This window comes from Thunnus thynnus, chromosome 16, assembly GCF_963924715.1.
Source record: "Thunnus thynnus chromosome 16, fThuThy2.1, whole genome shotgun sequence".
NCBI classification, from domain to species: Eukaryota; Metazoa; Chordata; class Actinopteri; order Scombriformes; family Scombridae; genus Thunnus; species Thunnus thynnus.
This window is the reverse complement of record NC_089532.1, coordinates 20,538,005-20,682,183: the sequence shown is the minus strand read 5'-3', so window position 1 is coordinate 20,682,183 and position 144,179 is coordinate 20,538,005. Positions and strand designations below refer to the sequence as shown.

At 40.4% G+C, this 144,179-nt stretch overlaps 6 protein-coding genes across 10 annotated transcripts in view; 5 read left to right on the top strand and 1 right to left on the bottom strand.

Annotated features, from left to right (window-relative positions):
• Positions 1-24,870, bottom strand: part of tfb1m (transcription factor B1, mitochondrial) — a 26,000-nt gene extending 1,130 nt beyond the window's left edge. The window contains exons 1-7 of one of the 2 annotated variants that reach the window (XM_067615011.1): positions 24,768-24,870; positions 23,547-23,704; positions 22,849-23,000; positions 22,503-22,611; positions 22,252-22,403; positions 21,530-21,649; positions 778-905 (exon numbers count right to left, since the gene is read on the bottom strand). In XM_067615011.1, the coding sequence (XP_067471112.1) occupies positions 778-905; positions 21,530-21,649; positions 22,252-22,403; positions 22,503-22,611; positions 22,849-23,000; positions 23,547-23,679 (794 nt within the window). In that variant the 5' untranslated portion in view covers positions 23,680-23,704; positions 24,768-24,870. Of the gene's footprint in view, positions 1-777; positions 906-21,529; positions 21,650-22,251; positions 22,404-22,502; positions 22,612-22,848; positions 23,001-23,546; positions 23,705-24,763 lie in introns of both variants that reach the window. The other variant, XM_067615012.1, reaches the window with a different exon arrangement.
• On the top strand, positions 3,611-12,873 carry cldn20 (claudin 20). The gene is made up of 3 exons (XM_067615013.1): positions 3,611-7,358; positions 7,971-8,021; positions 8,668-12,873. Exon 3 carries the CDS (start codon positions 8,852-8,854, stop codon positions 9,575-9,577), a length of 726 nt encoding a protein of 241 aa, XP_067471114.1. The 5' UTR covers positions 3,611-7,358; positions 7,971-8,021; positions 8,668-8,851; the 3' UTR covers positions 9,578-12,873.
• A 7,658-nt stretch (positions 24,871-32,528) lies between the features above and the next one.
• Positions 32,529-54,884, top strand: LOC137200443 (filamin-A-interacting protein 1-like). Its single transcript, XM_067615265.1, has 6 exons — positions 32,529-32,756; positions 42,724-43,018; positions 43,583-43,756; positions 43,964-44,142; positions 50,381-53,186; positions 54,188-54,884. The coding sequence occupies exons 2-6, from the start codon at positions 42,731-42,733 to the stop codon at positions 54,392-54,394; spliced, it is 3,654 nt and encodes a 1,217-aa protein (XP_067471366.1). The 5' UTR covers positions 32,529-32,756; positions 42,724-42,730; the 3' UTR covers positions 54,395-54,884.
• A 1,036-nt stretch (positions 54,885-55,920) lies between these two features.
• On the top strand, positions 55,921-61,616 carry tmem30aa (transmembrane protein 30Aa). The gene is made up of 7 exons (XM_067615266.1): positions 55,921-56,396; positions 57,607-57,726; positions 58,269-58,376; positions 58,467-58,554; positions 58,761-58,904; positions 58,993-59,202; positions 60,455-61,616. Exons 1-7 carry the CDS (start codon positions 56,148-56,150, stop codon positions 60,646-60,648), a joined length of 1,113 nt encoding a protein of 370 aa, XP_067471367.1. The 5' UTR covers positions 55,921-56,147; the 3' UTR covers positions 60,649-61,616.
• A 148-nt stretch (positions 61,617-61,764) lies between these two features.
• Positions 61,765-64,918, top strand: LOC137200445 (cytochrome c oxidase subunit 7A2, mitochondrial-like). Its single transcript, XM_067615267.1, has 4 exons — positions 61,765-61,905; positions 63,245-63,334; positions 64,318-64,402; positions 64,639-64,918. Exons 1-4 carry the CDS (start codon positions 61,888-61,890, stop codon positions 64,695-64,697), a joined length of 252 nt encoding a protein of 83 aa, XP_067471368.1. The 5' UTR covers positions 61,765-61,887; the 3' UTR covers positions 64,698-64,918.
• Positions 64,919-65,696: 778 nt separating this feature from the next.
• Positions 65,697-123,603, top strand: col12a1a (collagen, type XII, alpha 1a). 4 transcript variants are annotated; one of them, XM_067615261.1, is made up of 66 exons: positions 65,697-65,880; positions 67,384-67,489; positions 71,253-71,369; positions 71,477-71,620; positions 72,015-72,068; positions 73,243-73,506; positions 73,820-73,984; positions 74,240-74,413; positions 74,580-74,870; positions 75,035-75,637; positions 76,484-76,762; positions 76,851-77,126; positions 77,251-77,523; positions 82,337-82,606; positions 84,198-84,464; positions 84,624-84,816; positions 84,914-85,038; positions 86,505-86,654; positions 86,759-86,878; positions 87,068-87,232; positions 87,336-87,482; positions 88,227-88,366; positions 89,155-89,284; positions 90,208-90,353; positions 90,924-91,053; positions 91,342-91,478; positions 92,599-92,728; positions 92,872-93,011; positions 93,252-93,384; positions 93,588-93,608; positions 94,440-94,579; positions 97,145-97,274; positions 97,434-97,573; positions 97,690-97,819; positions 99,735-99,877; positions 101,392-101,521; positions 101,701-101,843; positions 102,055-102,184; positions 102,787-102,906; positions 103,064-103,210; positions 103,339-103,455; positions 103,580-103,732; positions 103,857-103,931; positions 104,022-104,161; positions 104,262-104,385; positions 104,506-104,649; positions 104,865-105,029; positions 105,262-105,300; positions 105,440-105,578; positions 106,317-106,459; positions 106,971-107,080; positions 112,970-113,128; positions 113,421-113,498; positions 114,336-114,422; positions 114,851-114,904; positions 115,367-115,462; positions 116,063-116,116; positions 117,102-117,155; positions 117,464-117,517; positions 118,064-118,135; positions 118,252-118,287; positions 118,419-118,485; positions 118,571-118,753; positions 119,117-119,194; positions 120,422-120,592; positions 122,721-123,603. In XM_067615261.1, the coding sequence occupies exons 2-66, from the start codon at positions 67,420-67,422 to the stop codon at positions 122,867-122,869; spliced, it is 9,348 nt and encodes a 3,115-aa protein (XP_067471362.1). In that variant the 5' UTR covers positions 65,697-65,880; positions 67,384-67,419; the 3' UTR covers positions 122,870-123,603. The 4 variants fall into 4 exon arrangements, with proteins under 4 accessions (XP_067471362.1, XP_067471364.1, XP_067471363.1 ...); XM_067615263.1 differs by lacking the exon at positions 122,721-123,603 and adding an exon at positions 121,809-122,054; XM_067615262.1 differs by lacking the exon at positions 93,588-93,608.
• The last annotated feature ends 20,576 nt before the right edge of the window (positions 123,604-144,179 follow it).

Sequence of the window (144,179 nt, the reverse complement as noted above, 5' to 3'; positions counted from 1 at the left end):
CCTCAGCAATTATTTCAAATCTGTGAAGTTAATTGAAATCACACAAAGGGCTAGAACTGCTCATGAATTGTTAATTTGTTCAACTGCCATGCTACACAGTGAAGGGGTGTTAGATACTGACACAAGAAGAAATACTCAGGCACACAGCTGTAATTTAAATTTCCAATTTTCATTTAGTTTTTCTTGCTTTCACCCTGAGCAGATCCCCAGAATATCCAACGCAGAGAGGTAGCCCTTTCCTTTAAAAAGCCTTTTCCCCAGTCTAAGGTGTTCTTTCTGCATGTTAGTAAGTAATAGCCAATTCAACACACTCTGCAGTACAGATGCTTTTTAGGCGCTTCAGCGCTGGTGCCTCCTCTCCAGGTTGTTGTTGCTGCCGCCAACCCACTGCAGTTACATAAAATATGCTGCCTCGTCTTCCTATGCCACCTCAATGACTCATAATTGCTGCTCTCTTTCACACAGCCAGTGTTCTTTTGTTATCCGGGCCTACATACAGTTTTCTCTAACAGGCATGGGGGCGATGGGCAGCGTGCACATGCACGTGGGTGTGTGGGTTTGTTGCTAGTGGTTTTTAACAGAGCTCTGAGGATGTTCCAATGTTCAGACTCTGGTTAGAGAAGCCTTGAAAGTTGTGTCTTCGTTTGTCAGTGTGAGGGAAAGAAAAACAAATCAGAAACCATTGTAATTAATGATGAGATGAAGACGGCGCTGTCAGGCAAGAGAGAATGAAAAATGTAAAACATTCAACACATCAAGTTGTATAATAGTACTTACTCTATTCCTTTATGGCAGTGCTTCCTGCGGAACTGGAAAATGTTCCTGACAACTTTCTCTACCAGCTTGAAGGGCTGCTGAATCTGGGGCTGAACCAGAGGGGTGAAGTGAACTACTCCCACATCCACCTACACACACACATACATACACACAGGCAGCATGAAGAAATCCAAACAGCAGGGGGTTAGCACAGACCTTAAAACTAAATTGCATAAAGTGTGCTCATGGGAATGACGGGCAAAAACTGGCGAGGAAGAGCAGGTAAGAGTGAGGAGAAAGCAGAATGCAAAGTGTAGAGAAAAAATGCTGAAGAGAAAGGTTGAGTGACAAATGGCAAGAGAGATACAACGATGGACAAAGAGAAAGAGGTAGAGGGATCAACACAGTGGAATAAAAGAAAAGAGGAAAGGCAGAAAAGAAGATGACGCAGCATGGCTGGCTGGCGAGCCGGTTCCAGTTGCCACAGTAACACCTGTGCGATGGACCATAGAAACTGAGCCTCTCTCTTTCTTTCCTGTCTCTCTTCCTGTCGCTGCATCACCACTGAGTTTCTTAATACCTATAAGCCTGACTCACTGTAGCATTCTTCTCTTCATCATGCTGTCTTTTGTCTATCCAGCTCTACGGTTTCCACTGAGGGTGAAACCAACGGAGCACAAACATACATAGATCCAGTGATGGGTGCGTTAGGCAGCCACAGAGCTCACATCCTGCTTTAAGGCAGACTCACCCAACATAGGTGCTACAGCTTATACCTGCTTTCAACTCCTTCAGTGGAAAAAAAATCATTAAAGAAAGTCATGGATAAACTTATTCTCAGTATACCTTCACTTTGTAAAACTCAGCTCATTGAGTATGTTTTGAGATAGGAATTAATAAGGTGGACCGCTTGAAGGTCACCTTAGCAGAACTAGTCCTCATCTGGTAGAAACCATCACTGCCTGGTACGAAATCACCTTTTAGCCTTTAGCACTTTGTTGATTGTTGCACTACTTTCTTGTTGTTTCTCATGCACTTGTCTAAATCCAGTCATTTCTTACTTCAATAAAAAATAAACTTCTAGCGTTCTTTCTTCTTGCAGTTGTAACCTTGAAAATTTATACCATGACTCTTTGTGAGTAACTGTCCTCTAACGCCTCGATTGTCTTGCCTCGCTTTGGATAAAAGCGTCTGCCAAATGACAACAATGTAAATGTAAAAATGTAAATGTAGTATGAAGTGGAGGGCTGGTGGTGCTGGTGTTAGTGAGAACCTTGGCTGTAGTACCACCTCAATAGCTGCTGCCTCCCGATCCTTCCCGTGTCAGCCCTAAGCTGACATGACACACTGGTGAAGTAATCGTGCCAGACTCAGCAGAGCCTTGCTCCCTCGCACATATACATGCACACACACTCTCTCCAATTACTTGTGCTCATGGAAAGGATAGTATACTCTATTTATCTTCTGAACACCACGTTGGGATCAAAAGAAACCGAACTACATTAAAAGACAATTTCAGAATTTCTGGATCGCTGCGTTTGCAGCAGAAAAAAGGCCATCAGCTGTTACAAGTGTTTGATAGTTTTAAGCTTGAATTTTATAGCGTAAGGGGCTACCACACAGTCAAGAGTACACTCTACTGTGTGTGGACCAATGGCACAGCCAGACAGTGGGCAGCAGAGCAGAGCAGTCACCTGTCTGTCTTTCCATAGTTGGTAGTAGCCTAGTGAGGAAGCACTGAGAAGAACTGTACTCTGACTGGCTGAGCACACTGACAATGGTGGAAGAAACATCAGCTGTATTAGTTGTAATTATAATCCAAAAGACATACAAGCAAAAAAAACACTTAAGCACACCCGCAGACATGCTCTCCCTCTTAGTCATGCAAACACGTACATAGAAGTAAAATAACAGGACATCTAATTCAGCTCAACAGCCCTCCTGTTGAGACTACATGCCCTGCAGAGCTCCTCGTGCATCCTTGAAGCCTGTATTTCTGGATTGTGTGACTCACTCTCATTCACAGCTGCCTTTTGCCTTTCCTGGGCCGGGGGCTGGCGTCGATAATTAGGTGAGGAAAACTAAAGTGGTCCAAGGACTCGCGAAGGATTTCTAATGAGATGTTTAAGATTCCCTTTTTTCAGTGCACAAACTGTGTTAGAATTTGGCGGCACTTGTAAACCACAGCTCTATCTCTAATCAGATCTATAGATCCCTGTGTAGTTCGGAGATGCCTGGCTGCTGCTGAGCTTCCTGCCGCAGTGGCGTTTAACAGAACAGCGGCGGTGGAGCCTGTTTGTCTCAACAGCCCTGTAAGCTACGTGCAGAGAAAGCTCCTGAGAGCAGCATTACATGGAGGAAGGAAGGATGTTATGAGTTCACGCCGTAAGTGCACGTACTGTACAGCTGTTAGGGTAAATCTAATGTTTAATTTTAATGGTGATTTTTTGTCATGTTTGACACAATGTATTATGACTTCATAGTTTATAGGTAGAGGCAGTAATGGCCTTGGTTTCTTCTTGATAAGTCTATTATTAATACACTAACCCTTTTAGTTCAGATTATGCATTTTAAATACAAAGGCCTTGTGGCAGGTGGTGTCAAGGGCATTTGGAGCTGTGGCTACATCACTTGCTTTGGAACAGGTATTATGAGAATCAATTCCTCTAACCGTCACATCAGCAAGGAGGGATTCTGGTTTGGATGTTAAATCTGGAAAAAACAAAATGCATCTACCAATGCTTTGGTGATGCAAGATCAGACCACCATCTGTTGGGAAGGAGCAATAAAAAGGAACGTCTTTAATTTCACTCTCTGCTGGAATAATTAGGCCATTTATATTCTGCACTTCATGATTTAAGAGAGGAGCAACGGGAAAAGTCGATATTGGGACTATACAGGCAGCAGCATTTCAGCCATCAGCTTGTCCAAGTCACTTTGCTGCTATGATTTATGTATGGCCTTGCTACACGGTTTCACTAGGTAGCACCACTGTAATATATCCCGCTCCCTGCCATTAATCCTTCCCCTGATAACCTCAACATGCAAGGAAACTCCATCTTAAATCATGCACTGTCACCTGGGCCCTCCACTGAGATGCTATGAACATGCCTTTACCCACCAGCCCTCCCCCCAAACCCCGAAAATACTTTGCATATGCTGGGAGATCCTCAACTGGGGTTGCAGACTGACTTATATTGACCCTATCTGACAACCTTCATCTCTCCCTCATTGAGACTCCTATCCCTTACCCCCCCCCCCTTTTTTCTTTACAAGGGTGGAGGTGGGGATCATACATATGAGGCAGACAGAGTCTGGAGATGGTCTGAATGTAATAATTTCTTGTAGGCTTGTGCAAACCATCGCATAGAGCAGGAAAAATAAGTGAATCATTACCACTAATTTGGCCTCCAAATTAGATTGTTATGTAACGATCTATAGCTCATGGAAATTCCTCTAGCTCTGACTCTGAAATCCGCCTAATTTGATCAGAGGTTCTGAAAACAAAGACTTCAAACATTTACACAGACTTTGAACCTGGTTCTCACCCTTGCATATGGTATACTAAATAATCTGATAAACCAAATAAACCAACCCTGACACCTTGCATTTCCATATATTGCAAAAAGGCAGCCTTACACTGACAATTCCCCTGGTAGTGTTTGAAAAGGGCAAAATATAAAAGATCTCTATCTAAAAGTCACATGTCTGCTTTCGTCCGCAACTCGAGACCTTTTCTGACCCACTTGAACACAATAGTCACACATCCATATTAACACACTTATGCATTACGATATTTCATGTGTTTGACCTTCCCAAAGCTCAGTAGGGAACTCTATTACTCCAGCTTTGCCCTGTGGTTCTCCAGCTCCCCTTTCCCATTCCCTCCTCCAATGTCTCTTTCTTAGTGAGTTCTTGCCCAATGGCGTGTGAGCAGTAATTTGTCATGTCCCTCTAAGCGTAACCAAGATGAGATGGCAGGGGCCCTGGGGCACCAGCCACTGCGCTACCTGAACCACCAACACTTGTGCTTACATAATGGCAGGTTCTGAGAAAAAGCAGGGGGATGGATGAAAGCTATATACAGCTCGGGAAAACAAGAGAGAAAAGCTCGCAGAGATCCTGCAACCAAAGGGGAAGAACTGCATTAATCATGACAATACCTTGAGAAGACAACCTCCATTACATCAGTGGAGGGAGACAGCCTCTCAAGGAGGAGAAGGCAGCAGTCAATGCCGCTGAATATACTAAGCTGAAGTTGCTCGAGGGGTTTGGGAGGAAGGGCTTTGGCTTCCTGTGCAGGCAGCCCAGTGTACTTTCCATGGGATCGCCCAGGGCACAAACACAAGACAACCAAGACCGCTGCCCTATTCTTTGACAGGATCAGCTCCTTGGAGAGATGCTTTCGTCATAGAAAATCTCAAACTTTGCTCAGAAATGTGGAATTAAAACCAGCAGAACAGCAGATAAGGACAACATGGGAAAATAGTTTTGGTGAGATATTTAAAAACTCACTAAATGCCACTCCACATTGTGTACTTGGGAGTTCAGGCTTAACAAAGTTAACATAACAGACTCGTTATCCCAGGCAATGTCGATAAATTCACAACATGTCAAAAGTCTTTTGCCTTAGACAGATTTACACATATTATGTACGGTGAAACTGGACCCAGGCCCTGCGACACAACAAGATTGCATTGACAGCGACATCACAGCTATCACACTTGCATGTCTCCACTGTGAACAAACTGCCTTTGCAGGACGATGAGCACGAAAACCAATTACGCAAGGGAGGACATAAAAGAGGAAAATGCAAATTGAACGATAAAAGCCCATCATGTGGGCAAAAAGGAGCGTGGCTGGTCCGGCTGTGCCTCAGAGCTATGCTGCAGAAAGGCTAGAGAGCTCTGCTGTGAGGTGATAAAATAAAGGGGACCATGCTTATAATAGCCCGCAATATCTTCACACATCACAACGTCACACATCTGCACTCACCCGGTGTATGTTAACTACATTTTGCTCTTCTCTCCTTCCATCTTTTTCTCTCCTTTCATCCATCCCCCTCTATGATCTATTTATTTATTTATCTTTTTCCCCCCACAGAACAACACCAGCATCAGCACTTAGGGATCTCATCGGTTACGAGGAGACAGGTCACACACGCCATACTGTAGTGTGTCTGCAGAATAAAAAAAAAAATTCTCTTCCTGCTGCAGTGGTATCCCCACAAGGAGCCCGGAGAATGTAGCGTTGACGCTCGACACCAACATCACGCTGGAGGTAATATAGTGTGCACCGTCCCTGCATGCCGGCCAGATCTCATTCTAAGAAAGGGTCTCTTAGGGGTAGTTTATGGGAAAAACAATGGGGCTGGAGAGAACATTGGGCCATATTAAACAAACAGATCAATAGCTAAACAAATCAATTGCTACCAACCTTTCTACAAGTAATGGCTGCACATCACTGTGGTCAATGCCTGGTTGTTTTACTGTAGTTGGGGGGATGGCAAAATAATTTCCCACAGCTGAGTGTTTTTGCTGATTTGCCCATGCAGCAAAATAATAGCAACACACATCTGCGTTTCCAAGGGTATCAGGTCTATTAGTCCTGACTGATCCCCCCCCCCCCCCCCTTTCTCTCATTTTGTCCTCTTTGTCATTCATGAATCAAGGCCGTCCTAGCCACTCCCTCTCCTGTTGTATGTCCTCTACAGAAAGCAGAGGAAAGACAGGGTAGCAGCTGTGAGTTTTAGCCTCCTGCTGACTGACGCCTGATGAAGATGATGCCTAGGGGAGGGTCAGTTTTTGACATGGTGGGGTACACATGCTCCTCTGGCCTCCAGACCATAACATAACCAAACCAAGCTTCGTGAGACACAAGTCTGACCAGCTCATCTGGTCATAATGATAGCAGGTTTTTATTCTGTCTTAATTAGATTACAGCTCCCAGTTGTGTAGCGGGGCTATGTTTGGAAATCTTATCTAGATATTGCATCGTTGCAGTTTCTTATCTTTTAACAGCAGCGGTATTGCATTACGATTACAGAGCAGCTCAATGAAAAAAAATGGGATGGATTCAATTTCAATTTGTTAGTTCGTTTAAATTATACAGCAAGAAGAGTTTTCTCCATCCAGAATAAAGAGACAAACAGTATTTCTCTCAAGAGGCACCTTATCAGTTGAGCAGTAAATTCCTGCAGAACTTCATCATAAATATTCTTGTATTTCCATGTTGTTTTCTCAAAAGGCAAATTTTCCGGATAAATAAAGATTATTCCCCTGAATAAAGCAACTGTTGAAGGGACTATTTCTTTGGTGGAAAGTAGTTCCAATAAAAACGGTTCACTGGTAAATCTCTGTGGATTATTTCGAGGAGCTCAGACGTTTTTGTTGGAAAGATAAGAGAAGTTTCTGCTGATTTTTTTCCCCACGTTATTTTCATTGCACTGAGTAGTTTATCATCTGAAATGACTCATGTCAAACGAAATTAGCTTCACCTTCATGGAAATATCAGAAAGCGTTTTTTAATTTGGATTTTATGGCCACAAAAGGACGAAATATTTATTCAGATCATTCACGGCGGAATAAAACGAATTTCATGAGGTAAATACCATTATACAGTAAACACTGATGAGGATGAGATAGCAGCAAGTAGCCTAATTAGCTTTAAAGTAAAATAGTTAAGTATTTCTGAAACGCGTATGAAGAAAAGAGTACTATCCGTTACTGTTAACGGTTAAAAAAACGTTGGTTGTGGACATGAAAGGAGCAGGTGACGGTAGTACAGTTGCAGTTGGGGAGCAGGAGAGTGAGGTTTAGCTGTTTTTGAAGTTGCGAGGCAGACACTGCTATTCTCTCCCCCCCCTCTCTCTCTCTCTCTCTCACACACACACACACACACACACACACACACACACACACACACACACACACACACACACCGGCGAGGAGAGAGAGAGAGAGAGAGAGAAGGAGAGAGAGAGAGAGAGAGAGAAGGAGAGAGAGAGAGAGAGAGAGAGAGAGAGAGAGAGAGAGAGAGAGAGAGAGAGAGAGAGAGCAGTACGGTTATTTCTCCCAGGCTCCGGTCGAGCCTGTGTGGTCTATAGAGCTGGGATGTCCTCACTCATACACTGTTGCTAAGGAAATGGATGACTTGAATGGATCCGTGGTCCGGGCTGAATTTCCCTTTCAGTGTGTGACTGTGTGTGTTTACAGGAATCACTGCGAACAACGTGACGCGTCACCGACAGCTCTGCACCAGCCGGGGTAAGGGATTATTTTAACATCGCTTTTTGGTTCTTCTTTTAACATAGAACAACAATAAACAATTAGCTTGAGCCTCTATATTATTTATCTAAAGCGAGAACGACCGATTTATTTACATTAAAATGTCACGATGCGCCGGCTTAGAAGTCCGACATAATGATAATAAAAGAACTGTACATTAAGAAAGTTACATATTAGTGACTGACTAGATTATAACTGGTATTCTAGCTGAGTATAACGTTGTATAAATGTTAAAAAGAAGGGCTCAGATTATTAGGTAAACAGCAGTGAAACCAAAGTGATAGAAAATACAGTATATGAGTGGGGTGAGGGCACTGCAGCTTTAAGTCCACATAGCTATTGAGTATTGCAAATACCACAAACTCATTTCTCCCTCTCCAATAACAGCTCTATGGGGCTCCGCTAAGGCAAAGGAGAAGGCAGCACACATGCACAACAACTCCCAGTGTTTTGCTTACCTATAGTCAGCCAGAGCCAGCCCCCCCCCTTTATTCGTCTCATGCTGTCCTTTGTTTCCAGCCAGAAAAGTCTGTGCTTGTGTGTGAGGTGAATGAGGGGAGAAAGAAGGAGGGAGTGCTAGGGGACCCACTCAATTCAATTTCTCATTTTCATCTCTCTCCTCCAGTCCGGTGGAGCCGCAGCTGAAGAGCTGAGGAACTGAGGATTTGACTGACAGCTGGTAAACTACCAAGGGAGGGGAGAGAGGCGGCTGGGCAGTGGGGTCGACGAGCCTGGCTGGTGCTGGGTGAATGCTGCCTGGCGAGGACAAGGGCTGAGGCGGCAGCGGCAGCATCATCTTGTAAAGGAGCATGGCATCCACGGGCATGCAGATATTTGGATTTGTCCTGGCACTGTTGGGCATCATGGGTGCCATGGTGGCCACTCTGCTGCCCAACTGGAAGGTCAGCGCAGATGTAGGCTCCAACATCATCACAGCGATCTCCCAGATGCAGGGACTGTGGATGGACTGCACATGGTACAGTACAGGGATGTTCAGTTGCACACTTAAATATTCTGTGCTTTCACTACCTGCGTATTTGCAGACTGCCCGCACCACCATGGTGCTGTGCTGCGTACTGGCTGCCATGGGCCTCTGCCTTGCATCCCTGGGACTCAAATGCACACGTTGGGGAGGTGGACGGCGCTCCAAACGGCATGCTGCAATTGCCAGTGGCGGCTGCTTTGTCGCTGCAGGCTTTCTGTGTCTGGTGCCTGCTTCCTGGTTTACCAACGAGGTCATCACCAACTTCCTGGACTCCAGTGTGCCCGAGAGCAATAAGTTTGAGCCTGGGGGTGCTGTGTACGTGGCCTTTGTTTCGGCAGGATTCCTCTTAATGGGGGGGTCCATCTTCTGCATGTCCTGCTCGGGGAAGAGGCATGGCCCCCAGGACCTGGTCCTGCTCCCTCCTCCCGACAAATTGCTGCTACAGCAGCAGCAGCAACAGCTGCTCCAGCAGCAGGAGCTCCAGCACCAGTACTGCTCTCTCTCCCCATTAGACAATAAGACTGGCTACAGCCTGCAGGACTATGTGTAATAAAGCAGCGCTGTGTACGCTTCAGCTTAAGGGAGAGGAGCCTGGGGGGAAACCATCACGGCTTATGCTAGACACAAGGCTCTACTCCAGATGGAGGTGGAGAAAAAATGAGAGAGGAGGGCAACAACTTTGAATTCATTTTTTTTCCCTTCTCTTGTATCTTTGCTCCTCTCTCTTTTTTTTCTTTTCTGCAAGCACAAGCAGTGGAGGTATTCCCGAAGCAGCGCCTTGGAACAAACAGTGTGAATGTGTAAGGAGCCAGGATAAGGTGCTGCAGAATCGAAGGAAGCCGCTAACCAAATGCAGACATCCTTCATCAGTAAATCAGAGAAAGAGTTCCCTGGGGAATGGATTAAGCAAATAAGGAAGCCTTCCGTGTAGATTTTTTTCCTCGCCAAAGGTTTGAATTAAAAGAAAAAAGCAATCATTTAGCTGCTATTTACAATCGTTTGGAACCCTCCCATTTGACAAAATAGGCAATATAATGCCTGAAAGCAGTAGGTGGAAACCCTACCCCCCCATAGCAAGCCATTGTAGTTTTTCGTATACTTATCCACTAGAATGCTATGTGGAACTGATTGAGATAAATGGTCATATTTTTGTTAGCTACTAGAATGACGTTGATATTTTGCCTCTAAAGCATGCTGTGTGGAGCCTGTCTGTGTATTAATACAGCGGAATGCCTGGTAGAAGACTGAGACATAGCCACACAATATGCCTGTGCCTGAAAAGCTGTAGAAACATTACCCTGCTGTAACTGTTCAAAGAGGACTGTCAGGAGGAGTAGACGTGGGCTGCTGGGCTGGATGTGAGACAGAAAATGCAGACAAACAGATGCCTGCTTCTCTCTCTGCGGGGTGGAAATATGAGAGAGATGGAGAGAAACTGATAGAAGGAGACTCAATCCTTCAGCAGAGTGGACTCTCTGATATGCTGTTTTCATATTCTCATCCAAACCACAAAAAAAAAACAACAAAAAAACAACCTGTCTGTAAGTAGCAGCTAACCCATCCCAATCCATCTACCCATTCCTGGCACAAAAACACCAGCACGCCCTCAAACATGCACACCCCCACACACACACTTACACATGCTCATGTGTGTCTTTATGTACACAGTAAACATTCAGACACGCCGGCTTTTTTTTTTTTTGCATGTGCTTTTCACTCCTGCCACCCTCCTCCGCACTGCCATGGAAACAGAATTCGGCATTCAAGTATCTTTATTGTCTGGGGATTGGTGCATGTCAGTCAGTGATTTGAAGTTGTTTAGGGGGGCATCTTTTTGTCTTGCTGATGTTCCAGAAGCTTTAATCACAGCCTCTGCTCACACTACTCTGACTAATCCCCTTTATTAGCTAGTGACAGGCAGCTGCATCCGTGTTATGTGGTCAGAGGTTTTTTTTAATTTTTTTTAGAAAATGTTCTTTTTTTTACCGTCAGCTGCTATGGTGTCTTAACCGTGCAACTACTTTCACGGGCATGAAGAGATGTTTAATGGTGCAGTGGCAAGAGAAGCAAAACCGAAGCAGAGAGAGGGAGAAGCTTCTTGAGTCATGGTTGACTGGGTAGCTTTGTGGCAGGCAGCTAAAAAAGGTTTGAGTCATTCTCCATATGTGACTTGTTTTCCAAGTGCATCAGCAGTGCGCATATGCTACCAGTCTGCACCTGCGGAAGGTCTCGGTGTCTTAAATAGAAGCCACTTGACTACGCCACCGTTCCTCTCTTTCCTACCTGTCAGTCTCTTCTCATTTTACCCACCTCCCTCTGTCCTGCTTGTGTCACATGTCACATGGATGTGATCGCTGACAAGAGAATGCTGATGCATGTTGAAAGCATGGCCGCCCCAACACACACACGCACGCACGCACACATGCGCACGGCAGCGGGCGCACATAAACAGAACTCCCACCTACTCATATGTCAGTAGAGCTGTTACGCTTTCACACAGTCATGTTCCAGTGTGTCTACTCTTTTCTGAGGGAAGAGGATTGGAGGAATATTGTTTTCCTGCTTGAGACAGGCCTTTGGTAGTGATGTGTAGAACTGCACATTTTTCTCCTTCTCTCTCATAAACAGCTTCCTGGGGGAGAGCAGATGGCTAAGCCCAGCTCGCCACCTGCAGGCTGCTACCGGGACGCCACGGGCATCTCTGTGGGCACCACTTCCGGCCCTGGCAGCCCTCTAGGCCCAGGTTTCTAGCCCCACCCACTAGCCATCTTGCCCAGCACAGACTATAGCCAACAGAGCTGGCCTCCTGACAATAACTCACTGCCCAGGCACCATAACCAATGCAATAAACAGAGTAAAGAATGTGCCATGTCATCAACTAATACTGACACGTTATGTGTTTCGAGAATGTGCCAAAATCGTCTCATGATGACACGTTTTAATACTATCTGGAGTTCTTTCTGTTTATTTTTTTATTGCGTTGTTTGTACATGAATTATACATTAGCAAATGTTTTATGGATTTGTGATTTGTTCTGCCAGACTAAGTCTCAAGTCAACTAGATGCTTGTGTACAGTCCAGTGCAGCTTTCAAGGGTTATTTTAAATCCTCTTTATTCCTCATTTCCCACAGCACAGCAAGACTTCACTAGGCATGAGTGTTTCATTGGGAATACTGGAGTGTATTTTCTAAATAAAAAAAATATTTGTTTCAGGAACTCCGGTTCACTGTTAGTCTGTGAGAACTGTACACAAGTATCTAGACTTTTAAGGTGTTTGTTTGTACTGAGGGATCAGGATTCCCTTGGATTGTTTCAATATAAGATACAATACCATGTTCATACCATATCTTCTTTATAAGAAGACTACGCAAATGCACCTTTGCTTGTGTTACTTTATTTGACAGCAGTTTGTTTCAAATGGCTGAGCATTTCAAGCTCCCTTGGACCAGTACAAATACAAAACACAACTGGCACTCTGGAAAAAAAAAAAAAAAAGGGAATGGTCGATAGAATTCAGCAGGGAAATAGAAGCTAGAGATTTCTCTTTTTTGTGGCTGTGCAGCTTGATCATCAGCACGCAATTTCATAAGCTTATAAATGGCCAGAGTGCAAAGTGACTAGGTCCTAAAAGTCTAAAGAGTTACAACTCTCCTGCATATACTGTACCAAGATGTTGACTTATCATTTTGATAACTGCAGCTTATTTTTGTGGATGCTTTAGCACTTCTTACTTTGCCAGAGCATATTTGTGATGATGAACAGTTCACAAGTTCTGATACAGTTGTCTCAATGTGCTTGTGCAAGTAGTTCTATTTTTTACCAATAAAACTATTTTGTGAAAGCAACATGCTTACCGTTTGTAGTCTGTTGTGTGCTTGTATGTGTGTGGCCCATAACTATGAAGACAGCATTCATATTCCTGCCAAATGTACAGATTGTTGGATAGTACAGGCTGTGCTGAGTGTAGGCAGGCAGGCTGCTCATACGCAGCGCCCAGGAATACAGCAGTATCAGTCCAACTAAAATACACATCTATAAAACATTACCTTGCGCAAATGGGTTTTGAAAAAGGAATTCTTCCTTTAAATACCACACCCGAGCCCTTCCAGTTATTTCTTATTGAGATGATAGTATAAGCTAATACATGAGTGAAACAGCATCCCTGGGAGTTTCAGGGAATGAGAGTTATCTCAGTTTTCCGCTTCATCTGACGCAAAGTCATGAATTTAATGATAACATGAAGACTAGCTGCTGACATTATGCAATTATATGGGAGGAGAAAAGTACAGCTGGTGGATTCCATTTGTCTTGTTTTGTTTAACCATTTAAAAATAATGAATGATGGAGCACCTCGGTAGCCGAATGGTTACTGCGCATGCCACATAACTGCAACATCCCTGCTTTGAATCCAGCCAGGGACCTTTGTTGCATGTCATACACATCTCTCATTCCCCTTTGTTTCCTGTCTGTCTTAAATAAATAAATAAATAAAAAATAATGAACGATGACGACAAAAGAAAGGTAACACATACAGTCACTGCTTTTGATTTTCTTCCTTTTATGAAAAAAAGTCTTGTTGTCTTTTTGTTTTTTGTTCAACGCCTGAGTAATTTCCTTCTCATCTCAAACCACTGAATTTCCTTCTTTGTATAATAAAGTTCAAATTTGATTTGATTCTGGTGTGTGTGACAGACATTCACCTAAGGGCGAAACAGATGACATCTGCATTTTATCACTAACATGAATCACTAAACCTGAGAAACCGGACACATGCAAACGCATAGAACAGCAAAAGTGATAAAGGAAGGCGAGAGTACATTTTGAAATGCAAATGTGTTTCATCAAATTGGCTTCACGAACAAATAAAATCTCTAAATAAAACTGTAAAGAAGGCTATTATAAAAAGAGAAATGCCAAGATGTAGAAAACTACAAAAACTTCTACTCTGCATTATCAACCTTTGCACGACTTTCTACATGAAGATATCATTTGCCTTAAGCAGAGCCTGTTTCATATAAGAATACTGCACAGCGTGTTCTTCAGCTTTAATATCTGTGTCCCATAGCCCACAGTATACACTTCAGACGCAATGCTTATTAAATAGTTACTTTCCAAGAGAATCTGGCCTCTCATTACAGCTGATTGGAGCCTAGTCGCAAACTGAGTGAGAATATGCTTTCCTGAAACAAACATGGATTATTCAAGGCTCTCTCTCATTCTCCCACTCCTCTTGGTTATGCAACAAGAGTTCAGATCAAATAACTACTCCTCTCGTGGGGAAACGCTAATAAGATCTGCTCCTCTGTGTATTTAACCTACATTTTCCATCAAAGGCTTTCACCCTGTATTGCCGCTATGACAGATCTGGAATGTGAGCTTAGATGAGGGGAGGTGAGCACTTGTCAATTCCAGGCAGGGGTTAATCATGCGTCAGGCTTTTCTTTGAACTTCTCCACCACGTCCAATTCAGTGATTATTTTATTGACCTTCATGACCAGCGAATAACCTTTTCCAAAGATCAACCGCAAAAAAAAGAAAACGGGAAATGTGGAAGACAATGAGGCGATGACTTCACACAAAGAGCGTTACCACACTCCACCAGTCAGGCTGGCAGATAGAAAAGAGCGAGACAGATATCAGACCGTGTTAAGGAGCTGTAATGCCATCAGTCACCAAAACTCCATTAACGTTCACTACATTGCTCAAAACACAGTGGGCGCTCAAATTGCTCTAGTATGTCACCATATTTAATGCACGGCTCGTTGTTTTGGACAGCCGTTATGCTCATGAAGGTTCATACTGGAGATATAATGCGGTCATCAACACTGAGAAAGAATGACCTTCCTTTGTTGGAGCTGCTCTCCTCTGGTCCCAGTGCTCATATGAGGCTGGGGAATAACAGCAACGACCTTGGCTTGCGCAGTAAACTGCTGAGAAAGGCAGTAAAAGCTACGGAGATGACAAAAGGAGCGTTTGTAGGAAAACAATACACTCTGACAGTTCAAAGGAGGCCCTTTAATATTTCAGATTTGAGCACGGGTATGGAGTATTCAGTGAGCTGAAGGTGAGGGAGGCTAATGGTTGAAAAGTGTGTTTTTTTCAGTCTTGATGGAAATGATTATGGTAGAGAATATTCTATTGCATAACAGAGAAGCACAAGCTAAAATATAGATGTCAATGTTCCTACCAATATCAAGGTGTTGCTGGATTGTCCCTACCGATATTTTTTACAGATCTCGTATATTATATAGGTTTGTGTGTTTTCTGTGTGAATGAAAGAGGTGAAAGAATAGGATATGGGGGTTGCTCAACCTGATGATCTGGCAACCCCTCAGCTTCAAGCTATACGCATTGTTGACTAGCAGCAGCCCGAAAGCAGCAGCAGTAGTGAAGCGGTTAGTGTTTATAGTTTAAAAGCTCCAAATGTCACAGAACTGAAAATGACTTCACTGGACAAAACTAAGATCATCTGATATTAAATTTAATTTCAGGCGTTAAGTGTTGTTAGCTAATTTGTGACCGTTGCTCAGACATGTTGTTTAAATAAATTACTTCATTACTGTTGGTGAAAATTCTTCCCAAAAGCAAATTAAGACATCTGGTCTTAATTTGCAAAAAAGAATCAAAGTGTCAAACAGTTGAGCTTAACTAATAAGAATATTCTATAATCAATCCAAACATTAATCTCTGAAATTAGTAAGAGAAATATTTACTATTTAATGCCATCTCTTCCTTTTCCATGAGAGGAGAGCAGAGTTATTATTGCATATGTATCATGAAGACATGAACATTATTTATAAGCTAAATTAGCCACAGCTTGTCCAACTGATCTGTTTGTGAATGTGTGGCATCATTTTATTACGGAAGCAGCAGCAAATAGAAGTTTCTGAGATGATTTAAAGATAAGTTTGAGCATCAGTTTCAATGTGAGTCTGTCATGAAACTCTTGAGTTGTTTTGCCCAAATAAACAAACTGAAAGCAGGACAGAATCTCAAGTGAGGTTTGAAAACCTTATAGCAGCGAGTTACAGAGCAGCATATTACCTACAGCTTTCTATACATTGATTTTCTTGCAATACTCATATGTTCTTTTTACATATTAATTTTGGTCTCAGATTTATAGTTAAGTAGTCTATCAATAAAATAAAATGCAAATGAATATCCAGTACAGTAAACAGCAGTCAGGCTCCTTGTGTGTGTGTATGTGTGCAAACTGAATGTGCCTATGAAAGAGAAAAGAGTGATAAAGAGCAAGTACACATACACAAATGTTTTGGCCATCCGACAAAAAATGTCCCTATCAAAGTTCAAACCAAACCTATGCCAATGTTCCACAGTACTTTTACTTTCACATATGCAAAGAAATTTTTTAATATTTAGCTGAAACAAACATTATTAGCTTTGAATTTTTTTTTCAGCTTGGACTTGTACAAAACCTAATGAACACAAAATCCAACCTACAACTTCAGTTGCTCTGAAAAGCCTGAAGTGAAGTCATGAAATCACAGTGCATGAAGTTTAACCTGAAGCGTTCAAACAACCCTTTACGTTAACAGCTTATAGAATGATGCCTCCCATTGTAGTCTAGTGATATACTTATTGGAAGCTGACCTTCTTTCCTTGGTGTGTAGCCAGAGTTTCAGCATTATTCTTCAAAATATCTGCATATACTCTTGGTGTGCTCACTAAACAAACAGAGCTGAATTTGCTAAACTCTGAACGCTGACTCTGAGCGAGCCTCGGCACGGTTTCTTGTTAGGAGGAGCTGTAGATCTCTGGAGATGTTCACAAGCCAACTCTGCCAACCTCTGCATTTTGTTTAAGGAGGAAGAGGGAGGAGAGTATTTTTAGCTTTCTTTACCTTGGGTCTGTGATGTATTGAGACCAAGCCCTTAGGCGTTTACCGTGCTCGCACGAGTCATTGAAATAACTTTCCCCGATACTCTTGATGCCGTGTTTGACCCCGTTTACGAGATAGGAATAGGCCTGGATGAATTGTGTGCCTGTAGAGTGTGTGACGGGAGGTGGAAAAGCAGTGCAGTCCCTCTGAGTAGATTCTAACTCTTAGTTTTGAGGCGAGAGCTGGGCCACTTCGGGTCACAGCCTAGAAATCCATCACTGTGGCTGCCACTGCATTACACTGGACTGAGGTGGGTCACTTTCAACACTAAAAACACCCCTTTGAATTCAAAGGACATCATTATTTTGATACTTGACACGCCAGCTGACAGTTTAGCATGAGAGAAAACCAAAAAGACATTTTAAAAATATCATATAGGTGAATGTGTCTGCTGGATTTTTACTGCCTGAGTCCAAACTCTCCCTGATAACAGCCAGCCATAATGGATGTTCAATGCAGCATTAACAAATTTAATTTAGGCTCTGCTCATCTGGCCTGTGGTCTTGGTAGACGATTGTGTACAAGGCGAACATCTGTAGGGCTTTCCTCTTGTGAGGCTCAGTTAGTTGGTGGGTGATGGCTGATGCAGCCATTACTCAGAGCGGGCTGACAATGGGCCCAGACAACCATCTGCTGGAGGTACGCCTCACTCTACTTCCAGATCGATCTCTGTCATGAATCTGTCTTGTGGCACTCTCTGCTCGTGTACAGGAGGGCTTTGCAGCGTTTACATCCTTTTCACAGTGTTTGTTTCGTTCTCTATATCAGATCCAGCCTATATACATCTCTCAATTCACTTCCACTCAATAATTGTCTTTTCTTTTTCCACAAACAACTGCTTCTATTCTTTTATCTAGCTGGGGTTTCAGTCCAGTTTCAATGTTTTCTCTCTGTGTCACCTCAACACAGTTATCGATCCATTTTTCTGAATTTCATATCTTCCCTACTACTTGCCAGCAATCATTACTCCATCTCCCACTTTGCCTTTCTCCCCTTTTCTGAGTAAAGCAGTTGTTAGCAAAATGTGGAACCCTATAGGAGCTCTCCAGAGGATGACAGCAGGTTGCTCGTGATGTAGCATCCGCTTCGTGACTTAATGTATGGGCCTGCCTGTGACGGACAGAAGTTGATTTTAATTACATTCTACCAGGAAGCAGAGAGGCAGGGGAAGAGAGATGAGCAAGTCAACACACGCTCTTTACTCTTTGCAAATCAGCTATTTTCTATGTCGAGAGGCAGTGAAGATGACTGGATCTCCGTGTTGAAGACACAGATGCCTTGATGGTCCTCCTTGACCCCTGACCAGAATATAAATTAGAAATGCATATGATTACTAAAGCAACGACAGAAAAGCTGTCTATAATCTCAAATGACTACTTAAAAACAAGATCTTTCAGATATATTTCTTGCTGTGAATGACAGAAGCAATTTAAAGATCACTCAATCTGTCTGTCTATGTGAGAATGAACAGGAGGAGTGTGACTAATAAGGCTAGGGAGGCAGGTGTGATCTGTGGCAGGACAGACGTAGGGCGCACTGAGCCTGGGGGGGAACACCATCAAAGCAGCCAATTGCTGCTCTCAGAAACCTTCAAGGACAATCTCAGTCACTCAATGTGACACAAGAGAGGTGCAGTCCGGGGGCGAGAAGAACAAGACAGGCAGATTAAACAGCAAGGATAAGAGCCTATCTGCCCACCCCACGTCAATAACAGCCCCAGCAGCTGCTAATGCAAAATGGATCCAACATTTCCTTTAGCATTATCCCATTAGCCTACATTGGTTAGCTCCTATAGGTTCAAATCATCGCTTCACTTCCCCTTTCCCCTGCCTTTATTTGATGCTATTTTCTCATCATGGTTATTTGGAAAGGTTCAGTAATTTCATTGCTTTTTCTGTGGCTCGTTGTTTGTTTGATTACACAATATCAAGCCACTTCAGACGGTTTTTAACACTTCAGTAATTGCCATATGTGTAGTATAGCACCTGCTGCTGCATATTTTGTGGTTGTATGAGAATTGCCATTGGCGGTGAGTTTGTGTGTGTGTGTGTGTGTGTGTGGTCTATCGTAGGCTACTTTTGGGGACAAATTTCAGACCTAGGACCAGTTAATTGGGGACGGCTTGTCCAATTGGGGACAAAAGCCGTGTCCCCAAAAGGCCAGTGGTTAAGGTTAGGGTTAGGCAAGCAGTGGTTATGGGTAAGGATAAGTCTCTAGGAAATGAATGTAAGTCTATGTAATGTCCCCACAAGTGACCGTGATCTGATATATATATGTGTGTGTGTGTGTGTGTGTGTGCGTGCGCAAGTGGAAAGGGTTCCTAAAAGCGGCTGACCAACTAGTACCATTTTTTCCACATAAAATATTCATAATTACAGAAATATCTTATCAATATATGATTGAGCTGAGGTCTTCCAGGATAGACACGTCTCAGTCACTCACAGCAAAACAAAGAGCCTCAGGTTCAGACATGACAAAGACATGCCAGGAGCAGACAATGAGAAATCCCGGTTGTGCTTCATTTTAAACAATCCCTTTTCATTAACACAATCAGTGATCCCAAAGCTTCAGAGGGAACAGGATAATACCAACAATTAGACCACTGAGCTGATTTATTGGCTATAGTTATGGCACAGTCACACACACCTGCTGAAAAAGCGCGCACACACACACACACACACACAAACACAGTTACTCATTTTGCCTCTCTCACCAATATATAGGTCAAGTTAACAGACAAACGATTGCTTTTAGCCAGAAGTCTATATTCCTGTATGTCACAACCTCAATACTCTGCTCCTGCCATCTTTGTTGTTGTCCTGTAAATCAGACAGGACATTTTTATTGTTCATGCAATTCTGCGTAATTACCCTTGCATGCAGCAGTAAACAATTCAGAGCCATAGAGCTTTTTATGAATTATACTACATGACATACTGGTAAAAAGGGGGCATGCACAATGCAGAGAGTATGATGGCATTAATATAGTGTCTGTGCTCTCTGATCTTTTATAGGACACCAGCAGCAAGAAGCCTGCTCATCAAACAGCCATCATCTCTCTTAATGATATCAATTCAACCAAGTGCCCATTAAAACATTTAGTGGGGATAGATGGCCTTTGTGGGCATGTGGGAGGTGCTGATTCATCTGCAGTGCATGTATGTGCATGCATTGTGAAGTCCTCTCTGTTCACATTTATATATACCACGTTCATGATAACACACATCTGTGCACATTTACAGCAGGGCAAGCACCCTGAAATCCATTAAGCTACGGTTTGACATACACACAAAAATAAGACACTCAAGGGAGGAAAAAAAAATGCACAGAAAGACAGCTGAGTGTGATGAAATAATCATTGGGAACCATCTCTTCTAAGAGAATGAACAATCAGCACTGGTCCCATTCACTCTGCTGCATTTTTCTCCTCATAGGAGATTAAATATTTACCTATAGTGGGTCTCCTAAAGAGCCACGACATCTTCAAGGGACCAACAGTCCATCTCCGACATCAACCTAACACCTATCCTTTAATTCAGGAAAAGAAAAACATGGTTTCATTTGTACAGGGATGTAAGGGAGCTCCTGAGTCTTTCAAAAGACTTGTGTTACCGTAATCTCAAAATATATCTCAGTGGAGCGGTCTACGAACCAGCGCTGACATTTCAAATTTTGCAGCAGTACTTTTATTTTTTAATGCGCCCCCTAGTCCTACTATAAATCCTCACCCTGAAAATAAAAAAAAACCCCTTGCATTCTCATGTTATGTAAGAGTGAACGTTTTTCTTTCGCCACTGATACACGCACACGGGCTGAAAGACACGGGGAGAGAAATTGGGCCTAAAAAAGAACTAGGCCCTCATTACAAGGCGCAGTGTGATGGTGCTACATCTCAAATACCCACCAGGCATCATTACAACCTAGAAAGGGTCCAAAGACAGAACAGAGACAACACTGATTCAACACAGCCTTAATGAAGCCTTGAAGCAAAGACAGTGAGGGAGGGATGAGTGATGGTGACATGATGAGGGACTGTGAGGGGAACATGGGACCAGATGAGGAGCAGAGATTAGGAGATGTGAGGAGGTCGAGGTACTGCTGCTGTCCTATGGTAAAAACTGTGAAATAGTAATGTGTCCATCTGCCAGTGGTGTCCTGACTGCCCACACTGGTATAAAAGATTGAAATCAACATGAAACTTTCTTAACATTTCATGATTTCACTAAATGTGTTCTGAAAGTTGAAATCCTATTTCAACAAACCCCCAGAGGGTGCAGGAGTGTGTATTTTTATGTGTAGGTAAACAAGAGGAAAAGGAAGAGGAAGATGATTTGGAATAGACCATAATAATATAGTTCTTGCCAGTGCACTCCAAAAGCCAGCAGAAAATTCAATTCGAGCAGTGCAGCACATGCTGAACTGAACCCCAGATTATCTGGTTAATTAAACTGTCACAGGAACAAAATATGAAACTATCCTTTGCTAACACAAACAAAAACATCAAAATCCCTGTGCCAACATTGCTTTATTAAGCTTTAACACACTGACTAATCGCTTTTTATTATTTCCATGATGATGGAAATGATCAAAGTTAACTCTTACCTCTGGTTTGGGGACAAAGGCCCGTCCAGGGATGGTGAAACAGTTGCGGACTGTGCAGAGATACTGAGCCATGATGGACAGGCGGCTCCTCTGTTTGCTCCCTGTGCTGGCCGTCAACCTCTGGATGGAGAGCACAACTACCACAAATTAGTACTCACTAATACATATTCAGAAAGACAAGGTAACTTGTTGAGGTCATATAATGTTGCTTTTGGTATTATCCAAACATGTCTAGTAAAGTAAATGTATTAGATAAGGCACCAAACTGAAACAAAATGAGTGTTTAGATGTATTCTAATATGAATATATCCTCATTAAAAAATGTTAATAATAAAGCAACCATCATTAGATCCTGCTCTGAATGAACTGCCTGGGCTATATGTAAAAAATATTCCAGTTTTATTTATTTTAGTTTCATGTTGTCATTAATAATGGATCAAGAAATCAATATTTAATCTTAACAAAATTAGTCATTCATTACACAATATTTTCATACATTTGTGACTGCATTGAACAAGAGCAATGTGAAACCATGAGTAGACTTCATGCTTAAAATACAAAAGGGTATTGAGGATTTGTTCAACTTTCACAGTTATTTTAACTCAACTGAAACTTAATTCAGGCAGGTTTTCCTGCTTGTATTCTTGGTTCCTGGTTGAGAGTGCTGCATCCTGACAGATACACATCCTGAAGACTAACACTATGTAACAGTGTTTACATACCTCTGCAACCTCTTTCTGAAAAGTGAGCGTGAGTCGGGTGCGTCCGTAGAGGAAGGGTCCTGTTCTGTTGGCCATGTTCTCCAGCCACTTGATGATGAGGGGGGTTGAGACGCTGAATGGTAGGTTCCCTATGATGTGAAGGTTTGGTGGATCTGTAAAAACACATATTTATACACAATACACACAATTTAGTTCCATGGATTTACTACACTCTAACCATCGTGACAGCTTGTATAATTACATCTTCTCACCTTCCCCCCATGGCTTAGAGATATTTACTGGGAATCCTCTGTCCATTCTGTAAGTAAGTATGTCACCATGGACAATCCTCAACCTGCCTGGTGCTGCCTCAGACAAAAGCTGTAGAAAAAGAGGTGATACGACATTAAATTAGAAAAATGAACGAGCATTCAGAAAAACTACGTAGTCATCAGTCACTCTCCAGGTAGCTAATGATACTGCAGTTAAAAATAGATGAACTGGTCTCATTCAACTGACAGGTGGAGGTGTTTTATCTTTTTCTCCTGAATGGCCCAATGACCTTGAGAACCTTGTACATTGTTATTTAGCCAACCTCAATGTGGCTGCTCAGTTTACCTTTAGCCCAGGAATGAAGCGTGTATCCTTCTCCACCACAATCACGTCTGTCGCACCGCCGTTCAGAATGGAGCGGGTCAAGCCCCCTGGCCCAGGACCCACCTCACACACATGGGCATCCCTCAAACTGCCCGCCTGACGCACTATTTTGTCTGCAAAGATGGGGATGTTTTTCACTGATATTTTTATACAACAAAAGTATACAATCAGTGAATTATATACTAACTTAGTTGAACTCATGCATCATATTACACCATACTCTTCATCAGAGTCTTGGGTTTCTAAATTGAGATTAATAGTGTGTGATGTAGCACTACCTGTCTGCCTCTGTGTGATAAAGATGAGATGCATTAATCTAACAGTCACCTTGTCCAAGGACAAGAGAGCACATCAGACCTGCACTGCATCACTGATAATTATATTAAGGCAGGAGCACCGCAAGGGCTGCAAACAATTGACTCGGTCCATTCACATTAGCAGGAGATCTACCCAACCTTACCCATACAGAGAAGCCTGTCGGTTTCAATGCCTAGAAACAAGGCTATGTGGAGCTGTGTAATCAAGTGAACTGGAAAAACACACTATGGTGTCCTCAGTCAGTGTAGACACAGTAACAAAGAATAGGAGGTAGCAGGTATTGGTGCAATGCAGATAGAGCAGAAGGAAGAGAAAGAAAAGAGTTGAGCCGTAAAACTGACCTGTGAGCTTCATGTCCAACAAAAAGTTCTGGGACAGCTGTTTCTCAGCTCGCAGGTTGTACAGCTTTATCAGCTCACCTACAGTAGGCATGGGAGGCAGGCGGAAAGACGCCAGTTTCCTTGAGGCAGTCATGGTTCAAACTGTGAAACTCACACACCTACACACACACACACACACACACACACACACACACACACACACACACACACACACACACACACACACACACAAGGTAAGAGAAACTATGATTGATCAGTTTCCTCAGTAGCACAGTGATTCAGAGGCTGGGAGGCATAAATGTCTAAAAATACTGAAAAGGGCAACACATGGTAATGTACTGAGGTCACACGGGTCATAATAACCTCCCAGTAATAGTATTCCAAAGTTGATATGAAGTTAAGTCAGGGGTGACCTTTTGAATTGAAGTGAATGGCTATGTGTTCAAGGTATTTTGTTATTTTGGCTTGTGCTTTTACGATTGTGATTGAGTGGGATTTATTTTAACTGGCAAATTCAACAATATTATTGTTTGTGGAACAGCACAGTCTTGATCTATGGATTTCTGTCTATTATGGCAAACTGTTATCGATTCCAATTACTTCTTTATCAGCTCTTGGGATCGATTTTCAATGTCCATCCTGAAAGCTGAGCCGTTAGTGCTGAAAAGCTGACTGTATCAATGTTATGGTCTCATAAAGGGATCTCTTGGACCACCTAGTGGTCATATAACAGAAAACTACTTGACAAACATAACTAGATAGAATCTACAATAACTATTCTTTCACCTCACAATATGAAAACACGTCCATGTTAAAGATGTTTTATGTTTTAAGTGTTTGAACCAGTCAATCTACTTTAGAGTAAAGAACATTATATCCTCATTTAATCACTGCTGCACATAAGTAATATTGGCTGGATAATACAGTGAGGTTAATGAACCAGTCAGGAAGCAGTCAAGCACGCTCAGTCTGGAATAAATACGTTAAACTCATATTTAAGTCATTTAACTGAGCTGTGACACTGTCAACAGGCACAGTCGTTAGCATTTGCAGCGAACGTTAGCTTGTAGTCATAATGTCTTTAGCATTAGCGGGAAAAGGACTGTGAATTTAGACAGAACATTTCAACATTGTTTCTGAAAACCGAGAAAAGACTGAAAACAAACCGCATACAGAATACAATGAGGACACAAAGTAGAAAATATACAAGAGTAAACCCACGTTTCTCACCAGTACCGTTTTCCTCCCTTACATTTCCCTATTCGTCATTTAATTGATGTCCGCGTATCCAATGAGCTTGCGAGAATTGTGACCTAAACCAATCAAGTGGCAGTAGGCGGATCTTTGCGTTGCCCTTGAAGAGACGTTTATTGTTGATGTAATCATGCTTTACAGCCAGGAGAGGGCGACATTTATTTACTGTGAAACTACAAAAATCACTCTTGGTAGATGTAGTCCTCCAGGGAAAAAATCTAAGCATCGTTGCATACAATCCATGATGTTACTTCCTTTAATTGAACCTTATTGTATTATTGTGAAAAACACTGGATATTAGGCAACATAGCTTGAAGACACCTACTACTGACAGAAGAGCTAAATAATAGGCATATACAAAGTAAACAATACGGCTATTGTTTAACACTATGAAATCAACACATTTATATTCATATTTTGAAAAAACAGCAGTAAAGAGCCTTTCTTAAGCATGAACCCCACTCAGGCTTGTAAACACACAACATCCCCTTGTTCCACTGTCATTAAGCTATAAATTCAGATTTAAACATCATCATCCCTTTGAACTAAGTGAAACCCCTCAGTTTAAATTGATGAGCAGCTTGCATGCCAATGGTATACTGCAGGGCATACATTCATTGTCATGATGCACAGCTGCTGTCTGGAATGATCCTTGTGGCCCTGTGGTCTCCCGTCTCTGGGTCACAGGGGTAGGAGCTTGAGATGGAAATACTCTTCCCTGCAGGGTTTGGCAGATGAGTGGCAGCTCTGCTGCTCCTGCTATTGCTGACCTTGGGATAGTGCTTCAGACCCAAAAGGGGGGGGGGGGGGGGGGACCACTGGCATGGTTGAGTTAGTGTCTGAGTCTGTCGCTATGGACAAGTTAATTAGTTAGTTAGTATAAAGCAGTCTACTTTAGATATACTCCAGAGAATCATTAATGGAGCATCACAATTACAAGACTCATCACCTTGTGCTCTGCGTGATCATGCATCTCAATGATAATCTGAGTCGCTTGAAACTACATTGGCTTTAAATGAGGGCTTGGTATAGTGTCTTTGGAAACAAATGAATGTTCTCATGTGAACACAGGATGGCATTAGAGAGTCACTTCCACCATGCAACACTATAGTGTGATCAGAAAGGAGAGGAAATGACTTTTAACATTTAATTAACATTTCTGGGATGGCAAGTCATCACTATAACTGGAACATCAGAAGAAAAACACAAAACAGAAATACTTAAGAGTATATAATTTCCAAGGCAATTTAGACTAACAGGCTAACATCAATAAACAGAGAAACCACAAGACATGTAATGTCTACAGTGTGTTCGACAATAATGTCTGCTATGATGATAATTCAAAGTTGAGTCACTATTATTTTCTGGTATTTTGCTGGATCTTCTGTGGATGTTGTAACAAGTCCAATGGTGTTAACTGACCAAAAAGTGAAACCAGATATATACTATTATGAATATACTTGGTTCTAGTGTTTACTATGGCAATGTTGTATTCCACTGAACACATAATAATTGTAAAACTTTCTTGTCCTAATCAAATACAAGAACAGTTTGAGAAAGACTGCAGTATGGATGTTTAAACGTGATACATGTTATTATAGTATCATATTGTTTTGTAGGTTATCTCTGCAATTGATCTTGTTTTACATTCTGATACCTGAGAAGTTTTTTACAAGTCAGGTTCTGGTGGTTTAATAGAAATATTTTACATTCTAATGTTTTTGCTGACACTCCAATAAATAGTTTTAAACATGTGGTCATTAGTTTACTGTATATATCTAAAACAGCAGTCAATACCAAAGTTTTAATGTATATAATCTCGGGAAAGTGGCTCAAGAAGTCTTGGATGAAGGATGAATATGGTGGAGCACTTGTTTTGAGTTGTTTGAGTAAAATTGTTGTTGTAATTTTGATTCTTTTTATAAACACAAAATTATGTACATTTATCATTTTGGACGGGACACTATTACAGTGTTCGGAAGTGGAAAATACAAACCCTAATTAGACATACTTGTCTGTCAACCTAAAAGAAAAAATCCTATAGTACAGCACCACATAAAAGAAGTTGTGGTATTTCAGCATTGGAATTCCTGTGGTAGTCATTGTGTTCCTGTGATACATGTATTGTGGTATTTTTGTGGTTAGGGCAATTTACCATGAGACGTTTGGTGTTCTGAGGCACTAGTGTGTTAACATGACTCCAAGTCTGACATTGTTGAACAAAAGAATCAGCAAATATGACTAATGTTTCTTGTGTTCTGTGTGTCTCGATAAATAATACCAAATGATAAGATCTGGTCAGTCATGACTCAAGGAAAGCAATCAACAATAGTTGGCTTGCAGAGACTTTGTGGTAGTTAGACAATAGTTTTGGAAATGCACTTATTTCTTGCCAGGAGCTAACATTAGAAGACTGATACCACATTCTTGTTTGTCTGTTAAATAAGAAGCTACAGCCAGAAACTAGTTAGCCTAGCTTAGCACAGAGACAAAGAACTGGAGGAAGTCACTGAAACCAACCAAGAAATAGTCCGGCACATATCCATGTAAAATGGCCACTCTGTATACCACTACAGATATACCGTTATAGATATAATACGTTAATTACCTTTAAAGGTGATGGTAGGCAAATTAGTTTTATTTTAAGACAGAATTAGGCTGGCTGTTGTTTTAAAGATGCAGTGTATAAGATTTAGGGCCCCATTTTAATGAACTAAAGCACATGGTCTGAAGTGCATGGTGCAAGTGCATTTAGGATGTGTCCAAATCCACTTTTGCTATTTTAACGGCGGAAAAAATGGTTGATGCGCCAGGCACATGGTTCAAAGGGGTTGTTCATAGTCTCTTAATTAATCATGGGTGTGTTTTTGGCATAACATGCAATAAACCAATCAGAGTGTCATCTCCCATTCCCTTTAAGAGCCAGGTGCACTTGCACCTTGGCGGATTGCTATTATAATGGCACATTTGCCAAGTAGTAATAAGGGCACTTCTCTGCAGAGGAAGCAGATCTGCTCATGTGCAAAGTGAAAGCGCATGATCCATAACAAGCACACTGGCCCCTGCTGCTCCTGGACCCTTCTGTGGCCCCAGACCACCAGTTTAAGGTCCTGCTCATCAATTTGTTGTGAATGTATTTTTGTTTGTTTTTTGAAAAGGTTTATTTTTTTATGACAGCTTTGGCCTCTTTAAAATTGTTTTGTTCAGTCATGGAGTAGCAGGTCAAATCAGCAAGGTTTTAATTGCTGAAAGTATGGAAACCTGATCACTGTACCCTCAAAAATGTTAAAGAATATTTGTTAAATATTAAAAAATTAAATCATTAATTTTAATCATGTTAATAATGATCAACACACTTATCAGGGCTTGATCAGCTCTCCAAGGTGCTTATCCTGCTGCTGGCAGCAGCTAGAAGCAGTCCAGAGTTCTTTCCTTCTTTAGTTTAATCATTGTTTTCACCTTATTTATTTCCTCACGTGTTCCTCATGTCTTCATGTATTGATGTAGCAAGAAAGACGATCTGTGTCTGATCAGTTGTTGTCCATCTGTTTAAATACCTACATGTGTTGCCATGATTTGGTCAAATAATTAGACAATTTTATCCGTCATTACTGTGATTAGTTTATTCTGATAAATATTATGACTGAGCATTATGACATGTATTTTTTATAAAATATGTTAATGTACACAATAATAATCCTTCACATTGTAATCCTTTTATTTGTAATGTTTTGAATGTCCGTGTGCTGCCATGTGTCCATGTGTGTGTAACAAGCAGAGTGTATGTTGTGCACCCGCCTATGAAGCTGCATATTACTATCTTCATAATGCGCCCTTAAAATAACAGTGAAACACTGTGCCACTGACTTCAGACTAGGTTTTTGTTGGTCAATAGCGCAATCGCTTTCTGCTGCCTCAAGATAGCAATGCACCAACAATGCTCCTGACCACACCTCATTTTAAGACCAACATGCTCATGGGCGATCTGATGGGCGCAAGTGCATTTGCTATTTAAACAATGTGGGCGCTGGATGGGAAAATGACAACTGCGTTGGTCTTAAACTAACAAAGACACTTGCGTCATGCTTGGCGCTGTTTTGCGCCGGGTGTAAGATAGGGCCCTTAAGTGGCATCTAGTATTGAGGTCGCAGATTGCAACCAAATGAATACATTTCCCCTCACCTTCCCCTTCCAAGCATGTGGACAATCTACGGTGGCCATGAAACTTGCAAAAAACGCAAAATGCCCTCTCTAGAGCCAGTGTTTGGTCTGTCTGTTTTGGGCTACTGTAGAAACATGGCAGTGCAACATGGCAGGCTCCATGGAAGAGGACCTGGTGCCTGTGTACATATAAAGGGCAGGTGATCATACACTAATTAAAACATACTTATGAATATGATATTCCATTTCTGCCAAGTCCGTTCCACTAGATGCCACTAAATCTTACACACTGGGCCTTGGTTTCAGTTTTTATGCTAAGCTAGGCTAACTGCTGCTTCATATTTACCACACAAACATGAAAGTGGCATCAATCTTGTCATCTAACTCAACAACAGCAAATGGATACATTTGGCCAAAAGCATAAACATTGCTAAAAAGATCTATGTCCTGTCCTGTGTTTGAACATCCACGACTTTTTTAGTAATAATTTTTCTCATGCCGAAAACCTCTATGGTCCCTTCATGGCTTTAGGCCAGGAACACCATGTTCCCTGTTGTCCCAGGCCTAGTCTAATCTCACTCTGCTTGGACAGCTCATTAGCATCTGTCAGCGCGCCCAAAGCAAAAAAACGACCCGGGAGAACTGAGGTGATGTCTGAGCCGAAGAAGTGGAAGTGACCAGAGGGTTGCTAATGCTGCAGGAGTGTTTTGACGACAGACACGGTGGTTAGATGGGACCTCAGAGTTCACTCTTGTAGTCACTTTGCTGGGGGGGAGCTTACAACAACCGTGAGAGACCTCAGTGAAAAATGAAGGTATAACAGTATGTGTATGTGTTCTTGCATGCATGATCTGAGACCAGACAAACAGAGGGCAAAGGTGATGTGGGTTACAAAGATATGCACTGAAGCTGTCACCCATCTTGTATTAATTAAATGTGAGCACTATTCATTCTGATCACATAAGTGTGGGAATGGCGGCGTCTTCAACCAGCCCATATTTCTACTATGATTCATAACAACCGCAGCCCCGATGGGCCCAGACAGGACCACCGTCCTGTGGGCATTATATATACAGAGTGAAATCATAACAAACCTCTTCCTCACTGGATCCCACCACATGACTTCACTTTGGGTGTGGGAATTATGGCATTCAATCAAAATACACTTCTCATGACCTCAGTTTGGATAGATCTTCCTCTTCGATACCACATGTAGGGAGATGACATCATATGTGGGGAGGAAAGCGTCTGTCAAACAAATGTGCTTTGTTTTTTGAGTTTTTCTTTGCTCTGAATAACTTTGAGTGGCACATACAGGATAACAAAAAGGTAAAAATGTCTTCGCTCCAAAGCTGGTGAACCCTCCAGTGACCTTGTATCGCTAGGTATCCAGCAGTGCTTTGGAAAGTGAATAAACTGATAACTGAGAGTCAAGGAATGAAAGGAGTTAACCAGACGGCCTGTCCAGTGTGTGTCTATCTATGCATTTGTGTCTGCTCAAGGGTGTTTTCATTTGATTGAACAAAACATTACATCAGCCCCACACCCACCTAATTCGACAATGGCTACATGTGAATAAAACTGCTCTTGGGTCAGATCTGCATTGCAACACAGAAGAACTAACAAAGAGGGAGTGAATGTCCATCTGACATAATTCCTCAGTGAATTTATCTACTGGTTAGCTGCTGTATCTTTTGTTTGCTTTGGTTTCCACCTAGAGATAAGAGTGACATTATGCTCACCAGGCGTTTCCCTCCAGTGACAGACAAGACTTTTACTTTTTGTAGTAAAATGCAGACTGTGGTGTACTCCTATGGCTTTTCATGCTTCATATATAACTATGGTTTCGATCAAATACCATTAAAAAATCATTCAATTGTCCAGGAGTGTAGAACTAAATAGTAAACAGTAAGAGATTCATGAGCCACAAACAAGCTAAACATTAACCAGTGACAGATACAAGGGTCAGCCTGGAAACAAAGAGATTGGACAATTTGTATTTCTCTCTTTGTTCATCCCTTGTCAGTGTGGGCAATTATTAAAATAGTTGGTACACACCATCAACCAATCAAATAGTAGTGAAGCATCATGCAGTAAAACCTACATTTGGCAAAGATGAAAATGGTTGTATTGGGTCTTCTGTGTGTGTTTGTTAAGTAAAAGAGAGACATGTCACTCTGAGAATTTAATTTGAAATTGTCAATATACTGTATACTGTATTTCATATCTAAAGTCTGTAAAATTGTATTATTAAGTTATTTGACCTCACTGCTTACATTAAGATCATCTCCATGTAGCATTCAAGAAACAGCAACTTTCTACTCTCTTTTATAATAAGAAAATTTTCATTTTTCTTGGTATTAAATCTGAAGTCAAAGTCAGCTATTGGAAGTACAGTATATACTTGTTGAAGACCAGCACTGCAGGGAGAATTAATGAACTGATCACCTGTATACATAAAATGATTAAAGCTCCCAATAAATTGTCCTATTACTCTCTTGATATGATGTTGTGTGTTTGAGTCACACCAGTGGCACAGTGAAATTCATCCACACATCTTGGGGGAAATGTGGTTGTAGCTTGGTGACCAAGGGCTACTATTGCAGGATGAGGTCACCAGTGAAGATGCACTGTTTTCCGGGAAGCAGCAGTCCCCATTTAATGGGATCTATAATTATGAGTTAGACATCTAACCTGCCGGTCTTAATGCCCCTTTGTTATGGGTTAAAGGTCAATTTACCATAAAAGTTTACCTGGTGCTATAATACATATATATAAAGTACAGTATACCACAAATAATAAGGTTTGTGAACCAAGTTTAGGTGTGTTTACTTTCTACCGCATCCCTGGCAGGAGAGTTAACTATTCCCATTGATGCAGAGTACAATTACTGTACCTCAGATTTAGTTTGCTGGCCTAATTTAGATTGTTTTCAACAAGCAGGGCCAAAAAGGCGATGTAGCTGCCAAAATCCTGTGGAGTTTGGCCACACTCAGCCCTCCTAAGTCAGCAATTGGTGGTTCCTTGGACCACTGTTGGGGCTTGGGTGGCTGCTGCCACTGGACTTTCCCAGCATGGGAGAATGGCATGGTTCAGCTGTCACCAAGGGGTCAGTGGGAAGAGGTAGCTCTATAGCTGGCCAGCCAAAACATCTAGCATTCAGCTAGCCTCAGCTGCTAACAGTGCCCATGCTGGCAAGAGTGAAGGAGTTAAATATAGAGCTATACTTTTTTAGCCTGTGTGACTGTTGTCAAAAAAGAGTAGAGAGGGACAATGGAAGAAGTGGCCGAGTGAAAAGATCTGGCTCTGTGACAAAGGACATCACACTGCACCTCTGCCTTTCTCCTCCTGGGCAACGGCTTTCAACTGCTGAGAGGGAGTAGAATAGTCCCTGCCTACCTCCTTCACCCCCCTTTCTCCCTTTTATTCTGAGACTCACACACTCTTCAACTGACTTCTAGAAAGGAGAGGAGGGAGAGAAAATGAGAGGTGTGTTTTAGACTGCTACGCAGAGCAGAACTGGATAGGCTGTGGGAGGGAAAGAGGGAGGGAGGGTGAGAGAGAGGGAAGTTACAGTGCTCTGTTATTGCTTTCTACCATTCCCTGGCTGACCTGAAGAACTGAAAGGAGAGAGAACGAGAGCAGAGGATGGCTCTTTGTACCATTCAGTAGCCAGCGCAAGCAGACACCACAAGTGGACCACACGAGCCAGAGGATATTAGTGGATACTTTACTGCTAGGATTACCCTTGGTGTGACTACTAATTGCCCAAACCTGGGGACAACACAACAACAGGTAAGTCTCCTAAGATTCTTATAATGAACGCATTCCTGTTCTCCCTGCCCTTGTATGGGAAACAGCCAAAAACAACCATGTACGTCTGGCTAAAGAAGAGTTTATCAGCTGTTCCACTTTAGTGCTGTCAGACTGAAATACATGAAGAGGCACAGGTACAGGTGCTGCCATTGAGCTGCCATCAATTTATGAAGCCAATAAAGAGCAGTGTTAGGAAGAAATCCACATTCTTGGCTTCATTTGAGCTGCGGTTAGAGCTAGTCAGCACTGTATGAATGAAAGAACTCTTCCCTTATGCGTAATTAATTCAGCTCACTTTTTATACATTCAAATAATATGGATTTCTACATTTTGCATTAGTTACTTGCCCATGAGAAGACATGTGACTCCTCTTAGTGTTGTTAACAGCAATACAGCTTTGGCACTGAGACAAGGGAGTCATGAATCAAACATTTCTCAATGAATTACATCTTATGTTGCTGTATGAATAAGACCATTTAGTGTGTAGTAGTTTTGTGCGTCACATGTGGGAGGAAAAGCCCACCATTTCACCAGACAACAAGGGATGATGCACTGAGACACTGAGAATGTGAGAGAAAGAGAGGCTAATCCAGATCATTTATCAGGTCATGTTTGGGAATGATATGCACACACACAACCTTTACCCTCAGCTTCTCCCACAGCTGCCAACGCTCATTACAGGTGCCACTGCAGCACCCTGTAGCTCTCACTATGCCACTCACTGTACACGCACCAAATACAGTACACAAGTGCAAAATACACACACCGCTGAAGAAGATCTGGGGGCCCTCACGAGCTGCAGCATGATGACATCTTTCATCCAGAGTATTTATGGATTGTAACGATGCCAGAATGAATTCCATTTCATCCACATGAAGTCATCGGCCTTTTTGGAGGAGACATGGCTCCTGCTAACCGTTGTCTATTTGTCAAGACGCACATCACTTCAGTAAACTGGAAAGAAAAATGTATCTCACTCTCAGCGTGGGATTCCAGTGCAGGTGTGGCTCACGCTGCTCTCAAAGATCCTTTCTGTCAGCGTCCAGGGGCTCCGTGCGACCTCACCCTTCCTTTTTCGCTGCCTCCCACCCTCTCCAGCTGATGCGGCCTCAGTGATATCACCACTGACACATGACAAAGAGAACTGGTGGCGAGATAGCGCTCATTAACATTTTTGTGCTTGCTCCAGCTTTATCTGAGCGCATCCTTTGCTGGCTTGGCACATGATCTCTGGAGCTAAATCAGCCAAATGTCCACTTGAAAAAGACAAATTTGTGAATGTAGACTGAACAGTTATCAGTTCCAGCTTGTAAATGAATCAGTCTGACTGTAAATCAATAATGTGTTTAAACTGAAACCTAGTTGGCTTAGTGTGGATGTTTGCCAAAGCAGCACTGATTTGAGATACACTAAATGTATCACTGGCTTACCTCATGACATTACTTTAGCCCTATGTCACGAGAGTTGTTTCTCATGCACAAGATGACATAGTTTAGCGGTTAGATGTACCGTAACATTAACCTCTTTAGCACAGTATGAATGGACGGTCCAGACTTCTAAATTTGGATTTTGACCCTGCACAAGATGAGAGGTAATGCTGTGCTCCTGCATGAACTGCTTGTGGCATGTGCAGCGGGTTTCTGAAGAATTGCTTACCACTTAACACACAGAAACTGCTTTTTACAAAAAGAATAAGAGGATAAATAGCTAATGAAATCATTTGAATCAAATCTAAACATGTAAGAGTTGCAAGAACAAGACAAAATGCATTAAAGAGGAGAACATGTGCCTTAAAATGCTTCAAGTGCACTATTTTTATTATTCCTTGACACTTTTAAAGTCTCGTGTGCCTTATCAACTTAGTGACCCCATTCCTATCTTACTATGCATGTGTGTAAGCATGCATATGTGTGCATATAGGCTTTCATGTGTGGGAATGTGCATGAACCGAAACACAATATAGAAGGAGGTGGAGCTGGTGGTCACTGCCAGAAGTCGGTGTCTTCCCCATAGGTCTGGTGGGCCTCAACAACAGCTGTCACTGACACATGCACAGCTCCAGTTGTATAAGGGCCTCTGGTCTTGAATTCCAAAAATGCAGTTTAGACACATTTGGATATTTCGCAGAACAGTGGCACTTATAACTCATGTTCCCTTGGTTTAAAAATAAGTCCTGAAACTCCATAGCAACCCAAGATCTTCTGTAGATCATTTGATACTGTATGCTGTGCACAAGATGCCAAAGCATACTTAACAGTATAAACAGTGGATTGAACGTTAATTGGTGCTTGACATGGAATAATATTAGAACTAGTAAGGTCATTCATTAAGTTCACATAAAAATACCCCTAGTGTTGCAAATGTTTCAGGTCCATCACAACTTAATAAACTAACTAGTGTTTTTCCAGCCATCTCTAGCCCAGCTCATTAATCATGTGTTGGACCATTGAATCTCGCTCAGCAGGAAAACTTATTTTGGTTTAATGAAAGATTAAGATCCACCCACTCCATTCCCTGTTTTTCTCATTGGAAGTTGGACGACACGATCATGACTTTCAATGGATTGGTGTGTGATGACAGCCAATCAAAGAGCTCATCTGTCAGTGATGTCACTGACTTTGAGAAAAAGCATTGAGATATGGATGACTGGTCTCTGTGGTTGATTGTTATTCTGCGCCGAAGATTAAACACCACACTGTAATTTCACACAACTGTTAGTGAGACAGTGGGTTTTACAGTTCCCTGCTATTTCACTCTTTATTTTTGTTCCACCTGCAACAATTCATTTCATTGTTTTTATGATAGCTAGTTTTTGTCCTCTGAGAGAGATGGAAACAACAGACAAAAAAATCCAGTCACAATACCAAAACAAAACAATGCAAAACTTACCTATAAAACTTAAATGGGTGGTGGTGATGAAAACTTGGAACAGTGTGGTTAGTCAAATATTATATTATCATTCCAATCACTGCAGGGGATGATGACACTGCTCTTCTTTTTTGCTACTAGTGGTTGGGGAAACTCCAAAACAAGCTGACAAACATTCACACATACAGCTTAACATATTTTCACCTTGTTAAGTTATTCTGGCTAATAGAAAACAATTGCCTATTTGAACATCCAGCAGAAAATGAACACTGACTTGCTTTTTAACTCTGATTTGGTCTCCACCAACTCCCGAGAAATATATCTGGGTCTTTAAAAGTTAGATGTTTAACTTTCTTCACCTGCTAGTTGCTAACTTTGTCTGCTGTTCAGTTCTGGTTAGGTGTACAGTTGGCTTAGCAGAGTTTTTTTTTTAATGAAATCAACTTGAATGGCTTACAAGAATACAACCATGAATGTCCTTTTCCTACAATGACATATCAAAATATCTGCTGTGAAAAAGAGCTATATTGCCCACTGAAAGCAGCTTATTCAAAACATGTAATAATTTGACTAATTTTCAAAATGTTGATTAATGCAACTTGAAACTTGGGTTTGATCAAAATCCATTTTTAGGTCAAATATGGTCAACTGCAGAAAATTATTACACCAGAAAGTGAAAAATTGAAACCTGGGAAGGAAATGTTGAAAAGCTGATTATGTAGATGGTGGCCATACTTAATGCCAAAATATTTTATTACCATCTTTACCAGCTACTTGAAAGGCATGATTGAGTGTCCATAAACTATATATAGAGATATTTATATTCAGTCTGCCTTGTTAATGACATCAAGCTTCATTAGCTCATGACAACCTAACTTAAATAAAGTCATTCAACTCTTGGGGTTGTCATAGTGCAAAGGTGCCAGTGTGGCTACAGTGTGACAGCTTCTTCTAATCTACAAATGCAATCAAATGCCTCCACTATATGTGGGGAATGTTCTCTAAACCTACTCAGTAATAACTACAATATGAATAAAATGCCAGAGAACAATGTGCCATGGAGAGAGCAGGGCTTTCAACTCAAAACAATGCATTTAAATGAGGAAAACCTCAACACTGGTGAGCCAAATGGCCCAACTCATTACTGGGACCCCAAAAACTGGCAGTCAAAGAAACTGATTAGTTCTTCCTTTGAGGGAACACAGGATTTCTAGCCAAGTTCAGTCAGTGGAATTCTGATCTAGCAGGCGTTTAGACGAGACCTCAGACAAATGGCTGAGCCCATGACATTGTACAATATCTGAGTCTGCTTCATCCATATGTTGTCTCGCTGTTTCTATTCATAGAACAACCAGAACTTGATCTCCTCCTTGATCTCCATGCCGTAAAGATGATATCCAGTCATGCCATGTCTAGAAGAATCTTGTGCTTGATAAGGCGGTTTTGGTTTATAGATTCTCTCAACAGATTGAATAAATGCTGTTGCTACGGGAACTGCTGCAGATATTGAGGGAACAACTTAACATGGTTCGCTCCTAAGAATAATGGCTGCACTCTTGTTTCCTATTATGTACATTAATCAACTAATTATGACACATGGAGGTGAGTCATGGATTCCAGCTGCACTCATCCATATGCTTGTTGACAGTATGGCGCCTAAGAACATTGGGGTTGGCATGTTGTGAGACTGAACACAGTAGACATCAAAGTCTCTCACACACCAGTGTTCATAATGTATGATCCAAATTAGAGCCTGTTTCAACTTGTAAAAGATTTTTCTATCACTCTTGTGGATTTACAATAGGATTATATGAGTTCATCAAATACTCAAAGGGAATATCTGACAAACTGCCAACCAGCACAACATCATAAATGTGTCATAATGTGTCAAATGTCATATTTTACAAGTGACTGATTCAGGAACTACCTGAGTTCCTGAGAACTGTTGTGTTTGTCCTCTCAGCAAGGAAGTCATTCATGTGGACAATAATATGCAGAGAACATGCTACATTCCTCTTCATTTGCTTATTAGTGAAGCCTTAACTGCTGAAGCTACCGTAGGCTCCAGTGAGAGGATCAGGTTAATGTGACATCAGGAGAATACTACAAGATGAAACCCATCACCTATGCTGACATTTTGCTCCGGTATGACATGCCAACGTTAGAATTATTGTCGCTATAAAGTATTTATAGCCATCACTACAGCAAAACAAGCTGTAAATGCTTGAGTTTTGTCCACTAAGGCTCTTTGACAGTTCAATTTAGTATTAAATGCTCCTGAAAAGTAGAATCTGTTCATGTCTGTAGTTGGTGTAGCTATCTGAACAGAGAATGCTTGTCATCCTTCTCTGCTTACAGTGTCTTTATTTTCCTAGAACATGGCTGTTATGTAAAATCTGACCCAAGAGGTTGCTGGCTGTCTAGGCTGGAACGCGCTGTCCATCAAAATCCTGGAACAGACTGCAGCTTTGTACCCTTGCGTGGGAAATACTGTAGGTGCTCACAAAACTTTCAATATCATACGGATTGACTTGTAGCTTCCAATCTCAGCCACAGCTACAGTTTTGATTGAAATTCCCATATCTTGGCGGGCTACTGTGTTTTTCTTGTCAGGACGGACGAGCTTCTCAAGCGTACCACATTTTATCAGTGTCCTCTGGCAGAACAAGTTGCCAAACGCTTGCATGCGAAGAACATTTCCCACTCCTTATTTAGTCACATTGGGTTTCTGCTGTGAATATATCAAACTCTCCGAATTAAACAATTCATTTTCCTATAGTGTGTTGTTACATTATTTGCAGCTGCTATCCTCATCCTTCATCTCTGGCAAATGAATTTGGCTACATGCCAGACTTTAATCTCTAGACCTTCTCCCCTTCTTCAATTTTTCTCACTTCATCACAGACAAGCACACTGTTCACTAGTATTGTGGCCTGATATTACTGAAGATAAAGTATGTAAACAGGAACAGAAATGATACTAACTGAAGAAATAACAGTCTAATGTTTTAGAGCTCTGTAACAGGAATGTCTGCACATGAACACACCCAGCAGGCGTCTAAATCCAGACTATGTGCACACTTTAACATTCACCCATCCTTTGTCCCTTAGTTTTCATTTTTGATTAATCTGACAATGATTGTTTTGTTGATGAATTAATTCATCAATTGGTTCATGAAATTATGACCCTCACAAGCTCTGAAAGCCCAACTTGACGTCCTCAAATTGCCTGACCAACAGTCCAAAACTCAAAGATTTTCAAATTAAAGTAATAAGAAACCCAGAAAAGTGCATCTTTCACATTTGATTAGCTGAAATCATTGAATAAATGCCATTTTTTCTTTCTTTTCACCTGAATTAATCTCATATATTATTAAAATATTGCCTACTAATATTCTGTTGATCAACTAATCGATTAAATTGACTAATTATTTTAACTGTTAAGCAGAGTGTCCATCACTGATGATCTCTGGCATATGTTACATTACCTATGTCCCAATGTAGAGGCTGTTGAAGTGCATTTAATTCTTGTGTGTAAATGGAATTTCAAACCAGAGATAAAAGTCATGTAGTGACCACCAGTGGTATCCTCTGACTTGCTGACCACTGACAAGATTTTATAGCCCCTTTTTTCACTTTGGAGTGAAGGCACGTGTTTTGGTGGGGCCTATAAATACTCATATATGTGACAGCTGGACTTGCCCAAAGCCATAGAATAGATTTGGGGTCCTGCTTTAAATTTAGGCTCAGGCCTTGACTTGGGCCTCGCTGGGTATTACACCGCTCTTTCAAACTAACATTGTGCTAGCAACATTGTGCTGATGGTGTGTGGGCATTGTGACAGTTGGCACAGACCTCAGAGTAAATACTTATTGTCTGACAGCCCATATCCTTTATTTTCCATAAAGACAACTGGGAATGTTGCATGCCAGACTGGAATGCAGGTCACGTGACTTTGGAATTCCTATTTGCTGCTCTGGAGAATTCACTACAATCAAGACGGCAGTGACCCATCAAGGTGGATCAAGCATCATATTGATGACAAATACTTGTCATCAGTAGCCTTTAAAGGCTTGTCAAACAAAATCCTGTCACCCGTAGACCCTGTGAAATTTTAATTATTGTTACTATGACCTACAGGTGTCCAGGAAATTTGTACGAATCATTAACCAATCCATGTAAATTTAGATGGAACTCAACGCTCCTGTAATCTATTTTTTATACTTAAAATGGATCACATAAATGTGTAATGTGAAAGGTGTTGCTCATAGTGATAAATCTACAGGGGATTATCACATTACTTCGCAGTTCCCTTCTTCAGCTCTACAGTGTTTCACCATCTTTCAGTTCATTGTTTTGGTTTTACTTTACTATTTTGATTCACTCTCACTTCTTTTATCAGCGTGGTTTCTGTGGCAAAAGCAGGGGGCTATTTTCAGCAAAAAAGCTCTAAAAATCAACTGAACATTACCTGCCCAGCACCAAACATCAAACAGACGGTGTTAGCAACTAGCTGCTGAATAAAATGGAGTATTTAGCAGTTTAAGAGCCAGATGTTTATGTCTCTGAAGAATTGGTGGAGACCAAAACAGAGCTAAAAGGAGGTGAATATTGGACGTACATTCAGGTGGACACAAACATGACTCCAAATGAATGTTAACATTGCTCCATGTCTTTATGATATGTGAATAGGCTACTGTTTGCTAACATGTTCACCATATCAGTTTAATAAAATGGTAATTTGTCCGCATTGTGTTTACAACTTTAGTTACTTTATTAGTTAAGGCAAGTTCAAGTAAACTACTACATGTCATGGAGTTTCAAATAGAATAGTTCAGTCACCACAGGAGGCCCAACATAGAGAAAAATGTGTTGAGTCAAACAGAGAAGTTGAGGTTAACAGCTGAATTGTTTTTAGACCATTTTAGAGGAAATTCATTTGACAGTGTACAGGCTACTGTGGAAATGTATTTTTATAACTTTTTATAGTCATACAGTTCTCAGCTATAACTACAAACACCCCCACACTCTCCAGCTTGCTCTGTTGAGGAGGGAGAGATGCTGCAAAATGAGGTAAGCACATACAGTAGCTTCATTGGATTTTCATGGCATCAGCCCAGAAATTAAAAATAAACTGTTGAGTGCCTAACTCAGTGTCGACCATTTTGTCGCCAGTACTGAGGAGCTCTGCCCAAGTCATAGCACTACACATGTTTCATCACTCTCATGTGCCAGTTGTGCCAGTTTGAATGCCCTCCACCCCTGGGCATTTCTCATGTCTCATTCAAATTCGCTGGCACTGCTTGAATGGTGGCATGAACACTGTAAGCATTTGTCTACACCGCTGTACTACAACATTTGACCCTATGATAGTGAGCCCACAGCTGAAACTAATAGTTATGGACAGGAAAGAAGGCACTGCAATTAATCTCCAGTTGAGAACCAGCTCTCTCTGGAGCCAACGTGCACTCACTGAACTCCGAGACGTACTGTAAGATAAGGAATGTACTTAATGTGTTGGTTTGTCAGATTTTTTTTTCTTTTCTGTTTGAACCTCGAGATGCAGACGCTGCTATCTTGCGCTCTTCCCTCTCATTTGCTTGGGTCTTTTTTCCTGGAAACAGGTGGGATTTAAAAGAGGTTGGTTTCAAGCATCATTAGAATTCTTAACTTTGCTGACCACTCTTACAGAAAAAGATAAACATTCCTCTTTCAGATGAACCAAAACCTTTGTTAGACTCCCTGCCAAACCTTTCTACAGTGGATATAGTCTAATTCTAATTCCTCTTCTATAACAGTACGCTTTGAACATCTTATTTTAATCTAGTTACACAGACTCAAATGGGCCTTGATGTTACCATCCTGGACCTCCCAGATTGCATAAAGAGATTCCTTCCTAAATACAATATGTATGAATGCACAGTTTATTTGTTTTGTGTGCGCTGTTGCATCTGCTTAACAGAGAATTCATGACATTTTGGCGAGCTTGTACAGGATGTCTCAATGTATGATTCAGAGATCAGGGTGCTGTGACATCAACAGGGTGATACAAAGGGGATTTTAGGGGCCGGGGGCGTTTTCTGTTTGTAATTAAAAAGTGAGGGTGATGTCATATCTGAAATCAATCAAAAATAAGAGTGCACTTGCTCGCTATCCCAAGGCTGTTGTTAGAGAGCTTAGCCACACACTCTACATGTCTTGTAACTATGTAGACTTCTGTCTTGATGTACAGTGGGTGTTTGACCATTTAATGCAAAGTAAGAGTGAGCAACACATTCTTCCAGCCCCGTTCTGTCTGTGTTAAAGTAATCATGGTTACGATGCAAGCATGTTGCAGGTCACCTCCGCATGACTGGTGTCGTCGTAAGTGATTCATGTAGCAAAATTAAATTGAGAGCCTGTCATCAACTGATTTATTTTCAGGATCTGGATAAAAAGTTTTGACTCAGATTTTTAATGCCAGCAGAGAAGGTTAAAGCACTCAGGAGTGCCACAAATGCACTTCCAGACCGTCAACACTCAGAATGAGATACACAACCCGGGATGTGTCAGGAATGCACACAACCACATAATATGCAAACATACACACACAGTAGTGGGTAATTGTAGATCTTTATTCCAGATTAGGAATGTTACATACGAAAAATTTAGACAAAGATGTAGGATTTGGTGGATTTTTGAGCTTCCTAATAGCTAACCTTACACTTTGTGCTTAGGACTGCCATTTCTCCAAGAATTGTAATTCTGTGTATGTGTACTGTAAGTGTGTTTTTGTGTGAGTGTACACATCAATAGGTAAAAGTGGGTCAGGAAGGCAGTGAATGGGGAGTTGTGAGATGAGGAAAGATACTCAAGGCCAAAGTCATAAAACTCACTGTAAGTTGCGACCATGCTCTATCACAATCTGAAGCATTGCAGTAGAAAGATAGAAGGCAATTTCAGAATTAGACTGAAATGGCTGAAATTGAATAATAAATTCTGGAAACAAAAAAAAGTGCCAAAGCTAAAAAAAACAAAACATGCACATGAATGGTACTGTTTCTTCTAAAACTATCCTGTTTCTTCTGTCGTTGTTCCAGGTAGAAGATGAGGTCCAAGAGCAGTGGGGTGGAGAACCAAGCCAATGGGGTGCTTGGGGTTCCACAGGGTGACCATGACATCAGCCAAGACCAGGAAGTGGGTCTACCTGTGAAGAGCATGAAGGCCAAAGTTCAGCAGAAGGAAGGCGAGGATGAGCTAGAGGTGGAGTTGATCTCTGACAAAGAGAAGCTGCTGTTTGATTCCACCGAAGCTGGAGAAAAAAGAGGGGACATCATGGATCTGTCCAAAGGGGATCTGCTGAAACTGCTGGGAATCATGGAAGGAGAGGTTCAGGTGGGTTGGCCAGGATCTGCGGGAATTTTCCTTTATCACTTTTCACACAGAAGTTACAGAAACTGGATTAAAACAGTGTATATCTCAGTCAATTATATTTGGGATATAATAGGTCTTTGACCTTTGACTTGCTGTTATCTGTACAATAATGCATGGTTCATGCCAGTGAAATGTATTGTGGATGAACGCAAAGTCAGATGGAATGGAAAGTGCCAATGCTTGTGCTGGACTGAGTTAGACTGTAATTTTTTGCACAATAGCTCTATCTTGTGGTTGAAAATGGCAGTTCAACATGCTAGAGAAAACAGGCAAATGTGCTATGTTTTTAGCAAATGACTATTGCTAAATAATGACAAAAATGCTACAGGGGTTCCAAAAAGCTAAAAAGGGGGGTTCTATCCAATGACATTTGAGAAAAATGGCACATTTACAACATGTATGAGGCTATTTTTAATGCATTTTTTTTTACTTCTACATTTTTGGGACAAAGCAACAGGTATGAAGCCCTGCTCAAGCCATAATGTGCTGTAACATTTTTCTCTTTGTATATCTGTGTGATTTCAGGCCAGAGAAGATGTTATCTGCATGCTAAAGTCCAAACAAGCTCTCCCAGAGACCCTTGAATCCCAGTATGGCTCTGCAGTCCCTGGCTCAGCCCTCCAAGCCCTGCAGAGGGACAGCTTCATCACTGGCACCAAGCCACACAATGACAGTGTCTACCAAAAGCCTATGGTTGAGGTCAGTCACAGCAATGTTTCTGTTGTTCGCAAAATGTCCAACAAGTCAAACTTTTAGGGATTATGAAGATTACATTTTTATTGACGGGTTTTCTAAACTCTTGATGGCCCTGACACCTCGTAAAACCACAAACAACAGCTAAACCTTAAAGCCAAGTGAAATCATATAGTTTTTGTATTGCTCTGTGTGTGTGTTTGCCTCTTGTAGCTGGATCGGCTGCAAGAGAAGCACAAGGAGACATACCGGCGGATGCTGGGGCAGTTGCTGCTCGCTGAAAAGTGCCACCGCCGCACCGTCCACGAGCTAGACACAGAGAAACGCAAACATGCTGACTACATGAACAAGAGTGACGACTTCACCAACCTCCTGGAGCAGGAGAGAGAAAGGTGAGGAGAGGAAGCTGTGGGGCATAAAATTTGACCCCATGATTAAGACAATAGGGCAACAGATAAAACATGGAAACCTATTCTTCAATGAAGTACTTACTGGTTGTTGAAAAGACAGGATCATTTGGTATCTATAGAAAATGATTTGAGAAGGTTGCCAAACTAACCCTTTTTCAGATGCACATTAGTCCTCGATGCTCTTCTGATGTAATGTTTCTTGCAGTTCCTGCTTGATCTTTACCCCTATTATTTCCAAATGTGGAAGAACAAATAATATCTATTAGCAGGAGAAATGAAAAACTGGAGCAAGCAAAATGAAGAAAATAGTGTTTCTGTAACAAAGATCAAAACACATTAAAATACATATAAGTCAAGCAAGTTTGATCAGTTACTAACATAATACATACAGTATATGTTTTGCATATGGAGACTTAGCTGGAAAGAGAGATGAATGGTGAAAAGGAAACAGGTTGGGGAGGGGAGGGGTGAAGAGAGGAAGAGAGGAGGGGGAGGAGGGTGTAACTGAAAACTTGAATTTGAGTGCCAACTTGGTTAAAACCAATGTGAAACACATTCAGTTTAAGAGGAGGGGGGAATCCAAGGGGGAAAGTGGAGCAAAGGAGCAACATCGGATAATGTGTTAAAGATGGCCTCATCAACCCAGTGAAGCACAAGAGAGGTAAGAGGAGAGCAGGGAGTTGCTTACTAAAGTGATAACCTCACATACCTTGGTTTGACAGGGAAGAGGCACGGAGCTGAGTGGAGTGGAAATGAGAGGAGGGAGGGTGGAGTGGAAATCGTAGGTGAGCAAGGGGTCATGGCTCTTTGCTGTGGGAAAGAGGGAGGTCAGGAACAGAGAGGGGAGGAGACGAGGCCTCTGGTGGAGGGACAGGAGGAAAAAGACAACTGAAGGAATAAAGGACATTTCAGAGGGACAAATCTCCCATGACATCATCTCTGAAGTGAAGTCATCGCTGAGGTTGCGACCTTGTGTTTTGGTCATGAGGAGACAGAGAAAGAGGGACGCGCACACTTTCCAACATCAGAGAGAGGATGGTTACATCACGTGTGTGTAGAGGGCCTCACAGAGATCAAACACGCTTGGTTGTGAGTGTGTTAATGTGCACTGAATGCGTATGAGAAAGGAGGCCCTACTAATTAAAGTACTCACAGATGAAAGAGTTTAATTGGCTGTTGATTGTTGAGGAATGAATTTAGTTGCAATTCCCATAACACATCACTGTCCCCTCTCACACAATAGATGATGGGGATATTGTATTAATATTTATTGTATAGTTAATATGTGGTCCACTATTTATGTTTGTAGTTTAACAAACAGGCATAATAGCATGTGTGAGATAGGCAGAGCAGGAGAGACAGCATCTGTTTTGTACTGTATATAAAGCCGGTCATCTGCAGAACAGACCAGAAACCACTTATATGCTGCATTTCATGAACTGTCAAAACTTCAAACAGTTCATTTGCAGCAGTGACCCAGTGGAGGCACACACTACCTGTCTTCCTTAAGCTTTTACTGCAGGACCCAGGAAATAGACCATGGAAACTAAATCACAGTCATGACAGCAGAGCTGCTATCACACTCTGAAGAGAAGGTTGGGAAAAAAGGAGCATACTTCAGTTTAGTATTATATATACTCTTTTAGCTGGATTCAGGAGACAGGGGCAGAAGGTAGCCGTGATTTAAAACATTTCAATAAAGAATTCACACTGAAGTATGTTACTGATTGTAAATCAATGTGCACGCTTACTTAAGTGAAACAATGTTTTGTGTACTTATCTAGAGTGAAGTTTATTATTGCAATCAAACAGGTTGACAAAGGATTTCAAACCAGGGCATCAAAGAATTATGTATGCAAAATACACCATTTAAGAATTGTAAGGCTGAACATGTTATGTTGAGGATTTTCTTTGACTGACTTCTGACTAAGCCTGACTCCCAAACACATCTAACCTGAAACAAAGTGCATGCATGAATGAGTACAGAGGTAAAGCAGAGATAGAATCATGAGATGAAAGTCAAGTTAAGCTTTTTACTTTTTTGTGCTGGTAAATTTGTGCATTTTGCCATATTAAGAAAAGTAGTTATGACAGCACAGGTGGACCTTTAGGAAGTGGTGAATTAATGACAAACCACAATGCTAGCAGCCACTAAACACAAAGTACAGTTGAGGCTGAAAGGAATGTCATTAGTTTTACAGGAATTTGGTCATATTAATTACATATATAAGTATTGAACAAATTAAAATTTTGACCCGATGATGGTACTTGATGAAAAGTTAAGGGATCACCACGAATGTCTTTGCCAAATTTCATGTCAATCCATTCAATAGTAAAGACAATTCACTAAACCCCCAAAACTGCCAGGGGATCATCTTCTGTTGACCATGAACGTCTTTATAAAATTTCACTGTGATTCATCTGATAGTTGGGGTTTTTCAGCCTGGACCGAAGTGGTGGACAGGCAGACAGACTGACATTCCCATCTCTAGAGCCATATTGCTAGCATGGCTAGTAAAAATAGCATTGATTTTATCAGGATCAAAACCTTTAAACACTGGGAACAGAGGGCCTACACTATAGTTTTTAGCATGTGATACAAATCATAGCCAAACTGACCAGTGCTTTACTTTCATTTGATACTTGGTTTACATGCATATAAGAGGTGACCTCCCTCCTATGCCAGCAGTTTCCATGGCCAAGTTATCCTCTGTCACCTCATGAACAGGGTGAAGGAGTTGAGGTATGATAGGTCTCACTCTGTCAGCACCTGCAAAGCCCAGATTGTCCTAACTGTGCCGTATAAGGACACAACGAAGGATATATAAATAGAAAATGGCAGGAGAAGAAGTAAACCATGGCCGAATGGACAAGTTGACACCAATACATAAAATACAGACATGCACATGAATGTAAACATACTGTGGATAAATATATGCAAAAGGGCATGAACAGACCTTTGCACGAATATATGAGCGCCAACACCTAAACAGACACAAGCACAGACGTAAGAAAATTTGCCATGTCTGTTACCGCTCTGTTTTGACATTTTCTTTCTCGGGTCAGATGGAAATACAATATGTCATCATCTCATTCTTATCAATTTGATGTCCTCCAGAGTGATGAGAACGAAGTCAAAGGTTTGGTGCCAAACATCTGCAGGAATGCAAAGGATGGGCACCAAATAAGCTGTTTCTCACTGATAGCCATGAGCCATTAGCACCCTCTGAGACAACATAGCAATTAATATGTCAAGAAGGTAAAATATTTAAGTGGCATGGTGGTATGTTCAATGATTAACGGAAGAAACAGTTAGGGAGTCTGAAAGGGTGTGAAGTCACGCACACAAAATGGAATGCTCACCTGCAGCAGATCTCAAGATGATTATATTGAAATTAAAGACTAAACTGACATTTTTCTTGTCATTTTAAGACCTTATGAGAAAATCTACAATATTCAACCATCTGTCAATGAATCATATACTGTATATACAGTATGTAGACTTATTGTGGTTGTCTTTAAAAAGTCCAATGTCCACTTTGCTTCTGATTTCTTTCTTTTAGCAGCACATCAGTCTAATGTACTGTACATTATCACTTTGACTCTCTTGCTTAACAGTCAATGCTTTTTCTCTGTCAAGAGAGGTCGTTACTGTACAACACAGGTGTTTTGACAGCTTTTTGGCAGGTCATGTCTGCTTCAATCCTCAGCCTCCTGACACAGAGGGGCTGCAGTGCCTCTGAGCAAATTCCCCAGGAAACATGGGATGAAATGTTGTTCCATGATGAAAAAAATGCTCTCTCATGGTTTTTGGCTTACGTACTGCACCTGTGTATTTGCTTAACAAATGTGTTTTTAGTTCATACACACACGTTTGAGTTACCAAAGAAGTTAAAACTCATTTAAAAACTCTCTTAAACCTAAAATGCGCTTGAAAATGTTGAAACTAAGGCAAATAACACTATAGCACCTTGTGCACATAATAATAGGAACATGTTTCTTAGGGAGTGTCTTTCTCTAGTTAATCTGCTTTTCTTTATGTATGTTGGAATATACATAAAGCATGTGGATTATCACTAAGCCTTTGTTTTTGCCACTTAGGACTGGATATACTGTACACAGCCAATGTGTCCATAGTTATTTCTTCTTGGATCTCCTCAGTAACAGTCTTGAAAGATTCAACTATAGTTCTTACATGACTTGAACATCGTTGCCAAATACCACTGACATCATGACTTTGACCTTTGTAATTTTAGAGTGCCAATTCCTAGAGTGTCAATGACATCTGACTGTGTAAGTATAAATTTTAAGAGCCACACTCTGAGATCTGGATGGCTCCTTAGTACAGTAGCCAGAACCATTAATCTCACTTGGCAATAAAGGCTGCTGCTAAAATGAATCAATGTAAACATTTACTGCCATTTACAAATTGAGAATTGGCATTTAGAATTTCAAACTGAGTGCATTTGCAGAGATGTTGTGAAAACGGTGGTTTGTTACATGATTACTGTAGCTGTAGCTATACAGTCCCATGCAACAGTCTCGGTATAGCACTTCATAAACCTATTGTCATGGCTACGTTCATCCTCCCAGATCTTCTTCCCCTCAAGAGACATCCAACTCATCCATATCTGGTTTCCTCATCACATGTAGACTTTGCAGGGAACCCAGTTCTAGTCCAGCTTCCCCCCAAATGGAACTACAGCAGACATTCTCTCCAGTGTCTTGTACCAGTGAGATTATGGCTTCTGGTCCGTGTACTTTCAAAAATGGAAATATAACTTGATTTGCATCGAACATGCACTGAACCTGATATTGTCTGAGAAAGCTTTTCTCTAAAAAGATGCTATATTGCTGTGAACATGCTTTAATAGTAAAATATACAGGATGTACAGTAGCAGCAGATCTTTGTAAGATATTTGAAAACCTGGTTATAATTGTTTTCCCTCAAAAATGCCCATGTTTTATGAAAGCATGAAAATTGGGTTGAGTTTTGCAAAACACTCCTCCCGTGGCAATGATCCCACCCCCTTCACATTGTCCAAAGTAGAGCAGCACACACACTCTCATACACACATTACTGACTTATATGGATGAGGTGCCATCATTCAGTAGAGGTCCGGTGGGGCTCCAGTGTATTTATTCACCTTTCTTTGTCCTGATAACATGCTTGGAATGTGACTGTGGATACTTTGTGGAAAAGGAGGCCCCTGCCACTTCTCATGCATTCTAAGTGGATTTTGTATAATGGCAAACATGCTCATGAGCTGCCTGTAGAGCATCCATAAGTGGGTAAGTTCAGAATGGGGTTTGTTTCTGGGGTGTTGGGACTCCATCCACAATTGTGGATATGTTGTGACCGAGGCTCACTTTGAACCTTTAGATGTAATTTAAGCTGTACATGCACACACTTCCTTGTTTCCCTGGTGCCTATAATTTGTTTTCTTTTTTGCATTGCAAAAATGTTCAGGTTGAATTTTGTTTCAGTGTGTTCCTGGGAGTGGAGAGGAGAAAATACAACTTTGCATTCGATCTGCTTTGCATGCATTTTGTTGGAGGCTGAGATGAGAATGGGCATGAGCAGCATAGAAAGGAGCTAAGAGAAAAGAAGACCACTTGGTGAGGGGGTGTTAGTTAAACTTTCACTAGCAGTTTGTGCCCTTAGTATCTGTCCCATCAGTAGGGATGTAAATAGCAGAGTTGTTGTAGTGTAAAAGTTTCCCTCAGGAGACATGAGTCTCTTTATAAAAGTATTGTAAAGTATTGGATGTATAATCTTTCTTGTATTGCACAATATGATCAATTAAATATTGTGTTACACTAGATACTGTAGTTAGAACTGGTGTAAAGTGTTCCTGCTGCCAAATATAACATTTTGTTTGGTAAAATGTAGCTGAATTGCTGGATTTTTGTGAGTGAAAGTTTAAAAGGTTTGACTGAAAAATGTGTTTCTTTTGGTAGTTTATTTTGACATTATAATTTCCATGAATACAGAAAACTTTGACATGCAGAAAAACTTTAAATGTATGAAATGTCTGAATAGACTAAGGATAGTTACAGAAGATGACTGAAGATTAACTTGGACATTGCATCCTTAAATGAAAAAAGTAACTCATATTTCCAATTACACAATGGCAAGCAAGCACAGTGACAGTAGTGACTTTGGAATTAATAAAACACTAAACTAATGCCCTGCTATTTTTCCCACTCACACTTTTAGACTAAAGAGGTTGCTTGAGAACGAGAAAGCCTACCAGGTAAGAAAGGAGAAGGAGCACTCTAAACGTCTGGCCAAGGTGCGAGAGGAGCTGGTCAAGCTGAAGTCCTTTGCCCTGATGTTGGTTAATGAGCGCCAACAGCACCTGGAGCAAATGGACAAACAAAGCCAGCAGGTCCAGGAACTCAGCCAGCAGCTACAGCAGCGGGAGCAGGCACTGAGTGAAGCCAAGGAGCACGCTCAGGAGGATGGCCACAGGGTACTGAGCCTGGAAGCTGAGCTTAAAGAAAAATCTGCCAAGCTCACCCAACAACATGAGGAGATGAGTGCCAAACTGGCCAGTCAGGAGCTCCACAACCGTCAACTCAATGCAAAACTTTTAGGGCTTACGCATAAAGTGGAGGAGCTGGAGGAGAGCAACAAGGTTTTGTGTAAATCTGAGGACGAACTGCAGGAGTTGAGGGACAAGACTAGCAAAGGGGAGTGTGGGAACTCCAACTTAATTGCTGAGCTGGAGAATTTACGGAAGCGGGTTCTGGAGATGGAAGGAAAAGATGAGGAGATTACCAAGACTGAAAATCAGTGTAAGGACCTAAGGAAGAGGTTACAAGAAGAAGACAGTAAAAGTAAAGACCTCAGGCTGGAGGTGGAGAAACTCCAGAAAAGAATGATGGAGTTAGAGAAACTTGAGGATGCCTTCAGCATAAGCAAGACTGAGTGTGCACAGTTACACACTGCTTTGGAAAAAGAGAAGGGCCTGACCAAAGAGCTCTCTGACGAAGTTATAGCTCTCAGGATACGAATGAAAGAGCTAGAGTCTTCTGAACTCAAGTTAGAAAAATCTGAGCTGAGCCTTAAGGATGACTTGAGTAAGCTGAAGTCATTGACCGTGGCTTTGATGGATGAACGGAAGACCCTGATGGAAAGAATGAAATCAGATGAGAAGAAAAAGGAGGATTTGAGTAAGATGGTCAAAGTTGAGCAGAGTAAGGTTATGGAGGTCACTGAGAAATTGATAGAGGAAAGCAAAAAGCTCTTGAAGTTGAAATCAGAGATGGAAACCAAAGTAGAGACTCTAACAATAGAAAAGGGGGAGCTTGGCACAAAGCTAGCATACGAAATTGATAAAACTAAGGATCTTAATTCTAAGGTCAGTCAAATGAAAAAGAGATTGGATGGGTTTGAGCAAGCAGAAAAGCTGTCCATGAAGAATTCAGTGAAATGTGAGCTGGGACGAATGTCTGATTCCGTTAAAAGAGAAGACAACAAAGTTAAAGAGCTGACCTTTGAAATTGAGCGCCTGAAAAATCGTCTCAAACAACTTGAAGTGGTAGAGGGAGATTTGATCAAGACAGAGGATCAGTATGACATGTTGGAGAAAAGGTTCATAACTGAACAGGACAAAGCCAACATTCTTTCCCAGCAAGTGGAGGAAATGAGGAGTCAGATAGCACGGAACAAAGCAATTGAGAAAGGAGAGGAGGAAAGCCAGGAGGAAGACCTCCAACAGCGATGCAAAAGAGAAGAGGCCAAAACCAGAGAACTGCAGGCTGATGTTGTAGCCCTCAAGGAGAAGATCCATGAGCTGATGAACAAGGAAGACCAACTTTCTCAACTGCAAGTGGATTACTCTGTCCTACAGCAGAGGTTCTTGGAAGAGGAGGAGAAAGCCAAGAACATGGGCACTGAGGTTTTCCATCTTACCAAAGAGCTGGAAGTAGCAAAACGTCACAGTCGAGCACTAAGGCCAAGTGTGAATGGGCGGAGAATGGTGGATGTTGCTGTGACATCCACTGGAGTACAGACAGAGGCATTGTCTGGGCCAGGAGAGGAGGATACCCCAGCTGTGTTTATCAGGAAGTCTGTTCAAGAAGAGAATCACATCATGAACAACATAAGACAGAAGTGCCTGAAGAAGCCAACAGAGAAGACTGGTGCCATTGAGCGGTGCCCTTCTTCTAGCAGTGATCTAGGTATGAAGAAATCCTGGATTCCCTGGATGAGGAAAAAGGACAATACCTCTCATGAGACCAGCCTTGGAAAACCTCTGCACATTAACGGAGATCCTTTGCCCTCTGAACTCACCATGTCCCAAAAGCAAGGGCAGCCTTTACACATTCGAGTAACACCAGACCACCAAAACAACATGGCCACCCTTGAGATCAGCAGCCCCACTTCTGAGGGTGTTTTCTCTAGCTCAGCTCCACTCAGCCCCAATGCATTTCATCCTAAATCCAGAATCACAATCATTCCCACCAACTCTGCTGCAAACCACAGGGGGAAGTCCACCACTGGACATCATGGCCCCGAAAGAGCCAAGTCTCCAGTCACCATCACAACTATATCCAGAGCCAAGTCTCCAGAAAGCAGCCGAGCTTCCTCCTGTGCTTCAGCAAGGCCCTTGTCCCCTGTCTCCATTATGACAGTCAGCACTGCCATCATGCCTGATAAATCTGCCTCCCCAGAACCCCAGGAGATGACTATGGGCCGGGCTGTGTTCAAGGTTACCCCTGAGAAGCAGATGGTCCCAATGCCTATAAGGAAATGCCACAACAACACTAGCATGATCACCACCACTGACGATAACAAGATCCATATTCATCTAGGCAACAGCATCACCCCGAAGATGGTAGTCAGGCCAGTGACCGCTGTAACAGAGAACAAGGAAATGACCTTATCAACTGGGACAGTTTTACGCTCCCCCCGCCAAATCACCACCACCACTACCAGGAGCACCCAGAGCAAAGTGATGAGCAGTATTACCATTTCCCCTGTTACATCTACCACTACTAGACCCACACAAAGCATGGTAAGTTTTACTTAAAGATTCAGTTCATCTCTAATGCGAAAAACATATTTTTTCCTGATATGATTCTGGTAAAATCGTCCAGGTCTTGCTATATCTGCCTCTGAGACTTCATTTGTGGTGTTTACGGTACATTTAAAGTATTCCACACCAATGTGTCTCACCAGAAACAGTGTCCTTGTTAGTTTGGATAATCCACAGACCTTACTTTGCTTAGACGGACCTTACCTTTAACAGATGTAATTGTAAGAACTTGTTACAAAGTGCCCTTGGCAGAGGGTATTTCCAATGAAAATTCTCATTCACCTCTATTGTATTGGGTGGGCGGCATCTTAAAGCCTGCGCAAATAAAACTACAACTATCTGCATGATCAGATACCACTGTTGGTAAATAGGGAAATATATTTTTTGTAATTTGGGTGAACAAATATTTTACTATTTGATACTTACATATTTAGTACATGTGATGTTTTATGAGGTGAAATAAGTTAACTCTCAGCTTTATCTTACACTACACACAAATCAATTATGATTGAGGAATCAACATTGTGTTGGTGTTTCAGTGGACCTTAAAATATGCTCTTTGTGGATCGGATGGATAGCGTGACAGAAATGGCCCTGTGGGCTGGCTCCAGAACAGCAAAGCTAATGATGTGGCATTTTGCCACCCTGCTACAGTCATGCTGTAATTTATAGTTGTTACACAGTGTTTACATTCACAAACAGCCATGCAGGGCTCAGTGCCCTCTGGCTGACACAAAACAGCCTTGCACGAGTAACAGCACACTGAAACCTCACCAGGGTGACTGCTCACTCACTTGGTTTGAAGTGAAAGAATGAATAAACATTCACATTTTTCATTCACACAGTACCTATAGTGCATATGATCAGTTACATTGTTCAGGAATTTGGAATTCCTGTTATGGGTTTTTGCCCTTTTTCCATTATTCACTCTTTATGTCCCCCTGTCTGAGAAACTGTACTCTCTCCCTGTTATCAAACAGACTGGGCATGATGCCCAGGCACCTCGCACAGGGCTGACCCGCATCCCAATGTCCAAGAGCCTGAAGACCGGGAAGGCTGTGCTTGGATCCCTGGGGATCTCAAGTGGAGTGAAGCTGGAGTCACGAGCTGAGAGTCAGTCTATGAGGATAGAAGTGAAGAAAACCACTGTGAATAGTAATAATTTTCAAAATGGAGGAAAAGGCTGATTGATGTCCAATGACAAAGTACTCATACATAACTAAAAATGGTGCTACAGAGACAATAAGACAACAGCCACAATAAGAAAGAAAATCTAAAGTGTCCCGATGCAATTCAGTAACTAGAAATGCTGTTTTATTAAAATCTGCAATTAATTTGTAATTTTTTGTAAACTCTTTTTGTAAAAGAACTCTTTTTTTGTTTTCTTTTGTACTTGTCTATGTCATATCCATTTCTGTCATTCAAATGGAAAAAATATTTTTATTTAGTGTGTATTGAGGTGGGGATTTGGGTTAAATATTATATCAGAATATGCTGCTACTAACTGCTTCTTGCTTTGTGTGATCAGCTCACATATAATGGGTTTGTTCATATATTTCATAAGGAATTTGACACAAGATAGGTAAAGCTATTTGTTTTAATGTAAATTATGTTTATTTTTTTCTGTAAAGGATTTGTAATGAAAAGTATTTTAAATAAAACTGATTTTAAAAGGGAGTGCTCATTTAAGTTGGAAAATAAGCAACACAAACATGCAGCAAAAGACAGAGAAAAAAGTGTGTTAATCTTTGCAAACAGGTCGAAGTCCAAGGGTGTAGTTTTTGGTTTTAACTTTGGTAGGGACATTTTTTGTTGGACGGCCAAAGTATTTGTGTGTGTACTTGCTCTCTAACAATCTTTTCTCTTTCATAGGCACATGTGCGCACACACATACACACACAAAGAGCCTGACTCTGCAAAAATATTTTCTTTACTGAATATGCATTTGCTGACTTGCCTGAAACCGGACTTGTATCAAGAGTTTTTCTCTGATTTTTACATTTTATTTTATCGATAGACTACTTAACTAAAATCTGCGACCAAAATTAATATTTAAAATTAACATATCATAGACTGTCACAATAAATGTTACAATAAAATAAATGTATAGAAACCTGTAGGTAATGTGCTGCTCTGTAACTAGCTGCTGTAAGGTTTTCAAACCTCACTGACTCTACTACTGCTGCTGCCGGGCTACTGCTGTCAGCAATGCGAACAGCTTGAAGTTGATGGTTGCCAGATCATCAGGTCGAGTATCCTCCATATCCTGCTCTTTCACTCTTTATCTTAATAGCGCACTTATTTTGCAGAAAACAAACAAACCTGGCAACTCGGCAGAGATCTTACCGTTAAAAACCTTCCCATTCAGGGAGGCTTTTTTGTTATTTTCTTTATGTTGTGTGTTGTATGTTTTTAAAACCGTAGCATGTAGCACCTTAAGATTCACTGCGAATGAAAAATACAGTATAAATGAATATGTATTTATTATTATGATTATTGTTATGATTATTGTTATTGTTATTATTATTATTAACGATCAGATTATTAACTCTTATTATTTTCTTTATGCTGTGTGTTCTATGTTATTAATACTGTAGCATTTTGAGTTTCACTATGAATGGCAGTACAAATTAAATGTTGATGTTTTTGCATGACGTCTGAAAGGGGCGTCTTCATTTTCAGTGATGATGTAACTACTACGTTTCAACATATTATTGGCTCAGAAGCTTCCGGCTTCTTCCTCTTGGGGGAGATTAACAGGACTGATAAAATCAATACTACGATGAGTAGTTTTTCGGATTAGGTTGAGGGAAAATTACATTCCTTACACAGTTTTGTCCTTTGGCTCAAAGTTTTCTCTCGTATTTGTCGTGTGGGATAAACGAGGAACAGTCGGCTGTCAACTAAAGTGGATTATTTTGCTCGAAGCGGATTGCAGCCATGATGGCGTCAAGCTACAACGCTAAGGAAGAGGACGGACACCACTCCGGTGCTTCGAGTCACGGCGGCCCGGGCGCTGTGAAAAGTAAAAAGCCGGACAACACAGCGTTCAAACAGCAGAGACTACCTGCCTGGCAGCCCATCTTGACAGCCGGAACCGTGCTACCTGCTTTCTTCGTTATCGGTCTCATCTTCATCCCCATCGGCATCGGCCTATATGTCACATCAAACAACATCAAAGAGTTCGAGGTAACGTACAGTTATGTCTGCCTGTTTTCAACTGGTGCTAAGACCACTGACTAGCTTTGTCTAGGTTTTTCCACACTGTGTATTTCAACCACGATTACTAGACACTACAGAGGTGGCGGCAAGCTGTGGGAACCTGTTGAAATGTTTCTGAAAACCTTTTCAATATTCCCATATAAATTAAACCGAGTTGACCGTTCCTTGCATAACTTACAACAAGCTAAGTTAAACTAATGCAGTCGTCAACAGCAACGCAATAAACCTTACCTTCTTGAAGATTATTTTAAGTTTTAGTTGAAACTGGCTCAAAATTGTGTTCACGGTAGAGAAAGGTGTAGCGACACCAGTTAGTATAGGCTAATACCTCATTTATATTGATCAGGGTAGACAAAATATTAGAAACACCTATCAGCAGTATAACACCTCATTTATATCAGTGAGTGTAGACATACTTATTGGAGACTCCCTTTAGTCAACCACCCCATTTGTATCAATAGGTTAGATCAAAACCTCTCAGTGTAAGGCAGTACAATTCAACATCACAAACTACAGCCCCTGAAATCAACTTAAAATTGAATTTGAATCAACACCTCTCAAAAACAGCTTCAACAAAAACTGAATATTGTAGAGCTGCAACGATTAGCTGATTAATTGATTAGTCGAGCAACAGAAAATTAATTGCCTATTATTGCCTATTTTGATAATCAATTAATTGTTTTGAATAATTTTTTAGGAGAAAATGGCCAAAATCTCTGATTCCAGCTTCTTAAATGTGAATATTTTCTGGTTTATTTAGTCTTGTAGGATAGTAAACTGAATATCTTGTGGACTGTTGGTTGGGACAAAACAAGACTTTTGAGGACTCCACCTTGGACTTTGGGAAACAAAGATTGACATTTTGCCCCATTTTTTGACATTTTATAGACCAAATGACAAATTGATTAATTGAGAAAGTAATCGACAGATTAATTGACAATGAGAATAAAGTCATTTGGAGCCCTATCATATTGTTACCTAAAGTAGTTTATTCCAGGGCAGTTGTATCAGACAACATTAGTTTTAGCTAGGAGTGCTTAATAAACTGGTTACTAAGTGTGTGTATATATATGTGTGTGTGTATATATATATATATGGGAAAGTATGCATTAGCTTTACCTTGGTGTATTTAATATATACAATTCTGCTGTTTGCTAACTAACTGTCTAATTTTCAGATTGATTACACTGGTGTCGACATATCCAGTCCATGCCACAGCTGTGCCAAAAACTACAGCTGGAACAGCACAAGTCCATGCGTCTGCTCTGTCACCTTCACATTGGAGCAGCCATTTGAGGTGAGCTGAGGTCCTGCACCAGTTTACATTGTGTGGACCCAATGAATAATATATGTGCTGAGCTCCGAAATTGATAAAGCATTGCTTGAAATGCAATTAAAGAAAGAAAAAAGGCTTCCTGGCACTGAATCTCCATTAAGATCTATTTTGAGTCCAAAGAAAGGGACACTCAAGGTTTGGCCTGAGCCTTCATCACCATTGATTATTCTAGTTTTATGCAGTCTGGTAACTTTTAGATGGGTATTATTGATCACTTATAAAAGCCCTCAGCCACTTACATTTTCAACAGTCAATAGTTTTCCGGATAAGACAAACCAGTGTCATTTACCACAACCTAGATTTGTTTTATAACCTAACCTAATTGCAATATTTAGGTGCGACTAAAATAAAACAGTGGTAAAATAACATCTATCTTATCTGAGAACACAGAGACCCATATTTTGTACACATCGACCTTTCATTAGAAGTAGGTTTCACATCACTGAGGTACTTTTTTAGCCTTTACTGATACGCTGTCTATATTAATATCCCCTTCCCTGCAGAGCAATGTCTTCATGTACTACGGCTTATCCAACTTCTATCAGAACCACAGACGCTATGTGAAGTCCAGGGATGACAGCCAACTGAATGGTGACCGGTCTGCTTTGACGGTATAATCCTGGATATGTTGTACTTTTGCATCATGCAGAGATTTCAAGAAAACCCTCTTGCATCTGCTTAACATTTGCCGCTGTTTACAGAACCCCAGCAAAGAATGTGAGCCGTACCGTACGAGTGATAAAATGCCGATTGCTCCATGTGGGGCCATAGCTAACAGCCTTTTTAATGGTAAGTGGGACATGCTGAACAACTTCACTTATTGCTACTCGTGTTCAACTCAAGTCTTATCTGACCATTGAAATTCCTGCTATAAGCTCACTCCAGAACAAAAGTCGTCACTTATCAGTTCAGTGCATAGGTTCTGCTTGTTTGCTGCACTTAATGACCCTTTTATGACGTGAAGAAATGTTGTGAGTAATGTTTTTCTGTTCTAGACACTTTGGAACTGTATCATATCGATTCCAATGGCAACAAAAGTGCAATTACTCTGGTAAAGAAGGGCATTGCGTGGTGGACGGACAAGCATGTGAAGTTCAGGAATCCTGGTGGAAACAACAACCTTACTGTAGCTTTCCAAGGTGATTTAAGCAAACTGCAGATGATCTTTAAGGCTTTTAAACACTTTAGCTGCAGTGGCTAACCTGCTCTTGTCTCATTCTATCTCAGACACAACCAAGCCAGTGAACTGGAGAAAGCCAGTGTATGAGCTGGACCCATCAGATCCTGACAACAATGGCTTTATCAATGAGGACTTCATCGTGTGGATGCGCACGGCTGCGTTGCCCACTTTTCGCAAGCTCTATCGCATCATCCAGAAGAAGCCTAACATAACCCCAACTCTACCCAGTGGCAAATATGTCCTGGATATCAATTACAGTATCCTTTTTACATTCCATCCAGAAACTATAGCTCAGTCAAAACTAGAGCTTGCCACTTATTTCCTGTATTTCCTTATGTAGCTTCTCAAGGTAAGATTGTTATGTAAAAACACACTCATAGGCCTTTTTCACAGCAAATATTTGCACTTGTCTCAGTAGAAAAAGCACAGGTGCAAAAGCACACTTTAAGGAGGAACCCACTCTGTTAAAGGGTTTTAGTAATCCATGACTGTGTGAAAGCAAGCCTGCATGCACCAATACCAGGACCCTGAAACCTAAATGGTATTCAGCCTTCATTAATGTTATTATTTACACCTGTGCTTTTCCTACTGAGACATGTCTAAATGTCCTCTGTGTTAAACACATCTGTAAATTCACAAATAGAATGTGGTAGTCTGTGTGGCCCTGACAGGAAATTGTGTCCACAGAGAGTGTCAAACTTAAACCTACAAAACCTCTGAACAACATCAAGTGAACACCGTGTCTAAAGAAAATTGGACACACATTCTGCCTTTGCCTTCCTTGTTCTCTTCGGTCAGCTGTATACTTCAAAATAAACTAAATTTAGCTTGTTGTCAGCTTGCCATGAAATGCTGTGCTAAGAGCAAACACCAGTTGAGTTGAAGTGAGTATCACTTCAACTCCTTGTCTGTTTGTTTAACAGCGTCCATGCCAGGAAATGTTTCAAGAAACAAGTTTACCGAGTTATCTGGGTTACTGTGCATCAGCATATGTTCTGGGTTTTACTCAGCAAAGTTACCCAGATAACTCAGTAAACCAGCTTCTTGACCCAGACCTCAAATGTAGAAGCTTACAAGACCAAAGATGTGCAAAGACATTCCTGTAGTTCCTAAAAACAAGTAAACAGTTATAAGAAGACGTGTATAACTCTATAGAACTAAACTGAAAATGTGTGGCTTGCATTCAGTCATATGTACCTAAAATAGTGATAATTCAATTAATCATTTCATTACTTTCAGCAGAATTGTGCTGAGAAATGATCTTCAACCATATTGCCTTGTGCTAAATTTGGCTAGTGTAGCTATGTACTGCTATATTTGAAGAATGCATAAGATTCACACTATTTTAGGTAAGCTGCTTAATATTGTTGGCCTGTTTTTAATGCTTTTTCAGTACATTAAGAGTATATGAAGAGTTGACGTGTAGACTATTGCTAAGCCCTGTTGTAAAATGTAATTTTCTTTCAGTCCAGAAGCTCCAGTCTTTTTTCTTTAACCACATGTAATCAGATTACCCAGTGCTCAGCTTTGATGGTCGCAAGCGGATGATCCTGAGCACCATCTCCTGGATGGGAGGAAAGAACCCCTTCCTGGGCATCGCCTACATCACTGTGGGCTCCATCTGCTTCTTCCTGGGCGTTGTTCTGCTCATCATCCACCACAAATATGACACTCGCAGCAACAGTGCAGATATTCCCAACTAAACAGTTCTTGTATGGCGTTCTCCCGCCTCTGCATTCCTGGATGACCCTAAAGGGTCCTTTCTGGACTGCTTGTTGATTTTTAGTGTGAATACACTGTTAATGTCTGTTGTGTGTTTATGTAAGAGCAGTAGTGTCTCCTGTGTCTCTTCAAAAGTTGTTTTAATGTATAGGACAACTAAGGCAAAAGAGGAAGCTAGAGTCTGTGTCTCTGTGCATATAGCTTCAAGTTGGCTGCTGAGAATGTCATGTCCTGTCTTCATTTTTTTTCTATTTATCTATACATTATCAAAGTGTTTGTGTTTCATTGTAGCAGTGCTTTGCGAATGGCTTAATTATTGAAGGATGTATGTATTTTTAACGCACGTTCTTGTCCATATTATGCACTGCAATATGTCCTGCTGATGAATGTACCATTATATTTCATTGACATACCTCTGTGGTTTTTGAGATTACCTTGAATATAGGATGGGATGATCGTTGCTTGTGTGCCGTTACTTATGGTAAGCATTGACGTTCAATAAGAAGTATTTTACCCTTGCAAAGTCATAGAATATGTATGACAAATAGTACCACAAGTGTGATTACCCTCAGCTGTGACTGGTTTTAAAGTAAACTGAACCAGTCATGAGACATCCATTTTATAAAAAATTATTTAAGATACTCTTACAATCTAAAGCTTATAAATGATGGGATCATTATGTGATATCCAGTATTCTTAATTATAAGTCTCTGGGCAATCTCCCTGGCTAATATGAGCATTTGGCCTGAGTGTTAAATTATTTTGCTTTCTTCAATGTTGACCAAATTATATGCACTTTAAAAGTGTCTCATTTGTTAAGTTGTCCCCTTTGTTTCACTCCATCCTCTGTTACATCATTGCATTATTGGTAAATTCAGTTAATTGTTTAAATTTGAAATTTATAGGTTTTATAAAGTTTGTAGGGTCCAATTAAAGAAGTTGGTCAATGTATTGGTATCATTTGTGATTTTATTATAGATCACTTGTAGACACACAAGTACTATTATACAAATACTAACGTTACTGCCACTTAACTGTCTGTGTATTGCTCTCGGCCGTCTTTTTAAATTATTTCGCTAATAATAATCATAGTCATAATCATAATGTCATGCGACCGGATATGACAGCTCCACCAAGGAATTGTGGGACGTCAGTCTGTCCGTGTCCGTCCTTGTGGAGTCCCCTGACTTTTCAACTTAACGAAATACACATTAGCCACCATGTACCGACAACTTATGGTAAGATAGCGGTTTGTTTGCCGTAAAGCGTTCCAGTTTTGTGATTAAAATGTTACTGTCGTGCTATTATGGTGTACTTAATACGTAAACGTTAGGTTTCATTAGGCTTCTGATTCTGTATAACGGTGTAACGTATTAACTTTAAATTACCAACGCTAACGTTGGTCAGTTTACCCAATTGAGAGCAAACCATATGCAATTAAGGTAATTCATTTAATAAATAAATGTATTATTTTTGTCATATTACATTGTTATTGGCTATTTATAGTCTTTCTAACACAGTAGCTGTTTGACAGAACACCGGCTACCTGGAAGGAAAAGCAACGAGCTCAGCAACATTTAAGGAAACAGGTGTCGTGTCGAAGTCTGTCCCCCCCCGTCGAATAATGTTCCCCTCCTGTTAAAATTGTGTTTCTCGTAATACCACCTCCGCGGTTGGAGTTGGGACTTGCTTTATGGTTATAGTTGGGTGTAGCAGAGATAGTTGGTTGGGGTTGAGGTAAACTTGAGGTCAGGTTCAGCACCTCAGAAGACGACTGGTTGGGGTTAGGGGGAAGGGGGAACACATGTTGACGGGGGGACAGACTTCGACACACCAGCCAGGCACACAGTTAGACAGAAATTAAGATTATAAGAGCTATAATGTTATTCATGTACCTCTCGATGCATTGACCGCTATTGACCGCTACGAATTGAATTTACGAAAGCGGTGTCGGTACGTCACGAACATTTAGGCGACGTGCATGTCCACCTGCCACAATATTTTGTATATTTTGTCAGAATCACGGAGATGTTGGCAGATTACAACGTTTTCAGTGAGAAAAAGGCAGGCAAAGTTTGAATCTGGTAAGATTCTAAATAAGTTAAGACAGGCAATAATAAGAAGAATTGTATAGTTGTAACAATATTAATATTGCCCAATTAAAAAATGTAATCATGTATTTTTTTGACATGTAGCCTATTAATTTACAGGTTTTGTAATGAAACCTTTATTGAATAAAATATCAAAGATAACAGCAATGAATTGATTGTGTTGCAAATGTAATATGAAGGGTTGGCCAGCAGACGTCACCATTTTGACTGCATCAAACGTTTTGAGATAAGGAACTATTTTTAGCACACTTGCTTCAAACTGGTTCAGTTGGCAAATATTAGTTTCTACCATCACAATTTGAAGTGAGCTTGCTAAACTATCGTAGCACCTTTGTACATATCAATTCCATTCTCACTCTGTTTCAGTCCACATCATTATCCACTGTTTGTTATGTTTAAATCATAACTGTCAAAACTATTAAATCCCCAGTTAAGCCTTTCTTTTTTTTTTTTTTTTTACCACCAGGGCCTTCGGCATCTTTCCAGGAGGACCATCACCAGCAGTGCCCGCAGACAGATTGAAAACACTGTGAAGGAGAAACAGAAACTGTTTCAGGTACGGTTCATCTCAAAGAAGGATGACGGCATCTGTAAACGTATGATTACCTCCCATCAATATACCATCTCAGCTTTGTAACATTGTTCAAGAAGCTAAGATGGGACTCATATGAGCCACAGGAGTAGTAAAGTTTGTATGATAAATTAACTTCTTGTTAACAGTATACCAAATTACCTAATTGGCAAAGCATTGTTGTAAAACAGTTTTAGCAATGTGAGTTGAAATCATGATGCCAGTGTAACTTATTATATCCGTCTGTATAAATAGTCCAGTTTAGTTAGTTGTTAAAATACCAATAAGTACTATATGTGCCTGTTTGACTTGATATTTGAACTTTATTTTCATTTGTCAGTGTTTAAGTAAGACAAAGAATGACATCTTTTAATACTGATAATGATAATGTTAAAGCTTTTACTTTATTCCCAGGTTCTGGAGATAGAATCTGATTTTATCCTCTTTGTAGCCTGACAGATAAGTATGTGTTAGTGGGTTGTTTAAATGACCTTTGGCTGTAGCTGGGGCTGTAGTTACTGTATACTAATTATGCATGCAAGTTGCTTATTAAAAATCCATCGCTAAATCAATGTTCCAATGAGGCAGGCTTTACTGATCCTTGCATAGTGCTAGAAATGACTGTAGCCACAGCTGACAAATGGCCTACCCTTGTTGCTAAGTCCTTGAGCAAATATTGCTTCATTGCATAGTGAAGTGTACGCCATCACTTAATTGCTATAGTTAACCAGACATGAGGTCTTTGCCAGCAAACTGTAGACATTGTGTTTTGGGAAAAAATGTTGATCATAATATTGTTAATATTAATATAATATTGTTTATTTGAAATGTAAGTTACATACATTCTATTAGTCAACACAACTTAAAATGCCATAGAAATAGAAACATATGAAGCTAAAAATCCTTCACATACCTTTGAAGCAGGGCTGTCTTTTTTAAATAACTATGTGCCTTCATTCTTTGAACAGGAGGATAATGGTATGCCTATCCATCTGAAGGGCGGGACAAAGGACGTTCTACTCTACAGAGCCACAATGTCTCTCACTGTGTTTGGTATGTCAGCATTCGTCTGAGATTTGATGAGTCAGGCTCACCTCAGATGTCTCAGTCTGTGTTTTTTGGACAAAACACATTTCATGCCAGTAATGTGACTCTGATGTTATTAATAAAACTGACTTTGAAATTACTGCCAGCTGATGATACATCATCAAGGGTTGTTTGAAGTTGGGCTGAATTAGCCTGTGCTGTATCCCAGTCACATCTGTAATACTTCTCTGTTCTCTTCACAGGGGCTGGATTTGTTGTGTACGAGCTTTTTAGTGCTGCAATGCCCAAGAAGCCACAGTGAAACATGTTTGGCAAATGGTACTTTATTGTCTGATGAAGCAATCATGCGCATGCTGTATGTAATTCATCAACTCTCTGTTGTGCAGAGACCTATATCCTATCTAAAATATCAGTATATTTAACACATGAGATCAGTATTTATTGATTGTACAGAACATGAGCTGCATATGATAATATACTAAATAAACATCTCAATAAAATGTGTCGCTGTTTTAAACTTGATTTCTGCTGTAGATGTTTGGTAAATTTTGCTACAAGTTTTTCATATTCAGTCTATATGTTTTGGAAAATATGTCAAGACCCCTCTTTTATCATTCCACCAGAATTTGAGTTCACATGGTGTCAAATAGGAGAGTTTATAAGTGGTTTATTTTATTCAGACTACATTGGATTTCTTTCACCAACCCCAAATTGGGTATGTCTTTGTTTTGAGCACTAGAGGGCACCCTAAAACAATCAATCCGCAACTCTTTTTGTGGCAGTGAGAAGCAGTTTAGGCTGTAGTTGAAATACTTGGCCACTCCTAACTAAACTTAATTTTACACTGATACCCACATTATAGTAAACGGGTGAATTAAATGTACTAATATGATAATACATGCTTGTTTTACTTTAAGCATTTTGATCACATTAGAGAAAAGCCATGTTATGATACCAAGAGCCAATAGATTTCTTGTGAAAAGTGAAAATTTCAACTATTATTTCAGTTGACATAAGAATAAATAGATTGTATCAGGTTGCCTGTTTCACATATAAAACACTTCCCCCTCAAGTGTTGTCTGGCCAAATGTTACCCTACTGCGAAGTCACATTGGCATTGGAAACTCATTAGATCGCCAGACCAAAGGAATGCAGGGAAAAATGTAATTTCCTAAGAATGGATCGGTCTTACAAACATCAACTGGCAGGCTGGGGTTTCGTAAAAAAAAAGAAAAGCCCAAATGAGGGTAAATTGAGAGTTGGGAACTGCCCCCCTATTAAGTAGCCGATGGTGGAAAGATTCTTCCCACTTGGAAAGAGGCTCTTCCTTCTTGGACATCTGCTGGCGGAGCTTCCAGTAGCCAGAGAGAGGAGAGAGGGGTCCTGCCGCAGCTCCTGAAATTTCTCTGTTACTTTCCAGAGGGGGAGGCATCAAGCAGGCTGCTCTGATATTTGGTCGGTTCATCTTTTGGGGAGTTGAATAAGTGAGTAGACCGTGTAACAAATGAGTTATTTTGGCATAATTAACAATAAGTATAACTAATCTATAGGCTATTTCACACAATAGAGAATATTTTTGTCGCAGTTTTGTACTGTTTTGCAATAATTTGATCTCTCCGTGTTGCATGCATTTTAAGGTCAAAGTTTTAAAGATAATTGACATAGCTTATAATAACTTTTTAACAAAGTTTTTAAGATGAAGTTTTCAAGTAAAAAAAAAAAAAAAAAGCTCAACCACTTTATTGAAGTGAACAGAATGAAAATGCAGCGACAAGCCACTGCTTTGGATTGCAGTCTGGGGATAAAGCAGAGTCATTCTGTGTTTTGACCACTCAGTGTTTCAGCAGCAGGGCTGGCTGAGCTACTGTGGATTATGTCTAATTTTGATTTTTGATGAGATGAGCGCCTTGTGTCAAAGGGGCCAAGAGAGTCATTTCGGTTCCTGTAACTGCAATTTAGCTGTTTGTGCACCAGGCGGGGCGCTCAGCCCGTGGTAAAACTTAAAGAAGCTGAATTTAGACTGTACTGCGTTGATGGGAGCCAGCACAAGTCCCCTTGCAGAGAGTAATCCTTCAAAAGAGAGACTTACTCCATCGCGTACGATTATTCTATTTAAGAGAAACTCATAAATGCAGAAAACTAACTTTCAGGGTCAGTTACAATGCGAGGTGAGTCCAAGTAAAAGGGATTTCCCTCATTTATCTATTGAATCTAACAGTCACAAGACAAGGAGAGAAGTTAAAGAAGCACTTAAAAGATATGAGGTATAAAAAGGTATGGTTTGTGCAATCAAGATGTCCCTATTTTATATTTGTTAGCTCACAATTAGTGAACTGTAGTAAAGTCTTAAGTCCCAAAGGAAAATGCTTTTTTTAATGACCTTAAAAGGTCACCCAGACCATGTCCTTGTAGGGCGAAAGTGAGTGAGGACTACATGGTAAGACTGTTTGTGGTGAGCTGGTTAGTCAGCCATCAAAATGAATGACGTTTTTCAGCTAGAAAATAATGTGTTTCTAGTTTATGAATATAAAAATCAAACCAGATTATAGTGTGGTAAAATGTTTTTTTTTCTTTTCAGTCTGTCATTACTAAATACACACAGTGTTAAATATCCACCTCAGGGTGCGGGCGCCAGCTGCTAGGCAGCAAGGTGTGGCATGTCTTATGTAAGGGAGTCTAGATGAATCTTGCAGTTTTTGACACATAAGTGGAAAGTAATGATTAAGTAATAGCTATCAATCTGGATTCCATGTAAAAACAAACAAGAACAACAATTCTGCTCAGACCACTGCGCATGTTGCACATATACATTATTTCCTTTCATTCTTGAGGCAAACCTTCAGTTTATATGCGGGATAAACTATCCTGACACAGCAGTAAGTTCAACCTTGCATGTAGTGAGTAGTCACACCACACAGAGAAACCTAGCTGAGTTATAGACTCGTCATCTGCAGCTTTAACACATTTCCTCCCTTTTTTTTCCTCAGACTGATTGATGCCCTGCTGATCCTTTAGGGGTAAACATGAAGATAGGGCTGTCACTAGCCACGGCTGCCTTGCTTGCAGCTCTGATATCCTCCATAGATGCTCAAGGTAAATGAAACCACCTGGCATCTGTCCTCTTACATACACTGTCCCACTGTCTCTTTATCTCCTCCTCTTCTCTTCTTTCACCTATTATCTCCATTGGTTGTTTATGTTACAGGGATTAGCCTTTTACTGGAATGTCAGAGAGTCGTCAGATGGAAACACTATATGTATTGATAAAGTGAATAAAGCTCTTCTTATTTCATGTGTATGCTCTTTGACTATGTGAATTTTGGAATACTGAATGATTCTTTGATGACTGTCATGCTTTTATTCCTCATTTGTAGCATATTTTGTCTGATTTATCTGTCAAGACTTATTACAGCCTTTGATGTCAAATCCAAATCCAGATCCCCATTTACTTGTATTTAAGCTGTAATTTACATGCTTTTAAACCAATACTCTAGGGGTCATTTTCTCATTTGGATTTGGCAAATGTAAGAAACTAAGTACAGTAAAGTTTATTTCATTTCCAATTTCTAATTTAATGTTATTGAACAACAGGGCACATACTAAGGCTTGAACAAAAGTAATTTCATGGCTTAAAGTTTCCCCATAAATGTTTTAGCAGGTCTGTTGCTGTTTCAGTTTTATGATAGCAAGTCTCTGCACATTTTCCCAAGCACAATGTGGAAGTTTGCCAAGTCCTTGGTAATTAGGCATTGAAATGCTAGATCACATATTTCTAAGTTATTATGATTATGTTGACGTTGTTATGGTATTTTGTAAACCTGTGTAAATCTCACTGCAATGGTTTTAGTGGTTGCAGCAGTAAGGAAATGCAATGTTTTAAGTATTTACTTTAATTGTGGAAGAGTGGTAATAGTACACTAGTGTAAGTAGTGATTTAAAATACATAAAAAAAGTTTAAATTGCATTCAGTATTTTACAAAAGTATGGAAGTTTTAGTCGGAAAATGCATTTATTGTAAGTATCAAAAGTACCTATGGATACATTATCCCAGAGGTGGTTGGGTGGTAGAGTATCCCACTATGATTCAAGTGCTTAAAACCGTACTGAAGTGCTGTATTTAAATAACTTTGTTACTTTGATTTTGTGCTGATACTGTATACTACTGTTTTTAAAGTAATTATATGCTTTTTTGCTGTACATGTCACACAAGCTAATTTGTAATAGACTGTTAACAATCTGTCAGTAGTTTTGACAGGATAATATTCAAAGTAATCTCATATGCAAACATTTAGTCCAAAATAATGGCAGATATGGAAATATAGTATGGAAACCTTTTGATTTTTTTCCCCTTGAAAGCTCTCTGGCAGGGTGAGAGGAGTCTAACGTCTACTCTCACATATCTCCACTAACGGAATGGAAAGATGAAATACGAGAATAGCAAATTAATCCTCAGACAGCACAAAGACAAAGAGCCTTTCTAGGGCTTCTTTGCGGGCATTCGCAAAAACGCTGAGTTGCAATACATATGGAAAGTTAATATGCAGTAATGTTTAATGTCAGCACATGTTGTGGAATTACTTTGGCATCTGTCCTGCCTCTTTGGGAGAGTCGGTGCTCTTTCCTCCTTTACTTGGTCTCTCCTCTTGGCTGTAGCACAAGCCAGGATGGCTGGCTGGTTGGCTGGCTGGTTGGAGACTGAGGTTAATAGCAGAACAGTAGCCAGACTCTGGCCCTTGGGAGCCAGAGGTGTCCTTTATTAGGAAGTGATGGGACAGACATCCATATAACAAGAATAACCACAAGGTCCAAATAACATACCAGAGATCGTTATTTTGACAAAACCACCTTTGTTCCTCCAGTAAATATTAAAACCAGAAGGACATATGGTCAAAGAAATTGTAACAAATTGAAATGACATGCTTGCACCATCTTGCCATGAACAAATGTATGACCGTCAGGTGTGTTGCTCATGCAAGTGAAAGTCCGCTTAAAACTTTTTTGCGAATTTTTCAATCCACCATCAAACACTTTGCTACTTGCTATCCAGCCCCCCCAACTCATACACACCTACACATCTACACAAACACACTGCACACCCCTTACCATTGTTGGAGATGAGTACTCGTGGAGAAATGAGGGGGAACACGGTCCATCGGGGCTCCTTGAGTTGATTTGCCAGGTTGGTGATCCTCCAATCATAGTTTTTAAGTATTTGGTGGGCTCCTGTTTGTCATCTGCCTGTGCATTCAGTGTGTCCCAAGCTATGGCTTCCTCCTCCAAAGTGTATTTTACAATGATATTCTTGCCTCCCATGGCACTCTTATTAACAGCTAGTACCTGCCTTACAGTCTTATGCATGCTCACTTACCTCACATTTTCCCCATCATGGTTTGCTGTGCATAAATTTAGGGCTTGGCCAAGTACTACAAGTCAGTGCAAATTTCAGTGTTAACCTCATTAATGTCTTGAATTTTTTCACTAAATTAATTTAATTCATCATGTCTTCTCTACTCTCTTTCAATTATTCATCATGTCACTATGAAGCACTTTCGTCACTCGCTCATTTTCTATGTAATAACTTTCTGAGCAGAGTTGCATGTAACATCAAGAATTTAGTTTAGTTATATAATGAATGAATGAAGAGATAAGGATATAAATTTAAAACTAACTGTATGACACTAAAAAATAAAAATGGATAACATGGTTAATAAAAAGAAAATTTAGCGCTTCTTACTCCTCAAATACTTTTATGTGACTTTTATGCATGTAAATGACACGTACTAAATGATAGCGCACTTCCTTTACTCAACATTTTCTGGGCTGATAGCCTAGAAGCTGCAAGAAAGAATATCATTTTAAAATATGTTTGTCATCTCTGTCTGTGTGGTCCCAACTGTACATGGAAACTACCGTCCAGTCAATCAAAGTTGTTGAGTCAAACAACTTTCTCATGTACATGATGCATGACGCTGTGATCAAGTCAGCTCGTTGTAAAGGCGCGTGTTCTTGTCACACTCTATATGTTTTCCTGTATTATTTTAATGACACACTTTCTCTATTATAGTACATCTGAACTGTCTTTTGAGTGTCTAAAGTAGTCTTGTTCTCCCATGCCTTCTTATGCATTATGCTGTCAATGAAAAAGTACACAAGAGTCTCCAGCGACAAATTGTGTATTCTTTTTAAAAGGTTTGCAATGGATGTGTGCCACTCACTTGTGTAAAGAGTCTTAACCAAATAAACAACAAACCTTTTCATTTTGAAATATGTTTATATACGATGTATATATAACATATGGTGTTCAATTTTGTCAAGTGTTACTTCAACAACTACATGGCAACCTTGATTCCATTGTATAATCAGTAACTTGAGAATGAAGTCACTGTTGTATTTTTGTAATGCTGAGATCAACTCCCATCATAAGAGGAGTTTAGTTTGTGGTCGGGGCATGCGTTGTAATGACTGCACTCAGCATGTGTTGGATGGTTCACTCAATGTTTGCACTTTGGTAAAGTTTGTGTGGAGTTGTGCACATGTTATGTATGCCAGTGCTTGAGTTGCTGGCCACCTTGGTTGGGCAACTCAAACAAATGCCATTTTGCTCCAAAATGGCTTCTCACACTTCTTCAATGTTGTCACGTGTTCTTTACTTGTCACCTTCACAAATGGACGTCAGTGCTATGTGTCTGTCCCCAACAATGAACAAGTTGACTTCAGTCATGAAGTGTTTGTCGTTGGGATCAATGTGAATGCTTGGTTTAAAAAACGCATCACTTAGATTTGATCAAATATATAACCATAATCATACATACCCTTATTTTTTGTGATTTAACAATGTTTCATCTCTTGTTTGCAGTGGAACCCCCCTCAGACTTGAAATTTAAAATTCTAAATGAGAACTCAGTGGAAATGTCATGGACAAGACCCTCATCAAGGATAGAGGGCTTCAGAATACAAATTGTATCAGATGCAGGTCAGTAAGGACTTAGCATTTTTGTCATTGATATGAACATGCCAAAATACAGTTTATACACACACTGCACCCCAGTGGCTGATTTATTGCTTGATTCTCTATCCTAGATGAAGCGGCCAGAGACTTAACCCTCGATGCATACGCCACCAAGACCTCAATCACTGACCTGACCCCTGACTTGGACTACTCAGTGTCCATAAACTCCTATTATGGATCAGAGGAGAGTATTCCCATCTTTGGACAACTGACCAGTAAGTTTAGAATGTTTGGAGAAATGAAACTGCACTAATATAATATTAAAGACCATCTTCTACAGCAAAGGGATAACATTTGAATGCTAGTGATATGCTAGGGAAAGTGATATTATTACAAGAGTAAAACTTATTCTTGATTGCATTTTCATCTTGCCACATGAGACGTAGGAAAGTAGGGAGAAATCACATCTGCTTACTGACTTTTGAATCACTCACTGTTTGTAGCTAATGCAGCATAAAGATACGTGTTTGTGTGCATGTGGTTTTGATTCTGTTGACCAACTTTTATGGCGTGTTGATTTTCTTGCCTTTTTCCGCTGTGAAAAAGCACACAGTGAGACAGGGGCGACAATGTGCGGTGCTAACTCTCCAAGTGTTTCCTGTGTTTCAGTCCAGTCCAGTAACACCAGCGGACGAGTCAGGAGGCCACAGTCAGATGCAATCAGTGAGTATGTTTACTGTAGTGTCAACCAAAATCCGAACAGGACATGTCCTCCACGCAGCTTTCCAAATTTTTTTTTCAAATATATTTTTTCCCCTCATGTCATCATCATATTTTTTTCCCGTGGAATAATTTGGTCAGGCGTACATTTTACCTTCTGTCGGGTTTTCACCGGGTAAGCAGACAGGGATCCGACAGTGACTGGGAATGCGCACATTGATTCCTTTAATTGAAACCAGTCTGCACATCAAGAAAAAAGGAAAGGAAGGCTTGAAGCTAGGATACAAGGGTTCTGTTATGCGTCATGGAGTAGAGGAGAGCAGGAGGGGCCTTTCAAGCAATGACGTGTTCATTGTGCCACCTTGAAGCAAGTGCTGTCTCTTAAACTTTTTCCCCCACCTGTTGATTCTTCTGGAAACTGTACCCATACTTCCAGATTCTCCTAAACCCTTTTTATGGTTAAGCTCTCAGAAAATGAACCACCTAAATTGTTTGACTAAACCTCTGCTTTGATTCCATTCTTTTCAACATTAGGTCAGAAAATTTTAAATAAAAAAGATGTCATTTTAAGAAGGAGGTTTATGAGATAAAAGGAACAGAACTATGAGTCAATGAGAACTGGGGGAAGGGGGATTAAAGTCCATCCATATAAACCCTGCCAATTATTTCAATAGAGTCATCTTAAAAGTTCCAGAGAATTTCACATGATTTAAAGACCTGTAGGATTAGAAAGTATAAAAGTGAACATTGCTGGTGGAACCTCTGCTAAATGTTTAGTCTATAAAGCCACATTCTTGCCTCCGTCTGCTGGAATGACTATACCAGCCCACTGTTTGGCACTGGTTGATATTTCCTTTGATGTCAGCATGCATATCTCTGAGCCATCCAGCTAACTGTCAGGGATTTTATTTTATTTAGACAGACAGGAGAAGAAAGGGGCCAATGTAAAAATATTGTTCCAAGACCAAGCTGTTGCTGCCATACCTTTATTGGCTCAATTTTGACTTGGAAATTGGTTTAATTTTAGAAATAAATAAAGTGCTTTTTTGCATTTTAACTTTTTACACCCATCATTAACTAGTTGTAAAACCCCAAATGTTCCTAAAGTGGATCAATCAAAATCTGTTACATAAGTTTTTATTCCTGACTGTTTTATTTCTCCACCATCTGTCTCTAGAGTGTTCGGTCAGTGCAATAGCAGATTTGGTTTTTCTGGTGGACGGCTCATGGAGCGTGGGCAGAGAGAACTTTAAGCACATCCGTAGTTTTATCGGAGCCCTGGCAGGGGCCTTTGACATTGGCGAGGACAAGACCCGAGTGGCCGTGGTTCAGTACAGCACAGACACCCGCACAGAGTTCCCTCTCACCCGTTACAACAGAAGAGGAGACCTGCTCCAAGCCATCAACTCGCTGCCATACAAGGGGGGAAATACCATGACAGGTAAGGAGTTCACCAGAAGCAAGGACAGAGATGGAAAGGTAGAAATATGCAGATTTCAGTCTCAAAGTCCAAAGTCTGCTGTGATTGATTATGAGATGAAATGCTATTTTAGCTATTTTTTTTTAGCTATTTTCAGATCATTTTTAATGATGCTCCCTGATTTTGGAAGTAAGTTAAGGTAATAAGTTCAGAAGCCTACATTCTGAATAATACCATTATGTTATTTTATAGCATGAATTTGAATATACGGTACAATGCAGGAATGCAAGACAAACATGCAAAAACACTCATATATATCCATTTCTGTCTTAAGGTGATGCCATAGATTACCTGCTGAGAAATATCTTTACGGAGGCAGCTGGATCCAGGAAAGCTTTTCCAAAGGTAGCCATGATCATCACTGACGGAAAATCCCAGGACCCAGTGGAAGAGTATGCTAGAAGACTTAGGAACATTGGAGTGGAAATATTTGTCCTAGGTATGGTTTATTATTCAGTGTTTTGTTGAATAGTGCTCTCCCGTGTGAAAGTCTGCCTGTTCTTGGAAACCACTTGATTTTCCATTTATTCTTCATTGTAAGATCTATATTTGACTTGGTCGAAGTCAACTACTGTTGTTTCCTCCATCATACGCAATACTCTGCAACCATCAATAGTTCACCACATCTGTGATGCAGCCACAGAGTCAAAAACATATGACTTAATATTGTTGTACTTCACATTTTCCCACTCAGGTATCAAAGGAGCAGATGAGGATGAGCTAAGGCAAATGGCCTCCACACCTCACAACAAACATGTGTACAATGTGCGTAACTTTGATATGATCCAAGATGTACAGAAAAAGATCATCACAGAGGTGTGCTCTGGTGTTGATGAGCAGCTCAGCTCTCTGGTCAGCGGAGAAGAAAGTGAGTCAAAAGATCTTCTATGAAATGTGTTACATTGTATGAAGTGCTATGGTTACTACATGGAACCTACCTACCACATAGCAAAGCAAAGATTTTGATACTGCATACATCTTGAAATCTAATTATCCAATCAAACACTTTCTCAATCCCTACCATTTTTCCTCAGTGGTGGAGCCAGCCGCTAACCTGCAGGTCACAGAAATAGCATCTAAGTCAATGAGGGTGACGTGGGATCCCTCTCTGGGCGATATCTCAGGCTATAAGCTCATCCTCATTCCCATGCTACCTGGAATGAAACGGCAGGAGCTGTACATGGGAGCCACCCAGACATCCATAAATGTCCGTGACCTTTCTCCTGAGACTGAGTATGAGATCAGTTTGTATGCCCTCAAAGGTCTGACTCCCAGTGAACCCATCATGGCTATGGAGAAGACCCAGCCTGTCAAGGTGTCAACAGGTAAAGTGATTTGTTGTGCATGACCTGTTATCTCTCCTGATCTATTTTTATGTTAGATATACTTAAAGTTAGATATACCTCACTTTTATTCATGTCACTACAACCTCATGTTAAATTTTGGCTACAAGGTCTTTAAGTAACCTATGATTTTCTGTCTTTTTTAGAGTGCTCCCTGGGAGTGGATGTGCAGGCTGATGTGGTCCTACTGGTTGACGGCTCATACAGTATTGGATTACAAAACTTTGCCAAAGTCCGTGCCTTCTTGGAGGTTCTGGTGAATTCCTTTGACATTGGACCCAACAAGGTCCAGATTAGCTTGGTCCAGTACAGTCGCGATCCACACACTGAGTTTGCCCTTAACACCCACCATGACATTAGTGCTGTTGTCAAAGCTGTGCGCACCTTCCCCTACCGTGGAGGCTCCACTAACACTGGCAAGGCCATGACCTATGTCAGGGAGAAGATCTTTATCCCTGGCCGTGGAGCAAGACAAAACGTCCCCCGCGTCATGGTCCTGATCACAGACGGAAAGTCATCAGACTCTTTTAAGGACGCAGCAACCAACCTGAGGAATATTGATGTGGAGATCTTTGCCGTTGGTGTGAAGGATGCAGTGAGGTCAGAGCTGGAGGCCATTGCTAACCCCCCAGCAGACACTCATGTCTACGAGGTGGAGGACTTTGATGCTTTCCAGAGGATCTCCAAAGAGCTGACTCAGTCCATCTGTCTGAGGATTGAACAGGAGCTGCTCAACATCAAAAAGAGGAGTAAGTAGGAGGACAGAATAAATAAACATGCTAGAGTTGAGGTGGAGTGTAGCCAAATAATACACCAGAAACTTCTTGGCATCAGTTTTGGTTTTACTCTTCTTTTGGATGATTACCATTTGCTGAGCACCATCATGGTGGTCCCTACTATCCTGTATTAGACACTATACCATCTGTTGTCAGTTGGCCAGGTCTTTATGAGTGGGTATAATGGCAAGGAGCCAATGCAATCAAGAAAAGTTGAAACATAGCAGTATAATACTGTGTAAATTGCTGTCAGGCAAGGCACAGGCAAAATTTAATCAAGTCACTTAACCATACATACCACAAAACCACATCCGTGCTTCTTGAATGAGCTCTATCACACCATTTATTATCACTTACTGTTTAAAAACACTACAGCGATTGGAGGAACAGAGCTATTTTGACTTGATAGTAATTTTAATCCAAAAGGCCACCCCAACTCTGAGACAGAATAGAGCTGTAGCTGTTCCACACTGTGGTAGAATGATATCACACCACCCACTATGCTTATTGATACTGAAGCCTGCAGTCCCAAAGCAATTAGTAAGTGTTGCATTCCATGCTTGGCAACTTTAATTTTTTAAAACCTTGTTAGCTCAACAAGGTTACAACAACGCATAGCTTTTCATTGTTGCCAGTAAATGAAGGGCAATGGACAGAGAGGAAAAAGGAGTAAAACAGAGCTACAGTTGCCCTATAAATCTCACAGACTTACAATTATTATGATCATGCTATTACTAATTTGCAACTTTAATGTGATTTGGGCCTGTGCACTGCCTTTTTAATAACAGACATTTTTAACAAGCAAGTTTTTATTTTCAGGTCTGCTTCCACCCCAAAACTTGGAATTCTCTGAGATCACCTCCAGAAGCTTCCGTACCACCTGGACAGCTCCTGCAGCCAGAGTTATGTCTTACCTGGTACGTTTCCGCAAGGCTGAAGACATCACTGGAGACTACATTTCCTTGGCAGTGCCTGCCGATACTACCACAGCCGTTCTGCCCCACCTTTTCCCCATCACGGCCTATGAGGTCAACGTCTTTGCTCAGTACGAAAAAGGAGACAGTTTCCCGTTGACTGGTGAAGAGACAACTCTTGAAGGTAAGAGAGATTTACTTGGATCTGACCCATACTGTAATAGTTATCAAAATGAGAATATTTAGCATCTATGATATTTTTTCCTTTTCAGAGCAAGGGACTGTACGGAACCTACGAGTTACAGAGGAGACAACAAACAGTTTCAGGGTGTCTTGGCTAGCTGCTCCAGGTTCGGTGATCAGGTATCGACTGTCCTACGTACCACTTAGTGGTGCTGGGGAAGTACTAGAGGCACAAACTATTGGACCAGAGACTACCATAGTTCTCCAGGAGCTGTTCCCCATTACCACCTACCGTGTGTCTGTGTTTGCTGAGTATGCCACAGGCTCAGGGGCTGAGATGCAAGTAGATGGTACCACTAAGGAAGGTGAGTCAAGAAAATTACATTAAGAAGTTATTTTTTAACTGCAAATGGCAGAAAGGTATGTGAAGCTTGGGTTTCAGTTCAGTGAATATTAATCAGTGGCCTATACATTTGTATTTTCTTTCAGTCCGTGGCTCTCCTCGTGACCTTCGCGTCTTTGATGAGACCATATCTACAATGAAACTGGCATGGCAGGCAGCTCCAGGAAATGTTGTTCAGTACCGTATTGCCTTTAAACCTGCTGACGGAGGCGAGAGGAAGGAGATATCCGTCAAGGGAGATAACACCCAGGCTATGCTGAAGAACCTCAAACCAGCCACTGAATATGAGTTGTTTGTTAGTGCTCGCTATTCTTCTGGTTTGGGTGATCCTCTTCTGGGCACAGGAACCACCTTAGAAGGTAAGGAAGAATGTGACATTGCTAATCTCTAATCTGAAACCTTTGAAGCATGGTACCATTATTTCTGTAGTTAATGTGTGACATATGAAGCATGCCCTGTGGCTGTGGGCTCAGCAAGTGGGTACTGCTGAGTAGACATGTATTATTATGTTCAGCTTTTCAAGAGGCAAGAAATATTGAGGCTTAGGCATATTTAGGGAGATTTTGTTTTGTTTTTGTTTTTCATTTTATAGTTTTTCAAGGTTATGAGATCCTGCATGGTGTAAAACTGCTGAACTTAAGTAGTTTGTCTTCCTCCAAGTCCCTCCGAGAATGTAGCATCTGGTATTTCTCACAGGCAACAACATCAGAATTAAGGAAGTTGAGTTTTACTTTGCACGGTTGGTTGAGTATATAGCATGTGGTTGGAGAGGAAAAGACAGGAATGTGGCACTTGATGTAATTCTTTTGGCATAGACTGTAGGTTAGGGTGGCTTTGCCGCCCATGAAGGCAGTGAGGTGGAAATGGGTGGGGGATGCTTGTAAACCTAGAAATGTTATGGAATGGCTTGAAACAGACTTTGAGAGCCACATGCCTGTCTGGTAATACCTTTACATCTTGGCCTGTCTGGGACATATGATTTATTGTTTTACAGTGGTTTATAAGACATATGGGGAATATTTCATAATAAACCCCAGATACTACACTATTCTATTTGTAAACAATTGCTGCTGATTGCTGGCCATAGCTCTGTCAGTTTAGCTCATTTTATAAAAGTCATCATCACATTTTACTCATTGGTTTGCTGAAGGCAATGTCACAAGTCTGTGTTGGTGCATCTTTTTTCTGTAGTTTATAGACTGCATGAGACACAATAGGAGGCAGGTCCTCTGTTGATTTCACACAGAATGTAAGGAGAGATTGTGTTTAGAGTGTCACACCACAGGAAAGGAAGTCAAAGGGATCTGTTTTGAGAGAGAAGGGGGGTAGGAGGTCCTACTGCTGGGGGTGCAAATCAACAACAACCAAGGTATTGTGTCCCTCAGAGGAGAATGATTTTAGTCAGTTCAACTTTAAACTACATATAAAATCAGAAGACTTTACCTCGCTGGGCATTACATTACAGTGGAGAGTTAGCCTGACTGTGCTGTATTGGATAGAATGTAGTCTCTGAACTGGGCTATAGATTACAATGGGGATAATTTGATTTGATTAAAGATAATGCCACAGAAGCTGCATTGTTATTTTGGTTAAACTGACTATTAAAAGGCAGAAAGAAGTTGTTAGGCTTGGCTAGTTTCAGTCATGACCACTCCTCCTTTTTTGGATGCTTAAAGTTACTGTTTTAGTTACTGGTGCAGAAGTACTGAAAAACTGGGACTGTGTTTTATTCAACTTTTGTGTAAAACGGTGCAGAGGCAGTCTTTAATGGTGTCCAAGCTTAGCTCATCCTGAAAAGGACCTTTCTTTGAAAAGCAGTTTAAGCCCACGGACACATCAAAGGTATTCATTTCATCATAACGGCAAATGTGGAGTTATTGTTTCTTAATGTCACCTCCTTGTGCTCCTGGCAGTAGTGAGGTCCCCAGTGCTGGGTGTGGTACTGGACATTTATTGCAGACCACAGGGACCTGTGTACTAGATTGAATGTGAAGACTTCGGCTAATACTGTGTCCAATAGAAATAAAATTTCCACTTTGAATACACAACTGGAATAATAAATGTTGTAATGCAAGAATTTGAAGGACATTGTATTTTTGCTGTGTTTTTGTGTTTCCTTTTTTCGCCGTTCCCACATTGCACAAAGGGCTTAGTTTGATTATAGAGTTAGTTCCCACAAGTCGATTCTGTACTGTCATCAACCACACACCCCCACAGGAAAAAGCCCAATGACAAAGCACTTTGTTTAGCTAACTCTATTAGGCTGTCATGACGTCCGCATGCCTCAACACTGATCTCATTGTTTTGAGTGCCACTAGCTTTGAGTGACCCTCTCTGTCAAGTCAATGTAGGCGAGAACTGGAAGAGAGTGGCTCACATAAAGCCATCCCTTGTGGCTAACGGTGGATGGTAGCCAATACAGAAGCCTTGAGTAGGACAGAATTATAACATCCTGAAATGACTAAGGGGGAGTATTGGGAAGATGTCATAGAAAATGCTTAGATGAACACCCTAAATATGGATATTTTTACACAAACACGGCTAAATTATTTACTTCAGAAGAGGGAGTTTTATTCATCATGTGGAAGTTGTTACCTAACAGCTCCTTGAAAGCTGTGTGAGCTGTCTGTCTCGTCTTGGGGAGAACTGTCTGTACATCATCCTCCAGGGTGGAGTGAAGGACAGGCAGAGGCAGAGAAAGAGGACAAGGATGAGTAGAAAAAAGGGTACTCACAAAATGTGAACTAGAATGCTTCAGGGTGGCCTGGTGGATAGAAGGCCCAGCCCATAACTTGAGAGGTCATATGTTCAGCCCCTGAAGCAGACATCTCTCAAATAATTAACTCCTTGCATGACACAGCAAACTGTGTGAGCTCTTGCATGTACCAGAGGGAATTGTCGCATCTTGTTTTGTTTTCCTGTCACACTGACGCCTTTGGCGTGTCAGGCTCTGTCAGTGGCACTACCAGGCTGTTTTTTTCCACCACTCTAAAGGTTCTTTGAGGTAAAAGGCCAAGAGACAGGCAACCTTGGCACATTAACAGTGGGCGCTTCATCTTTGTGGCTCAGATGTGTTCCTTAGTTAACCAAGAGCAATAAAGTAAAGGAAGTTGGAAGTGGGGTGCCAGTGCTGAGATGGCACTTTGAGGGAGTGGTTTTTGAGGGGCTTACAGAAAGAGCAAAGTCTGAGTAAGTCTGAACTTAGTTGAGTTGTTTAACCATCCAATACCAAGGCTGAAGATATACAGTGGTCTAATGGTGTGAGCTATGTAAAATAATTAAGATAATTTTCAGTGCTTCCTGGGTATTTTTGCTCACTTGCTGACTTGCTGGCATTTTGATGTTTTTTACAAGTGCAGTCAGTCATGTATTTAAACTTCAGACATCTTTGGCTGCAGATGTGAAGGTTATGTCAGCACATGCCCTATAGAAAATCTCTTAGTTGATCTTCAGATGTGTATGTGTATAACCCTATCTAACCAAATGTGAAATTGATAAACTATATATATATATATATATATATATACACACACACACACACACACACACACACACACACACACACACACACACACACATATATATATATATATGATATATATATATATATATATATATATACACAATGGGGTTCAAAATCTGAGACCACTTTCCCATTCACTTAAATGAATGAGAAATTAATATACATATGTATATATATATGTTTATGTCACATTCAAACTGACTACATTTCTATGCAGCTTTTGCTAAGTCTGTGGACCATGTGTTTCATGTATGCGTGCTTTACCTCTGCCTGCAGAAGTCATTATCTTGCAATCCTTTCGCTCTTGGTTAAAACACAGCCTGAAAAGTCAGTCAAGTTCATCCTTTCCTGTTTGCTTGGCAAAGACAAACCTTTTGATGTAATGATCCGGGTGTATATAAGTGGCCTTCACTGTTTTCATGGCCTTCCAAAATCTGTAACTCTTCATTAGTTTTGTGGTCGTGGTCATTATTCTTCATATTTGGCCTCAGCTCTCAAGGTGCAGATCGCTGTGCTTGGCAGGCACTGCCGTTGCTGTTACTTCTGTTCAGATCAGTTTCCAGTTCCTCCGTTATGGTTTGATACTGAGAAGGAGTCACAGGGTGACATATAGACACAGTGAATGCCTTTTCCGCTGTATGGTCGCTTAACATTTCCAAATGATCATGCATTGCACTTGTGGCAGATTTGTATTGCATCTCATTCTTTGCAGTTGGCTTTTTTATTAAACCTCGTTTGATGAGGTTTGATGAATGAGGTTTGAAAGACCACCCAGCTTCACTGCTCTGCCTGTGATTATATTGTCATTAGGCACTGGCATGTAGGGGCTTAGGGGCTTGAATCAGGATCAGGATCCCGGAGTTTGTGTGGGAGACTTTGTGTGGCAGCCTATTCTCCTTTGGTAGCTACAGCTCCTCTATGCTACAGCCAGACACAAGTGTTGATAGTCCATCTCATCATGGGCATCCCTCTCAGCCAGGCATGTGTTGGCTGCTCATCAGGAAACACCACCACAAAATTCCCTCCACTGTATTTCAGTGCCTCTCTCCTTTCATGATCATCTTTCAGGAAAAGTGAGTGAGGGAGAGAAAGGCAGAGCGCAACATCTGCAATTGTAGCAAACACACTTTTGTGGATCATGTTTCCTCTGTTTCAATGGAAAGTGCTGCCGAGAGAGGCGCTGGGGATATGCGATTTGTGATTAGTTTTGCAGAGATTTTTCCAGCAGTCTCTGATTATGAAGGGAGAAAATCGGGTTGTTCAAGCAGATCCTGAGGGGTTAAAGCGGAGACAGATGAGTGATTGTTGGTGATTTTATCGCCGGGGTTGTTCATTTTGTCCATTCTCTGTCTCACTCACTTCCTCAAACCTCCATATATCTGCATTAGATATCAACACCACCTGGACAAAACCATCAGTGGGTTGGTGCTCCCTGAGGCATTTTTGTACCTTTGCACTAACACCATCATCTTAGTCCTATTATTATGCACCTGACAGAATTAAAACAAAGAAAAAACAGAGAAATTTCTTTAGGTTAACAAAAGTAAATCTGAAGCACTACTTATTTTCAGTTTCCATTTAGTTATGCACAGGCCGATGTAATACGTCTACCTCTGTTTCTAATGCTGTTTCTTCTCATTTTTCCACAGAACTTGGTTCACCCAGAGACTTGGTGACCAAAGACGTCACTGACACCAGTTTTGCTGTGTCTTGGACTGCGGCCCCGGGAAATGTTCGTCAGTACCGGATCAGGTGGAAGTCTCTCTACACTGATGAGACTGGAGAAAAGACTATACCAGGAGACACCACAACCACAGTCCTGGAGAGTCTAACCCCAGAGACACGTTATCAGGTCTCAGTGTTTGCTGTTTATGGCCGTGGAGAGGGCCAGCCTTTGGTTGGAGAGGAAACCACAGATAGTAAGTTACTTTAGCTGCTTTATCTCTCCTACCGTAGACTTACTCCCTTATCCTTCACTTCTCTCCCTCTTTCAACATCTGTTCCCTTCTTTCTTTTTTTCTTCGTTTTTTCTTAGGCTCCTCTCTTCTGGTTTCACACTTCTGTACTTTGTTTTTTGAGTTTTTGGATGTCTTGTCGTAGTTACCTAGAAAGTGTACAGCTAGGTAAGTGTGATGTAACTCTATAAAAGCACTATAACCACAAAGGGACAGCTGTTCTGTTTTCTGTTTTGTGTGGTGTGTAACTGTTAAGATGATCACGTTAAAAGCCAAGAATGCAGGTCTAGACTTTCTTGTCATAAACACATCTTAAGCCTTAAAATTTCATACGCTTGTTAAGTTAGAAATAGAATTTAGTAGATCATCACTGAGATATCTGGGTCAGTGACGCAGGTTTAAAAATGATCCAGGAAACACATTTTCATTGTGAGTCCCAATTGGTGTTATGTAGAAATGGATCTGTCAGCAACAATTACAGCCCATTATTTTGAGTTGAGTGATATCGTCATAGCATTCACTTGCACCATTTAGAGGGCCACAGAGACACTTTTGTAATCACATATAGTCTTTGCGTGCACATCTTAAAGAGTGTGCATGTGTGTTATATGTATGTACAGAGATAACGTAATGTACAGCACACCTGCACCCGGTTTCATGGGAGATACAAGATAGATACCAGCCTTGTTAGACTACAGTCATGGTTGGATTAGAAAAGCATATTGAGCGGAAACTCGCATCAATTGGGAGGGAATTTGTCCACCAGTCAAATGGAATGTGCTAAAGGAAAAAAAAATATTTCCAACCATCATTAGTGTTTATTGATTCTGGCAAGCAGGGAAGGTGGTATATGCACCAAACACAACCACGAGGCAGCTTTGTAGACTTAAATGTTCACTTTGCTCATTCCTTCCTTTACTTTGCACCCACTATCTGTTGCTTTTCTTGTGCTCCACAGAAATCACAGGTCTCTTTGGGCTGAACCACACACGGCAAACTTGGATGCGCTGCTTTTTTCCGTTAATAAAAGTCCTTCTGAAGTAGAACGTTCTAAATATTTTCCTCAGCTCGTTTCGAAGCCTCTGACAATTCACACTTGCCCTTCCTGCTCTGAAAATAAGAAACACTCTGTGGACACACAATGGAAAAACGATGAAAGAGAAACTATGGGTTTGCTCAAATTCACGAGGCACCTAAGCCTGGCTCCCAAACCCACCAACTAAACACGATCAATCATGTAGATTCAGGCCTGTTTAATGTATACTTCTGAAAATCAGAAATATTTTGGTGGGTTTGTATTCGCATGTGGAAACTGAGCAGATATCCGGATGAAAGACTGCGAGGTAGCCAAGCGTGTTACTGTTTAGTTTACTTACCAGCAGGAAAGCCATGCTGCTTATATTTCCAAAGGTATATTGAAAACATAGGCAGTTAAACACACATTTAGCACAGATTCTCATCTGAACAAGGCCCAAAGTCTACATTTTCCACCAGACTATACATTCATCATTTTTCCTCTTTTAACCTTTATTCCTTTTTTTTCTCTTTCTTGCAGTTTCAGCCGCTAGCAGAAAAATTGTTGTCTCTGATGAGACGGAGAAGACCATGAAGGTCACATGGAAACCGGCACCTGGAAATGTAGTCAACTACCGTGTTACTTATAAACCACAGTCAGGAGGGCGCCAGCTAGCAGCCAAGGTTCCTGGTGGGAATACCTCCACTGTGCTGAGACGTCTTTCTCACCTCACCACCTACGACATCACTGTTCTGCCAGTCTATCGTTCCGGAGAAGGGAAAGCAAGGCAAGGAGAAGGAACAACACGTACGTTGGTCTATCATTTACCACTCCACAATAGTACTTTTTTTATGTTTGACTATCCATTAAAAACTCAACCATAACCATCTCAAGAAATATAACAGTATATGTACATCATTCAGTATTGTCCTATTTAGTCCATCTTTGCATTTCTCTCCTTTCAAGTGTCACCATACAAAGGTCCAAGGAACCTCCAGACCTCAGAACCTACCAAGACGAGTTTCCGTGTAACCTGGGACCATGCTCCTGGTGATGTTAAGGGTTACAAAGTCACTTTCCACCCCGTAGAGAATGAAATTGACCTGGGAGAACTCCTGGTTGGCCCCTATGACAACACTGTAGTGCTAGAGGAGCTCAGGTGTGTCTTCAGGCTGATGTAGTATATATTTCTGGCTTTTTACTCTGTAATATATCATGTAGAAAAATTCTGAAAATCATTTATTTTTGGTCTACAGAGCTGGTACCAAATACTCAGTGAATGTGTTTGGTATGTTTGATGGAGGAGAGAGTATGCCATTGGCTGGAGAGGAGAAAACCACACTCTCTGATGCACCTGAGCCTCCTCCTTTTGCGCCACCAGGTAAAGTTACCCAATATTCTACTATATTTTACAATAAAACCCACATATACTGTAGGAGAAAATATTGTAAGAATAGCAGAGGAACATTCTGGATGTTCAAACTAATTAGCATGTTTAATGAAAAGCATATACAAAGAGCTGACATGGTTTTAGTCATTCCATTATTCCACCTCTCATCACCAATAAGGCAGTGTTTCCAGTATGTTATGTCTCTGGGCAGCAACAGTCAAACATTGGAGTCTGTATCACACAGTAAATTTTTGCTTAGGAACATACACTCTAAACCCATGCCCCATAAAAGCTAAAAAGTTTCTCTAGATGACTTTCCTCAAAGCTAATTGTCTCACGAAATAACAGATGTAATGGCAATTCCATCTGTCTGCTGCCCTTTCTTGCTTTCTTCATGGTGTCACACTGGGCTTCCGCTTTTTATTTTAAATCCAAGTACAGCCAGTGTAGATTTGAGCCATAAGCGTATAATCTGTTTGCAGTTATAAAATGTTTTACTACCTCGTGAGTCAGAGTGCAGCAGACAGCAAGTGTGAGAAGAGGAAAACTGTTGTGTTTGCTGGAAGGAACTTGAAAGGTCAGCTTGACCATTCAGCTGCAGGTCCGGTGCTATTAAGGAGGCAGACGCAAATACAGTGACAGCTCCCCACTCTTGTACCACTTTTACCTTTATCATTATATATTATAATTTATTTTTTTGACTACAGTATATACCTGTTTTAGTCCCTAGCTCTCTCCTTGTCTCTGTATCTCATTGTAAGCTTCACAAGGGGGTTGAGGTTTTTTTTTTTTTGGAGGGGGGGGGGGCGGAATGACCAGTCTGTAAATCAAATATGTAACCTGTTTTCAGTTGCAGACAGCGGCAGTTAGTGCAACATCTGCCTATTCCAGTTGCACATCTGCAGCCCTCTTTTAGGTGCCGAGGATCAGATGCATTCCTCCTCATCACACAGGTGTTGGAAAACAAGATCTGAATATTACCCTGCTGCTATGAAGGGCACAGGAATCTCTCCCTTGAAGGCCTTTGATATGTCACGGGCCATTAAAGGCATATTCTACTGATTTGCCCCTGGGACTAGCACACGGATCCAACCAAGAGAAATACTGCCTCGACATGCCACAACACAAGAAGACGATAATTATAACACCTGGAAAATAAAAGTTCACCGATGAAACTTCCTCAAAAATGCAGAAATGGTGTAATACTGTACCACTTGCTCATGAAGATGTTGATTTTTAGGAAAATTGTTTGGATGTCATTTAATTTTGTTCAGTTTTATGTCATGAACCCTTCTCTCTTTCTTTCCTTCACCTCTCACACCTCTTTGAGCACCTCGGCTCTTACATCATTATAATTCACCCTACACACCATTTTTGTGTACATGACATTTGAACATGGAACTATATCTCATATTCGCTTTTGTCCAATCATGACATTACATTTTTTGCCCTCTCAGGTGTGATGTGTAAGACCACAGCACAGGCTGACATTGTGCTGTTGGTTGATGGCTCCTGGAGTATTGGGCGTCTCAACTTCAAGACCATTCGTGCCTTCATCGCCCGTATGGTGGGAGTCTTTGACATTGGCCCCGAAAGGGTCCAAATTGGTGGGTCTAGCCAGAATAAGCACAATTAAAGTAACTGGTCATTGTTAATAAAAGCAAAAAATGTGTCTGTGCATTAGTCTAATAAAGGTTTTTGGTGTCTTCAGGTCTTGCTCAGTACAGTGGAGACCCTAAGACTGAATGGCACTTGGACGCACATAGAACTCGGGACTCTCTCCTGGATGCTGTGGCTAACCTGCCCTACAAAGGAGGAAACACCTTGACTGGTACTTAAATTTATATATTTATGTACAAACACAAAACACAGTAGGATGATTTATATTGTGTTTCTAAAATTTTACCCTTGTGTATTTTTCTGCCATTTCTTGCCGGAATCATTTCTTGCCCCAGAGAGTCATTTGAAAACTGGAGGTTGCATTTGGGATGAAAAATGAACATCCATGTCTTCATTGCAGGTCTGGCTTTGAACTACATCCTCCAGAACAATTTCAAAGAGAATGTTGGGATGCGGCCCAAGGCTCGCAAGATTGGTGTGTTGATCACTGACGGCAAGTCCCAGGATGATGTCATTGGCAACTCTCAGAACTTGCGTGATCAGGGCATTGAGCTCTATGCCATCGGTAAGCAGAGAGCAGTTCAAAAAAATATTGCTTTGCCAGACTCACTGTATGAAATAGAATTCTCAAACTACTAATGACCATTGACTTCATTCTTGCTCCTAAGGTGTCAAAAATGCTGATGAGTTTGAGTTGAGGTCCATTGCTACTGATCCGGATGATATTCACATGTACAACGTGGCTGACTTCTCCTTCCTGTTGGACATTGTGGACAATCTTACTGACAACCTCTGTAACAGTGTGAAGGGACCAGGTGTGTATGAGTTTACAGAGTATGTACTTCACTGAGTGATCAAAGTGAAGGAAGCAATGAAGAAGAGTGCTCTGGATTGCAAGGCAGATGTCTACTTTACAAATAAAAATGATAGTAATAACCATGTATAGTCTAAGCCGACTGCTCCATTACCAAAGTTAATAAGTAGTATAAACATAGTGTAGAGCATCGCAGGCAGTTACATGTCTGGCCCACCATGGAAGACAACACTAGAAGCAGAGAACCAGCCAACCCATTGGTAGTTATTGCAGATATGTTATTTTTTTTCTTCCCCTAATATTCTTACTACCTCCCTGGAATAGGAAATCATCTGCTCCTTAATCAAATTCCAGAGCTTTGATTGGATACTATAGGGGAAGTTCTTGGGGAAGTTGTGAGTTTACATTCTTAATATGTACTGTGCTGTGTACTTGGTTTTGTTAGGACTTGTTTCTACAGAGGCATGCTATGTTTTAATTTGTTCCCATGTGTTGTTTTTGTTCCACTCTTTCCAATAAAATATAACTTTTATCAAAAAAATGGTGAATATTAAACAGTAACAATGAAGTTTACTAGAATGCGCCAGTGGTGGGTTTTGAAAACCTTTGTTACTTCTTAATCAATGATTACCAGTCTAACATAAAGGAAGGAAACAACTAGGCATACTGTTGCACGATGATGTATAATGTTCACTGTGATGGACCATATTATAATCATTCTCTTTCTATGCTTATGCTTGAAAAGGAGGTGCACCCGATGCACCCACTAATCTGATAACATCAGAGGTGACTCACCAGTCATTCCGAGCCACATGGACAGCCCCTGAAGGCCCAGTGGAAAAGTACCGTGTTGAGTACATGACTATGTCTGGGAGCCCACTACAGGTATACCTGCCATACACCAAAAACATCTCTACTGTCAATAATTCAATCACACTAACATCTTTAGTAAGTGTAACACATCTCCCTGTGTGGTTGTTGAGTGGATGTTGGCTTAAATGTATCCTGACCCACTGTTTCTGAGTCTAATGGGAATCTCCACTCAAACTTCTATTTCCAGCCTCCTGTTTGTGTTGGCCTCTTGCTGTATGGGTGTCTAATTATATTATGATCTGACATAGGGCAAGGAAACAAAAACACACAGCTCTCAGTTTAGAGGAGTAGAAAGCAAATATTGACTCCAGGAGTGATAGCTCTATTGGCCGGCAGGGTCTTGGCTCCACAATGTGTGGAATAGATGCATTTTGGTGTCTGAATCTAATTACATGTAGGATATGTTTGTTTTTGTCCAGCTCCCATGGTTTTGTTTGACAGTGAACATAGTGGACAAGGTTTTATTTTTGTTTATGGATCTGAAATTGAAGCACATGCTGACTTTTCCTCAAGTCAAGATTTGTCCGGAGGGTTTTCTGGTTTTAATTGGGAAGATTTACAAAATGCTCAAGTCAATTCTGTACTGTAAACACACTGAGCTTGATATATATATTGTTTTGACACTAAACTGATAATTGATGTATGGTAAAACAACCTTGGTACGTGTTTCAATAAAGGTTTTTGACTCACTAGTGAAATACTTCAGCAATGAAGGCTTTGCAAAAAAAACCCCCAAAAATCAAGAATCTGAGAGAAGATTCCTTTAGCTGCTTTCCTCTAACTATTCCTTCTGTTATTAGGTGTTGGTGGATGGTACTGAGAACACAGTGGTTCTCCAGAAGCTCAACCCTCTGACAGAGTACCTGGTCAATGTCTACTCAGTGGTGGGAGAGGACAGCAGCGAGCCCCTAAAAGGAACTGAGACCACACGTATGTCTTCTCTTTCTGTTTTTTTGGCTTACTTCTTGGCCCGAGGTCCACTTTTAAAGATCCATGTATGGTACAAATTGCCAGAGGGAATGTAAACCATCTAAGCACAAATTACAAACAGATTACACACAACACTATTGGCTGATTTAGCTTTGATCACTGGTCGTAAATTTGACCATATTATGTTTAATGAAAGAAGCATTCTCTGATACTTAGAAGCTGTTCCACATTAGGTAACCAAGATGAATGCGGTTGTCAGAGAACAGCAGTCTCAACTTCAGCAGGCTCTCACGCACTAATGAACTTCTAGCCTTTAATTTTATGAAGAGCATTTCCTTTTGAGTCAGCCGTCATAAATGAATCTTTCTGGCTCAGTTGCATAAAGCATATTAACTGCTCTCAGTGACTGTGATTCCTGTGTGGTCATTCAAAAGGTAATATATATGTCTTTGTCTTGTTTATAAAACCATATGTGGCTGCAGAGAGATAGCAAAAGTAAATCTTAATGGAATGCAAATTCAGTGGCAATTTAAATGATTACACTGGGGTTCAAGCACAATCTGGACTTCTTTGTTTGTTTCTTTTAAGTTGCTGTTAATTGCTGTTTTATTAGCGCTCTCTACAATAGCAGAGTTTTAATAGCATTATATTGTATCTATAAAAGCGCATATAAAACTGCACTGATCGTTGAGTGTTTGCAGTGTGAATGGCACACAAAAAGGCCTGAGAAGCTCTCTCTGCAATCAAAGAAACAGGCAAAGAGAAATGTGTGTGTCTACATATCCCTGTGAGCATGTATGTATATTTGGATGTTCTGTCTGTGTCACATGTGTGCCAGTATGTATATGCATTCACAAATGTAGGAAATCATTATAGCGTCACTTAATTACTGTTGCCTTTCACATCACTGCCTGGTTATCCAGTGCCCCTGAGTGCTGTGAGGAGGATGTACATTTATGATGAGCAGACCACTACCATGCGAGTGAGATGGGAGGAAGCGGATGGTGCTACAGGCTACATGCTGCTCTACAGTGCCATCAATGCCACCCAACCCACTGCTGAACAGGAGGTAGGAGTCATTCTGAGAATGCTGAGAACACAGCGTGAGTGAATGAAAGGGCATGCAGCCAGTCAGCTGTGGACATGACAGATGTGGACGAGGAATAAATTACCACATGCACATGTGTTTATGGGTGGACACAAACGCACATTCTTGCATGGACTCATATGGACCGAGCACACACACACACATTGCTTAACACTAGAAGTGACCAAATACTTCAACTTACCATCAGCAGTTTTTGACAAAATACAGATGTCACACAGTGAAATAACATTTTACAAAGCTACCAGTGTTTGCCTCATCATTCAGCAGACAAGGACAAAGGGAAAATACAGAGGAACATTGTTAGTCACAAAGGGGTGGGTGCACCATGAGCTCACTTGGCCAAGGGAACATCATCATTTGTTCATGAGGTGTCAAACCCAGTGGGTCAAAACCGGATTCGGCAGATGCGCTGCAACGGAATATATTTTCCATTGTTCTTATCCAAATGTCTCTATCTATGTCACTGAGGAGTCCCTTTCATCCGCTTCCCCTCTGACCGTATGTTGTTTGTTTGGTCTGGTCCCCCTGCAGATCAGAGTGGGAGGAGATACAACTGACGTCCAGCTGGTGAAATTACTCCCCAACACAGCCTACACACTTTCCCTCTTCGCCCTGCATGGAGAGTCAGCTAGTGAACCACTTACCCAGCAGGGAGTTACACGTATGTAGTAGCTGAATAACAATTTTATTTCAATATTGCAGCACCTATTTCATGAAACTGATCTAGCTTAGTGTTAGTGATGATATCAGACTAGAAGCTACATGCACCTTTGCCCCAAGGTGAGGTCAGTTAATAAACAACATGAACAACCATGTCTCTCAATATGCAGTGTGTCTACCTTATGGACAGAAAGTCTACTGGGGACTACTGTGGACTCAGCATCTTCTTATTTATGCCTAACTATAATCTTGTTCTGAAACTAACACTAACCTTTGGTCCCTTGTTCAGTCCCCCGGCCTCCCGCGGGCGAACTGAGGGTTGATGATGTCACCCACAGCACCATGAGGCTTATTTGGGATGCTGCTCCTGGTCCTGTTCGCAAGTACCTTGTCACCTACAAGCCTGAGGATGGAGAGGCTAGGGAGGTGAGTTTGGTTCCAATCTTTAGCTTTCTCTGGCATTACATACACCATGGAATACATGTATGCAAGATGTTAGCAACCAATACTTTCACCAATCCTATTCTTATGTGTTTCTCATGGACTTGCATTGAGTTTGTTGTCTGTTTGAGCCATTAGATTTGATGGTGACAAATTTATATTGATATTTTTAACTGATCCCTCAATATATTGGCTTAGACAACATAATGGAGACTGCAGCTGGTTGTGTGGACATTGGAGAACGTTCTGGAGTCCAATGAAAAGATTATGAAACTATACGAACATGGTTTTGCAGGGGTCAAGGGGTGGTCATGGTGGTGTGGATTGGATGGATACTTTATGGTTGCATGTCCCCTTTTGGGAGTTCTTGGCCTACAGCAGCGAACTCTGTGGTCGGCTGTTTTCTACTTCCTTAGCTATAAACCAGGTGGAGGTGATCCTAAAAGCTCTTCTGTTGGAAACACACATGTGAAAGTGACTCATGGGCTGAGGATTCGATTGTCAAAAATGTAGTGCGTGGGGAGGAAGAGCCTGCTGCCCAGAAAGTAGCAGAATATTTTACTGACCTTATGGATCATGTGATAGAACCCAATAAGTGACAGCATGCCACTCACAACATAGATGGCAAGACAAAGTCCCTTTATGGTTCAAATAAAGTGTCTGTTGAGACTTATAAATAAAATGAAAATGCAAAAGCTCAGGCAAACATAGAGCAACTGTGTTTTCAAGTTAATGGATATTCAGAATGAATTCCTCAAGTTCAGTTTCTTGAGGTTCAGCTAATAAAACTAAATGGAATAACGAGCAATAAAAACAGTATTGTATTTCCTATAACTATTCCAGATGTTTGGTCAAATTTTGTAGCTTTTTATGTTTGTTGAGTGTCTGTCTTGTTTGTTTCTGTATACCTCAGTTTTTTACCTTCAGGTCAAGTTTCCAACCAGTCTTACTAGGTGTGCAGATCTGCTGTTGCCAGTATTTCTGGAAACAGAATTGAAATTTTGCAAGATTTGGCAAAATGTGAAAATTCATTCAGAAAGCTCTTTATATTTGTGTTGATTTTGTGCAAAGATATTTAACAGTTGTGTTCAATTGTGTTCTACAGCTGGAAGTGGGAGAAAGTGTGACCAACAGACAACTGGACAACCTGATCTCACAGACTGAGTATGGCCTGGCAGTTACTCCGATCTATGATGAGGGTCCTGGACAGCCTATGTTGGGAACAGCAACCACTGGTAAGAATGAAAATCCATCATCATTACAATGACACTTGTGATAATGGCACTTGCCTCGTTTGCTTGATTCTTACTGAGATAGAGAACACACCGATCAAAGACATTAGTTTGGTTGTCTTAACTTCCTTCCTTCTAATCTGTAGGTGTGGTTCCTTCCCCGAAGAACCTGCGATTCTCAGAGGTTACCCAGACCAGCTTTAGAGCCACCTGGGAGCATGGAGCCCCTGACGTGGCTCTGTACCGCATTGGCTGGGCTAAGAGTGGAGACAGAAACTTCCAATACGTAAGAGAAAAACAGCTGTCCAAGATGTTTACATTTCTAATAAATCATGTATGTATTTCTTGATGACTCTTACAGAAATGCTTTGAAAAAGACTTACAGAACATCTAGAAAACAGATTTTTGCACCAATCCAATTATAATCACTCTAATATGGATCTTATGTTGCTTGTCTTTGGTTTGTATTGGCTACATTTTTTGTCAAGCACCTTCCCATATGCTGTGTTTGTGTTTTCCTCATCAGGCCATTCTGAACAGTGATGAGACAACCCACGTCCTGGAGAACCTGGAGCCAGACACTCCCTATGATGTGTCTGTGACTGCAATCTATCCAGATGAATCAGAGAGCGAGGACCTGCTAGGCACTGAGAGGACATGTAAGATGAACACCCCCAGCAGCTCTGCGATGACAACTTAACTATCACTTCAGTTAACGCTGTTTTGCTTCAGTTGCTTGAAAGAATCTTGACCAAAGGCTAGACGAATTGTTAACCCTTTGATTTTACCTTCTGGAAATATGCTGAGTGAAACATTAAGTAAAGGGTGTGCCCATTATACCTTTCTATTTCTGCCTCTGTAGTGTCCATGAGAGGTGGTCCAAGTAAGTATATGTGTGGTAACGCAAGAGGATGCTTTTTCTTTCAAGTGGTGAAAGCATGTTTTGTATTTTTGCCCAATCATCAGCCCTGTTGTTCATTGGTCAACCATCATTACATCATCAAGCAAGGCACTTAACCCATCCACTGCTCCAGTGGTGCTGTGTTGCAGCTGATACAGCCAGTTATATTGAGTGTTTGTCTGTCTTTGTCTGTGTTTGTCTCACTGTCTGTGCCATTCATCCCAATGCTGTTCATGAGTTTGTTCTTAGTCAAAATGGCTGAAGATGGATTTCAAATATGCATGCCCTGCAACAAAGGGATGTTTATCCCTATATTTGAAGGCCTTCCCATCCTCCATCCATCCATCATCCATCCATCCATCCATCCATTCATCTATCCATCCATTGCATTTATTGATGCATTTATCAGTTCATCCATTAATCACCTTCCCATCAATCCATTGCTGTTGATGAGAATCCATCCCTGCTTCAGAAAAGACAAAATCCCTGAGTTGGATTGTCTTTTCTTCTTTAAAGCTGCAATCCTTGATAAAAATCAGTGACAGAGTAGAGTTGCTTTGTTCTACCATAAGCTGAAACAAGTACATCACAATTAGTGAATTAACCTATATTTTTATAACAAATGCGTAACTCTCAGTCAAATATAAAAAATCTTTGACATACTGAGGTAGTCATCTTAACATGAGCTGACCAGTATATCAAGGACTGCATCTTTAAAAGATATTTTTGAGGAAATCCATGGAGCAACTTCTCTTACTACATGTAATGGATATACATATTGACATGGTTGTAATTTTCATATGCCTTTTCCAGCACCTAATGCACCTCCCACCAATTTGGTTGTGTTCAACGAAACAACCACCAGTCTGAACACCAGGTGGACTCCACCCCCAGGCCGTGTCCAGAACTACAAAATTACTTATGTCCCAACCTCTGGAGGCAGGAGCCAGAGTGTAAGTCACACAACAGACCAACCAACATATACACCAATACACAGGGTGTACTTGATTGAAGACTGAAGGTTTAGTTAAGCTTTAAAATATTAGCTACTTACTCCTTACTCTTAATGCTAACATTACTTAGACAAACTGTGGTTCATGGCTCCTTGAGCTTTAACTCAATCAGTGGATTTATTTTTTCCTCCAGAGCAGCTTTGCCTCCAAGAAATATATGTGCATAGCTAGAACTCTGCCACTGGTATTGCATTATTATAGTTCATACTAAGTCAAACCTCTTATTTTGTTGTTTGGAAATGGCATCATTGATATGGTAAAAACCCTTCCTAGTTTTTCTCAACATTTCCCGACACTGCAGACTGTGTGTCACGGGTCATGCATTTTTGGCAGTCAAGCCTTTTTGGATGACATTTTAATTTTTGGTTTGAATTTACTGTCAGACATTTCTCATTGCTTCCACAAGCAAGACTTACAAGGGAGGCTAAATGGTGCTTATGCACAAGCTCATACACAAGGATGCAGACTGATACCCACACTGATAAGTTGCGAAACAACCCCTGAAATCATTATTAAGTGTTCCAACCAACTTTTGTAAAAATACTCCCTCCTCACTACTTGGCATTTATGGGATGTGAGGAGTTGTTTAAAGGTCCAGTGTGTAGAATTTAGTGGCATCTAGTGATGCAGACTTGGCAGAAATGGAATATAATATTCATAAGTATGTTTTAATTAGAGTATAATCACATGAAAATAAGAATCGTTGTGTTTTTGTTACCTTAGAATGAATCCTTTATATCTACATAGGGAGGAGGTCCCCCTCTATGGAGGCCGCCATGTTGCACTGCCATGTTTCTACAGTAGCCCAGAACTAACAAACCAAACACTGGCTCTAGAGAGAGGCTTGTGTTTTTCGTGAGTTTTGTGGCCACCATAGGTTACACACCTACACGCTTGGAAGGGGAGGGTGAGGGGAAAGGTATTCAGTTGGTTGCAGCCTAACCGCTAGATGCCACTAAATTCTATACACTGGACCTTCAAGAGAGAACTATAAAATTTAAATACTGTAAAAAGTTCATGACACATTTTGAGGGCGGATAATTTAACAGCTCTATGGGGAGACTCTGAACAGATACTTGAGAGATTAAACATTCATCTGCACTATGATGTGATGGATTCACTTGCACTGTGTGCTATTTGGCCATCTGCAAGTTGCGTGTGTGTGTGTGTAAATGGAAAATAGAATGCACTTGCCCAGCCAGGTCAGTGTTTGTGTCATGAGAGAGTACTCTGCCACAGGAGTCATATATTATACAGTAGATGTGTTTAAAGTGCTGCACAAAACTATTTGTGCTCACAAACCCAACTATTAGTTCACTGTTTTTTACCTGTTTAAGTACACCACAGATGGCATCCAACATTTGTCACTCTGAAGAAAATTATACTTTCCTTATAATTTACCCTGTCAGACGTTTTGTGAGAAATACAGCTTTAACTCAGCTGGTTTTACTTACATCACTTGTTGACCATAAGTTTCCCTTTTAACACAAGTTGGAATGTTTTCATCTTTAGCACTTGATGAAATTTAGTTGCGCTGATTGCCTGGGTGATATCACGTTGGGTTGATGGAAAACTGGAAGCTAACCAGCAAACATCGGCCAAGTGGTCTTGGTTCACTGTTAGGATAGCCCAGGGAGTGTTGCATTATTTTGTCTGGGGCAACAAGACTGTTTTTGGAAATATCTTATGCACATTCTGCACTTATGTACAAGAAAGCTATCACAGTGCCAAATGATTAAAAACCTATTTCGTTATGTTTTCTTTTTCTTTGCTGATAAAAGATTCAGCCGTTTAGTTGGGAAAGCTTCAGAGAGCTCTACAATGATTATAGAAATCCACAAAAGAGTAAAGCAGATGTAAACATACAGGCACATACAGTATCATAATTAAATCCATATACAAACACACTCTCATAGCTCCATGTCCTCTCTCCTTATAACTTAAGCCAAAAGAACTGTAGTAAATTCATCACCAGTCATGACTGTTATGATAAGACATCCGACTGCTTCAGTCATCAGAGTAGAAATTTACCTTGGCCAGTGGACTGTGTATTAATCATGTCCAAAAACACTCAAAACATTCCTCCTCTGATATATTGACAGTCTAATATTTTGTAGGTAGAATTCTTTCCATCGGGTTATTGACATCAATTTAAGGAACCCATTGAGAGTTGTTAAACTCTTTATCCCATCTTAGAAACAGATCAAATATCTTTTCCTTCAGCGGATACTAGAGTTGCAAATGGTTGTTTTTAAAGATATTGCAAGACAGATATATATTGTAGTCAATTATTGAAGAAAATGCAACAACTTTCCAAGTTAATATCTATCCTGCTGAACTAGTCAGCTATTGTTTGAGAAATTAAATCCATCATGTCAACATTAAATATGATCACCCTGGGTATGCAAACATTGGACAGCATCAGTGACTGATTTAACAGTCATTTTTTATTTGTTGTAATAAAATATAAGCCAAGGTAGTTAACATTTACTTCTCCTCAATTAGACCCAGGTTGGAGGGAAGAAGTCTACTGTCCTGCTTCCCAAGCTGACCCCTGACACTGAATACTCCATCAGCGTGGTGGCGGTCTACGCCCGGGGAGTCAGCAGGGAGCTGAACGGCCTTGGAAAGACCAGTAAGTTGTCTTCCACTTTTGTTGCTCCCAAATGACACATATTAACAATGACATGTATATTAAATGTTGTATGTGTTGTACGTAGTTTACTCATGTACATTTTCTCAGACCATTAGAGCTTACAGACAAGTGTTAAGTGTATCATACCTTTATCTCCAGAGCCTTTGGGTGGTGTTAGGAACCTGCGAGTCATTGACCCTACTACCAGCTCCCTGAATGTCCTATGGGAAGCTGCTGAGGGCAACGTGCGTCAGTATAGGATCTTCTATGTCCCTGCAGCTGGAGGAGAGGAAGAGATGGTAAGCTGTAAAATCACCACAAAATGATTACTGAGTTGCAATCATTGCAATCACAAGAAGGTCACCTCCACTGGCCAGAGCTCAACCTGATGTATGTCTTGCTATACCTCTCTCAGGTACAGGTGTCAGGCAACACATTTAACACTGTGCTGAAGAACCTGCAGTCTGATACTGTCTACACAGTGACTGTGGTTCCTGTCTACACTGCTGGAGAGGGACAACGCATGTCTGAGAACGGCAAAACATGTAAGCATACACTTATATGAACATGAAAGGTGAAAGGAATATACACCTTAGGTGAGCAAGTTACAATGGCGATCTGCAGGGAAGTTTAGATGCAGCTATTAAATCCTTGGAAGACAGCTTTCGGGGTTTAGAATAGGCCATGCAGACTGAGGAAGACTTCTGAGAATGACATACCACATGACAGCGATGGGATTTTTTTTTTTACTAGACCAGGAATCCATTCATGTCTGTCCAGAATGAACTTACTGGCCTTAGCTGCTGGCTTGCTGTTACTGTATGTCAGGGACCTTCAATTAGGCAGCCGGTTATAACTGATTTGTTTCATAGTATCTTCCAAAGCCTTTTAAAATCTATAAGCCAAGCCAAACTGATCAAATGTCATTCATTTCTCAAGAGCAGAATATATGCAATTCACACCTTACATATAAAATGTAACATAAAACATAACATAAAATGACAGTATACAGCTTAGTTTGAACTTTTTCGGATAACACAGATTTTCCAGTTTCTCCCACAGTTTTAAACCACCAACCTCTGCTGGGAATGAGTCAGCATTTTGTGGGGTGATTGCGTAGGAAGGAATTCCTCCGGGTTGGCAACATTATAATGGTGTCTCCTCTCTATTTACCGTAATATTGTCCATTTATAGGTTGGAATGAAGGGTAGTGGTCAGGATAATGGTGTGGCTGGGGAATGGGGGAAGGGATATACTGAGTAATTGGCTCTCCTTTGGGAAAAAGAAACAGAATGGGGTAGAAATGAATGGAGAGCATTATATGTTTTATGGCTCTCAACTTGGCTAAGGTCATCCTCCATGCCTGCTACTGTTACCCCCATTTTCCTCTCTGTAGCAATGGTCCTTGATGATCAGTGGCTTTTTCTTAGACATGTTAACCAAACTCCATATCATCATATCAGTGTCTAACATAAATCCAAACTGCAGTGCTTCAATCTACTCTCATCTTATTGAATTTAAAGAAGGAGCCGCTCTCACTCTTTGAGCTAACATTGTTCAACTGTTTATTGTGCCTTAAAATTCAAAGCAACTTTCTAGGCAACAGGCTTTGGTCTGTGAAACTTTAAAGTACGGAAGCTCTCTCACTGTGTTTTTCCCACTGTGTTTCCCCCCTGCGTTTATGAGGTTATAATGGAGAGCGGCACAAAGCCTCTAAACATCTGCTTTGCCTTTTAGAAGACAAGCTCCACACAGGGCTTCACATACATCTATCTTTTTCATTAACCTTTAGGGCACTAACAGGAAGCGTCCTGTTGACAGAAGTGTTGTTAAATGATGTCTTAAACTTGTCTCTGTTAGTTGCGGGGCAGTATTGTTCACATTTTATGAAATGTACTCAGGTAGTCATTGGATTTTTCTGTCTAGTCTAGACCATGTTTTGTAAACTGAGACAAAGGCAGAATTACAGTACCACTATTTAGGAGATGTCATTTAGACACTAGTGAATCTACTCCATTATGCTGCTTAAGATAAAACCAAAGTATACTGTAACACAAATAAGAATAGGAATATACTTTCAAATATTAGTGCCTGCCTATTTGTGTAGCGGTACTATGGGTATTGTGTATGTGTAATGGTCTGTTTTATCCTTGAATTTACTGTCCGTTCCCCACTTATAAGTACCTGACCTAAACAAGCTGTCTGTTTTTGTCTCCTCTGCCTTATCTCATCCTTTCTCTCCATCTATCCTTCCAATCTATACAAACCACTTATGCTGCTGCCTTCTAACCTCACCCTGTCATCATACTTTACTCTCTGTATAACCATCCTGTCATCACTCTTTTAACTACTCTGCACTCTCTTTTTATTTTACCTTACCCTGACCCTCACCTTTCACTTGCTTATCTGTCTTTCTGCCTTAAACTACCCTCTTAACACCCAACATTCCCGGCTCTGCAGTGGAGCGTAGCCCAGTCAGGAACATCCAGGTTTTCAACCCTACAACAAACACTCTGAATGTTCGCTGGGAACCTGCCACAGGCCCAGTCCAGCAGTACCGGGTGGTCTATGCTCCTCTGACTGGCACCAGACCCTCTGAATCGGTGAGTTTTCATCAGCAAGTGGGAAAAAGTGTAGCATGGCATTTATGCATACAAAAAGAAGACATTTACAGTTGGTGTACCATAGCACCCTTAAATAAAAATATTTTACTTTACTTTGCAAGCAAACATCTCAACACTAATTCCCTTAAAATCATACATCATACACACACATACAAACACTGAATTGACTAAGAACGAGGAGAATCAGAGCACATCTGGGTGGAGGTGTGAGTACATGTGGCCAAAGCAACAACCCATTTTTCACCCGCATTTACGGTATGCCATGTGTCATTAGGAATGAAACAGCCTCATCCTGAAATGTTTAAAGCAAACTATCAGTCTGGTCACCAAATGGTGTGTTTGTACTGCAGTTACTGCCTGTTGAATTCTGTTTAAGTCTTAAACCAAGACTGTGTTCATTAAAGCAGAAATCCGTTAATTGCAACTCCCATTCTCTGCACGGTATGTTGCATCTGGCACCAGTGTGCCCACATCTTCACGTGGAAAGGATTTCTGGGCTGCCTAAAGAATCCACAAACAACTTTGGAAATGTTACTTGACGCTGCATGGTTAGCTCTTTCCAGCATCTGCCAGAAAGCCTGCACCAACAAGACTTTGGTTTCTTCACTGCGACCCGAGTAACATGGTCTTTGAACAGTGAGGAATACTCCAGTTTATTGATAGAGAGGTGCACTTTGCCTTTATCCCTATTCATTAGCACATTTATGGCAGTCTCAAGCCTTTTCCGTGGCTGACGCCAATGATGTGCGTCAGCTGCGATGTGGCATTTTTCAGCCAGCACCATCAAATTTAAAGCCAGATGGAGATTTGTAGCACAAATTACCAGCTTTACCAGTCGTCGTCTGTAATATTATTTTATACTGAGACTCTCAAGCACTTCAGTACATTTTTGACCAGGAGAGATGGGAGCAGACTAAAAATGATGCAATCAAAATAGAGCGAAAACAGACAATGGGACATTTTTGTTGCATTTACATGTAAGCAGATTCACCCTCCCAATTGCTTGTCTAACACTCTTTTTCACGCAACATGCTTTCAATGTAGAGATTCTCGTACCCAAGCATTCATCCCTCCCCCTTCCTTGCTCACTCACAGAGGTTATCACCAGGCCAGAACCCTCGAGGAGCACTGACCTTACTGTGTCCAGCTAACCCACAGACAAAGAGAGAGTGTGGAGGAGGTGGCCCCTGGGTTAAACAGTGGTGCCGGCTGTCAAACCCCCCTAGCACTACCACCTCTCCTCTGAACATCAAAGGAATATTTGGCTCTTCCTTTCACTGAGTGCTGACAGCAAGGGGCTGTTGAGTAAGAGGGAGGCGTTAGAGGGAATGTACAACACAAGCAGCTGTCAGAAGAGAGGGGAAAGGTCTTTGTGTGTGTGTTGGGCAGGGGCTCTGCGTCATGTCTACACACCCATGTTTAAAAAACAACATGTTGCACTGACACTCTCCAAAAAATTTTGACTCCTGAAATGTTTTGGTGTTTCTGTGCAGGTTGTGGTACCAGGGACCACCACCACAGCCCTGCTGCAGCAGCTGCTCCCAAACACTGACTACAATGTTGGAGTGGTTGCCTTGTACAGCGATGGCGAAGGACCCTCTATCAGTGACAGTGGCAAAACACGTAAGAACCTGGGCCAATGTGTTTAAAGACAATGCTTGAGTAGGAAAAATATCCCTATGACCATATCACACCTTTAAGAGTATGAGTGCAGGACTAGTATAAATATTTTAGCAATTAATAACTAGCCTCAGGTGTTGTCCATAGCACATACACGTTTTTCTCTACCTTTCCTCCCTCAGTTCCCCGTAGTGGTCCTAGGAACATGCGTGTATATGACCCCACCACCACAACTCTCTCTGTGAGCTGGGAGCATGCTGAAGGTCCTGTTATGCAGTACCGCATCACTTATGCCCAGACCACAGGAGACCCCATCGAGGAATATGTAAGTATATGTCCACATCATCAATTGTCTTTCTTCAGTCTTTTTAGAGTGACAAATATCCAGTTTTTGAATCACTGTCTTGAGGTCTTGATGAACTGAATCTCATCAATCCAAAATAAAATCACAAATGTATCTTTGTTACTACTAATATGCTCTTGATTTGCTCTGTTATTAATCCGGTTCTTAATGTGATATGCCTTATGTCTTGTAGACTACAGTACCAGGGAACAGAAACAATGTGATCCTGCAGAACCTGGATCCAGACACTCCTTACAATATAAAAGTAACTGCCATCTATGCTGATGGACCAGGAGGAGAGCTGGAGGGAGATGGACGCACAGGTATAAACTGTTAAATCCGTCCAACCACATGGGTGTGTGTGCCTCACTGTGCTGCACTGTATGTGTATCTATTAACCTGATGCAGGGAGCATTTGAGGACGTGAAATTAAGCATACGGTCACCACGTATTAAGGATATAATGCAGTACTGCACACACACATGCAATCTCTAGATTATGGAATACACGGCAGAAAATGTGAATAGACTGATCCATTGATTAGGATCCTGAATCATTGTAGCAAAAGTGGAATAAGTGAAATTCTTGACTTTTCACACAGGCCAAAAGCACCAAGAGTCTTTTCCAGGGAATTATGAACTGGCTGTACTCCAGTCAGGGAGATCTCATGCCTGCAGCGCCGGCCAGTGTCTTGCCTAATTTTGCCCTTCAAACAAAAGAAACCCTATTCCATTTTGTAATAGCACTCCGCTCCTTGAGACGACTTTTATTTTTTTCCCAATTCTTCTGATGTGGTTGCATTTATCATCCACCTCACACAGTGAGATATTTAACTTAAATATCATGATGAGATATTGAGCATCTGCATCCCACTGCAATGAACCCAGCCTGTGTTGACTGTGCTTTACTGTCTTGTTTCCCACAGTGGGTATGCTTGGCCCCAGGAACCTCCGTGTTTCTGATGAGTGGTACACCCGCTTCAGGGTGTCCTGGGACCCCGCCCCCTCCAGGGTTAACGGATACAAGCTTATCTACCAGCCTGAGGGTACGGACTTGTCTTTATGGAGATAGAGTGGTGTTAGTTGCGAGAAAAGAATGTGTGTTTCACATGGTATACTTAATCAAGGAACATTTACCAATACAGTTTCTTTTTAATGCACACACACATGGAGACTTTTTAAAATGTTTATGTGTCCTTTCAGGCTCTGATGAGTCAATGGAGGTGTTTGTTGGAGATGTGACCTCCCACCAACTGCATAACCTGAAACCTGGAACCACCTATGACCTGAAGGTGCTGGCACAGTACAACACAGGCTTCAGTGAACCCCTAGTTGGCCAAGGCACCACATGTAAGTTAATAATGCTATTATTTATTACAGACTTATGTGCACAATTCAAATGCATGATTGCAGTTTTGACTGGCAGATGTTACAACCCATTGTCTTGCAAGTACACTAAGAATGTTTCTTCCCTTTAGTGTACCTGAATGTGACAGACTTGACCACCTACAATGTTGGCTATGACTCCTTCTGCCTCCGATGGGCCCCTCACAGAGCAGCCACCTCCTACAGACTCAAAGTCAATCCTTTTGACAGTGAGTGCATTACTGTTATTTTTAAAGAAGCCTTGTTGAATTTGACTTGGAATTTGTTAGATTATTGCAATATGAATTTGTTTTCTCTCTTCTTCCTTCTCCCACTGCTTTTCTTCCCATCCAGCCTCCAAGAGTGGAGCTCAGGAGATCACTGTCAGAGGCTCAGAGAGCCATTACTGTTTTGATGGCTTGACCCCTGACACTCTCTACAATGCCACTGTGTTCACCCAAACCCCCAACCTAGAGGGACCTGGAGTCAGCATCAAGGAGAGGACATGTAAGATAACATCCTCTGTGTCAGTTTAAACCTAATGTATGACAGGACACAATGAGATTCTCTCACCAGCCACAGAATATTAAGTCACTTTCAATTGTGTGCTTATGTCTCTATTTTATCTCAGTGGTCAAACCCACTGAAGTGCCGACTGAACCTCCCACCCCTCCTCCTCCAGCAACAGTCCCCCCTGCGCTAGATGGTGAGGAGAACTTCAACATTTGTATCTGTCTGCTAAGATAGTAATTCCCGTAGTTTAGCTAAGAATAACATCATTGTACCTGCATCACAGTGTGCAAAGGTGCCAAGGCTGACCTGGTCTTCCTCATTGATGGTTCCTGGAGTATTGGAGATGAGAGCTTCAACAAGGTCATCCAGTTTGTCACAAGCATGACTGGAGCTTTTGATGTCATCAGCCCTGGCGGCATGCAGGTCAGCATAAACCTTGGTGCTGTCTTTAATATTTATTTCTCTGTATATTTGGTAAGGCAGTCATACTCACAGTCTTGACATGTTTGTTCTCTTCGAACAGGTTTCACTTGTGCAGTACAGTGATGATGCCAAGACTGAGTTCAAGCTGAACTCCTACCATGACAAGGGCATAGTGTTATCAGCTTTACAGACTGTCCGCTACAGAGGAGGAAACACCAAGACAGGTACAGCGTTGAAATCAGAGCTGCATCCCTAGCAAAGTGATTGCTCTGAAGAAGATGAATTGCTAAGGTTTGACATTTTCTGTCCTGTCCTCATCCTCTGCATCCTTCTCCTTCACTCAGGCATTGCTCTGAAGCATGTCTATGAGAAGGTATTCACCTCCGACAGTGGTATGAGGCGGAACGTCCCCAAGGTGCTGGTGGTGGTCACAGATGGACGCTCCCAGGATGAGGTCAAGAAGAGTGCTGAAAAACTGCAGCATTCTGGTATGTGTGGAACTTTTAATCATTGTCATGTGTGTTTTGGTTTACATTGTATGCACAATACATATGTACACTATAATAGTGGAACTGTTTTGAATTATCTGAATTTGTGGCAGATTTAATAAACTCCTGTAATAATCCCTACAATCATGAAACTGCTTGTGGTTAATGGAAGCTTCCCAATGCTCTTTGTTTTTGTGTGTGTTTTGCCCCCACAGGATACAGTGTGTTTGTGGTTGGTGTGGCCGATGTGGACATGACAGAGCTGAGACTTATCGGCAGCAAGCCCAGTGAAAGACATGTGTTTGTGGTTGATGACTACGATGCTTTCGCCAAGATCCAAGACAACCTGATCACCTTCATCTGTGAAACGGCCACTTCCAGTAAGACAGAGATTAATGTATCATTAAAACATGATTATAGTTTAGTTTTTACTGTTTTTACTTCTTTTGAATATGATTTTGTAATCTCTATGGTTAGTGCACCTGCAGAGGTAGCAAGAAGTTCACTCATTCACGTAATCTGATCTGCCAGAGGAAATGTATAAACAGAGATCACATTCTTTAAACCTTAATCTGTTTTTCCAACCCCTTATAACATTTCGTCTTGTTTTAGCTTGCCCCCTGATCTACATCAATGGATTCACCACACCTGGTAAGCATACAGCATCACTGTGGAAACACTAATCCCTACAGAGCTTGTTGGCATAACTAAAATGCTATTATGCTGTAGTGTGAGATGGTTTCTCCATTTGTATTTTCATGCTCACAACTCTGTTGTTTATCCCTTCCAGGATTCAGGATGCTGGAGGCTTTCAACATCACAGACCGCACTTTCGCTGGCATGAATGGTGTGTCCATGGAGCCTGGCTCGTTCAACAGCTACATCGCCTACAGGCTGCACAAGGACTCCTTCCTAAACCAGCCCACCAAGTAAGAGCTGAGGCTTAATTGTATTTGTGTGTGTCAATTAGAGGGAGTGTGCATATTCCCAGCCTTATCTCCTGTGCACTATAATGCTGCACAGCCCACAGCCATTATTTAAGTCGACGTTCAATAGTCTCTGTAGTAAAAGGGATTTCCCTAGTGCCCTTTGGCAATAAGCCCACATGCTAGCCCTATATGTTGTTGCAGCTTGTGGAATATGAGGTGCTAGCAAAAAAAAATCTATTGTAGAATTAAAAACTCCCTGGACCAGGTCCTCCTCCCACCTATTTCATACTGGAAGCAAACAAATCACCCCTTGGTCAAGGGCTTTGTCTCTTTATTATCTTTGTCTCTATATTTGTTAGGCAACTGTTGAACTGCTCAAGTATCCAAACCTCTTCAGCATACTTTGTTAATATGTTTATAATGGAGCATATTTTGTGTGCGTGGATACAGCCACTGATTTAATGCGCGCAAATGGAAACACTTCGAACTGCAGCAAAGGAGAGGGGACAGAAAATACTTTCAATATGTGAGCAATTTCTTCAAGGCCAGAGGCAATACTGGCAATCATTTACAGGTTCTGCAGTGTATGTGACAGACTGGATGCTGTATCATTGTAGAAAGACTTGATGGTCTTGGTGCTGTGTTTCTATCATTGTTGAATTTCTAGCATGTTCTAACTGTAGTCAGGGCACAGTTCTGGCTCATGACTCATGTCTGTATGATTTTCAACACCAACAGAGAGATCCATCCGGAGGGTCTTCCACCTTCGTACACTATCATCCTGCTCTTCCGCCTCCTGCCCGACACACCCACTGAACCTTTTGATATCTGGCAGGTTGCAGACAAAAACAACAACCCCGAGGTCGGGGTCACCCTCAACCGTAAGCCTCCCATCATGCTTTGGCCCTCAGCTGGAGGGGGAAGTTGCTGTAGTAGACCCAACGTATACACAGCTGTACAATCTGTATTTAACAATTTAAGCTGCTTTCTTCCTCTCTCTAACTCTAAACTTATTTACAGACAGGCAAAGTTAATTGATCTTTGTCAGATATTACAAGCAGCACAAAGAAGACAGTGGAAGCATGTTGAAATGAATATGACTCACTTCGGTCCACTACTCTGAATTTGATTTTGATTTTGGATTTGGCTTGACTTTGTTACTCTATGATTGAAAGCCTTTATTCTTAAGTAGGTGTCTTTTACAAATGTGCGCTTACACACGTGGTAAATGCATGCAAATAATTACGGGCATGGACGTAATCCCTCCTAGCCTTCTCTTTATCCCTCTCTTCTCTCTACAACCATGTGTTCTCTATAGTCCTGTCTGTGCCTTGCGTGCCATCACATTGTAACACACTGTCAGGGATTCATCAAAGGTTCTTCTCTTTTCAGCTTCCAGCAAAACAATCACGTTCTACAACAAGGACACCCGAGGAGAGACCCAGAGAGCCACGTTTAATGAGGAGCAAGTGAAGCGGATTTTCCATGGGAGCTTCCACAAGGTAAACACAATGCAAAATTCTTAAAGAGAGGAGCACTGTGTGTACCACATAGTGATATTATTACATTTTGGCTTTAATAGGACTGACTTTTAGTCTTCCTAAGAATCTTTTGTGGTCACCTGTGGGAAGATTATCCTTTTCATATCCTGTTACATGCAATGTATTGTTTTCATTCTTTTCAATTCCTTTCACGTATATTGTTTTTAAATCATTTTATATGTCTTTGTGGGACTTTTACGCCTCATTTAATTTGGCTGAATTACTTTTTAATGTGAAGATCTGACAAACAGCCAATGCTATGTAAGTGTATCATTTAACCTGTCAAAAAAGTTCCGTGCTATCAATCTTACAATGTAGGTCTAATGTCAAAGTGGTCTTCTGGCATTTTTTATGATTTGACATCAAGCTTAGTTTTTTTTTTTTTGGACCAGGGGCAGTTAATTTGATAGATGAGCTGTGGAGGCTATAAATACATTCAAAGAGAGGTTGGAGAGAAATTCTGATACCTCAGTGACACAGAATAATGTGCAAACTGTTACAGTTAACCATGGAGGTCTGACCACATCAAGACTGGAGACTATCCTGGTAGTTGTTAAGTGAATTCCAAACCAGTCTGTTCCTAACTGAAGCACCAGTCAGGAGACTGGATCCATTTTTATTTGATTTAACTTAAGCTGGTTTCAGAAATGGCATGAGGCATTGAAAGAATACATCCTAAAGTCTGCATATTTATTTTACAAAATAAGCTAACTTCACAGTTTGTCTTTAACATTTTTGTTTGAGCTCTAGTAATTGAAGGAGTAAGAATGTAAGAATGGATTAAGGATACTTACTAACTGTGGGGGCATGCACATTATTGGCTGAAAAAAAGTCAAAAATGTCTTTAAATGTTGAATCATGATGTTTCCCACTATCTAGACGAGGGGTCAGCAGACTTTTGGATGTTCTGTGCCACTTTACAATGTTTAAAAAAAAATCACAGACCTGAGTGCCAGTTTATTTCATAATGCACATTTATCTATTTATTTATTTGTTTACTGCTGCCACTTGTTGCCCCCATCTAGATTCTGCATGCCAAAAGATATGTGCTTTAGACACACAGACTTCATTATTTGTGCAAACAAGTATGAAAATTATCAGGGCACAAAAGAAAATTAATTCAGTCTTACCGATATAGTGCAACCCTTGTTCCTGCTTTTCTTTGCTGAGCTGTGTGATCTCTAGTCCGTATTTGAAGACTTTCAGTTCGACACTTGCCTCTGAATGGTCCGTTGTCGTTTGGCTGCATATGGGACGCAAAAATAACTTCATATGTGAGAATATTTGGTCAAACTTGATCGATGTCGGCAGCTTCCAGTGTTTTGTGCAGCTCTGTGCATTTAGATACCCACAGTGAGGATGCGTTGAGTTCTATCTGCTGCATTTCGAACTCCTCAATCCCTATCCACTGTTACAGGGACATGCTGTTCTCCTTCAAGTGTTCTGAGTTTATCAAAAAAGAAAACAATGGGCCGTGTTACTGGAAGTCCTGAAATCTGGCACAGAACTCTGACTCCAATTCCAGGAGGGGTATGATAGACCACATCAAATGTGTGGGCTCCCTCGCTGTCAAAAACCATGGTGTATTTTGAGACTAATTAATGATTTCAGTATTATTTTAAACCAAATTGTTTGTTTAGGCCACCATTAGGCTATATTTTATATATACATATATAGTAAAAGAATATAACTACAGTATATTAAAAATATATATTTTTATTAAATTGCTCCGCGTGCCCGTGTTAATGGCCTCACATGCCACCGTGGGCACACATGCCATAGGTTGCCGACCCCTGATCTAGACTCTAATCTTGACTGAGGCAGAACTCTCACAGAATTCTGAAACGGATCTGTGCAATCATGCCCTGTTTTTTATGCAAGAAGTTAAGCTTGAACTACCGTAGGAAAGTGCTTATTAGAAGAGTCATTAACATGAACTGCTCATCATCAAACAATCTCACAAAACCTCTCATCTAACTTGAAATAACCCCCCACAGTGGTATTATTGTTGTGCAAACCCTTTGTTCCTCCTCAGGGATTTTACCACTACATCAGGCTCACATGCCAAGCTAACAACCGTGATAAACAGCATTTGTATAGAATGGAGTCTCTTGGGCCAACAGCAAGAGGTAGAAAGAGACATCAAATGCCTTCACATCCAACTCAAAGTAACCACGAATGTAAAACATCCTTTGTTATGTTCCACACAGTAGGATGCAGAGAATAAAACACTGAAGGACAGTATATTTTCATACCGACCTGGAATTACTTATGCTAGATTCATCACTGAGGAGAAACAACTGGTTCCAATGTACTCAAAGTCATGTCCAATTGCAATTGAGATTGTTTCCAAGGACAGTATGGCCCTTATTTAATATACAGGTCCCCTTTTTCCCAAGGTAATCAAAGTGAATGACCCTTTTCAATGTTCCAGGATCTTATCTGACATCAAAGTTCCTCCATTTCTTGATGTTACAGAAAGCAGTTTTTTGAACTGAGGAACTGATTGATGAAAGCAATAAATTGGCCCTGAGATCAGAGCGGTACTGTAAATGGCTCTTCAGTTTGACTATTTAGCATCTACACATCTAATTGTAGGGTAGCTTCATGAATGAATGGGACCCTGGAAAATGTTAGGTCAGGATAGGATGTAAATGACATCACCGCTGTTCTAGTTGGACAGCAGCCTGATCTGTGTGTGCGTGGATAGATTTGTGTATGTTCTCTCAGTCTGTGGCCGTGGTGGAGACTGTAGTCTGAATGTACACTGGGTGGCTAGTTTGTGGTACAGTAGTTGCCTTTCCATGAGCTGCAGCGGTCTACCTAGCTGCTTATTTACTGGTCTGCTGAGTAAGTGCCACTGCCTACTGCTGTGGTGGTGTGTGTTTACATGTTGTCAGTGGTTTCCCAACACTTTGTCCATGGCTGTTACAGAATGACCTCAGTGTGTGTGTTTGTGTGTTTGTGTATGTGTGTGTGCTGAAACCAGAGTGACCATTGATGAGGTGTGTCACAAATGGCAGTTGAGCTTATTGTCCAGATTGCAGATGTGTGAAGAAAAACAAAACAAAAACACAATAAAATCACAGGTTAAAGTCTAAGTTGTAAGTTAACCAACAGTAGCTGCGACCAACCATTACTTCTGTTGTCTATAGTAATATACAGAAATATACAGATTACTTTCTTGGTTAATTGTTTTGTCTTTAAAATAGCAAATAGTAAAAAAGTTCTCTACAAATATTTTGTTTTTCTAAAGTGCAAAGACATTCAGTTTATTATAACAGAAGATCGAGGAAATCAGAAAAAAAACTGTCAAAATTATAGCCAATTAATTTTCTGTCAGTCGCATAATCAATTCATCTACTTATACTTTCCTCTCTGTTACCAACCACACCGGTACATGATATCTTTATGGAGTACTAGTGTTTGATACTGATCATCTGTTTAAATCATGGCTCTTTTCTTTTTTCTTTTCTTTTCTTGTAGTTGAGTTTGACAGAATCTTGCACAAACCTCAACTCTAAGATTTGTACGTTGCTTCCTAGTCGTTAAATTGTAGGAGTTTCATTGAGGATTAGTGTCAAATGCTTCGTAAATCTACTTCCTTACAACCAATATATTCTCATTTGAACTGCCGTTTTTCGTTTTTTTAGATGCACTTCATGAGCCTTTATACCACAGCACTGGGTCAGAGATTGCTTGCAGATTTGGCTTTTCTCCTCAGGCTAGTTCATAAAGAGTAACCCAGGCTGGAGGGGTCGTGGTCTGCCACTAGTTGAACATGTGGGAAAGCTCACTTAGATGACTTCAGCAGATGCTAGCCACTCACTAGCTCACCAGGGAATCCCCTCCCACACTCGAAGGGTGGGAGTCCATAGAGGGAACTTTCCTGTCAACCCAAGTGAAAAAGACATTTTCCATAAGTCATAGTGACTACTCTTGTGTTCAGAGTTACATTGGTGGACGTTTGAGTGTGTAAGCCACAGAGCAGTGTACTGTAGTTTCTCTCCATTCTGAAAAATAGACAAAACGTATTGCCTTATAAGCCTTGAACTAAGTCCTTTGAATTTTCCTCTCAGAGACTTGGTTAGGAGGTTTGTGCCAATATCCGCATACAGTAATTAAGAAAGAGAGGGAGGCGAATGGAGATCTCCACAAAGCCAAAGCACTCTATGATGGTTGCTCTCTTGACTGCAGTCTTTGTGCTCTTCATTTTTGACTATTTTATTTCTCTGGCCTGGACAAACAGACTTAATGACCCAAGAAACCACTAGAAATACAGGAAATTATAATTATAATTAATTACCGTATTCTCTTACCAAATAAATCCACGGTGCCTTGTCCGTTCACATGTGACAGATCGGACAAAAGCGCTTCCCATCCAACCCAACTGGGGATTTTGTGATCATGTCTCGGCACTGTTTGCACTGACACACCAATCTAATGGAGACTTTATACTGATTATATTTTTCCTTTTACTCTCAATAAAAGCTAACTTAACCTTGGACACAATTTTATAAAGAAGACTCACACCTGCTCATTAGTACATGCTCAAAATGAAGGTCCTGTGGTCCTCAAGGCTAAAGATTGGACAAAGCCAAGAACAATAAAATTTAATCTGATAGAAATCATGGAAATATGTCAAGTGTGTTGGAGTGGACATGGATGTCAGACTGAAATCCTACCATATGTACTCAGACTGTTGAGTGTTGACACAGTGAAACCCTCTGTGTTAACAATTGATGAATGAAAATTGTTCGACTGTCAACACTTCCCTGCACTAGGACCAGATGACTTCAAGTACCATCAACTGAAGGAGCAGGGGTCAATAGAAAGCTAGTTTTCTCGAGACCTTATTTTCAAGTGACTTAAGTGTTTTTATTGTGTTTACTTATTGGTCAGTGAGGTAATATATACAGTACATGCTCATTATTTGCCATCCCACTATATTATCTAAAGTAGTTTTGGTAAGCCCTCAAGAGCATCATGGTATAGTATATCCATGCCAGGATCCTGGGATAAACGACACCCCTCTCTTTTTGCGGTCTACCAGATAGTTTGTTCTGTTGCCAAGGAAGTCAACTGTAATTTTGTGATTGGTTGCCAAGAACTATGGCCTAGTCTGTGGTTGGTATGGCTTTGTAGGAAGAAATGGTAGCTTGCCTTTTCTGACATAAAGAAAGCTTGTCTGACTGTTGGGGAAAATGTGCAGGCAAAAATGTGCATCTGTGAAGGAAAAGTATGGAAAGTGTAGTACTTTTGATGGCACACCGCAAATGATATTGTTTCAAGATGTGGAGCACGGTTCTCTGGACAGGAAACTTCAAAATCTGGCACTTTGTCATTCTGTGTTGTTATACAATCTCTGTCTACAGCTTTAAGGCTGCATGGAAATGCTCACTGTTGTATATTTCCTTTTTTATGGTCCATTCGTCTGTAGAGGCATCAAACAGAAGCTGTATGCCAAATCAGTAACCACTCAGTAATATCAGAATCTATAATTAACACAATTCTGCAAAGACTAAACAATTTCTCAAATCTAGCAATTATGTGGAACAGAGTATCAGCATCTTTATAAGTTTAAGACAACATGGTTTAGGAAGGTTCAGTGAGGTTGTTCCAATCCTTATGGTTGCATTTTCTTGAATAGTTTCTCTTCTCTTTTAAAGGGCAATCATGCCCCTTCCAGATAGAAATTAATGCCAAACCCAGCTTTTCAAAATCTCCAGTGTTCTTAGTACTCCTTGCCAAGTAATTGTGTTGCAACAAAGTTGGCAGCTGTTAAGTTTTAAGAAGACAAGAATGTTTTGTTGATGGTGCCCTCTCTCCGTCCTCTTTCTCATGCTCCAGCTCCACATCAGCATCTCTCCAGAGAAAGTCAAGCTCCACTTGGACTGCCAGGAGGTGGCAGAGAAGCCCATCAAGGAGGCCAACAACATCTCTCTGGATGGCTACGAAGTGCTTGGCAAGATGGCCAAGTCTGGAGGCGGAAATAGGCAGTCTGCAACAGTAAGCGAAAAAGAACTCAGACTTGTTAAAAGTGCAAAAGGCTTGGAAAAACACGTTTGGAAGAGCATCTCACAACTTTCCAAAGAATGAATACCCCAAACCTTCTTGTACATAGATGCACAATTAAATTTTAACTGCTCCTAGTGACTGCTAGAAGGATGAAAGCCTGTATCTTTCTTTTTCTGTGAGGGTTGTCTGTGTGTGTTGTCTGTTTTCAACAGTGTGCATTATCATCATGAATGGGAGCCATTTGTAACACCTCTCAATATTTTTCCCCTTTTCTGTTGTGTAGTTCCAGCTCCAGATGTTTGATATTATCTGCAGCTTGAGCTGGATCAGCCGAGACAGATGCTGCGATCTGCCAGCCACAGTAAGAACAAGTGTCATTTCAAAATCTTACGGGGGGTGCCATTTGATAACCAAAGCAAGTCAAACGGCTGTTTATATGTGCACTATATAGGTGTACTATTTCACATGTTTTTATGTGCCTTATTGGTGATTTACAGTCTAGGTCATTTGTATGCTGACATGTAGTCATTTGGTGAAATGAAAGCTGATCACTAGACTGCTGTTTAAAAAGAAAGTGCCTCAGTTGAACTGAATAGAACCTTGTATCCTGTGTAATTGTGCAAATCGGACTGTTTCCAGTATGACCTTCCAATTACATGAAAACAAGTGCTCCTTTAGATCATGGAGCAGACAATAAATCACATTTATTTTGATACAGTATGGAAAATACCGGATGCATGCACATTTAGACAATTATAAGCATTTCATCTATAATTTGCAACAGTTATTAATACATCATCTCAATGATTGCACTGTTATATAATTCACTTTGTCAAACAGTCATTTCCAAAAATGTGGACAAGGTTTGCAGCTGTCACTGAGCATTTGGTCTTAAACCCCCACGCTAATTCTCCTGATTCCAGTCACATTTCAGCATGAGCCACTGTTCCATCATGACCTTTGCCAGGTCTCTAAACTGTCTCTTCTTCTTAAACTCCAACCTAAGTCAAAGACACAATTTGCCAGGATACTGTCACAAAATTAGTTCAAGGATTTTCTTTTCTAGCCCTTGTATTTTGTAGATTGCCAAGACATGTCCTCAATTATGAGTGGGTGTGAAATAACAATACTCCCCTGAGGTGAGTGTGTACACTTATTTCTCTTTCTAATTTATGTATCTAATTTTTTTCTTTTTCAGAGAGATGAGGCCAAGTGCCCGTCCCTTCCCCACTCCTGTACGTGCACACAGGACAGCATTGGCCCTCAGGGGCCTCCTGGACCTTCGGTAAAGACACTATACATCCCACCATCCCTCTTCCCACCCAGTCTATCTTCACCTACTCTATCTCTGTCTGTCCGATAAAATGGTTTCCTCAGAAGTGTTTTGGTGATGATAATAATACCATACATACTAATGACAGTACAGCAATAAAGAGCTACTTGAGCCTGCTTTACAGTCCCTCGCATCAGGAATGGTATTTTCTTTTCCTTTGGAGGGAGCAGTTGAGGGTGAGACCAGTGGCATACAATGAAATGTGGGCTTAGGGAGAGGTGTCAAAAGATAAATGCCTGTCGGAAAAACAACAGTCTGGAATATGTATGCTTGGTAACCTCACTAGGCCCCAGCGAGGATTTCATATGGCTCTGGGTTTTAGGGCTTTTGGAATCTGCTCCTGTTGTTACACTTGTCTTTCTGGCTCCTTGCTTTTCCAGGGCAGCCCAGGTTCTAAGGGACCACGAGGAGACAGAGGAGAACAAGGCAACGCTGTGAGTCAAACCTTACATCACTTTAAGCGTCATATAAATTATGTTTTTACAAGCTTTTTACATGCATAACTCTTTTTACTGTACATTAGACAAATAAACTGAACCAGTTGGTAGCCAATGAAGCTTGCTGACAATATCAATAATGCTAAAACCACAGATAATAAAGGTCAACTTCTCATTGCCATGGTATGCCAGGAGCAATTAGTGCTATCAGTTGCGCCATCAGACAAAGCACATTGCACACATCTGAATTCAGTTACTGAATACTGCTGTATATTTTTCCTCAACTTGATTTAAAGGAGGCCCTTCAAAAAGTAACTTAAAGGCCCCTTTCTCAACACTGTTAGGGTTCATCTTCTATATCTATGTAGTAAAAAGTCTTATTAAGATTGTCTTGAGGATTCTTTTTTTAAAGAGTGTGGCTATGAAACAGTTTTGTTGTGTGTCACTGTAATGCTGTAGGGTCCAATGGGTCCACGTGGTGAGCAAGGACTTGTAGGCCCAATGGGACCACCAGGTCCACAAGGCCCTAACGGACTGTCTCTACCTGGAGAACCTGTAAGTTCACCTACAATATAAAACTCAAGCACAAATCATAGGGAAGAAGGAGTTCATCATCAGTACAGTGGTAGATGGATTTTAACATATATGACAGACGCTATCGCTTATGATTAGTGCTCATGGTGATATGAAGTTGCAGTGTGTGAAAATTGTGGGATGGCTGGAATATTCTCTGCTCAATATCCACCAGTGAGTGGGATTTGCAACTCAAGTCAAGATGCATTACACTCCTAAAAACCTTACTACTCCTAGCCAGGCAGCTAGACTGCTTCTTTATTTACTTTTACTTGATTTTACTCACCTACAGATGTTCATGTCAAAACATGAAATCAATAACAATCACACATTAAAACAATAAAACAAAGCAGTAAGGCAAACTAGAGTGCGGTTCTGCTTGGGGTTTCTTCCCGTTAAAGGGGAGTTTTTCCTTGCCACTGTTGCTAAGTGCTTGCTCATGGGGGGATGTTGGGTCTTTGTAAATTGAAGAGTATGGTCTAGACCAGCTCTATACGAAAAGTACCCTGAGATAACGTCTGTTGTGATTTGGCGCTATATAAATGAATTGACTTGACTTGTCTTTTCCTCCTCCGCCTTCAGGGTCGCCCCGGACCAAAGGGAGATGCTGGAGACACAGGCCTGGCTGGCCTACAAGTAAGTACTCCCCCCTTCATTTTGTGGTTCATGAACAGGAAACAGGAGACTATCCATAGAGAGTAGTGCTGCTACTAGAGCCTGGATTCAGTCCACACTGCACAATTGAAACCACACTCAGAGTGGGAGGTTTACCATGCCATCCTTAGGGAGACCCACACTCTCAAATCAGCACGATGACTGACAAACGGTAGAAGGCCAGTTTTGCAGTTAAATTATTATGAAACATAGACTCATGTTACCAAAGGGGAAATATGGAATGGAACATGTTCTTCCCCAGCCTTGTAATTGAGGATGATCCCAACTTGGTAAAGACTTCATGTCTATTAAAAGTTAGAATGTCTTTGACATACAGTAGATGTCATACTGGGGACCTTTTGGATAAAAGTGAAGTCAAATAAAACCAGTCTTCACCACTACTGCATCATAGCATTCAAACTTCTCTGAGGTTCTTCAAATTATTGGTATCACTGCTTTATCAAGTCTTAAGGTGATGGAAGTTTACAGATTTAAAGCTAAACACATTTGACATTACATGGAAACTCTATAGCTGAAGGGCATTTTTGAGCTGGTATTACGTAGCCATCTCTTGGACGAGGAACCGTTCATTCATCCAACTGAGGTCATTCAACCCACTCCCACCATTCAACCATATTCTGGCCTTTGAATAAGTGGATTCAGACATTGGAGAAAGTCCCTTTCTTGGATCTTTGTTGGAGTTTATTGGCAGCATTGTGTTGGTTACTTAGTACAATAAAGCTTATTGTAACAGAGCTGTCTATGCACATTTCTACTTGAAATCATGTGTCAACAGACAGATATGAGATTTGGAGTAGCGAGATGATATATTATCTTTGGCTTCATAACTGGGAAACTGCAGGGTTTTTTTCTTCAGAGCCTAGTTCAACAGAGGCATTTGGGAGCTGTGTAAACGTGCTGTTCCTGATCATTAGCATTTGATTAAGTGTGTCTGTTTTTTTCCCAGGGTCCTCCAGGGCCACGTGGTCCTCTGGGCCCCGTTGGACCAAGCGGAGCACGGGTAAGATCTACCTCCAGGCCTGTTTAGTGTACACACAGTGTTCAAAGCCTACAAATGGATCCAACACTTACTTAAACACATGTTTTGCATGTGATCACCCACTCAACTCAGCACACTCAGAAATACTATCGTGCAGTGCATGTTCTCACTTGCGTCAGCCAGAATAACTGAGCCACTATTTAAAAATGTAATTTAAAATGACAGACTCAAGGCTGAAACCAATATAAAGTCATGACACTGATGTATTGCATGGACATGGTCCCCAGGGTGTTCTAACCCATGTGTGATTGTATGTTGTTTCTACATAGGGGCCACCAGGAAAGGAGGGACAATCTGGACCCAGAGGCCCACCAGGGCCCATGGTGAGTATGTGTGTGTTTGTCTTTATGTCTTTGTGTTGTGCAGAAAAGAGCCAAATACATATGCCTTGGAGCAAGCTTTACATCCCGATATATCTGCAACAATTACTCCTCTGGCTCCACAGTTGCACTCTGCTGGAACAGCACATAAAAAAGCAGACTGTAGTCTTTAGGCCCCTCCACTGTGATGATGATGGCATGATGCCAACAAGCATCATGCCAGTATAGAATTCACATGCACTATACCGTCATGACTGCTCCAAGAGCTATTAGCAGTGGCTGGTGTTTGTGTCCGTGTGTGTGTGTGTGTGTGTGTGTGTGCGTGCCCCCTATCCCTGTTGCTGTTGTGCATGTGTGTTTCCATCTCCTCTTTAGTGTTCTTGGCAGCATATGCCACATACCCCCACTGCAGATGTCAAAGCATAGATCCCAAATTAAAGCTTGTTACACAACAGTTAACAGGGAGCAGGAGTTAAACGTTGCAATTATGTTTACTGTGCCATAATTCAAGATAAACACTACTCCCTCTGTGTTTTTTCTTTTTTTCAGGGAAGCCCTGGAAATCCAGGTGTACCCGGAATTACTGGGAAACCAGGAAAACCAGGGGATCCAGGAAATCCAGTATGTATTGAATAACGAGCTTCACATTAATGGTTACATGACAGTATTTAGGGAAGATCAAGGTCATTGTTTCGTTTTGACATCTAGTCACTGTTAACTTTCTTTTTGTTAAACAGGGACCTGTTGGCCTTAAAGGAGAGAAAGGAGAGAGGGTATGTATTGTGTTAAAATTTATTTAATTATTATTTTTTTTAAATTTAATTAAATGAATCAAACACGAGTTATCATACATCATCAAGGAGAAAAGAAATGTCACCTCCTCATGAAACTCTTTGTTTTCCAGGGAGACTTTGCATCCCAAAACATGATGCGCTCCATTGCCAGACAAGTTTGTGAACAGCTTGTGAACAGTGAGTGAAACCTCTCATAATCCTTAAGGTATGTTATTGACCTTAAAATACAACCCCAATCCAACTGATTTTGTTCTTTTTGCAGGTCAGATGAGTAGAATTGACATGATGCTCAACCAGATTCCTTCTGGATATCGTAGCAACACTCCAGGGCCACCCGGCCCTCCTGGCCCACCTGGCAATCAGGGATCCCGTGGAGAGCCTGGACAATCAGGTCGACCTGGTTTCCCTGGAAGCCCAGGTTTACCTGGAAGTCAAGGAGAGAGAGGTACTTTAAATGCTTTCATCTTTTTAATGTTTGGAAGTGTTACATAGCAGCAAGCAGAGAATAATAAGCAAATGGTGAGCAATGAAATAATTAAGGCCATGCTAATACTGAAACTGTAGACTGCAGTGCTGAATGGAATAACTGAATGCTGAGTGCTGACTGACATAACTGCATTACCTTGTGTAGTCTACACATGATTCAAGTTAACCTTACAAAATATTATTCAATCAAAGTTTGCTCTTCCAGTGTGTCATACTGCTCTTTACTTTCCTACTCATTTCAGGATATGGGCAATTGGTGATTTTTCCAAAAACATGTTTTATTTTTGTGAGAGTGATTTCCTCTTTCTACTGTTTTATGTAGGTTTGCCAGGGGAGAAGGGAGAGAGAGGATCTCCAGGAAATGGTATCAGAGGACAAAGAGGTGCAAGTGGGCCACCAGGTAACAGAATTGCTTCTTTTCTCCATTTCTTGGGTGGAAAAGTCCATTATGGTTGAATCTCCCATCTCAATGAGGCAAGGAACATAAGCAATCAGTTTTTTTTTTGTTGAACATTGTTCTCCAGCAGCTGCAGACAGTCTGCTGGTCTCCCACTGTGTCCTACAACTTTATCTTTCACAGTTTTACATTGATAGTTTTTTCAACCTTTTTTTGAACCTTTTCAAGGACACAGAGTACTCCCGTTAGTCTAATTAAAATGACACATTCCAGCTAGAGGCCAGAATTTACCTATAGTATTTGTGTTTCAGGCACCTTCATTTGGTCAGCTGCACTGCATAAATTCTTTGGAGAGACCCCAAACATATTCCCAATTCTTCCCTGTAGAATTTATGTCCTGTGGATATTGAGCTTCTCCAAACATTGTGCACATTTGAAATATTATAAAGTAAATGGAATGTATTTGCATTCATCATTAAAGAGAGATTTCTCAGTGTGTGGAGTTTAGGCAATCTCCAGTCAGTCTGCAGTCAAGGTCATGATGCAAGTCTAGAAACAGTTAATAACAGTTGTTATTAGGCTGATTTGTCAGTTTGGAAAATGTTGTGGCCTTTCCTCAGTTGCAATTGATATCCAATATGTTTTTTGTAAAAAACTCACAACTTCAGAAGATTTCCTTTTCCCAAGGAAGTTATTTAAAAACAACAAGGACCTTCTATTGATGTCTAGCCCACAACACTAAACACTGATATGTCTGTTTCTGTGAATGAAGTGAGAAACAACTGAAGACCAGGAAGTCCACACTGATGACTCACTCCTGTGTGTGTGTGTGTGTGTGTATGTGTGTGTGTGTGTGTGTGTGAGTGATAGAGAGAGAGAGAGAGAGAGAGAGAGAATCAGATTGTTGTACAATGAGTTTTCTTTGGTGGCTTCATTGACAACACATGGGCTCACTTAAGCAAGAGAAAAAGAGAGAGGGGGAAAATTCCATCCTGAGTTTTTACCGTCTAGACAGACGGGGCCGGGGGTGTAACTCCACGCAGCCCTAGACTACTTTTTTTTTGGTCAAGCTTTTTAATTGAGCCATTGAAAAATTTAAATTACAGTGCTGCAACCCCGTGTTACCCCCACCATTTCCACTGAAGATTTACGGGTGATGTCAGAGGGTTTTTGTGAGCTCCAAAGACCCTGTTTTCAAACTGGCCTCACCTTCTCTCTTCCCTCTTGCAGGGCCACCAGGCGAGTCGAGAACAGGATCACCAGGTCCTTCTGGCTCCGCTGGGCCTCGTGGCCCTCCAGGTCGTCAGGGTACTCCTGGGGTGAGGGGACCACCAGGACCTACTGGATACTGCGACTCCTCTCAGTGTGTTGGCATTCCTTACAATGGACAAGGATACACAGGTACACTCAACGCTGTCTAGGTCCTGCATGGTAGTGTACTACATTAGATAAGACTAAGTGTATGCAGACTAATTACATTTGCAACTCAGCACTACTTCTTTCTTTGATAATGTATTGAGGTATGAATATAAGTGTTACAAAGTATTGATTTTTTAATTGAAAACAAACTTATTTCTATAAGAAATTAGCTAAACCCCGTCCCCCTTAGTTTCTGCTGCTACGCCTGTCAAGCTTTTAGTTCTTGCATGGCATATATGCAGTCTTAGTAGACAGAGGTAGTAAAATTCAACTTCTCATTTCTATACAGAAGCTAATGTCAGCTCCATGAGTTGGTTGAAAACAATCAAGCTGACTTGTTTTAAAACAAGAATCTTGTAGGCAAAAAGTAACAGCTTCTTGTATTGCAGTACTGAGATAATAAGCTTAGTACAATACGTTGTAGTAGTATGATAGTTGGTAATAGGTATGATAAGGGAAAATGTAAGATCAGACTTTTTATTGTATAACCCTTTTTTCATGGAAGACTTGGACAAGCAAGACAGATTAAAATTTAGGTTTATTCCTTACTGTTTGTCTTTTCAAATAGCTATATTTCACTTTTAGCGTACAAAAAGAAAAGGCTTATAGGATGGGGACTAACCAATGTATGAGACTTTTGTTTTCGACAATTGTGACAAAAGTAATAATAATTTTCAGGGATAATGACTTTGGCTGGAATTTCTGGAGTGTCTACATCTCCAAATCCAATAGAGCAGGACAGAACTGCTAACATTAGCCTAGCATCTAGAACCAGCTTCCACACAGTAGCTACAGTTGCTGTTAGCTGGGAATGTTAATGTTTGCATGTTACATTAGAGCACTGTTTAATCTATTCTGTACAATCTTGCTCTTGTATTATTGGTTTTGGAAAGGCTTAATAGACACCTTGCTCTTACTACAGCTTCATGTGCAATGCTTCAGCATGTAGAGAAATCCAAAGCTTCATTATGGTTGTTAAATGAGAATTAGACAATCACTGTTGGGGGGGCAGGGTTTAGAGACCAGTGAATTGGGAGCCACTATATTCCATTACCTCTATACATTTGATGTACAATTTTGAAACTGGCATGTAAAGCATTCTAGCTAGCAGTGTATGATGACATTGCATTAAATAAAAAAAGATGCTAATAACTTTGTTCCACAGAGAAAACTCACACCCTCTTTGAACTATTTTCAGGTTTGGCATAGTAAACGATCTAAAGTCACCTGTGCCACTTACACTTTGAGGTCCTGTTTCTGAGATGTTTTCCCATTTGCTATGGGGCATGTAAGGATAATCACCATGGACATAATTATTGAACATTAAAACAAACATTACGAAAGCCAAAAAAACAGAATGGAGTGGACTGGCACTAACATCATCTCACAGCTACAAGCTACAGTGATGGCAACCTGCTGGCCTGTTTGCATCTTGAACCACAATCCGCTGGGAAAAAAAATACAGAGACAGAGCATTTCTACGAAGGAAGGAGCATGTACAAATACCACCCAAAACAACTACTAACAAAGGGGATTTCATAACTGAAAGCAATGTTAATGTAGAGGTGATATGTGTAAATAAAACTAATTTTGTGCCTTGTAAATGATGTATGAACCAGGATGTTTCACTAAAAATCAAGTTAACACTGAGCTTGTGCCTCATAACCCTCTGCTTACTTACCACCAGCATAACCTCTGTTTACGACGCCTTAAAGTAACTTAAACTGCTCTGGTGCAGACTGAAGCATGTTCCATTTGTTTAATCATCATGTTCTTTGTGTATGTTGGCAAAATTGGTGCTAAATGTTGCGCTCCTGTCCTTTCCTTGTGTCCTTTGTAGTATCAGCTGGTTATTTTACTACGTCTTATTATCTGATAGCTTGATGGATTTTATTGTAAATGTCATGACAGCATTTTGAAAGTTCTCAATCAGTGTTTATACATGTTTCATTCATTCAGAGCAAGAAAGTCCTTCCTGCATAAAGTAGAAAGCAAATAGTTTGATACAGGACATTTTTGGAAGTCCATTTTGGAATATAATTTAAATTGTGCATGTGAAAAGTTGTAGAAAGAACACTTTTTTTGATTGGCCGTCCTAAATATTTCCTAGCAAACCGCTACGAGCCTGAACCTGAGGTAGTGTCTATACCTGTGGAGCCATCTGGAGAGTATGAGACAATACAATCACCCGGTTACTCACGAAACCAACGGGGAAAGAGATCACTACCGACAGACAATAAAGAAACACTAGCATCATAGCTACAATAAGGAGTTCTCAGAAAGTGTAATAATGAAATGATTTCCATGATCATTTAAGTGAGGTGATATTCAGAACAAAACTAGTACTTATATGGGTTTGATACCCGTGGCTATATTGAACATATATTTTTTTGACATGAGAAAGTTTAGCAAGATAAATACAAACCTACATGTTCGTTCATTACAAACCTGTGTGCTTGCTAAGTGTCTGCTTGTAATATAACTGCAAGTGTTTATCGGACTCCAATGTGTAATGCACTAATCATGTGAAAACCAGCAGAAAGTACAGTATGTATGTCTTTGAACATATTCAGCATTTTCAACAACCCATGTTGTTTTTGTCAAATTTCAGTATGTAAAGCTGTTTCAGGTACTGCATCGGAAAAAAAAACAGACGATTAATTTTACCCCCAAAGGTTTGTTCATTGTGATGGTTCTGTAAGGCCTGTAAACCAAATGATAATCTGACTTATTGTAACAAACCAAACTTTTTTAAATGTTTTTTTTTTGTTACCAAATGTGGAATTGCATGTTGTGTTGTATATTTACTGAGGATTTCTAAGTCAGAATATAGTTGTTTTCTATCAATGCAGTTGGATTGGTTGCAAGACTATGGACATAGAATTGCTTTTCTCATGTTTTAACTGCACATTTTGTGAATTCCACACAGCCTTATTTTCTTATTTATTTCTGAAACAGAAGAGGCATTTTTCAATAAAACTACTGAAAATGTAGCATTTGTTTCAGTTTTCCAGTTATTTTGGTCTTTTGCTGATGAAACTTGATAATGTATCTGTACATGGTGTATAGATCTAAAACTTAATGGATTAGAAAGCTACTCTCAAAGCAGCTTCATAACTCTGTAGGTGGATACTGAGGACTGAGCCTAATGGTCAGGATTTTTTATACTAAATTCTTCTGAAGGAAACAGATTTGACTTTGAGTGACATGACCTGTTCTTCCCAACATTAGGCCTTGAGGGAAATGCTTTGAAGTTTGAACCTTTATTTATTTTGACAGCCAAAGATATTTTCAGCCATCCAGAATGTCAGTTCATGTCAGGGCAACAAGAAAGGAAAGCAGTGAGTGTGAAAACAAATAGTCCATGATACCTAACTTTTCCAACATGTGTGCTGCTTCACAGTCTCTTACATGCATCCACTTAGCTTTTATCTTATCAGGTTTGAATGACTATGGATAGATTTCCATGAGGCAACAATGCAGATGAGATTGGGCAGATATCAGCCTTGGAAAAACTCATAGATTTCCACTCATTGAACATATCTAAAATAAACGAAATAAGCTATGTATGAGGTAACAACTGAAGCCATTTCTATTTATTGTGAGAAAAGTTTAAATATATCTGAGGAGGAGTTCTGCTCAAATGCCAGAGAACCAGATCTAGTTAACCGGGGAGGCGAGGTATCAAGGTCGAGATCACCTCCACAAGCTGACATGGGAGAGCTCCTATTTGGAAACCCATTAATTTCTTACTCGTATTTCCTGATGAGCGCATGCTACACATCTCAGCCACCTTTGCAAAAGCCCTCCAATTAGTCTTGAAACCTCAAATAGATTTTTATTGAAGTTTATGTTTCATGAGGGCTGGGAATTCTTGCAGGCAAAGTAAAGTATGAGCGCCTAAGCAGCTGGTTCATGTTAGTCATAAAGGAGGAAAGTCTGTAAAAGTACTTCTACATGAGAACAAATGTAGAGAACATTCCCTCCAGCAGTGCATTGTCATATATGGAAGAAGATAACAAAACCATCAGCCATGGCTTTTGTCACACTTATCTTTCTTTAACTGTAAAGCCCCTTTTCATTTACAGACCAGCACTCTCTGAGACATGCTGCCCAGGTTGAAATACTGTATGTTCACACCTGTTATGAGATAAGCTTTTCATACTATGTCTCAACATAGAACTTTTGTCCAAGACGATCCTACAGCCTATTTGCCTTGAAGTCCCCTTTTTTCCCCCAACACAACCAATCATACAGTGCTTCTCTCTAACCTCACAAAAAAAAACTGACTTCAGTGTTGCCTGATACCTTCCTCACTGCTACCCTGTCTGGTTTCTGTATGCTGATTTTGTTGACAATCCAGCGTGCATCTGTGATCACTTTGTGGCATCATTTTAAAGTGGGCTATTCCAGAGTCTGCGGTTGTTACAGATTTTAACAAACTCCCTGTTTTATCTCCAGTTGCCCCCTCACAAACAGCAGACAAAATGTCTGTTACAAAGCAGCGGCGACTGTTGAGATTTGTGCAGCATTTAATTCCCAAAATAACGTTTCATGGAAAAGTTTGACATTTTGAGTAATATGCTTATTCTTGCCGAGAGTTACATGAGTTGATTGATACCATTCTCACATCTGTTCAATATAAAGCTACAGGCAATTACCTTAGCTTAGCACAAAGACCGGAAACGAAAGAAAAAAATCTGCTGACCAGCATCTCCAAAACTCACAAATTAACACACTATGTCTGGTTTGTTTATCTGTACAAAACTCAAAGTGTAAAAATGACAATTTGTGGTTTTTGGTTATTTGCTGGACTATTTCCTGTTTCCAGTCTTTATGCTAAGCTAATGATAACTTGGTCCTGGCTGTAGCTTCATATTCACTGTAGAAACATCAATCATCTCATCTAACTCCCAGCAAGAAAGCAAATCTGCGCATTTACCAAAATGTCAAATAATTTGTTTAAACAATTATCTGGATATTTCCAAATCAAATAAAAGTTGCTTATGTGAAAGTGCAGACCAAATCAAGGACAACTGGAGGTTGAAGGCAGCCACCCGTCAAAAGGGTAAACCTGAGAACAATGTCAAACTCTTACCATATGGTCAATAAATGAAATAAATATGGAATAGGATGATGAAACATAAATATTAGAGGTGATATTTTGCTCAATTTCATAAAATGCTTTGATGTACAGTTATAAAAGGTCAGAGATTGTCAAACTGTAGAAACTTCTCACAGTGTATGGCAGCAGCAAATTCATATCAGCCATGTGACGTGATATCAGCTTTGGCACGTCAAAACACAGACTGAGGTTCAAAGAAAGCAAAATTCACCACAGAAATTCATCAGTTTTTGATTCACAGCAGAGCTGCGTAACTGAGTAAAAGTTTAAAGAAATCTGCAAGACATTTCTCTTGAATCTTTGTTAAACAATTTATTATTCATATCATGCCATTGAACAAGCAGCCCAATTTATGGTGGATTCTTGCACAGCGTTTCTTAAGGAATTTAATGCCAGAACTGAACCTTGGATGGGCATTGGATGACATGAGAGGAATGAGCCTGGTATTGAAAAGTAATCATGAATGATTGAAAAATAAAATTTTATTTGGATTTTTAGGGCCGCTATGAAAGCACTAGCATGAGAACTGGTGGGACAGCTTAATAATTGAGATCACATGCAGTGGAACATAGAAACCTGTGGAAAGTTTTCATATTTTCATAAAAACATGTTATAGCTCTGCTCATGTAACATGCTGCACAGTACATTAATCATTATGATCCAGGCCTTACATAGAGACTAGACAAGGGAAGGGCAAAATAAATGAAGCTACTGCCAGCAGCCAATTAGCTTGGGTTAGCACAAAGAGTGGCCTAGATCTGTCCAAAAGTGACAAAATCTGACTGCTACCACCTTTAAAGTTCACTAATTAACATACATCTTGATTGTTTAATATGTTCATAAACAAAGTGTAAAAACTACTTTGGTTTTTGCTTTCAAAGTGTTGGTAGGTGGATTTGTGTAAAACTTTGGACAGACTCAGGCTAGCTATTTCTCCCTGTTTCCAGTCTCTGTACTAAGCTAAGCTACAGTATATATATATATTTACATCTCATCTAACTCATGCCAATAAAGCAAATAACTGTATTTCCCAAAGTGTTGAAATAAGATTGTAGGAATCCGAAGTTTTGGAAAGGACACTTCAACAAGGTGGACACATAACAGACCCTAACCCAGGTCCACTAAAGCATTTTACATTCAATGAAATATATCAAAAATAATATATCAGTAAAAATACTGCTTTCATACAGTTGAGTGGAGGTTTAAAACCTACAATGGGATAACAAGAGAGGTTGACCAATATGGGTTTTTGAAGACCAATAATAATAAAGCTTTTTATGTTTTTGATCCAAGCCAAGTTTTTTATTGCGAAAAAATCCCCCCCCCCCCCCCCCCCCCGAATTTTATTTTTGGCAGCATGGACAAGTCTTTGTGTGACACTCCAACTTTCCATGAAAATACAGTAGAATCATTTATTAATGGAAATCACATCAAACATTTAATAACATCAATTTATAGCAAGTTATAGCCTTCCTGTAAACAGTATTATCATATCACACTGTATCTAAGCTCAACTTGGCTTCAGTGTTTAGAAAGGGAATCACTGACTGCACAAAGGAAACCAGACACAAATGTACAGTATATGATCTGCATCCCCCGAAGCAGCCACTCATTAGAACAGAGTGGCTTTGATTCTTGGCTTGCCAACCAAAACCTAAGGAAGGAATGAAGAAGTCCGTTTGAACTTTAAGGGGGGTTGACTCCTCAAAGGGCAATATTCAATCAGTATGCAGCAGTGGGTTTCCACTGACTGAGAGGCCAAAAGCAACAGCGGAGCAGCACTCCCCTTTAAATGTGTGAGGAGGAGAGCCAATAGTTCTCGAGCTGACCTTGAAAAAAGGAACTTTGGTTGTGAATTACTCCTCTTTGAGAACTCATCCTCATTTGCACCTGTGTGCCCGCAGGCAGGGGGGAAAAAAGGAACTATGCAATGTTTTATACTGTAGATAAAATCACACTTGATTCCTTCCAATGAATCACATTACCAATGCTTATGGTATGTGAAATTGCTAATGAGAGACACCGGTTTCTGTAACTGTAATATATAACTCTCACAAGGAAACTTTGCAAACTTAGTGGCTGCTTGATCAGCCCATAATGCTTTTTATAGTGGTTAGCCAGGCTAAAGTGTCAGGTCAAAATTTACATTTAAGTAACTAAGTAATTAAGTTCTTAATTTAAAGGACCAGTGTTAAAGATTTAGGGGGATCTATTGGCAGACATGGAATATAATATTCATAAGTATGTTTTCATTAGTGTATAATCACCTGAAAGAATTGTTGTGTTTTCGTTATCTTAGAATGAGCCCTATCTGTCTATCTATATCTACATAGGGAGCAGGCCCTCTTCCACAGAGGTCACCATGTTTGACTGCGATGTTTCTACAGTAGCCCAGAACGGACAAACCAAATACTGGCTCTAGAGAGGGCCTTTCACATTCTTCGCGACCACCGTAGATTCTCCTACACGCTTTAAAGGGAGGGGTTCGAGGGGAGGTGTGTTCAGTTGGTTGCAATCTGCAACCTCACCACCACTAAATCCTACACATTGGTCCTTTAAGTAATTTAAGTTACAAATTAATTTTTAATTGTGTGACCATATACCTGCAAAAATGACATTCCTCAAATCCTCAGCTGGATTTTGTGCCAATTTGCAAATATTAGCATGCTAACAGGCTAAACTATAGGGTGGTAAATCACTAGGTACATTTCAAGTACTTTACTTGAGTGTAATTTTGAAGTACTTGTCCTTACTTGAGTATTTCCATTTTATGCTACTTTATACTTCAACCCTGCAACATGTATCTAACAGCTATATTTACTTGTTACTTAAAGTGTTACACAGGAAATCTAAGAGTTTAAAAATGATACATGACGCACTAAGATGCTGCTTACATATTAATACATCAGGAATAATAATATATGATAATATAATATACAATGAAAAATATGATACAGTAATATAACACTGACAGGAGCAATTCTTCTGCTTAATGAGTACTTTTAAACTTAAAAAAGTACAATTTATTGCTAATACTTCTATATTTTTACTTAAGTAAAATGTTGAATGCATGATTCTTACTTGCAACAGAGTATTTCCACAGTGTGGTTTTGCTATTTTGAACTTAAGTAAACCACCACTGTGTTTAGCATAAATGCAACCTGAGCCGCTAGTGTGGCTGTAGGCTCTTTTTAGCCTAAGTTGTATATTTTGCAAGGCAGGAGCGTCACTGAAACTCCACCACACGGCTCACAGCCCTGCACCCTTTTGTAGGAAACATCACATGGAGAGCACAGCTGTGGAGATCACTAGTTGAAGGCCAACCAGTGTTTTGATTCCTCTGCCTATCCCACAAAAGACTTCACCGATGTTTGCAAAATGACTGACCTTGTCGGGGAGTGAGCTGTGATGGTGTATATTTACTGAGAGATGAGGGTGGTCTTGGATGTTTTGTTATTGTGACTGGAGGGCTAATGAGGTGAAACTCATCGGGGAATATTTGTGAACACAAGACAGTGGTCACAGACAGACAGTGTAACATCATTATTAGTAACATCCTTTTATATCCTCCATTCATCCAAGAGTGTAGGTGTGAATGAACCTTTTATCTGATTAATTCAACATTCTCCTCCTCCAAATGTTAACCAGTTTACATGTTTATTCTTCCCTTTTGGGGGCTGTTTAAAAGCTCCCTGGCAGTTGTGAAATATTTTATTGGAATAAGTCATCTCCAACTTTTGACATGGTCCATCTGCTTCTATTAGAGCTCACTTATTTCAGCCTTATTTTCCAGTACTTGAAGCCCAGTGAGGTTTTACAGTATTACAAGCCAAATGATGCAGAAATCAAACGTGGCAGCACACAGTGCCTCTAGTTAGCATTTCCCACTAAAGATATTGGACATCCCAGTGCAGCTGGGTGTGACAAACATGGAGGGAAGATGTCATCAGTGTCAGCTTGTATTGATTAAATTACCAACCACTCATAAGTACAGAAACACTGATTTCATGGGAGGACTGAGGACAGTTGTTTTTTAAAGTTTGTGCCATGCTGACATGTCTCTCCTCTGAAGTGGAACAGGACATGTGTAGTCATGCAATCAGTTGCATTTAGTTTAGTTTAGTTAAGTGCAATGAAGTGCAATGCAAAAGTCAGTTTTGGGGACAGGTAAAACCACATGACGTCATACTTTTTATACTCAGGACAGGATGCTCCTATAAACAAGCACTAAATGATAAACAGATATCATCCAGTAGGTGCTACACATCTCCCTACAGAGATAGGAAAACTGTTATTAAAGCATTTTGACACATCAGTTTTATCAGGAAAGAAGGTTTCTTTCAAAGTGAGTTTGATCCTGGTGGGCCAAAATCAAAAGTCTTGGGTGTGATATTGTCTAAATCAGTGGCTCCCAACTTTATAGGCTTCTGACCCCTTGAAATGAGGCAATGTCTTCTCATGACCCCTCATTGTAGGTTATGGCCTCTGTATGGTCATTGTTGAATTGTTTAATTTGTTTAAAGTATTTTCAGAGGCCTGAAGAAAGTGAAAGTATCCGGTGTTTTACTTATTTTAGGGACTTTTAGAAGCCTTTGGAGAGACTGAGATTTTAAGGGGTTTAAAGTATCCAGTATTTCACAAGAAAAAGCAAAAAATGGAGAGAAGTAATGACTAATTATTGAAACTGATTTTTTCTCTGTCCCTTCAATCATCTTGTGACCCCTCTGTGACATCCCGATACTGCTTGGGGGCCCCCAGGTTAGAGACAACTGATCTAAATACATCATGAAATATTATCAATAGACAATAGCTGACCAAATTAAAAAAATGAAATATTAGTTTGGATTATGTGAGAAAGGAAACCATGTGAGTCAAAGAGATTAGAGACTGAGTTCATTCAGACATTTGTGTGGGTGATGGTGTGTGGGCCTGGACAGCTAGTGCCTCGCTCCCCAGAGGGCAGTGAGGAAAAACGCTTACTTGGGGTCAATGTAGTGCTGTGTCACTCTTTTCTCGCAGAGCAACTTTGAGAAAATCCCCTCCAGTTTCTCGTCAAGGCCAAAGCAGCTGTCAGAGCAGCCGTCATGATGACCCGTGAACCCCCAATGGAGGAAGAGTCTCCGTGACTCAGCTCCCACAGGCGTCTGTGAATGTCAGTGAGAGGAGGAAAAAGGCCTGCTGTTCTGGGAAAAACAAGAGACAGAAAATATGTGTAAGAGTGGGTCATATTTTCATTCTGTCCTTTAAAAGAAAAAGCATAAACTAAACATTATTTTCAGGATTTACAGATAATGGTCTAAAGCTACTTGAAAGAGCGATTGATGTTAAAGCTCCACTCACAGAGAGATTATAATACCACAATTAAATTAGGATTTAAACATGTTTCAATATGACAATAAATACTCTGGGTTTATACTGTAGACATGAACTTATTCATTGATCTAGAATGGAATGAACACCAAATGTCACCATTTTGGTTAAGTTTTGCTTCAGTTGTGGATTTTTTTAAATTTTAGATTAGTGTTGGTTGATTACTTAACCAAAACAACTTCAACTCTCACAGTCTCACATGGAGATCTTATGGAAAATACTTTGGTTGATTGATTTACAAAAAACAATTCTTACTGTAATCCAGTGTCCACTTACTAGCTTTTTCTGGGGCTTCAATTGTGCAATCTGAGCTATCTCACCATGTCTCACAGTCGTCATCAGCTGATGAAGACCATGAGATTTAGTTAAAAGTGCTGAAAAAACTAATAAGCACTAGTTTGTTCAGTTAATTTTTTGTCAAAGTACTATTTCCAAGGTAAAGGTTTAATCTTACAGTAAGGTTTTCATCAATGATGTTAGATGTAAATGCAAATGTCTGTGTGAATAAAGTTTCCACATTGTATAAATTAACCACTGTCAGTCTGATTATTCTGACTATAATCATATTGTCCATGGCAACAGTTTTAATAATTGAGTATTTGACACATCTACAATGTACTGAGAATGTTGCCATCTGTAAACCTTATTAATCATTAGCCTCAAAGTTTAAAGGGTTATTAAAATCTAATGGGTTGATTCCCTTATGAAAATGAATGTAGTCCTCAAACAGACAATCTGCCTATTAGATTATGATAAATCTTCTTAAGATATACAGTATACCATAAAGACATCTTGTGAAAATGGATTTTTCCGCATAATGTAGGTGCCAGAGGAAAGTCAGGCGATTATTGAAAACATTAGGATTAATCCTCTGGGGATAGTGAATATCCACAGCCAGTTTCATGGAAATCCAGCCATTATAGTAGTTTTTGATGTCTTGGGAACAAAGTTGACAATCTGACCACAAAGGGTGAAAAATGTCATCCTTCAGGGTTCATCTTCTGGAGACCATATATCTGCACAATAAATTTCATGGCAATCTGGTCAGGATTTGTTATTTGGGCCTGATGGTGGTACTAGAGGAAAGGTCACCAAAACCAGGATTTCTCCTCTGGGGATCACAAAAGCCTGCAGCAGATTTCATGCAAATAGGGCTATTAAGTTTTGTTATGTGCCAAATTGGTTGGGGGGCATATAACCTGACAATGGTGCTTGAAGAAACATCAGGGGGTACCCAAAAACATTAGCATTCATCCACAGGGACCGTGAATTGTTCATACCAAATTTCATAATAATATTTACTTCAGACTTAAGTGTTGGATGGATAAAGTTACCATCAGCATCCTTACGCAATTCCAGCCATCATCCTGGCAAAAATTTACAATATACCTCACAATAGTGCATACTATTAAATTATCCTGTGCAAGTGTGTCTGTTTGGGAAGGATCAGCTGAAACATCGGTTTAATTTGAGCCTGAAGTCCACAGCTGAGTCTAAATTGAATTATCACTCATTTCCTATTCATTCATCTGGCTCATGGTGGGAAACCTTAACATACTGGACCAGAACACTTGAGTTAAGACTCCAAAATGTTTCTATAAGGCTGAGAAAACAGTCCTAATTCCATCCATAACGCTGCAGTTAACAAGTAGTAAGCAGCCAGTGGAACAAAAGAGCAGGGGCAGCAGCCATGTGTCCCTCGCTCGTCATTTGGAGGCATTTTACAGTTTCACACTGAAGTCATTGTCGAGCGTCTCGGTGGAACATGTTAGTTTAAGGTTACAGAACATACAGCTCATCATGACGCATTGCATTGGTGTTCCCATCACAGCTTTTAAAGTTGTAACCATAAAGAAATGCACCTAACAGCTTAAATGATGTATGTAAAATCATAAAAATGTCTTTGTAAGATTTGTATATGAGTGTTATTAGATAAAACACCTGAAATTGTTACATGAATCATTATCTTTTTTGTGTGTTCCTGCTTTTGAACTCTCCCGCAGGGTGACTATGAGTAATTTCTTCCTCAGACTATAAATGTAGGGAGGAGGGGGCAACATGATGGAGCTGCTGTGAAGCCTGATGGTCTTCATTCGTGTGGGAGGGACATTCCAAGTGGATGATAGCGGAGGTTTTATAATCCTGTTCCTATCAATGATGGTTTTCCCAGACAATCACTGTCTGCTCTGCTCTGTGTTCACTGCTGTGCTGTTACGGAGGAACCGGATGACAACTGGAGGAGTTGTGGTCTTCCCCTTTCCACCCCCTCCTTGGCTTCCCAAAAAACATACATCTTCACCAAATAATGTGTGGTGGCAGCAGTTGGTTCTGTTTTGAATTTAAAGATTGACAATGTTTCAGTACATTTGTTTTAATGTAAAACAGAGATGCTGTATGTCTTGAAGAGGCAATACAACCAAATTGTACTCACACTGAAACAACATCTAATCATGTTCTAAATTACTATAGCTTATCATTTGTTTGTTTGCATTAGTGAAACACTTGATGCAACAAATAAAACGTATGAATAGATTTTTGTGTAATTAGAAAATACCACTGATACTTTACTAATTACTTTAATTAGTTCACCCTATATTATCATGATCTTTGCTTCCTGTTTCAGTTTGAGGTGAACACTGATACCAAATCACAGCATAATGTCCCTGCAATTTACTCTAACCACTGCAATTAGGGGCAGGTCTTTTTGAAAGAAGATTAATTCTTTAATGGTCTTAATAAATCTTCATCTGAACAACAAGGGTCTTTTCTTCATATGGTTTTACAGCTCGGAGAGACGTCCCAGTTCTAGAGAAGCACACATCAGAGTCAATTCAGAATTATCTGCAGTTATGTTAATAACAAACTTAATCAAGATTAATCAGAATCAGTTTGACAAATAAGATGCAGATGTTGTTTAATATAAAGCTGGTAAAAATTCTGTGTTTTTGTGACTTATGAGAACAAAACCATTTGCTTGAAGTATAACCTGATGTTTCTCTTCACTTTGTCTCACAATGTTAGGGCACAGTGCTGTATTTTTGTTTTTAGCAAATCACATGCTGAGGTTTTTTACATGATTCTGGGAAAAACGCAGCCTAATGGAAACTCAATCACTGGTTTAAACTGATTAAGGCTGAGAGCACTACGTCATTTTTACTGGCAGTTTGTCCATTTTGCCAGAGTTAATCAAATTTTCTGTTGAAATTTTTAGCACTGCTGCTGAATAAAATAGTCGGGTCATTGTGTGATCTCATTATGGTTTTAGAATGAATCATGAATGGAGGGTTTTGAGACTGATGAAGTTTGCAATTTAGGTCTCATCCTCAGCCCTGGTTGTCAGCTGACTGGTGATTAAGAGGGTGTTTTGGTGGTTTGGCGGTTCTGGTTTTGCCCTCAAATGTATTCAAATGGCAAAACACAACAAAATATTGTACTGTAAAATGAATGACTTGGGGTATCTGCCAGATTAGAAAATCTGCTTTTAGAGTGGATCCATATTGCCATTAGTACTGGCGTGCTTTTAGTGAATTTTACTCTACTTTAATTTGTTTACAGGATGTCAGATGAAAGGAAATGATGATGTAGAACTTTTAAAAAACGATTAAAAACACATAAATGAGCCACACTGAGTGACATGCTCTTTTACTTTCATGAACACACACACACTAGTTTATTTTGAGTCAATCCCACATATACTGCTGCTGGAAATACATACTAGAGCACCAAAAGGGTATTAATCCGCAACTGAAAATAGTCCCTGTCAAATGCACTACTTACTCCTCTTTGAGTAATGTTTGCTAACTACAGTGCCCAGCTGTTTTATGAAAGTATTTATTTTCTAAAAGTAAAACCATGACCTGTTTTTAAAGATTTATGTCTTTGGTAGGAACAAAATGATCTGAGACTGAATGCCAAAGACATGGTAGGGAAGTCAGAAAGTACTGAGAGACAAAGACATTGTTGTCTTTGTTTTTTTCTCATGAGATTTATTGACAATAAGAAAAATACAGAATGGCATCAGCCTTATCCCTGAATATGTGACTATTCTCTCTCTCTCTCTCTGTATATTCTCTCATATGAAACATTTGCTCTACCTTTACATTTAAATCTATTTCCAGTGTATAGGTGACTATGATCTGGCAATAGGCATTTACTGTATAGACAATTCATCCAACTATCATTTGAAGCACAATCTAGTTTGAATTAAAAATGATTATCTTTAGTCTTTCTAGTAGATCTTCAATTACTGGTGCCAACTGACCGTTGTGATAACTTGATGGCCTTCCATTTCTCAATCCCTCTGGCTTTTCCATTAGTCAGTCAAAATGTATCTATTTCCACTTTGTATATCTATGATGAATTGAACATTGAGCCAAAGTGCACTGTAGTTTGGGGTTTGTTTAGGTTCATGGGGCTTATTACTAGCTTTTTGTATAGATATTGAGTTTTTTACTTGGAACTTATAGGTTCAAACTTTCCTCCACTCTGGCAGAATTTTGTTACAGCCGAGAGACACCGGAGACTCCCAACAGAGGAAGTGATTTCCTTGTCTGCAAACCTCCCACTCTTCTTTTGTTTAGCTTATAGATTTAACGCTTCACTAAAACGTCTTCACTGCAATTCCATCTCAGAGGCTTGTTACACAACTTGCCAACTGAAACTGATCCAAACTCATTCAACTTCTCTTGGTGACTTTGTGGTTTAAGGTATAAAATTTGGCTCAGGGCATCCAGTATATCATGTAACCTGCCAATCTTTCGTGTGTCTCTCTACGTTGACCTGTCTAATAATCGTAATATGTTGAAAAAACATAACAACTGATTATTTTTGTAGATATCTTCATGTTCATGTAACAACAAGAGGCTGTGCTCTGTGGTTAGGTAACATGCTGCACAGTTTCATGGGTCTGACCTTCTTCCTCCACAAAGTTTATTTTGTGGTTTTGTAGGCCTGTTCAGCTGCTACTTGTAGGCAGTATGATATAAGCTGCAGCTACCCCTTTCTGCTGTATCGTTCTCATGAGCCAAAGAAGACAAAGATGTGAAAAAGTAATCAAGTAGGTTGAAGCCACATGTTTACATTACTGTTAAATCCAATTTTCCAGAACCCATCTTAAGCCAAATTTGTATTCTACATATTCTGGTAACACTTTACAATAAGGGTACATTAATTAACATTAGTTAATGGAGTAATAAGCATTAACTAACAGTTAATTAACAGTTAACTAATGTGTCTAGTAATCATTTACTGATGGTGTTCATGCTAAGGTATTAATTTATACATTATTTAATAATTTATAAAGATGCTATTAACATTAGTTAATACAGTAATAAGCATTAACTGACAGTTAATTAATACAGTAATAAACTTTAAGTAACTGTTAACTAATGCATCTTATTAACATTTATTAAATGTGTATGTAAATGGTTGATAAAGATGTTAATTAATATGTATGTCATAATGTTCACGGCTAGGCCATTTCATTAAGAGAAAAACTGTGTTTATAAATGTTTATTGTACCCTAATATGTATATATAAGGGTAATGATTGTCCATCCTCCAACTTATGACTTATTTCTGGTTGAGATCAGTGGACACACTCCATGGTCTTAATGTAGAGGTTTGCTTGTTCCATTATCTTCATGTACACATTCTTTAACTTATAGCCAAACCTATGACCCTTATTGTAAAGTTGAAAACATGTATCCCTCAAGTAACACTTCATATCAATACTCTTTGTGACCCTTGTAAATTTAAAACAAGCACACAGCTATTAAATATTAGTGAAACATTTCCAACTGGAAATCAATTCATCGTGAGAAACATCTGTTATCAACATGATTCATTCCAAAATTTTATTCAATTTATTTCAATTATATTTACATAGCGTCAAATCACAACAGAAGTTTTCTCACGGCACTTTTCACATAGAGCAGGTCTAGACCGTACTCTTTAATTTACAGACACACAACATTCCCCTATGAGTAAGCACTTGGCCACAGTGGCAAGGAAAAACTCCCCTTTAACGGGAAGAAACCTCAAGCAGAACCGACCTCTCGGTGGATGGCCATCTGCCTTGACCAGTTGAGTTGAGAGAGAAAGAGAGAGGGGAATGGTGGAGAGAGACACAGAGAAGCACAATAACAATAACAACAATGACAATAATAATAGAAATATGACTAATAATAATAATAATAATAATAATAATAATAATAATAATAATAATGATAATAATAATAATGATAATAATTATAGCAGGCGTGAGCACCAGGCAGGACTACAGAAGCACGGTGTTCCTGCAGCCACAGTCCATGGAAGCTGGAGAACCTGGAGATGAGAAAGCACAAAAACTTTGGGAAAGAAGCCAAGTTAGTAACATGCATTAATGGCACATGAAAATGTGTACAGATGGAGGGGGGAGGAGGAGAGAGAAGGTCAGTGCATCATGAGAAGTCCCCCGGCAGTCTAGGCCTATAGCAGCATAACTAGATGCTGGTCCAAGGCAAGCCTGGACTGGCCCTAACTATAAGCTTTATCAAAAAGGAAAGTTTTAAGCCTACTCTTAAATGTAGAGAGGGTGTCTATCCCCCCAGGCTGAAACTAGAAGATGATTCCACAGGAGAGGAGCCTGATAGCTTAAGGCTCTGCCTCCCATTCTACTTTTGGAGACTCTAGGAACCACAAATAAGCCTGCATTCTGGGAGCACAGTGTTTTAGTTGGGTAATAGGGTTCTATGAGCTCTTTAAGACATGATAGTGCCCGACCATTAAGGGCTTTGTAGGTGAGGAGAAGGATATCAAATTCTATTCTGGATTTTACAGGAAACCAATGCAAAGAAGCTAAAAGCAAAAGTACACATGCAGCAGCATTCTGGACCAGTTGGAGAGTCTTTAGAGAATTGTTGGGACAGCCTGATAATAAGGAATTGCAATAATCAAGCCTAGAAGTAACAAATGCATAGACTAATTTTTCTGCATCTTTTTGAGACAGGATGTGCAAAAAGACAATCCTTGAAATATGTCTTATGTGGGAGTTAAAGGGTATATCCTGATCAAAGATAACTCCCAGATTCTTTACAGTGGTGCTGGAGGCCAGGTTAATGCTATCCAGAGTAGCTATATCATTAGAAAATGTGTTTCTAAGGTGTTTAGGGCCAAGCACAATTACTACAGTTTTGTCTGAGTTTAGTAGCTGAAAATTGCAGGACACCCAGGTCTTTATGTATTATGTATGTATGTATAATATAGACTAACTTGTACCATATGTTCCATAGTGTCACTAACTAAAACATGACATTTTATTCTTCAATTAGAAACAGGAGAACTGTCAAAGACAGAAACGCTTAATGACATGGTAGTTACATTGTACTCAAAAAAGTGTGCTTGTGATGTGTAAGGATCATAAATAAACATGTAATACAATGTAACAATATGTAATAACACAAAGCTTAAATTGTTACCTTGTAAATATATAACTATTATACACGTAATAGAAACTGGGTTCAGAGAGAATAATTGTGATACCACAGCTGGCTGCAGCATCACACGGCAGCTGAAATGATAAGTGCATCTCTAAACTGAGAAAGAGGCTGTGTGCATTTATGAAAGCAGCACAGCAGCAGTAACTTCATTAACACCAGATTGGTCAGGATCTGGTGGTAATTAATGTTCTGTGTTCTGCTACACATCTACACAGGTCAGCTGTTACACAGATTCCAGGTTTATATGGTGGAATTGTTTGTAATAAAGCAGCCTTTTACTGTATGGATGAATCCTGAGCTGTCAGGACATTTTTATTTTTAAGTAGCTTAAGTACCTTTAATAAATGTTAAGAGAAATTTGTTGACAGTTACTTAATGCTTATTATTGTATTAATTAACTGTTAGTTAATGCTTATTTCCGTATTACTGAATGCTAATAGCATCTTTATTAACTATTAAATAATGTATAAATCATACATAATTTTTTGTTTGATTATTTTTGTTAAAATAACAAAATAAAATATATAGGCAGCGAAACAAAACAAATAAAAATAACAGCAAGCCTTCAGTAAACAACAAAAATAATAACCATTCAATGTTTGAAAAGGGCATAGGATGAGAACTTTTCTAGTTCAACGCAAGTCAAAAAGACATACTGTACCAAATCATATTATTCCAGTCCACCTCTTTGTTCATCCATTCTGTATCTGTTCAATATGTTAATTTTAAAGATTTGTTTAACTTACTTAATGTTCTACATGTTTTCATTTCTTCACTACAGTTGTTCCATAGATTAACTCCCTTTATTGTGATACAAGTTTGTATCCCCAAATACCCACACTTAACCTTCAGTAGTTCTGATTTAACATGATTAATTTGCACATATTGGTTCCTATTCTCTAGGTAACTAGTTAGCCAAGAGAGTGCTACTCCTCTGATTCCATATTTTTTTGAAGTTTTAATAATAATAATAATAATAATTAGTCAAGGTCAACCATATCAAATGCTTTTTTCAGATCTTGGAATACTCCTACAGCATATTCTTTATTGTCTATAGCAGTTGTTATCTTCTTCACAAATTCCATGACTACATATGAAGTAGTCCTAATGTTTTTAAATCCATATTGTTGATCACACAGTGTATTGTGTTTTGTGATAAAGTCATCCAGAAACACAGGGCATAAACGCAGATGACTCAACAGAGACTGAACTCAAAACCAGACCTTAAATACAAACCAAACCAATCAGTGAATGGGGAACAGGTGACTAGACACAAGGGCAGGCTGGGAGTGATTGGCTGAGGGAAACACAGGGAGCAGGGCAGGTGTGGGGAAGACACAGAGCAGGGCAGGGCTAACGAGGGTAATGCAGGGCAGGTGAGAGGAGGAGCACATGAACACAGTAGGAGAAAACACAGGGAAACCAGAAAACACAATAGAACAAAAACACAAAGTCCAGGCAGGATGTGACAATATCAGTGTCATTCCAGTCTGTAGACTTCCCTTAACAATGTCAATAATTTCATTTTCATCTGTTCCCTTTAAAAACATTGATTCTTTCACATGTACATTTTTACTTTCCACTTCATCTCTACTGCTAATGTTTGCAATCTTTCCTGCCAAACCAGGACCAACACCAACAAAAAATTCATTAAATCAATTTGCAACTAAGGCCTTATCATTAATAGTTTTATTAGTTTCAGTTAGGAAGTGGTTTGGGTATTCTGTTTTCCAAGGTCTATTTTTAATAATGTCATTAAATACTTTCCATGTATTTTTATGTTATTTTTGTTGTCCTCCAGTAAATTACTATAGTAATCCCCTTTACTGCTTCTCATAATTCTTGTCAGTTTGTTTTTATATGTCTAATATTTGTTCCATTTCTTTTGTTCTCTTCTTTAAAAAGTCTTTATATAATATTTTTTTCTTCTTACATGCATTTAATATCCCTTTAGTTAGCCATGGCTTTTCAGCAGCTGTTTTACTACTTTCTTTACTAGAGGACATTTTTTTTCATAAAGAGCAGTTGTTATAGACAAAAATGTGTCATATGCTTTGTCTACATCTTTCAAATAGACTTTGTCCCCGTCTTGTGTCATCAGATCTTTTTTTAAAATAATTAATTGCCCCTTCTGTTTTTTGTCTAATTATTCTTTAAGTTGTAACATCTTTGTTTGTCCATGTACAGCTCTGAATGACCGAAAACACCGGCAGATGGTCACTCACAAATATATTATCAATTAGTGTTGCACTGTGTGTTGTTATTCTGGTTGGGCGTGTAATTTAGGGGTATAGGCTCATACTGTACATTGAATTGATGAATTCTGTAATGGTGTTGTGTTCAAGTGGGTTTAACAAATCAATATTGAAGTCCCCACATGTTCTCATACATCCCAGACAGCTTATCCCTAAATGTATCAATACATGATCCTGGTGTTCTGTATACACAACTTATTAGTATGTTTTTTGATTTCTCTATTTCTATTTCCATGTGATGCATTCCATGATATTGTCTACTACTTGTGACATGCTTTTAATAGATTTACTTTTATAGTTTTTGTCGATGTATAAGGCAACTCCTCCACCCTTTTTTGATTTCTATTTGTAAAATACATCTCATATCCCTCTATCTCAACCATGGCAGTTTGTTCCTCATTAAGGATAGTCTCAGAGATTGCTATTGCAGTGAATTGCTTGTTCAGTTGTGTTAAAAAATGTTCGATCTGAATTCAGACTCCTACTATTCAAATGTATAATTGATATTACTCAATTTGTTTTTAAATTTCTGTTAAACTGTTCTTCAGTATAGTATTCACAGTGGCTCTGTGTGTTGATGTAGAAATTGTTCTCAGGGTCAATATCTTCTTCCATACCAGGTCCTTTATGTTCAGTGAATTCAAAGGTTTTCAGTCCCAAGTGTGTCACTTCTTGTTGTTGATCAATATCTCCAGTTGGAGATAAATGACATTTGTCATAGCTTGTCATGGGTTGTGATTGTCATGGTTTACAGATTTATTACCTGAATCCTGTTTTGTTTCCTCCAGATGCTTGATGTGTGCCTGTCTGGAAATGTCAGCGTTTTTCCTCATCAGGTGCTTGTTGAGATACACTTTGGTTCCCCTCTGTTTTCTCTATTGCTTGAGCAGTCCTGTTTTTGTTTTCTGCTCACAAATCGAATTATTATAACTGGTTTCACGCTTTAGTTTTTTGGGGGGAGATGATGACACGCCTTGATATCTCTGCTGTCCACTTTTATCCCCTTGCTAACTAGGAAGGCGATCACCTGCTGTTTAAGGGAGTCCAGATCAGGCTCAGTGGGCTCTCCATCCACCACCACAGCCCTGGCGTATGACCGGGACCTGGTTTCCAAGCTGCTGACAATTAAGTCGTTCATCCTGGAGTATTGTTCCAGGTCTGCCACATGGCCCTCCAATATGTTTTTTTTTTTTATCCTTTTCAACATTTTGTCTTTTCAGTTCCTTTATTTCTCCCATCAAGTCCATTATCAGTTTCTGTTGTTCTGAGATATTTGCAATCTCAACATAAAGTTTAGAGAATTCTTTATGTCTTCAACTTCCTCTTCTGTAATTGTGCTTACCCTCTTTGGTCCCATCCTATTTGCCCGGTGCAATACATGCATGGGGGACCGGACAGTGTGTGCAGCAAGTCCAAAATAAAGTTTCAACCGCTGCTAGGTTACCAGCAGCAACAGGATCAAGCTGGCATATAGCAGGCTAGGCTAACTAGTCCAGGCTAGCTGGCAGGTTCACCAGCCTCTTTTGTTCAAGGACCAAGTTCAAGGTATAGGTATCAATCCGGCCAAAAGGAAGGAATCTATCCCAACACAGACAGTCAGAAGTCCTGCTACACACAGGCGAAGATTGACGAAGTATGTTTGTCTGGTCACTTTGGTCCAGTGTACGACCATGCTAAGCTAACTTTCTGGCTTACTGTCTTTGGTCTTTCAAGTCTGTGGTCTTCAATCATTTTCTCAGTCCAGGCATTGGTCAGATCCAAGATATATCAATTAGCCAATCCAAGATCTGAAATCCAAAAGCAGTTGTCTTATGCGAAACAGTCAAAAGCTGGGAGACACGAAGTACAGACACACAGTAACACAGCAACAGGAAGCAGAAACAATGTTCTGGCAATCTGAGTTAACCATGATTATTAGACACATTAGTTAACTATTCATTAACTGTTAGTTAATGCTTATCTTAATTAATGTATCATTATTGTAAAGTGTTACCCATATTCTAAATAGAAGATAAAGATAAAATAGTTTGACATTTTGGGAAAAGTGTTTACTTGCTTTCTTGTCAAGAGTTAGAACCATTTACTCTTCAAGGCGGATCCGATCTCTAAAAGCTAAGTGTACAGTTAATGCATCCAAGAAGCATTCAAGATTAATTGAAATCCAATAGAAACGCATTTCAAAAAAGAGTTGCAAATGCGTCTGTCTTTCAGAGACGCATACGTAACCTACTTGATCCCTGCTGAATTGCGTGAGAAAGCACTGATTTGTATGGGTGAGGGAGCGGCGAGAGTGAGGCCTGTGAAGAAACTTTAAATTTTTGTCTCACTGTTAACTGATAAATATGGTTTATCCATGTGTTGGTGTTAGTTTATGGATAGTTATTTGCTAGCTAATACCAGCTAAACTGTTATTGTTGTAGCTAAACTGCTAAAATTGACGATTGTTGCCAACTAATATTCTGGGGAAGTTGCTATAGGTAGGTTGATTTGTTGCTGAATCACATTGTGTTGTCATTGCATGATGACATAGAATACATGATGACATTACTTGAATTGACTGGCCATCTTGGCAAAAAATATGATTTGAAATTTGTTAGTTTGTTTATTATCACATATTTTTATGTGTAAAAGTAATATAAACACACCATATTTTTTGGCTCTAGTTAGTGATGTTAATGAAAGCTTCTTAGCAGTAACGTATCTTTTACTTAACCATTTACTCACCATATACAGTAGGCTGGCTGGTCAACACACAGACAGGGAGAGACACTCACTTCAGCAATGTTTTTTTCCTAGGCTGGTGAAGTCATGACCCGCCCTACTCTGCCTCGGATTGGCTTACCCTAATATTCTTACCATAACCCTAACCAATCTCTCGCCTCATGCCTAAACCTAACCAACCCAACCAACTAAGGCAGTGAGTTCTAGACAATCAGAGGCAGAGTAGGGCAGGTCATGACTTTGCTGTCCTGGGAAAAAAAAATCCTGTATCCGTCATTTCAAATTAAAAGCCCTCTATGCAGTTTTGCAGCCAGGCAGACAGACCATGTGTTGTGACTGAATGTGTGACAGAGAAGCTGTCACTTCTCATAACTTTAATGTGCTTCTGAGTGTGCGACAGAGAAAATCCTTTTTGTGTCATTTCGAGGGAAAATGCGTCAGCCACTGAACTGCACAAAACAAGCAACGATTCATTTATTACTGATTACTTAAGTTTAGTTACTGTTTTTGTGCACCCTCAAGTGAAGTGGTGCATTATACTGAGAAGATACAAAGAAGTCATTACTATCTTACCGTTACTTATCTTTTTTGTACCCCCCCCCCCCAAGTAAAGTGGTG

Excerpts from the sequence above, each read along its gene's own strand:
- cldn20 (XM_067615013.1), top strand. The coding sequence starts at position 8,852 with ATGGCATCCACGGGCATGCAGATATTTGGATTTGTCCTGGCACTGTTG.
- LOC137200443 (XM_067615265.1), top strand. The coding sequence starts at position 42,731 with ATGAGGTCCAAGAGCAGTGGGGTGGAGAACCAAGCCAATGGGGTGCTT. Across the intron at positions 44,143-50,380 it reads CTGGAGCAGGAGAGAGAAAG|ACTAAAGAGGTTGCTTGAGA; the intron begins GTGAGGAGAGGA and ends TCACACTTTTAG. Across the intron at positions 53,187-54,187 it reads CTAGACCCACACAAAGCATG|ACTGGGCATGATGCCCAGGC; the intron begins GTAAGTTTTACT and ends GTTATCAAACAG.
- tmem30aa (XM_067615266.1), top strand. The coding sequence starts at position 56,148 with ATGATGGCGTCAAGCTACAACGCTAAGGAAGAGGACGGACACCACTCC. Across the intron at positions 58,377-58,466 it reads GTGACCGGTCTGCTTTGACG|AACCCCAGCAAAGAATGTGA; the intron begins GTATAATCCTGG and ends CGCTGTTTACAG. Across the intron at positions 58,905-58,992 it reads CCTTACTGTAGCTTTCCAAG|ACACAACCAAGCCAGTGAAC; the intron begins GTGATTTAAGCA and ends ATTCTATCTCAG.
- LOC137200445 (XM_067615267.1), top strand. Across the intron at positions 63,335-64,317 it reads AGAAACAGAAACTGTTTCAG|GAGGATAATGGTATGCCTAT; the intron begins GTACGGTTCATC and ends TTCTTTGAACAG. Across the intron at positions 64,403-64,638 it reads AATGTCTCTCACTGTGTTTG|GGGCTGGATTTGTTGTGTAC; the intron begins GTATGTCAGCAT and ends TTCTCTTCACAG.
- col12a1a (XM_067615261.1), top strand. The coding sequence starts at position 67,420 with ATGAAGATAGGGCTGTCACTAGCCACGGCTGCCTTGCTTGCAGCTCTG. Across the intron at positions 77,127-77,250 it reads AGATGGTACCACTAAGGAAG|TCCGTGGCTCTCCTCGTGAC; the intron begins GTGAGTCAAGAA and ends ATTTTCTTTCAG. Across the intron at positions 104,650-104,864 it reads TGAAAAACTGCAGCATTCTG|GATACAGTGTGTTTGTGGTT; the intron begins GTATGTGTGGAA and ends TTGCCCCCACAG.